Source organism: Podarcis pityusensis (genome assembly GCF_964106645.2).
Source record: "Podarcis pityusensis genome assembly, chromosome: 13".
NCBI lineage: Eukaryota > Metazoa > Chordata > Lepidosauria > Squamata > Lacertidae > Podarcis > Podarcis pityusensis.
In genome coordinates, this window is record NC_138038.1 from 8,114,798 (window position 1) to 8,258,976 (window position 144,179).

Consider the following 144,179-nt stretch of genomic DNA (forward strand, 5'->3'; position numbering starts at 1 on the left):
CCATCTCTGTTCACACCGCAGGACAAGGGAGAAGGACTTCTCTTGCATTTCCAGTTAGTCCCTCAGGGGCCTTGAATTGTTTCTTAATGGCCCTTGCAACTTGTATTTCTCCCTTCAAAACCCAAACAACCCCAAATCCTACCATTTATTAATTTCCAGGGTTTAGTGGGTATCCTCCCTAAATCTATATTTTTTAAAATGTGTAATAGGATAACTGAAGTGATGATATTAGAATTCCCAAAGGAATGTCAAGCAGGGAGGGAGGGGGGAAGAGAGAGAGTGGAATTCTGGGGGGAGAGAGAAGATTGGAGGAGGCTTGGAAAGCCAGTTTGAATGTTGGAGGGGGAGGCAGTTGAGAGTCGGTTGAGAGTGGTGGGTTCTAGAAGGGGGCACTTGGTGGGGGACCTGAAGCTGGGCAGGTCAGCTATTCAGCTTAGGATCAATAGTCCAGTCGCCATCGCCCGGGGCATGTGGCCGTTCCATGAGAAGAGAAGAGGGGCTTTGCCAGCTGCCCAGGAACTGAATTTCCCCCATTTAGGGGGGTCATGGAGCTAAGGCTTGGCTTGTACTGCTAAGGCCCAGAGGCCTTGCACCACCCCCTCCAGTTACCTAGAAAGCTGCTTTACAGACCTGGACTACACCTGATTATCATCTTCCCAAGCAACTTAAAAATGCAATGCTGGTGGTCAGTGAAAGAGGTTTAAAGACTTCTCAAGGCAAATCTGAAAGAAATGTAGTAGAAACAATTGGGAAAGGCTGGCTTGAGAGTGCTCCAATTGGAGAACAGCCTTTACTGAAGGTGTCAAGGACTTTGAAGACGCTCAAACTCAGGACGAAAGAGAGAAATGAGCTAAGAGGAAGGCATGTTCGGAAAATCCTCACCATGAATGACTCACGCCAGGAAACTGTGGAAGGACGTGTGGACCCAGAATTGGCCTCCACAGTCCATTATGGACTCACTGTTAAGATCATGTTCATGGAAAACAATCTTACTTGGCTACGTGTGATGCCCCTGCCCTGACCTTGCTCCCCAAGAAAGCTTGGCTCCCCCACTTCCGGGCGAGACCATCTCCTTTCTGCTCTCATGCGGGACGGTTCTTCTCCCATTCTCTGTTGACACTCAATTTGGAGGGTGTTCTCCCAAGCCTTCCTCTTTCCTGTTCATTTTATGAGAGGCTTTGGCAGCAGACACAGCGGTGCAGACAGAGGATCCTGGAAGAAAGAAGGTATCTTTGAAGCAGGAGAGAACTCAACACTAAGGGCTGCTTTGAGGGAAGAATCGCTGGACATGTGAATGTGCTGTCACAGGCCATGAGAGGCACCAAAAGAGCATCTCTGACTGCATGGCTTTAGAAGAGGATGAGGCGACTGAATGGAGGAGAGGGTGGTCAAAGGCTACTAGTCGTGATGGAAATACTTCAGGATAGCCTTTGGAGGGGCATTTCCTCCTACCTGATCTTATAAGCTCCCCCCACTTGGCCTCCGTACGGGCGTCTGGGCTCCGACCCGGCTGGCCTAGCACAGAAGCAGCAGCCAAAGTCTCCTCCCTCTCAGAAATAACTCAAGAAACTGTTTTAATGGGAGGAAACTTTGGCTGCTGCTTCTGCGCCAAACCGAGCCGGGAAGGAGCCATGCCCACACGGAGAAGGAGCAGTGGGGAAGAGGTGTGAGGGATGTTAGTCAGGAACCGCCGGGATGTTGTCTGGTTCTTCATCCCAGGAGCCGGATCTGGAGCCTCATCCCTGGAGGCGTGGCCCGGTTTTATTTGTGGGGGGGCCTTCAGCAGCAGCCACAGCGGTGCACAAGCGAGATCCTGCAAGAAAGAAGGAATCTTTGAGGCAGGGGAGACCTGGATGCTACGCGCTGCTTCGAGGGAAGAATCCCTGAACATGTGAATGGTCTGTCACAGACCGAACACCAGGGACGGTGCTTCAAAAAGCCGTTGCAGAAAGTCCCAGGTGGGCAGAGGGCTCTTGGGCTTGAATCCTGTTTGTGGCCAGCAACGTACCGAAGGGGGGCAGGGGGGCGAGCTGCCCAGGGTGCCATCCTGAACAGGGGTGACATTTCAGGACCCCTTCCCCGACCATGACCCCCAAACCCGCAAATCACGAGCAGCAAAGCATAGATCAGATAAAGCAATAAAATCATGCCTAGCCAGTGCACCACTCAGGAGAATCACATTTAGGCAGGGTTCTATCCAGAAAGACAGTCCTTTAGGTTGCTCGTGGGTGAAGGACATACCCTTTGCACAGGCTCAGACATACCCTTTGCCCAGGACATACCCTTTGCCCAGGCACCTGGGGAGTTTTGGGTTTCCAAGCATAAAGACCACCACAAAAAGGTGGAGGAGACCTGAGCAGAGTGTCTTGCCCTCTGCACCACAACAAAATGCAGCTTGGATGCAGGAAAAGTCAAGTGCCATGCCCCCCTCTCTCCAGGTGCCAAAGCCCCTACCTCGCCACTGTTTGTGAATTTCCCACTCAGTGGCCCCTGGGAGAAGAGGAGGCTGCACCAGATGGGCCCTTGGCCTGATCCTGCAGGCCCTTCTGGTGTGTTTCCTAAGACCCCCCTCCTCCCCCCTGTCCCATTACCTCAGGGGCGAGAGGCCGCCGTCTGGGCTCCAGTCCCTCCCGGAGGAATGCGGCGGTTCCACGGCTGAACTTCTCCCTCGCTGCAAAGGAAACAGAGACATCAGAAGGTGCCTGGCTCCAAGCCACGCTAGCCCCCGTCTGGGGCAGGAGGGTGGGGGACCTGGGAAGGGGCATTTCCACTTACCTGATCTTATCAGGGCTCCCCACTTCTCCACCGTACGGGCGTCCGACCGGCCTAGCACAGAAGCAACAGCCAAAGTCTCCTCCCTCTCAGAAATCACCCGAGAAGCTGTCTTAATGGGAGGAAACTTTGGCTGCTGCTTCTGTGCCAAACCGGGCCGGGATGGAGCCATGCCCGTACAGAGAAGGGGCAGTGGGGATGCACCGCGAGGGACGACAGCCGGGAACCGCCGGGATGTTGTTCGGTTCTTCATTCTGGGAGCCGGATCTGGAGCCTCATCCCTGGAGGTGTGGCCCTGTGGAGGAAGAAGGACATCACATGAGAATGGAAGCCACAGGTGGGAGAGTGTTTCTAGGACTCCCAAAACATGTTTCACAAGGACCCCTTCATTCCCTCTGCCCTCGTACCTGATGTTCGCCACGTCTCTCCAGGGATTTGGCCAGAACAAAATACGTGTTGGGGAAAGGCTCCCACACTGCAAAGAAAAAAGAAACATGAGCAGGCGCCTGGCTCCCTCCCATGCTAGCCCCAGTCTGGGCCATGAGGGTGGAGGACAAGTGAAGCAAGCATTCCTAGAATATGGGGCACTCAGTTGGCATTTCCACTTACCTGAGCTGGGAGAAATTAGAGAAAAATATGGGCTAAGAAGGCAAGGAGAGCCACTTCTTCTTTTGTCTGAAGGAAGGAATGACCGGGGGGGGGGGGGGAGAATTCTGGGACTGATCTCCACAGAAGCATTCCCCACCAGAGCCAGATTACCCAATGGACAGAGCAGGCACCAGTCTATGGTGGTGGGAAATATGTGGGAAATGGATTCCCCATGGAATTAACATACCACAATTTCCAGTGATATTTCTTTCTGCTGCGGCCTTCCTTTCTGAGAAGCTGTGAGACAGAAAGCAAAATAAAAACAGAGGAAGTTACCAACCAGTAATTCACAACAGAAAATATCATCTGGGGACCACAGCTGAGGACCTGCCAAGCTATCAACATCTGTGGACAAAGCAAGCCATGCCCATACGGAGAAGGGGCAGTGGGGATGCGCCGCGAGGGACGTCAGCCGGGAACCGCCGGGATGTCATCCGGTTCTTCATCCCGGGAGCCGGCGCTGGAGCCTCATCCCTGGAGGCGTGGCCCTGTGGAGGAAGAGGGACATCCTATAAGAATGGGCTGTGAATGGCCAAAAACTACTGACAGAACGTCAACTCAGACGCACTTTCACCCACCCCAGCCGTATCTGGCACATGTGGCGAATGGCTTCCCCATGGAATTAACATACCACATCTTCCATGGCCGTCACCCCTTTGTCCATTTGGGCCCTGCGGTACAGTAGCCTCTTAGGACCTGGGAGACAGAAAGGAAGATACACATCACCACTGGCTGCCAATGATCGCTGCTCCTGCCTGGGCGCCTGACCCCTGGCTTGGAAGGAGGGGGGCGAGGGGGTGGTGCAAGACCGGCCTGCAACACCCCAACCCAGCCCTGTTTCACGCAGGTCGGGGCCACAACCTTCCTGCACATGTGGGGAATGGATTCCCCATGGAATTAACATACCACAATTTCCAAAGTTTGGTTCATTCTTTGTGCCACAGCAGCCTCCTTCTTGCCCCGGCACCATAGCAGCGTCTTAGGACCTAGGAAAGGAAAATAAAAACAGAGGAAGAGGTCACAGGTGGGAAATGTCCGGGAATCCCAAAGTCTAAACTCAGAAACCCTGGCTTATGTCTCGCAGGAGGACTCAGGATCCAGCCTCGACCTCAACCTTTCTCTGTTCCCTCCCTATGTCATATTAAAGATGGTAAGCCTCTCGGGGCAGGAACTTTTTTTTACCTGCAGTTGGTAAGATGACAGGGAAACACTTCCCCTGCCACACAAGGTCACAGCATACCTCCGGATTTTGCTGGGTTTCCCGGCACCGTTTGGCTGCTGCTGGGCTGGTTGCGGTTTCCCCAAACCACGGCCCTGCAAAGGAACAAGGACATTGTACTGTCTAGGGGACAGGGGTCCTGTGGGCCGTCCCCAATGATTTCCTTCAGGGGCACATTGCCCTCAATATTTTCTCCCCCGCCAGTCTGCCTTCCCAGCTCCCTCCCTCCCTCCCTCCCTCTTCCACATCCCTCCTTCTCCTGTTTGGCACAGAGCAGATGGGCAGCAGCCCATGGGCAGGCAAGCCAGTGGGGCAGGGCCCTCCTGCGGTGGAGACATAGTGCCCCCGGGGGGAGCAGCCCCCAAACGTCTGTAGGGACAGCCTGAGCGCTGGCGGGGGTGTCTGGCCAGCTGATCCAGGGATGGAGGGGGACAGAACAAGTTCGCCTGCCATGCTGCCCATGCCCACGTCACCACTGGCTGCCAACCTTCGTTGCTCCTGCCTGGGCACATAATGGCCCAAACCCTGGCTTGGAAGGAGAGGGCAAGGGGCTGGGGCGAGACAGGCCTGCTCCCCCCCCCACTCCAGCACTCAATTGGCATTTCCCCCTACCTGAACTCTGAGCCTTTCTACACTTTGCCTCCCTACGGGGGTCTTTGTCCTTCCCCCTGTCCCAGTACCTCTGGGGTGAGAGGCCTTTGTCTGGGCTCCAGTCCCTCCCGGGACCTTCTCCTCGCTGCAAAACAAATGGAGACACCAGCAGGCGCCTGGCTCCCAGCCACGCTAGCCCCAGTCTGGGGCGGGGGGGGGACCTGGGAAGGGGGCATTTCCTCCTACCTGATCTTATTAGCTGCCCCACCATGAACTCCTCCGTACGGGCGTCTGGGATCCGTCCCGGCCGGCCTGGCACAGAGGCAGCAGCAAAAGTCTCCCCCGGCTCCGGAATAACTCTGGAGGTGCTTTTGATGGGTGGAAACCTTGGCTGCTGCTTCTGCGCCAAGTAGGGCAGGGACGGAGCCATGCCCGCATGGAGAACGGACGGAAGGGGAGGCAGATGAGGGTCAGGGGCTGGGAACCGCCATGATGGTCTCTCATTCTTCATCCCTGGAGCAGGTGCTGGAGCCTCATCCCTGGAGGTGTGGCCCTGTGGGGGAAGCAGGACATCATATGAGAATGGGCTGTGGTGGGCCTCCGTACGGGGGTCTTTGTCCTTCCCCCTGTCCCAGTGCCTCTGGGGTGAGAGGCCTTTGTCTGGGCCCCAGTCCCTCCCGGGACCTTCTCCTCGCTGCAAAACAAATGGAGACATCAGCAGGCGCCTGGCTCCCAGCCACGCTAGCCCCAGTCTGGGGCAGGAGGGGGGGACCTGGGAAGGGGGCATTTCCTCCTACCTGATCTTATCAGCTGCCCCCAAAAAACTCCTCCGTACGGGCGTCTGGGCTCCGTCCCGACTGGCCTGGCACAGAGGCAGCAGCCAAAGTCTCCTCCAGCTCCAGAATAACTCTGGAGGTGATTTTGATGGGTGGAAATCTTGGCTGGTGCTTCTGCACCAAGTAGAGACGGGAAGGAGCCATGCAGGCAGGGAGAATGGACGGAGGGGGAGGCAGGCGAGGGTCAGGGGCTGGGAACCGCCACGATGGTCTCTCGTTCTTCATCCTGGGAGCAGGCGCTGCAGCCTCATCCCTGGAGGTGTGGCCCTGTGGACGAAGAAGGACATCGTATGCGAATGGGCCTCTGATGGGCCAAAAACTATGGAAGGACCCCTTTGTTCCCTCTGCCCCAGTACCTGAGGGTCATCACATCTCTCCAGGGATTTGACCAGAACACAGTATATGTTGGGGAAAAGCTCCCTCCCTGCAAAGAAAACGGAGACATCAGCAGGCTCCTAGCTCCCAGCCACACTAGCCCCAGTCTTGGGCATGAGGGTGGGGGACCTGGGAAGGGGCATTTCCTCCTACCTGATCTTATCAGGGCTCCCCACTTCTCCACCGTACGGGCGTCCAACGGGCCTAGCACAGAAACAGCAGCCAAAGTCTCCTCCCTCTCAGAAATCACCCGAGAAGCTGTTTTAATGGGAGGAAACTTTGGCTGCTGCTTCTGCGCCAAACAGGGCCGGGATGGAGCCATGCCCACACGGAGAAGGGGCAGTGGGAAGAGGTCCAAGGGTTGGCAGCCAGGAACCGCTGGGATGTTCTTTTGCCCTTCATCCTGGGAGCTGGAGCCTCATCCCTGGAGGCCTGGCCCTGTGGAGGAAGCAGGATACAGTATGTGAGCCAAAGCGCACTAGAGACCTTTCCCTTGAAACCAAAGGCTGTGTACCCACCATACCTTTAGGGCTCATCCCCACTTCCCCTTGGGTCGTGTGCCCAGCAATCTCAGGTGTGTTAACAGATTTGCCCTTTGCTAGACGGGCCAGCCTGGTTTGCAAAAGTCAGCCCAGGAATTCCTTGTCTGGCACAGTTGTGCAGCCTGTACTTTCATTGATATCCCAATTTATCAAAATTCTACCTTTTGCGTATTTCTGGGGTTTGGGGGGGTCTCCGGCAAATGTATAACACTATTTTGCCTGCACAGTTTTTAATGCCACTATTGATGTGAAGCGATGCATGATTTATAAAGTAAATAAAGCTTATTTTTAAAGTTCCCATGTTGATGCCTGATTCTTTCTTAAGTGGGGCAAAGGGAGGGAAGGCAGCTAGCTTCATAGCTGGACTTGCTCAAAAGAAGGTTTTGCAGCCTGATTCCTTTCCTTTTACGTTTGCTGTCAAGGATGGGATTTTAAAACTCTGTTTTTTAAGGACCAGGTGGCAACACTTCTTCAGGTAGACAGGACCCACACTTTGAATGGTGCTCGCAATCATACTGGGAGCCACCGTAGATCCTTTAGGACCAGTGTTCTGTGGTCCTGCCAGCTGCTCCCAGTCTAGCTGTTGCTACATCTGCTGGCTCCTCTCAGATATGCCTGAGCCAATGTGATCTGAGGGGAATCCCTTCCTGTCCTCCAATATATGGTCATCTGTTGGAGCTTGAGCAGGACCAAACCCCACCTCCCAGGCGGCCCCCTTGAAGGCAAGGCAAAATCCTGGGACACTCAACACCCAACGGTTTTCCATTTCCAAGGCACGGGGTCCCTCCCCAACTCAAGAACCTGGCATCTGAGCTCCTCCTACCTTCCTGGCTCCTCCTCATGACTGAGTTCCTAGGACTCCACGGATCTCTGCTAATGGGAGCTGTTCCCAGAGCCCCTAACAAACTACAGTTCCCAGGATCATGGGGGAGGGAAGACATCTGCTTTTTAGAACAGGCGCTTCAGGTTACAGACTCCACTAACCAAGAAATAGTACCTCGGGTTAAGAATTTTGCTTCAGGATGAGAACAGAAATTGCGCAGTGGCTGTGCGGCAGCAGTGGGAGGCCCCATTAGCTAAAGTGGTGCTTCAGGTTAAGAACAGTTTTAGGTTAAGAATGGACCTCCAGAATGAATAAAGTCCTTAACCCAAGGTACCACTGTACTACTACTACTACTACTACTACTAATAATAATAATAATAATAGTTATTTGTACCCCGCCCATCTGCCTGGGTTGCCCCAGTCACTCTGAGGTAGATGGAGCAATCTAGGGTCTAAATCCCCTTCCTGTGTTTCTGTTTGGGAGGGGCGACAGCTCAGTGGCAGAGCATCTTCTGGACACCCAGAAGGGCCTTGATTCAACTCCCTGCTTGGCTTCAGGTGTGGGGATGAGAAGGCCCAGCTTGCAGGTTCAATCCCAATCTGGCACAGCTGCATCTTCCTGCATTGCAGGGGGTTGGAATAGATGATTCTCAAGGTCCCTTCCACAATTCTTTGATTCTAAGGATGCAAGAACCACTTGCGCACTCGCTGTGCTAACCCAACACAGGCACACAGAGAGACAGATTGAAGCTCGGCCACAAAGTGTTCAGAGGTGAATATGCAGGAAAGCGGCTGGCCCTTTGCCTGGCAGAAGACCTCACCCACTGGGCTGCATAGACAGCTGCCTCAGGAGCCAGATCCCGGGTCCTGGTAGCTCCAGACTGTCTCCCTCTGGCCTGGCTGGCAGCAGCTCACCAGGGGTTCGGTTCAGAGTTTCCCAAGCCTCACCTGGAGATGCTGAGGACTGACCCTGTGGCCTTCCACAGGCACTGAGCTATGGCCTAAAAAGGCCCCTGGGTGTGTCAATCCTTGGTCTATCTAGACCAGACTAGGAGCAACTGCTCCTGCCACCTTTTGGAGAACCTGACGCCCAGTGTAAATTAATAACGCAGAGTCTTCTTCAGTAAAAGAATCAAAACTTTACTGAGTTAAAAATAAACTTGTTTGCAGATAACAGCACCGTGAACAGAAGATTGAACTAGCTTCAGAGCATACACAGAGTTACTGAGTCACACAGAGGCATTGCACACCAACAGTCTCCATTGAGCACAGGCTTCCCAGAGCTCAGGCTCCATCACGCACTCTGAGTCTGCCTGCAAGCAGATACTGTACTTATACAGAGAAGGAGTCATCCTCAAGATGAGTCACAGTGATGCAGCGTGCTAAATGATTCTGCAGCTTTCCGTGGACAGGCGGAGTCCTCCAGATCCCGAGCGGCCCCCCAGTCATGTGGAATAACGACTCAAGACAACGTGCTATGGGATTAAATTGGCCACAACTTTATTAAATTTCAAATGTGGGTAGACCTTGGCTCAGGCATTGGGCGTTCTCCCTCCCCAGTCCCCAGCCGGGGACCTAGGGAGCATCAGGGTTATCCAGTGTTTGTGTGGGGGATGGGCCGGCTCTGGAGAACATATGTTCAAGCAGAGATAGCAGCCCCCGTTACGCCGCCGCAGGGGAGAGCAATGACGACCTTTCGGCGTACGGTCAAAGCCTCCCTTCAGAAACCCCTTTAACGGGGAACCCTGGTATCGCTGCCGCAAAGAGGAAGATGGACTAAAGGATTCCGCCCAAGGCCTGATACCGCCAAAGTTGTGACGTTTTGCTACGGGAAAGGCGAAACTTGCCAATGCAGGGAAATTCCTTTCCGGCCCTTTAACAGCGACCTTATTGTATGAGTGCCCGCATACCTGTAAAGAAAAGTTAACCTGCAAAACCTATGAAGAAAAGTTAACCTGCAAAGGAAGACATTAACTGAGGGTGGGTAGGGTGAGAGAAGCTCTGGAGCCAAGTGAGGATTCCCAGGTAAGATCCTCCCTCTATTGTGTGGGCAGGTAGTCCCTCCCCCTACCTGGCCTGGTCTCCTTGGCAACGCTTCCCCCAGGTGGGATTGGACAACTGACTGAGGTAGGCAGGGACCTCCAGGTATCCCACCTGAGGGAAGGCAAAGCCAAGCCTATGCTGATGGGGCCGCTCCAGATCCAGGGCTGCGCGCGTCCACGCAAAGGGCGCCCCCCATTTTAAGCGGGGAGCGGTCATTCCAGCACTTCACAACATTTCTAGACTCCTTTACTGCTTCTGCTCTCAAATACCTTTGTCACATGACAGAACCATTGCTAGGCCGTTGACAGCTTGGATGAGCAGCCCAAGGCCCACAACCCAATTCTCTGCATCGGGAATTGGCAAAAAGATTTCATAGGATTGATCCCAAATGCGTAATACTTTATGAATACTTCATCAACCCCATACGTTGATATCAGAAGAGCAACACAGTGAGCTTGGTTCTGCTCAGGGCCGTCTTAAGTAGATATGGCACCATGGTGCAAAGATCCCTCCGGCGTCCCCCCTCCCTGTTTCCCAGAGTTGCCGAGATTTACGGCGCTGCTTCAGCGAGGCGGGCAAGGGCAGCTGATGGTGAGAGGTACCGCGTCTAGCCTCCTCCTCTTCCCTGGAGCCCTCCAGAACGTGGCGCCCTGGCGTCTGCGCCACTTGCCTCTATGGGCAAGATGCCCCTGGTTTTGCTTATTCTTAATGGGGAGAGTTCTTGGTGTTTAGCACAACTGTGGGGCTGTGAAAATTTCACTCTGTGTTTCGTTCCCTTTTTGTTAGTTATTCCCCTTGCAGAAGAAGAAGAAGAGGGTAGGGCTCTTCATCTCCCTGCCCATCCCTTTCCCCACAGAAGCAGCCTGAAGGTAGCAATTGTGAGTCACAATAATAGGGAAAGGTACATGCTGGCTTCAGTGGGGCAGATCTAACCACCTAGAATGTATTTGGAAAATATATGTGCAGAAGATGCCCTCCTGTTGCTGATGGCTAGTGTGCCCTGGTGCCCATGCAGAACAGGAAGAAGGAAACAGGTCCTGGAACAGATTTTTCTTTACTCTCTTCCTGCTCCTGGTGGTTCAGCCCTTAAATGAGTGATGGGAAGCAGTCTCTCTTCAGGGTGAGGCATTTATCCCTGCAGGATGCAACTTAGTATATTTGTATGAGATTGTATGGGGGAAATACGGAATAACAGATATAAATTTGCTTATAATGTATATAGGAAGTGCAGTGTAAGCGATGGAAGTCAATCAATGAAATTTTATTATTGAGATATTTGTAGAAGAAATTTGGAAGAAATTCGTCTAATTTTTCTTCTTATTTTTTCTTTTTCTTATTACTTTTCTTCGTTTTCTCTTTCCCCCCCTTTTTTCTATATGTGTGCTTATCTGAAAAATATATGTATGTATTTGTATGTATTTTGCTTGTATTTTGTAATAATTATGTTAAATAAAATTGAATAAAAATTTTAAAAAGGAGGAATTTCTTTTCTTCCTTTTCTCTTTTTTGTTCTTTTTTATATATGTGTGCTTATCTGAAAAATATATGTATGTATGCATTTTGCTTGTATTTTGTAATAATTATGTTAAATAAATTTTAATAAAAAAATTTTTAAAAAAGAAGGAAACAGATCCTGGAACAGATTTTTCTTTACTTTCTTCCTGCTCCTGGTGGTCAAAACCTTAGAGTTCTAAATGAGTGATGGGAAGCAGTCTCTCTTCAGGGTGAGGCATTTATCCATGCAGGATGCAACTTACTATATTTGTATGAGATTGTATTCCAGTCCGCCCTGAGTGCTCACTGGAAGGACAGATCGTGAAGCTGAGGCTCCAATACTTTGGCCACCTCATGAGACGAGAAGACTCCCTGGAAAAGACCCTGATGTTGGGAAAGATGGAGGGCACAAGGAGAAGGGGACGACAGAGGACGAGATAGCTGGACAGTGTTCTCGAAGCTACCAGCATGAGTTTGACCAAACTGCGGGAGGCAGTGGAAGACAGGAGTGTCTGGCGTGCTCTGGTCCAGGGGGTCACGAAGAGTCGGACACAACTAAACGACTAAACTACAACATGAGATTGTATGGGGAAAATATGGAATAACAGATACAAATTTGCTTAAAATGTATATAGGAAGTGTAGCCTTTTTAGGAGGGGGAAAGTGCCTCTTATAGAGCGAAAAATACGGTACTTAACCCGAGGTACCACTGTATTTCGGTTTTTCATCATGTTCTGTTAAGCACCTTCGTAAAATATTTTTGAAGAGTGGGATATAAATTTATAAAAGGCAAAATACCTTCCCTACAACAGAGCTTTTCTGGACTGCATGGGGCTTACTTTGTGCCCAATATTCCTCATTGGTGGGGCAAAGAATGGGCCACGTCGAAATAACACCAACCTGGACATTGAAGGGAGTGCATCTACAGCAGCAGTTGTGGGAGACCAGACACAAGGACTTCCCATGATTTTTTTTAAAAAATAAACATAACATAACATGTCTAGCATTTAATAAACTATTCCATTGAATCAGGGATGCTCAAAACAAAACAACCAAAAACTTTCATATATCCAAGGGGCATGAGACAAAAACGAATGGGGGTTCCACCCTGAAACAATATTCAGCACCTACATTTGTGCTCTGGGCGGGGGGGATCACCATCCACACCATATTCTGGGGGGACTAAAAAAACTACCCCTTCAGACCGAGAGCAGTGTCATATGTAAGCTGCATGATATGCTAAAACAAACATTTTCAAAGATATTAATATAGAATTTGCATGGAAAGGCAGGGCTTTGAGGAAAGGGGTGGGACTTCCAATGAAAAGACAGTGGGGCACAGGTGCCTGCCTTCTCTTCTTCTCATCTGCAAGTCAGAAAAAAGTTCACACTGTGAAAAAGAAAGTCCAGGTATGGCCAGTTAATCCATTTCAAAGCTGGAAGCTTTCAGTGTGGACTGTGCTAGATATAAGGTGCAGAGAACAGGTTTCTGATGAGTTGGAATAATGAGAGCCCCTTGGCTTTTGGAATTAGGCCAAATGTCAGACTCAACTTCTCAAAATCCTTATTTTCTATCCAGTTTTTTTAAAATTTGACTTATCCCTACAAGCAAGTTAACAGGAAACTTGGGACAGTAGAATTTAACGTTAGGAACCCTAGACAAAGCATTATATAATTGGTGGAATAGCATAGCCCAAGCCAGATGTGATAGCCAGACATTTCCGAGCACAATTCAAAGTGTTGGTGCTGACCTTTGAAGCCCTAAACGGCCTCGGTCCAGTATATCTGAAGGAGCATCTTCACCCCCATCGTTCAGCCCGGACACTGAGGTCCAGTGCCGAGGGCCTTCTGGTGGTTCCCTCACTGCGAGAAGCCAAGTTACAGGGAACCAGGCAGAGGGCCTTCTCGGTGGTGGCACCCGCCCTGTGGAACGCCCTCCCACCAGATGTCAAAGAGAACGATAACTACCAGATTTTTAGATGACATCTGAATGCAGCCCTGTTTAGGGAAGCTTTTAATGTTTGATGCATTACTGTATTTTAATATTGTGTTGGAAGCCACCCAGAGTGGCTGGGGAAACCCAGGCAGATGGGCGGGGTATAAATAATAAATTATTATTATTATTATTATTATTATTATTATTATTATTATTATTACAGTGGTACCTTGGGTTACATACGCTTCAGGTTACAGACTCCGCTAACCCAGAAATAGTGCTTCCGGTTAAGAACTTTGCTTCAGGATGAGAACAGAAATTATGCTCTGGCGGCACGGCGGCAGCAGGAGGCCCCATTGGCTAAAGTGGTGCTTCAGGTTAAGAACGGACTTCCGGAACAAATTAAGTACTTAATCCGAGGTACCACTGTATTATTATTATTAGACTTTAATCTGCGAAACCAACAACAGGGAAGGCAAAGGCATTTTATGCTTCTCAAGAAACGACGCCTGGGTGATTAGTTTTATTAACGCGTGCGATTTATGTAACAAAGATACAAACTGTACAAAAGAAAAGGAGGAGCATCAATTGGTGCTGAACGGAGCAGGGTAAGGAAAGAACACGGGACCTAACATCTGCATTGCTATACAGACCCATCGCCAGTCCTTTCCACCCCCACTCTGGGCACAAATGGCCCCTTTTACGGAAGTTTTGCAGTTTTTAGAGTAGCTCTGCCTCCGTGCCTGGTACTGCCTGCAGTATCACACCAGCAAGACAGCAGCAAAGGCTTTGAAGGTTAGCACGCCAAATAACGACGTGGCGTTGCGCCACTTGCCCAGTGCAGGATGGCATCTTAAGAGCTGCAGTTGCAGCAACGTTTAGTTATGCCACCGAAGGAGCCTGCCAAGCTATCAGTTCAGTCAAAGAAATGACAAGATCAGAAGGGAACTTGTGCAGTATAAATAATTAGAAAAACATACAACTCAAACTACAAAAATATCTTTAATTTTGTTGTCCTGCAAGCCTGGAATGCTGCAAGCTAGGACGGTTCCCCCTTTCCCCCCCACATGAGACGATCTTTAAGTTGCTCCAAGAAATGTTGATACAAGGGTAGGCTTCATGAATTTTCGGACCTGAAATGAAACAAAATTACAAATCTTTCACAAAGCTTTATTTTCCAACTATGCCACAACCCCCCAAAATCACTTGGCTACGGGGCGATTTATAACATTATGTCAAGTTACTACCTAAAAGAACATCTGTAGTCAATATAGCCATGCAATGATTACTATTTGGGTGGAAATATTTTGTTGAAATGCAAAAGATGGTAAGAAATTCTCTTAAATTTAAACCAGGGGAAGACGCACAAACTAGTAATTCTTGTATTTAAAAAATGGAGACATTCTCTTTCATTTTCTCAGTGCGCTCACATGTAGTTTATTATTATTAATTATTATTATTTTAATTGCAATTTATAAGCTGCTTTCCAGCAAGACCTTATTGGTCACAGAACATCTGAAAAAAGCTATATAATCAGCTTCGCTGGCCCTTTCCTCCTCTCTGCTCATTGCTAAAGGAAAATTTAATACTGTCGAACCTCCGTTTACGTAACCCTCTGGTTACGTAAAGTTCAGGATGCATGTGCGGCAAACCCGGAAATATTTTACTGGGTTTTGCCACACACACATGCGCAGAAGCAGTCTGTGTACGCACAGAAGCGGTCCTCAGGTTGTGGAAACCTCAGGATCCGACCGAACCTCCAGAACGGATCCCGTCCGCAACTGGAGGTAACACTGTAGATATAAGGATTTTAAAAAACAAACAAACCCCAAAACCTCTCTTATTTGCCTATGCCAGTTTGTCAACACTCTCTTCCCCACGGTTTTCATGCATGTTGTATTTAAATATAACTCTCTTAAGTTAAATATAACTTAAATATAAAGAAACAGCAACAAGTGTTTCCCTCTTCCTTTTTAGTTCAGTGAACCTCAGCTATTCCAGTCTGCTTGGGGCCAACTGATGAACAGGATTCAGTGCGGTTGCAACTTTCGCGAGGGCTAAATTCCCAGTAGCGGCACATCAAGGGAAAATCGCACAAAGTCAGAACGGCCCCTGGAGCTCTTGAGCTCTTGCAAGATCGGGGCTGTCTGAGATCTCTTGCAACCCTCCCAGAGCCCAGTAAGCAAGGCAGAGCGCTTTAAAGCGCCTTCTCTGGTGCGAAAACCCTTCACAGAAAGAGTTTAAAGTCCTCTGCTTTGCTTAGCAAGCTCTGGGACAGTCGCACAAGTGTTTTGGGGGCTTCCCCGAGGGTAGGCAAGGACTTCCTTTCTGTTTGTTTGTTTGTTTGTTTGTTTGTTTGTTTGTTTGTTGGGGGGCAATCCTCATAAAGCTATGATTGAACAAGTAAAACCCGTGTGGATTGCAATCCTGCTGTATCAGGATTGCTTATCTAGATGTAATATAAAAAATTAGAAACTACTTGAAAGTACCAAATAGGCCTAGGATTAAATTAGGATCTAATTAAATGAATGGGATTTAGAACAGTAAGAAAAGTGAATAAGTTACATTATAATTGGAAATATTTTCGTCTAATGATGATATTGGAAAGCTGTTACATCCAGATACAAGGAAACTCAGAAGGGAGGGACTAGAGGAAGTCAATTAATATGTATATAAGGTTGGATTTGTAAAGAATTAAGTTTGTTTTTATTGTTCATTCGTTTATTGTTTTCTTCTTTGATGTACCTTTGTCTTTGTTTTTGTTTGTTATTCTGTTATGTGATATTTGTTATAATTGTGGAAAACCTAATTTTTTCATTTTTTAAAAAAGGATTGCTTATCTAGAAGGCTTAACCGTAAGCCACTCTTTGCACCTGTCAAAGCATGGAAAGAGCATGGAAAAATAAAATAAATGAATGGTTTACCACCATCCAGTCATTCCACTCATTAACCCAGCTGCAATTAATATTCACGCAAGCAGGATGGGTCTAAAGGCCCTACAAGCAGCTTTTGTTAATCTGATCCTGCCACTAAATGAAAGGAACTTTAAGTTTTTCGGCTTATTGGCTCCACCTGCTGGTGAATCTTTGAAGAGTTTCTAGCAATACTGATTTATTTCTCATATTTCCTCCAAGGACCTCAAGGTGACATATGTGTCTGTGACGGAAAGCTCGGGCAGACCTGAGTCTGGTGGTAAAGGGCAGTGGATTTCTGCCAGAGCAGTATAGCTGGCAGAGTGTTGAGCTGCAACCTCACTAGCTGCGGGGACAGCTAGCCAGAAGGGGGTGAAAGACAGCACTCAGTGAGAGAGAGAGAGAGAAAAGCAGTTGCGAACCGGGCTCCTGGCATTCAGCTGGACAAAGGTTTAGCCCCTGAGCTGTGTGTGTAACATCCACCCCAGGGGAAAGGTCTACAGCCAGAGAAAGAGATTAGTGTCTTTTGACATCTTTCCGCAGGGCCTGCAAGACAAAGCTGTCCCGCATGGCCTTTGGTTTGGACTCGGTCTGACCCTTATGTTTCCCTCCCCTTATGGTCTTGATTTATCAGCTATTTTAAAATAAGGCTGCATTTTAAATTGCATTTTAACCTGTATTTTAAATTGTGTTTTTTTATCCCTCTCTTTTCCCCCATAATGTTTTTATTGTGATTTTATTTTATTGGTGTTAGCTGCCCTGAGCCCGGCTCTGGCCGGGGAGGGCGGGGTATAAATAAAATTATGATTATGATTATGATTATGATTATGATTATTTTGAGAGTATGCAGACAAGTGAGAAATAGGTAGCTGAATTTGTGACTGGAGAAGTGGAGCTGTGAGGGAAGACGCTACTTGGGTCTCAGTTCAGTAAACAGGGAACAGAACTTCAGATGAGAGAAGTATAAACCCAAAATAATTTAAGAGGGGTGTGGTGATCCCCTGGTCTCGGAAGTGAGATTTATAGAAGGTGGGAAACTGACAAAAAGAACAGCCTTACCTCAGAACCCAAGTATTAAGACTTAAGCCAGAGCTTTCCAAACTTTTCAAGTTGGTGACACACTTTTTGGACATGCATCATTTCGCGACGCAGTAATTCAGTTTTGCATCATTTTGTGACGTAGTAATTTAGTTTTACTAGCAAACTGGAGGTTAAACTAACTCCTTTCCAGCCCCGAGAGGAGCACGGGGAGCGTTCATGTGACACACCTACACACTGCAGCTGACACAGTAACGTGTCGCGACAGTTTTAAAAGCTCTGACTTTAATACCTCAAGGTTTACTTTAAAGAACTGAAGGAAATATAAGCTGCATGCTTACCCACTTGTTTAGAAGCCTGCATATATATGCGTAAGTGTGTTTACTGTTTCTTGAAATAATTCTATCTCCTGACACTTCTTTTGTTTTACCAATTTTGTTCTTAAAATAAAACCTTTTATCCGTTTAACTTTTCATAAGTCTCCCAGTGCCGGGGTTTTCTTTAAAGAAGCAAAATAGTAAGGGAAGGCATGCCTCATTTTATGCTCAGTGGAGACTCAGAGTGGGCGTGAAAAGATTAAAGAACCCAAGGAAACTCTACATTTTTCTTACCTGCTTCCTTTCATTTGAGTGAAGAGGACAACACATTCTTTATTCAAGAGATTACGTAGGTTGTACACGTTCCCTACAATTAAACAGAGTGATTCCATTATAGGACAAGTCTACCATTTTATAAATGCAAAAATGAGATAGTTTTCATTTCACTTGGATATCGGTGGGGCATGCATCCAAAATGGACCTGCTTCCTAAATATCACCACTTTAACAGTGTGCTGTCCAAAGCTTAAAGGACACTGGAGAAGTCTTTGGGTCAAATTAAAAAAGATCTAGTACAAATACAAGGGCTCTTGATCCACCTGCACCCCTTTTTTTGCCAAACACTTCCCTGTGCCTTACCAAATTACATTTCATTCTGATTGGCACATTAGGGGCTACAGTGGAAATGGAGTGAGTTGTGGCGGGGGGGTCCTATTATGTGACTAGAGCTCCACACACAGTTCTTTGGATACAAGTGTTTTTACTCAATTTATTATTACTATTATTTATTAAATCTGTATACTGCCCTTCAGGGATGCAGGTGGTGCTGTGGGTTAAAGCACAGAGCCTAGGAATTGCCGATCAGAAGGTTGGTGGTTTGAATCCCCGCAATGGGAGCTCAACCCTGCTCCTGCCAACCTAGCAGTTCGAAAGCACGTCAAAGTGCAAGTAGATAAATAGGTACAGCTCCGGCGGCAAGGCAAACGGCGTTTCTGTGCGCTGCTCTGGTTCGCCAGAAGCAGCTTAGTCATGCTGGCCACATGACCCAGAAGCTGTACACCGGCTCCCTTGGCCAATAAAGCGAGATGCACGTCACAATCCCAGAGTCGGCCACGACTGGACCTAATGGTCAGGGGTCCCTTTACCTTTACCTATACTGCCCTTCATCCCAAGATCACAAGGTGGTTCCCAACATAAAAATACGAAACTATGTTTCCTAAGTACCACTTCCTCCATTGTATCCAAGTGCAGAACATTTTATACTGAATTCATATAATCAATTGCAAAAGTGTCAGCATTAACTGTAAAAATAGCTAGCCCCACACCTGCTGGTCTCACAGCCTCCCAAAAGGGCCACATCAACCCAGTTTAAACAGCTTGGGATATGGGGGGGGGGGGAGGTCTTCTCATCAGGTTAGATGCTTCACAGCTGACTGCCTTACTTCTCCTTCAAAAGGCAGAGAGGCAGCGGAATGGGAATGATGGGGAGGCTTCTCAAAAGTAACAGGAGAGGAAACACGGCTGATTCTTCCTCTAGTCTTCTTCCAGGTGTTGTGCAAAGAAGTAAAGGAAAGGTGCATTTTTCCAGTGCAGGGACACCCAATGTTGCTCTACGCTTTGCAGAAGGCCCAGAAGGAATAGCGGGAAGAAATGCCGAACTACTCTCGATTCCTCTCTTGCTTCTTCAAAGGAGGACGTGAAGTGCCCCTTAGTCATGCAGTCAGACCAGGGGCGTACAAAGTAGGGGGAGGGCCGCCCCGGGTACCAGTCTGGGTGTGTGTGTGAGAGACAAGATGGCTTCTGCCTCCCCCCAGCTGTAGAGTGGCCGAGGGCACACGCAATCAGTATGGGCGCCGCTTGCGTGACATCCGTACCGGCTGCCACTCACATGGCGACCGTATGGGCTGCTGTGCATGCGCACTCCATATAGACGTCGCACATGCGCCACCGGGCGGTTTGCCCCGCCCCTCGGTGTCCCACCCCGGGTGCCAAAGAGGGTTCCTCCGCCACTGAGTCAAACACAACGTATGCCCCAACATTGCTCAAGAAAACCGGATCATCTCCTTCCATAGGCACTTATTCTCCCCCTTCTGCATTTACCTTCACCTTAGCCCTTCCCCCTCTCTAAAATGCTCATTATTTGGCAGATGATCGGTACACTTACCCGGTGGGATAAAAAAATAGTCTCCGGCAGTCAGACGGTAATACTGGTCGTACAGCATCAAAAGGAGCTTTCCGCAAGAAATGTGAAAAACCTTCAGAAATGAAAGCCATAAAACGTTACTTCACTTTTCGTCTTAAAACTTGTATAAATAAAGTATCATCAGGCTGTTAGAAGCAAGAAGATCCAGCTTTTAAAAGCACAACAGTTTATCCACCCAAACAATGGTTTTGGATACTTTTGGTGCTGTGAATGCCTGGGCGCTACTGAAGGTGTGGGTGGTTGAAGGGAACCAATATCCTGGGCAATTTCCTACAACAGACCTTTCCACTGCCACTACTCGGCACAGAATCAATACACTGGGGAGGTAATCCAATCTCTGTACAGCTTTACCTGCTGGCATTGCATTATGAGAGAAAATACGTTTTCTTTTAAAGAAAAAGCAAGCTGCCCTTGCTTCAAAGGGGAAATCCATAAAGTAATGAATTATTAACTCAGCAGCAGAAGCTTACGGGGATGGGAAAGTGAAGAGTAAATACACCATGTATTGCAAAGAGTGTGATGGATTCATTAACATGTACAGTCATTTTTGCCTTGTTAATGAAAGAGGTGAGGGGGCAGAGTTATCTCTGCTACAACCACATCCGGAGACTGCTCCAATAATTTTCCCTGTTGCATTAAAAAAGGGGGGGGGGGCAGTCTACCACAGGAAGCCATCTGACTTAGCAGTGCTCTTATGTACTTCTTAACAGAACATCTTGAACTAGCAATCTTAGAACTAAAATGTATTATTTTTGTGTTTCTTAAGATTGTGATGGTTTTGGCACATATACACTGACAAAGTTCTGTTGGTGTACTCTGGAGTGACTCTGATTGTTTGCAGTTGTTTTTCCCCTCTGTAATTGTGTGACTGTTACATGTGATACAACAACAACAAACTAAAAGTTCTAGTTTTCACAAATTAAAAAATATCTTTCCCATCTTTTATCATATGTAAGGCATAGTGCAAGATTCAACGTAGCATGAGAAAGAACCCACTCAAAAATGGGACTTCTAATTTTTCTGCTCCCCCACCCCCCAGAGCCCTGCACAACCAAAAACCTGTTTCAGAGGATTGAGGGACCCTCTGGAGATTTGTGGGGCACAGGGGGGGCAGGAAGGGCAAAAAAAAGAGAAACCAGAAATCCCATTGCACAGGTGGATTTCTGCTGCACAAGCAGTCAGACGTCACTAGATGTCAGCCATAGAATTTTTGCAAATGCATTTCAGATTTCAACTGTAAAACGTTGACTGTGACTAGCCTGTAAATTCCAGTGACAATCTGTTTTCTGTTTAAAAGTGATGGACTAGATAAAAATTAAAAGAAAAAGTTTCCACAGTTCTGCATTCAGCTAAAAGGATGGTGGATCAACACAGGAAATCTATACCCTTTGTCAGGGTATCTCAAGCTTCTGAGGGACATTATTTCCCCGATTTCATTAAAAGCCCAATTCTTTTTTCCATGAAACTCGCTGTTTAGATAAACATGCCTCCTGACTGGAAGGAAGCCCAAAGCAATGACTCATGCAGAGATGCGGCAAGCAGCCTCCTCCAAGGTATGTAATTTTGTTGCGTCTGCAGTAGGATCAGCAAAAATATAATGGGCAGCCTCCTCAGTAAGCAGGTGTCTTGGGCTTATAGGATTGTTTGATCATTTAAGATTTCATAATACATACACGTATCCCAGCACACTCTTTGCTCTGCAGAGCCTTGAGATACTTTACCACAGAAATGAACATGTCATGTAGATCAGTGGTGTCCAAACTCTTTTCCAGAGGGCCAGATTTGATGGAGTGAAGGGCCGTGAGGGCCGACTAAAGGGCCAACCAAAGTTGTTAACCTTTTTTTCGGATTGAAGTTATTGAGCGTTTTTTTAAGAATGGAACTTTTTTTAGGGCTGAAGTTGTTGATCAGATTAGGCCCCCAAATTAGGCCCCCAAAACGGACTATGGACATGCCTGATATAGATTGACAACTGAGAAAAAACAGTTGCTCCATCTCACAAAACTGGTAAAATACCATTATGTTAGCATACATAGGAAAAACGTGAGAACGTAACAATTCCATGATGCAAAAACATATACAATTTCTGGTATACTCACCAGTGTATCTGTGTGGGAATACTGAAATCCCTTTTCTTTTAATGGCTTTAGTATCAGTTTGCCGGCAGAAAAGAAAGGGGTATTCAGCTGTTTGTATATGGACACCGTCTCATCATTGATGAAAAGCAAATGTGAATTACTCCTGCTCACACAGTCTGTTACAAAACCAGAAAATAAATACATGACTTAATATTCATAGGAGATGACAAGGTCAGGTAATGTACACTGCAATATAACATGTGCTATCTTAGTCGTATGCAAAACCTGCTTACTTCATCAAAAGGTAATCGTGCAAAATTCTGCGGCGCACTGAAGGTTTGCATTGCAGTCAATGGCAAAATCAGAGAGTTGCAATATTTAAGGTAAGTAGACTGTATTCAAAAAGTGAAATATGAAAAGCAAAGGAATGATACAAGCAGCTCTGCATGCGGGTGGGGGAGGGGAATATATGCAGGATCTTGAAAGGCCACAGAGCAAGTTTTCAATATACTTGCTCTTCATACCTTTAAACCTGTGTCACATTACTCACCTAGAAGAACCTCTTTATTGGTTTCTTTATCAAACACAACAGCTGGCTGAGAAAGACTTTTTAAGGAAACAGTTGAGTCATCGGGTACGTCTGCAAAACAGAAGTACAAACAGAATTGGATCCCAGGTCATATAGCGGTTACCCTGTTAAATAACAAGAGGCAGGGCTGGAAGATTCAGTCAACCTGACTACACTTCTAGATGTGAGCTTTTGGAATAAATAGTCTTCAGGATTAAGTCCACGCAGGTTGTAAGTGTTCTTTGCAAGTCTCATGAAATCCTCCTCTAACTGCAGTTTGTCTAAGTCACTGCTCCTTTTCTGATCAGGAGTTCATACCTGTACTTGTGCAGAGGTTAGGAGCTACCATATTTTTTGCTCCATAAGACACACTTTTTTCCTCCTGAAAAGTAAGGGGAAATGACTGTGCGTCTTATGGAGCGAATGTGTGGTCGATTGCTGGCTCCCTTTCTGGCCCCGCTCCCTTGCCCAGGCCTCCATTGTTGAATGTTCTGCATGTGACTGGCTGATTAGATTATCTGTCTGGAAACTGTAGAAACGGCTCCCTTTCCTTTCCTAAAGAAGCTGCAGAACTGTGAGTTGAACCCCATAAAAACAGGATTTTTTTCCCTTTGCAAAGTAAGCTCAACAACTTTGAGCTGATCCTCAAAAAAGGGGCTTTTCCCCTTTGCAAAAGAAGCTGCACAACTATGAGCTGATCCTCAACAAACCGGGGCTTTCCCCCTTTCCTCCTCTAAAAACGAAATGCGTCTTATGGTCAGGTGCATCTTATGGAGCGAAAAATACGGTACTTGAAAGCAGTGAGGCTGTTTACTTCTGCCAAAGCCCAGCAAAAAGTTAAGAGATGTGCCCCCACCAGCCTCGTATTTGGGACTGAGGCAGATCCTATGATTAAGAAACATGCTTGGAACTGGCAAACTTATTTGTGGGTCACTAAAAGTGGATCTTAAGACAGTGAAGGGCTGTGAATTTACCACAGGTTGACTCAAGTAAGTTCATAATATTGTTAAGGCCTTTGCTCTGGTCATCTCAAAAAAGCTCAGGGCCTACAGAGTGACTTCTTTGATTAATCTTTACTATTAGTAGAGAAGAGGTTTCATAGCTATCTTTATCTGCCAAAGTAAAAATTACATCCATATTCTAATTAAGCACACCAGTTAGCATATGATGTGCAGTATTTATCCTTTGGAAGTTTTCTTTAGAAAAAGGAAAGAGTGTTGCAAGGTCAGGACCAACATCCGTCCATTTGAGCACATGGTATACTATACAATAAGATGTTAATACTAAAAGTTGAATTTGAACCTTTCCTATCTAATGAAGTATACGTGGGGATTTTTTTCCAGTGCCCCCCATATACATATATAAGTGATTATCATACCAAACTCCAGAAGAGGTATTGTCCTTTTAGGTTTTCGTTTCCTGGGTTCCCTCTGTTCAGGTGATATTACCCCATCGACTACAAAGCCACCTGAAATAACAATTAATTTTAGGAATCATTTCTCATAACCAGTTTAGATTATTTTTGTGGATGATGGAATAACAGGTGAACCACTAGCAGATTAGTTCTTATCAAGTCCAATGAAGAAAGCAGTCTCCCATTAGGATGTCTTAAAAGAAACACAGTTCACTACTAAGTGCCTATTCCCAGGATTCTATTTCACAATTCCTTGATCATACCTCTCAAACTGATATTGGGCAAGAAAAGAAGTTTATGGGGGGGTTTTCTGAATTTAAAATGGCTCCTGCTTGTGGCAAACTGAGCCCTGTCTGAGAATTCCACATTTGACACTCCTGTAGTCAGACTCCATTTTACTTTAATGTGTTAGTTTCCCATTCCAGCTCCCTTCTACAAATAAGAATTTTCTTCTTGAAGCAGGAGGCGCACAGATTTTTAATCATTACCGCCTCTCTTTTATGTTAGCTTTATTAGCAACAGCATTCATTTTTGATTACATTCACAATAATTTTGATTAAACACACAATCATCAAAGTAAAAATAATATTGACAACTGATAATGGAAATAAGATCAAATATGAACTATTACTCTTTGTAGGGACTACACAGACATGTTACCAAAACCTAAATTTCTAATTAAGCTGTACACTTTCTGATGTCTTTGGAATAAAATGAGATCTTGAAATTATGCTTGTGGGTTAAAAATATGTTCATAAATTCTGGCTTATCTAAAGAGTGAGAGTTGCATGCCTGCTGTTAACTCTCTCTTTACCAAGCTGAGAAGAAACAGCTTGAGACTTTATTCTTGTGCAGAAAGCTGTAGCGGCATTTTGTGCACTTGCCTGCTCAAGAGATATCTCCCAATATATTGGGAGGGTCAGGGCAATAGAACAAGTGTAAAAGTGGCCAGAGTTCAACATACCGTATTTTTCACTCTATAGGACACGCCCGACTATAAGACGCACCTAGTTTTATAGGGGGGAAACAAGAAAAAAATATTCTCTCCCTCTCTGCGCAGCGCCCCTTCAGCGAAGCGAAGCCAGGAGAGCAAGAGGGATCGGTGTGCACTGACCCCTCTTGGTCTCCTGGCTTCAGCGAAAGCAACACTAGCCTCCGGAGTGCAGCGGGAGCTCCCGCTGTGCTCCGGAGGCTTCCGCTGAAGCCATGGAGCCTGCATTCACTCCATAAGGCGCGCACACATTTCCCCTTACTTTTTAGGAGGGGAAAAGTGTGTCTTAGAGAGCGAAAAATACGGTATTTAAAGAGCACTGGTATACATGCTGAAGAATGCTATAAAGCACTCAAAGTCCACGTGGTTTTCAAATGCAAGCAACATAAGAGGGACACTCAACAAAGGGGAAATAAAATAAGTGGTGCCCTTGCCACTTTCCAAATGTTGGAGGGCAAGTGTCTGCAGTGGGAAGCCTGATGTGATCCTGCAGGCTAAAAAGGTAAAGGACCTCTGGGCAGTTAAGTCCAGTCAAATTTGACTATGGGGTGCGGCACTCATCTCGCTTTCAGGCTGAGGGGGTCATGTGGCAAGCATGACTAAACCGCTTCTGGTGCAACGGGACACCGTGACGAGTGCTACAGCACACGGACACAGCGTTTACCTTCCCACTGCAGCGGTACCTATTTATCTACTCGCACTGGTATGCTTTTGAGTTGCTAGGTTGGCAGGAGCTGGAATCCCGTCATGTGGATTCGAACCGCCGACCTTCTGATCGGCAAGCCCAAGAGGCTCAGTGGTTTAGACCACAGTGCCACCTGAAGGTTACCACGCCACTTAAGAAGCCTCTATCACCAGGGTCCTAAATAACACAAAGAAACTACATGAGCCCTGCAGGCTCCCTGCTGCAGATAAGTCTGCCTTCCAATATGTGTATGGCAATAAGAATGGGCATGGTGAGGTAACAGAGGGGGCAGAGCTAAAAACATTCTTCACCGCCCTTCCTGACACAAGGGAAACCACTAATATTTAGAGCTATAGAAATGAGAGAAAAAGAAGAAATTACAATGCCATGCATGGCAAAGTAAATATTTATTTTTTATACCGAGTTGACTTTTACTTTGAAAGCATTCCCACAACAACATAGGGCTGCATTGCATTTGCCACAACCAGAAAACATGTATGAGCTTTGTATAGAACCTCACACCTGAAGGTCTCATCTTGTATTTCACACGTTCTCCTCGCCAGTACTCCAATGGTTTAAGACGCATTCTTTTGGTCCGGCGAATATTGGGCGTGTTGGAAGGCAATACTAACGAACAAGACAGGTAATGAAAAGCAGATTTAGGTTGGGTAAAAACCCAGAAGCAGAACCAGAACACACATACAAGGATGAAAATAATGTTTGGACCTGCCACACACTTTATAATCCTGCAACTTAAAACAATAATAATAATAATAATAATAATAATAATAATAATAAAAATTATTTATATTCCGCCCTCCCCAGCCAAAGCCGGGCTCAGAGCGGCTAACATCAAATGTATAACACATTAACATAAAATCAGACAATCAATTAAAATACATCCTCAAATCAGATCAGGATCAGAATAAAATCCAATCAAATGGCAACCCGCAGATTAGGGTTGGGGACCTTAAATGCTCACCAGGCCCAACTGTTTGTGCTGAACTTATATGGGCCTGTGAGAAAAATTGGGAGGCCACTTTCATGCAAGTTCTTATGAAAGGGGAGAGGGAGTCAGACTGAACCGCGACCAAAGGCCTGGCAGAACAGCTCCGTCTTGCAGGCCCTGCGGAAAGATGTTAAGTCCCGCAGGGCCCTAGTCTCTTGTGACAGAGCGTTCCACCAGATCGGGGCCACAGCCGAAAAAGCCCTGGCTCTAGTTGAGGCCAGCCTAACCTCTCTGTGGCCTGGGACCTTCAGGATGTTTTTATTTGAAGACCGTAAGTTACTCTGTGGGACATACCAGGAGAGGCGGTCCCGTAGGTACGAGGGTCCTAGGCCGTATAGGGCTTTAAAGGTTAAAACCAGCACCTTAAACCTGATCCTGTACCCCACCGGGAGCCAGTGCAGCTGGAATAGCACTGGGTGAATGTGATCTTGCAGCGAGGACCCCGTAAGGAGTCTCGCCGCAGCATTCTGCACCCGCTGGAGTTTCTGGGTCAGACTCAAGGGCAGCCCCACGTAGAGCGAGTTACAGTTGCAGTGTTAGAAAATTATTATTTATTTTTATTCCTCCCTCCCCTCCACCCATGGAATTTGGATCAGTATATCTGCCTCCAGTCCCACTTTAAACATTGCAATAGGTTAGAGAGGCTGTGAGAGTCAAGGTCAGCTAGCAAACTTTATGAACAAACAGTTTAAACGATATCTGCACACTCAAAGGTCCAAAACTACAGCCACTACACAACTGTGGGGAGTGTTCCTCCCACCCCATATTGTATTAACCAATTTTTACAGAGTTCAGTCAGTATTTGCACTGTCCTCTCATGTATTCCTTAACAGTGATGAAGTGGGCCTAACTTTAAAAGAGCAGAGCCATCTAGAAGAGGGTGGCAGGCGGAAACATCTTCTCTGGCCCTTTGCCTGCAGAGAACTGACACCTCTCACCAATTCTGTCTCCTGACGACCTTTAGTCAGCATGTAGTGAGCTGCTGGTACTGACATTGGCCCAACCAAGGAAAGTGAGGCGGCATGAGGCAAGCTGTGGCACTGAGGCCAACCTGAAAGAAGTCTAAGGCCCACTGGTGGGTCCCAGCCCTGTGTGAGAAATAGGACACTAGGACAGTGTCCTCATGCTGTTTGACTAAATGAACTGACACAGCAGCCATCACTGGCACCAATTCAGAATAAATGCATGCATGCATGCTCTCTCTCTCTCTATATATATATCTCCCAAGTTCTAAGACTGGCAATAGGCCTTCTTAACATGCCATCTTGCAGACAGAGAGATCAGAGTTCATTTGATGCAGTCTTCATTTAAAAAGAAAGAAAGAAATCTTACTCATTTTGCGCTTCAGTGCATTTAAATAAGTTACACCTTCCTCCTCTTCCAAGTCTTCAGATTCATCTAAATAGTAAAATACAAATGAATTCGTATTTTTAATATCCCACCCTCCCTCCAATCAGCAGAGGGCTAACACAAATTATCTGAAAGAACCACAGAACAATAAAATCATAATCAAAACCACAACAGAACACAGTAAAATCAGTCAGTTTTACCTCCCAGCTTTGAGCCATCCACTGGAGTAGAATTTCTACCCTTTTATTACTGATGAAAATATTAAAGAGTAGCAGGCTCAGAACAGAGCCCTGTAGGAACCATTGGTGAGCACAGTTTGACTCATTTTCCAACCAACTGTGGATCTACCTGATCTTCTGGTCCATCTTTAACCAGTGTGATAACAACATGTTGGCAGTTTGCCACCACTGATTTACATATTTTTCTACATGGGGGTAGTCAATGTGGTGCTCTCCATATGTCCTTGAGTTACGGCTCCCATTGGTCCCAGACAGTAATTTTTGTATAACATTGGAAGAGGACCTGATCAGCCCCACTTGCTCTACATGATGCCCTGGGTTTCAATGACCGACTCATTCATAGGGGCACCAAAATGATATGAGTACTTTTCAGTGTGTTATAGCCTTGATATTTGGCACATGTTTAATCCAAGAGGTCCAGATTATTGGAAAATAGATTGTTTTAAAGAGGGTGTCATGGTTAAAAGTTCTTCCACAAACTCCCCAAAAGCTGGGACTTGGCATACATTTAGCCCAAGTCACACTGACTGCAAGAAAACACTGGAAGTTGGAAAACTTTGTACTGAATGCTCAAAGGAGAGGCTAATGTTTACCTCACAATGAAGGCCAGCACAAAGCAAGCAAAGCCAAACATGAAACACAATGTTAGGGCTGTGGTAGTTCAATTGCCTCTTCAGGATTAGGCCTGTGACTGCTTCATCAAGGAACAAGCAGTTATTGCTTGAAGGACACAAGCGCCATTTACTGGCACAGAATACATACATGTATGTGTCTGTTTACAATTACATACACAGATGTACAGCAAAAGGAACTCAAAGAGCAAAGCAGACCAATCAATAAGCCATACCTGATGTTGAATCCTCCCTGTTAACAGCAATCTGATGTTTTGAAGAAGTTTTAATTTTAGAAACAGGGCCACTTAAAAGAAAAGAACAATGGTAAAATCCTTAGAGAGCAAAAAATCAAAACAATTTATCCATGCAAATTAAAAGTACCATACTAAAAGAAACTGTATGTAGAAACAAGAAGCGTTTCATAGAAAAAAGGTGACAGGCAACGAGAAATGGTTAACTTATCAAGAACTATTAGAGTGGACTCAAGGGTTTCTTGTATTTAACTTTCCCCTAGGTTCAATTCTACTGCTTTTCATAACCTTAAACATGGCCTAAGGCATCAAGGATGAACTGCAGGACTGAAACTCTGATTTGGATATGGTTATAAAATTCTAGGTTAGGAGCAAAGGAAGAAACACAACCCATGTACTACACGCCATCAACTGCAGCAAGAACATATAGTGGGCTCTATGAGCAAAGGCAAAATTGAATAAAGCCAGGACCGGCCCCCCTCCAAGAAAACCCCTACGTGACCACCCTCACTTGTCTGAAGCTGGCCTTGCCCTCCACCTTGCTTACCAGATTCACTCCCAGAGCCCTTGCGCCACCTTCCCAAAGCCAGGTAAGAAAGGTAACACTTTTTTTACTGGCCTCTAGGAAGGAGGCACGAAGGCTCTGTGAGCATCCCAGAACCCAGTAAGTGAGGCAAAGGACTTAAAAGCTCTTTCTGTGGCAGGTTCCACCACCCTCACCCTCCCAATTTATTTATTTTATTCATTTTTGGGCCATGCACCTAAGGTCACGATTGATTAGTAAATTGTGCCTAAGTGAAGGGCCCATTCTATTGATTTAATATTTATACACCCCCGGAGTCAAATTAACATGCAACATAAATGCATGAAAGCACTTACTGCAAGGAACGCGTATTGTTGTTTTTTCGTTCCATAGAAGTATTTAATATTTTTTCTGCCACATACTGTTCAGAATAATCCTCTTGGTAGAAGGCAATTCCACTTTCTTGAGCACTTGCTGAGGAAGTCGGTTTTAATTCCCGTGGCAACGTCTTCCTTGGTTCGCTTATTGGTTCACAGGGGCTTCCACCCCCTTCAGAACTCTCGTTTTCTGAGATCTGCTCTGAAACAGGCACCCTCTTACTTCCTCCAGTGGCTTCACCCTCTTCACCACACTGTTCTTCTCCTCCATGCTCACTTTCAGAGCTATCACTCGAAACCAGCACCTTATTTTTCCTTCTAGGTCTTTTAACAATACTCATTGGGGTTTCCAAATCTTTTTGAGACAGTGTTCTTTTAGGCTTTCGCCTCTTAGCTGATTTGCTGCGTGACAACCTTTGGGCTGTATGTGTAATGGACTGCTTGCGCTTTGATAATTTTTTCCCCAAAAAAGGAGCAGGATCCTCAGCATCTATAGACTTTTGACGCCCCTGTGGGGACACAGCTGTAGGTGTGCATCCTTGCCTAAAATCTTCGTGAATTTCTACCGATGGCTTCCTTTTTGAATGTATTTGTTTCACAGGTTTTTTACTGGAAGGTAATTGCTCACCTGTACGTATCGCAGACGATAGCGCTTTCAAAACATCATGGCCTGAAGAGTGAATCCGTTCTGAGTGCACCTCTACAGGACTTGCAGAATCCTGGCAGCCTTCATCACGCGATACCACCAAAGGCTTAACTTTTGAGCAGCTCTGCTTCATAGATCGCTTACACTGGGATGACTTCTGGGCTGTACTTACGATGGCCTGTGGCTGCAATGAAAAATCGTGGTCCTGCTCCTGTAAAAACAGAAGGTCCCTTGCGTGGCTTCTACTTGCAGACACCTGGCAATCCTCATTGCATATACCGACTGATGGCTCACCTTTGGAAGGTGTTTGCTTTCTTACTTGTTGGATGGTATTTACAGTTAGCGGCAAGCGGCCACCTTCCACAGCGATTCTTTCATTAGTCCTTGAAACATGCTGCATTCCGTTAACAGTTCTTTCAGCAGCATTAATTAACTTCGGTTTGCTTTGCTTTATTGGCGCTGGTGTAACAAGATTCTCTGATGTCCTTTTATTTTGTCTTCTGACACTCTGCTGCTTAGCTCTTTTTTTCCCTTCAGACGATGCAGCTATTAAGTTGACTTTCTGTTGCTTTTTGTTCCTTGGGGATGTTGAAATCCAGGATGTAGAACTCAATCCAAATGATTCCTCTATAACAAACTCACACTCGTCTTCTGGCTCTATACTGGCTGTATTTCTAGGAAGGAAAGGTAGGTGCTTGATTGCTTACATATCACCAACAGCAAGAAAGAAAGCAAAACAACCCCATATACCCCAAACGTTATTCTCAGAGATGCTTCTGTTTTGAGAATACACCCAGATATTTTCCAAATCAGTAACCATTTCATGTTTTATTATTCTAAGTAAACTTCAAAAGGTTTAGGTCCACAAATCAGGTACCCTGGCTTCTGATCTGCTTCAAGTTTTAAAAAGTTTCTGCATATATATATATATATATATATATACATATATATATACATATCCCAATAATTAATATTAAAAACAACATTGAGGGCCTGATAGTAACAGGAAAACTCAACAGCTTCCACTGCTAAAGAATACCAAAGGACTTCTCCCACTATTGATCAGAAAAATACAATCCCTCAGGCAATTTGGAAATGTTTAACATAATGAGATTCCTTAAGGAAAGAAAAACATAGGTTCTTTATCAGAAAGTGTTGGTCTTTGAGTGGTCCTCTGTGCAGCTGCGTAGTGGGATCTTGTGCCAGCATAGAGTATCATCTCTTAACTTCCTAGAGCTAAAACTGGGAGGAGGTGTTCAGTTCAGCTATATAGATAAGCAACTTGTCATCTTTAGGGTCTCTGTGCATATGATTATGTGGAAATGGATACAGGAATTAAAATGAGAATAAGCTGCAAAGGTTAGCTCTACAAAATACAAATTTGGTTGCTCTACAGAGTTTGAGGTGGGAGTGCGAGAGTACAGTACTGGATACAACCCTGATAGAGTTACTTCAAATTGTTTCAGGTGGTATTTAGTTGGCTATTAAGTAGCACAGTGTGATCTTGACAGCTTCCAAGATGAAACTCTGGGGCATAATCTGAGGTCCATAATCTCAGACAAAAAGATGATGGTCTAAGTGGAAAGAGGAGTCCCTGGTTTGTGCACGTTCCCATATTCATGCCTGCACAGAGACCTGACAGAAAAACTGCCATCATATCCCTCTCCCAAAGACTACACATTGCCAGACCTCTCCCCTAGAGAAAGGGAAGTTACAGAAGATCTCTGCACCATACCGGGGCCAGACCACTGTTGTATTAATACCATATGTTGTTACTCATTCTTCTAACGTCAGAAAGCCTCTACTTTTGCAGTATACTTTCTTTCTTAATCAGACCTTTTTATTGTCCCAGGTGCTGCTGATGCCAATAAGAGCCTGCAGACAGGAGATCCAATATACTTTTGTTTATTCAATTAAACAAAGCGCACAAACATCTCCAAAAAAAGGAAGGAAAATGCCAGCCATGAGGATTTCTTATTATTATTTTGTTTATAAACTCAATAAAGATTTTTTTTAAAAAAATGGTCTTGACACAAAGACAGCGGATTTTTTACAAAAGATAATATTAAATAATACAAAGATATTATCAAAACCACACAGATTATTACTGGACTGGAACCTTAAGGAATAGGAGGTGAAGGTGAAATGGGCACACAATTGTGGCTACCCAATCAAGATGAAAAATGGGGGAAATTATGGGAAAAGACTTAAAATTCACCACTGTTAACTGATTTTTAGATGGTACCTGACCCCATCCAAATCATCCAAAATAAATAAATAAATAAATAAATATCAGCAATAAGCGCTGAGGATGCAGACAAAATGAGGGAACCTTATTCCACATGTGGTGGACATGTCCCCTAAGGGAAGATAAAAGAAACAATAAAATAAATAAATACCAAGCTAGCGCCAGATGTCTTGCTCTGCTTTCCTTTGAATCACATTAAGGAGGCCGGGGGGGGGGGGTTGGGTCTTGTTGTTTGGGTAGCATACACAATGTCCTGGCTTGTGCCCCAGGGACATCACTTCACTCCTGTTAACTCAGTGATTTAACTTCACCCCCAGAGGCACACTCCATTGTTTCCCGAGACAGATGGATGCCGACATAATTTGGTGGCTATGTTTCAAATTACAAATGCTCAAACACCTTACACAAAACTAAAATACAGTGATATTATGCTTCCAGTACAAAACCTATCTCACCGTTCTTTAGAAGATCTTGTCATGGCATCTAATGATGCTACAGACTCTGCTATTTTCTTTTGACAGGAAGAGATAGCAAAACATGCTGAAAGCTCCTTTGTTTCTTTCCTTGCATGATGCTCCTCAGATTTTCTAGCATCTATGCTGCTCTGTAAATCTTTATCACGTGCTTCTTCATGCCACCTTGGGCTCCTTTGGGAGGAAAGGTAGGATATAAATCCAATAAATAAAAATAAAGATGCAACCTTTTTTGGGGGGTGAATTAAGCCACACTGATATTTTGGTTTTCCAGGTTTATCTCAATACCCTGAAACAACCTCTGAAACCCAGTGTACCATTACAGGCAAAACCAAGTCCTTCTTCCAAGCCAGTCCAAACATGTATGCCTTCAATTATACTATAGAAGTTGGCCATTTGTTTGCTCGTCAGTGTGATGTTAAGTGGGAACATAAATATTGCTGCACAATATTTCACTTTCATCAGAACTTACATTTCCGTATGAGATTTCTCTTTGTCCTCATTCAGGAAAGCAGGTATTCCGAACATCACCGGGACATCCTCATCTATGGAATCCACATGCTCACTGCTTGGTGTTTCAGCACCTTTTAACATTGCCGCATCTGTTTTAATGGTGGAACAAACCAAATAGAATAGTGATAACTGTTACTATTTCTGACCTAAGAACTATTTTTATTCCACACTATTATCAGCCAAACATTGCCTGCCCAGACATTTTTCATTATTGATTTTTAAAGGATGTTCATTGTGACTACATTTTTTAAAAAATGGATTTGTATTCTCCTGCTCTCCTCCAAGAGAACAGTGTATATTGAAACATATTTAAAAGCTAAAGCTGCAATGATGATTAAAACTATCTCACTTAACCAAAAGTATACCACTGATTATTCACACCTTCCCACTGCCTTTTGAGGGGGGGGGGTGCTTCAGAAGGACAAAAGGTTCATCTTATTTCAAAACATCACTGAGGCTTCTGCATGCCCTGAAGTGACAAGCTGATGCTCTTGACAGATGAGTTCTGTCATCTTTTGAGTGGTGGGTGGTATACAGTCTCTGCACTATGAGAAAGAGGAAGGAGGATGCCCGAGCTGGTGGGACTTTGAATAGCCAAATAGGCAATGGGGGAGCAACTAGGGGGTTACTGTTTAGATCAAGTGAAGTTACAGTGGGGTGAAAGGCGCTGCACCTAGCTGGCCACATCTGAGAACAGGTTACATTTTTTTTTCCTTTCCAGGAAAATATGCCTCAAGTAATCAGAAGTAGCTACAGTTGTAGCTTGGTTCTCGAACTTCATCCCTTCCGGGAGTCCATTTAACTCCTGAAACTGTTCGCAAACCAAGGGGCGGCTTCCAATTGGCTGCAGGAGCTTCCTGCACTCAAGCGGAAGCTGCGTCGAAAAACGTTCGCAAACCGGAACACTTACTTCCGGGTTTGCGCCGTTCGGGAGCTATTTTGTTTGACAACTAAGCCGTTCGAGAACCAAGGTACCACTGCATTTTGTTTTGTTTTCCAATTAAGTTTGGAATATTTCAATAAAGATTTTCTATCAAGAGGGCTTGAGGGCATGTTATATTTCATTTTTAATATAATGCAAATATAAAATATCTATACAAATCTCAGACTAGAAACAGATAGGCCAACATCAATAGAAACCGAAAAAGAAGCAGCAGTGAAGAAAGACCTGTCTCTTGCAGTGAGCCACCTAACCTCCAAATGTGGCAGGCCCCCCGATCATCACCTCAGACAGATTCCAGGTTTATACAGGAAAGGATGGACCTTCTCATATAGATGCTCAGACTTCAGGTGAAACCCCAAACAAAGGCTATTTTGTAGTTATGGGGTAACTCAGTTCACACATGGCCCCTATGTAAGTTGTATAATGAACAGCTGAAGGATTTCCAAAATCCCACACACATACAGAATAAGGTATTTAGTGTGAACTGCAACTTCAGACCTGCACATTTGTACTCAAGTGGGCTATTCTGTTCAATCTGTCCTCCACCTGCCGCCCCCATGCCATTTTGAAAAGCAACATTTCATGTGGTTTCTATGTGCTCCATTTCCATTTAGTTCTGTTCTTTAGCTCCCCTCCCACCTCCTTGCCCCCAGAAATTTTGGACTGAAATGTGCTACCCCTACATTTTTTTTATAATAAAACTCACCTCTCTTCCCCTTCCCTCACTTCTTACATGGGGAATGGAAACAAAGCAGAGATCGGAACTGCTACGTTCACTTTTCAAATTATCTAGAAACGATCTATGTTTAATTTCAATTTTTTTGTACTTCAATATGTTTTGGTAGCATTAACGTACAAAAGACCGATGTTTTAATATCCTCACCCAAATGACTACCAGATGAAAAATCATGCTGCCCACCTGAAATCCTGTCATTTTCTTCTTCTGATGGTAAGATGTTGGTATTAAATACATTCTGCACATAGTTAATCTTATTTGCTTCTGGCTCTATCTGTTCTTCCTGACAATCAAAAGGGCAAATTATAGAAAAATACACTGTTAATAAACACAATAAAAACAAGCTTCACAAATAAAATGTTGTTTCTGAGATTTGGGCTGCCTAAATCATGCTGGCTATCTTATACAATATCAATCTTAATGCAGGAGAAAACACACACAGTGTGAACATCCATGTTGAGGCTACACTGTTGTGACCAGCTCAAGGAGCTCATGGCTCCTGCAGTAATCATGGAGCTGTCCCAATCTTTCATGAGTCTAACGCACGTGGTAAGTTACGGAGGTAGTAGAGATCACTAGCAAGAGCACCTTCTGAGTTGTGGATCTCCAAAAGAGTCACCTATTGCCACATTTCTTATCTTTTTTGTGTCAGGCATAGCGCACACACACATATCATAAGTCGCAATATATTGCCAGGTCAAAAATTGTGAAACCAAAATCATGATACCAACACTAGTTCAACGGTTCACCCACAGTTTTGTCTGAATTCATCTTCAGTTTATTAAAGGTAAAGTGAACCCTGACCATTAGGTCCAGTCATGACCGACTCTGGGGTTGCGGTGCTCATCTCGCTTTACTGGCCGAGGGAGCCGGCATACAGCTTCCAGGTCATGTGGCCAGCATGACTAAGCCGCTTCTGGCGAACCAGAGCAGTGCACAGAAACGCCGTTTACCTTCCCACCGGAGTGGTACCTATTTACCTACTTGCACTTTGACGTGCTTTCGAACCACTAGGTTGGCAGGAGCAGGGACCGAGCAACGGGAGCTCACCCCGTCGCAGGGATTTGAACCGCTGACCTTCTGATCAGCAAGTCCTAGACTCTGTGGTTTAACCCACAGCGCCAGCACCCATTAAAGATGTTACAAATCCAACAGAGCAGAACAGCAGCTAGGATTTTCTTTTCAAAGCAGCAGTGGCTCTGGTCTGCAGATCACTTTTCCCTCAGATTAGCTCATATGGGCTCTTAGATTAGCTTATATGGGCTGAAGGGGGAAATGTTATCAAATAAACCACCAATAACACCATGTCCATGTCTGAGTAACACGGGTTAACAAAGAAAAAGAAAATTTTAAACCAGCAGCATAACAGAAGTGTCACTTTTTCAATCTAATCAACTTCAGCTGACCAAACGTGACTGGATATGTTAAATGACATAACATGCATGGATACATGGACAATCACAAAAAAGTCATATTAAAAAGAGAAACAACTTACCTTTCTCCCATGAGATAGAGTTTGACTGAAGTCTGAGCAAGGGGATGAGCAACATGATATGCTTGGGGAGCATACTGTATTTTCCTCTGCACAAGCTAAAGAGATTTGGGGGGGGGGGGGGAATGGTTAAGTAGAAAAATCTAGTAGTACCTGCTCGTTCGTTCCTTTAGCTAGAAAGGGCACAAATATCCTAAGTCAAAATGCCATTTTTGAGGGATTCAAAATTGTGTTTGCCAACCTGCCAGGAGTGGAAAATATAACGAGTAAGATTCCTCAAGAGGAATACGACTGTGTGGCATGAAGCTTGTGGGACAATTCTACACAGAGCTCAGCAAGCCCCCCGATTTAATGGGTTTGGGTACATCTCATTCTCCCTAGGACTGGGCTCTTAGCACAGCAGCAGGGAGCAGCTTTTTACAGACTATGAATTAGTTGATGACATGATAAATCATGGGTAATTAAAAGCAAGAGCTTCCAAATTTATTTTTCTGGCCATGCTGAAAGAGGGGGAAGGAAGAATATGAGTCCATGAGAACACACTTATTCATGTTTCTCTAAGCCATAGCTTACTGTGACATCTGAACAATAGTAGTAGAACCTTAACAAGTATCAGAGAGAAACTGATCTAGAAAGCTTAGAGACACTCCCAATTCATGTCTTCCTACACCACTACAAGTACATCCTCTTTTGCCTTTGGTTATGCAGGCAACAGCTGTTTCAGGCACACCCAATTGATGTGTGCATCATGCCAACGCTGGAAGTGGCCAGAAAAGGGGTGTAATAGGGGCGTAGTGGGCTTACATGCACTCTGCCGACACATGTGAGGATCAGGAACACAAACCCCACTCAAAACGTTCACTACCTGTATTTAATTTAGCATGTAAGATTTGTTTATTTTTTTAACGAACCAAGTGAGTTGTCTGAGATTGCTTACATACTGCAATCTTTAAGGCACCATAAATCTTATTCTTTCTTGGAAATGTGGAATTCTTTTTCACTTTTGTGGCACATGGGCAGGAATTTAAAGTAGCCCTTTAAAACAGCCCTTTAAAAACAGTTTTAAAAACACAGTGCATGTATACGTTTTGGTACAAACAAGATGTGAAGAATTTGTGGATTTGGCCCGTGGTTCTGACTACAGAATCTGATAGATTCAGAAACTGTGGCAAGCTGTACTGCAGTGGGATTGGACATTACAGCTGACAAGAAAATAATGGTTCACTACCAATCCCATCCACAATTTGTGGAATCATGATCAAACTATTTTTTTCAGAACAGTTCACATATTGCATACTGCATTGTAAACGATTCACAAAATAGGTAACTTACATGTAAAGCAGTCTTGTATATATTTCAATACATTTTCTCCTTGCTGTATATCAGGAACTTTATTTGGACTGGCAGGGGGGAAAGACAAATGATATGAGTGACTTCAAAAATTATTCCAACCTGCAAATATTGCCTTCTCAGCATATTGATAATGCTGCATTATACAAAGCAGTCAAACAACAGTGATTTGATTTCATGATGGGATATGCAATGATTGAACTCTATTTGAAAAGTGGTTTACTATTCATTAGGAGTGGGGATATGTTCAAGAAACATAAGCTCAATCATCAAATTTCTTAGGTGTGTGGAATTAGTAGCACAGTTCTTTTAATCCTGGCTGATATGAAATACTGACATATGAGGCACACTTAACTATTGGAAATCCACATTTTTGGCTGCTTCAGAATAATAGAAGTTTAATAAACAAAAGTTAATTACCCTTGTTTGTTGCAGTATCTTGCTCTGTAGTTATCTTTTAAGTGATTCTGATGACAAAAAAGAAATAATTCTTATGAATATGCTTCTTGAAAATGACAATATTTATTGCAGTAATCATATGCCACGAAGCTATACAAAACATAATCAAGGCAACTCAAGGCTGCACACAAACAGCAGAAGTTTGAATAATCATAGTGAAGGAAGAGCCAGCTTTAATAGAAGTAAAATTATACATTCAGTAATGAACAGTTTGAAAAAGCTGTCCTGTATTTGAAGAGTGATAGGACCTGACTTGCCGTTAGGCAGAGTAAGGCAGCTGCCTCTGGCAGCTAGAGTGTCATGAAAAGGCAGCAAGTTGTTATTTCTTTAATTATTGTTGTATTTTCACTTCACGGGAGAAGGGAGGCACTTGTGGGATGTTCTACGTCAGGTGCCAGAATAACTTGACTGACCTAGGGTACTAAATATATTGTCTCGGGGATGAGCTTTTTATTTCTTGCTCTGCCTTGGGCAGAAAAATGTTTTATAATCTATACTAACTCAGCTGGTATACTTTCAATTGATGGTAAATCTTCTAAGACATTTAATCTGGCAAGCAAAACCAGGTATGGATGTCTGCTATCCATTTTATTATATATTATGAGACTGGAACTTCAGGATGAGGCAACACAACGTAGTCAAAAGAATACAAACTCTCGGAAGTGGGCATCATCCTCTATGCGGATGAGGTGGGTTGTTACATCTCCGATGTAAATATTTCAGGAGAAAAATCAGATGAGTCAGTAAATGAACACAGAGCTTTTTCCAGATGCACCTTGGATTTAGTACCAGATCTAGTACAAATTTACTAAATAATGACTTCCACACACACCACGAAACTGATACTAAAAGTCTATGACGTTACTACCACTACTAAACCTTTTCGTTATACAATTAGTGACAAAATGTTCCTCATATATATATGAACATATATATACATATATATATACAGTGGTGCCCCGCAAGACGAATGCCTCGCAAGACGAAAAACTCGCTAGACGAAAGAGTTTTCCGTTTTTTGAGTCTTTCCGCAAGACGAATTTCCCTATGGGCTTGCTTCGCAAGACGAAACGTCTTGCGAGTTCTTGCGAGTTTGTCTCCTTTTTCTTAAAGCCGCTAAGCCGTTAATAGCCGCTAAGCCGCTAATAGCCGTGCTTCGCAAGACGAAAAAACAGCAAGACAAAGAGACTCGCAGAACGGATTAATTTCGTCTTGCGAGGCACCACTGTATGATGTTATTCATATATGATGATATGATATATGATATTCATGATATATGTAGTTATTCATATATGATGATGATATTCACATATATATGAACATATATATATATATATATATATATATATATATATGAACCGTCTCAGGGACACTTGCTATTTTATGCCACCTGTCCATATTGGTGGCTGTTTTTAAAAATGTAAACACGACCAAAATCCATGTTTGTTCCCTTTTTAAAGAGCTGGCCCAGCTTCCCTTCCAACTTTACTGCAACTAAATCTGCTCAGGTCCCAGAAGGAAAACGTTGGAGCTGGAAGCATTCTACCTAAAATACGAAGGACCCACAGTTTAATAATAATAATAATAAAAGAAAAAGGGGTGGATAGGGAGATAGATATCCATAGTGAAGTTAGGACGTCCTAGTAACCACTGGCAGGCCCCCCAACAAGAAAGAAACCGCTATAGGTTAGTTAGCTCAAGCGAACTTTTACAGTTCGAATCCAGTCGGGAGAAACGAGGAGCGAAACTGAGGCGAAACTGAAGGCTGTCGCGCGCGAAATCGCCTCACGAGAGGCGTAGCCAGGATTTATACTGGGGGGGGGGAGGGTGGCGCGATTGGTCAGTTATTTAACTATTGATTTCTAATTATTTCCTCGATTTTTTGAGGGGGGGGAGACAGATACCCCCCCCGCCGCGCCCCCCGCCCCGCCCCCCCATTTCTCCCCCCTCCCCCCGTCTTACCAGGGAGTGCATGGCGGCGACGTTCGGGCAGCCGTGAGGGGAGGGGCCGCCTCCGCCGCGCGGGACTTTTCCTCTCCTTCAACCCCGTTTCAAAAGCTCGCCTCGGGGGGGAGGAGGAGGCCGCTCATTGGCCGGTCGGGTTTGTGGCGTCATCGGAGGAGGCGGGGTCAGCGACGAAGGGAAGGGAACCGAGAGGCGGAGGCGGTTTCCTCCCCGCCCCGCCCCCAGTCCCGAGAAAAGAGCTACTGCGCGTTTTCTGTAGACTCGCGCGCGGAAGGCGATATTGCGGGTTTGCCGTGGGGCAAGGGGGGGGGGTTTAGTGGGAGCGCGGAAAGGGCATCCCTAGAGAAATGCGGGGGGGGGGCGCGGCCGGCGGGGTTGAATCTTCTTTTTTAATAGATAACATTTTTTAAAAATCTATAACAATTTATTGATTTTCCAAAAATAACAATAATAATAAAAAAAGGGGGGGGGAATTAATAACCAAATTAAACCATGAATTGAATCTTCAAGGTCTCCAAGCCATATAATAAGTGGTACTAAAAATAGAGGTTTCCTTAACTTTCTCCTCCTATGAAAGCTGAGATTAGATACATAGAAATATATATATATATATATATATATATATATATATATACACATACATATTTGTGTGTGTGTGTGTGTATCACACATACACACATATATATACACACATATATATACCGGTATATATACCTCATAGAGAAATGTTCCCTGATACCAAGATGATGATGATGATGATGATGATGATGATGATAATAATAATAATAATACTAATAATATATTATTTGTACCCCACCCATCTGGGATGAGGGATTCTTTGGAATGCAGATAGAATTGATAAGAACAATGATCTGTTGTGACCTTGACGGAAGCGTACACTAGATGAGTTTTCCTGTGTTTTGACTCCTCTTCCTTTTTTTTTTTCCTTCCCCCCCCCCCATCCTTCTTCTTTCCTTTTTCTTTTTTCTTTCCCATAGTGGCTTATGTTTTATGCTATGTACTTTGATATTCTTTGTAGTTATTTAGCTTTTTTCATTATTATTATTATTATTATTATTAAGGAATTTTCTTTTGTAATTTTGGTTGTCTATATGTATTTGTTTAAAGCAAAACAATAAAATTATATAATAATTTAAAAAAGGAAATATATTTTAAAAAATTGTCTAGTAGCACCTTAGAGACCAACTAAGTTAGTTCTTGGTATGGGCTTTCTTGTGCATGCACATGGTGCTACTAGACAATATATCTATATCTATATCTATATATATATCTATATATATATAGATATCTACTGCAGCAGGCCAACGCAGCTACCCACCTGAATTAGATACCTAGATAGTGATGTGAAATCCCGCTTCCTGAAGGCTCCTTATGGGAAATTAGAGAAGCAGATCCTAGGTAGAAAGAACGGAAGGCAACCAGGGCAAAATTGAATTGAAGAGGCAAAACAATGCCTGACCTTTATTAAAGAAAAGATCTGCCGCAGCAGCGTCTCCCCGTGTCACGCAGCGAAACAGGCAAGACCCAGAACAAAAGAATCTCCAGGCTTTTATAGAGTTTACATCAGGGGTAGGCAACCTAAGGCCCGTGGGCTGGATGTGGCCCAATCACCTTCTAAATCCGGCCTGCGGACGGTCCAGGAATCAGCGTGTTTTTACGAGTAGAATGTGTGCTTTTATTTAAAATGTATCTCTGAGTTATTTGTGGGGCCTGCCTGGCGTTTTTACATGAGCAGAATGTATCCTTTTATTTAAAATGTATCTCTGGGCTATTTGTGGGGCCTGCCAGGTGTTTTTACATGAGTAGAATGTGTCCTTTTATTTAAAATGCATCTCTGGGTTATTTGTGGGGCATAGGAATTCATTCATATTTTTTTTCAAAATATAGTCCGGCCCACAGCTGAAAAAGGTTGCTGACCCCTGGTTTACATCAAAAGCTTTTCCCTCTCCTTCACCCCCCCAATCCCTTCTAAGCATTCACAAGTGACAGGTAAGAACGGTGTTACAAGTGCATTGTTTTGTCACCTCAATATGTTTGAGAAGACTTGAGTGGTTGTTTCTTACATCAGAAAGTGAATGCGTTAATGGTTATATTTATTTGACAGGAACAGAGGTTATCGAGGCTGCTGCTGGGATTTACGTGAAGCGTCCGGTGTTTCCTGTCTTAACGCTATGCATAACTTTGTAAGACAGGACCTTTAATAAAAGTAACTTTTGCATTCATGTGGCCGTGTGTTGCGTCTTTTATTCTAACGTGGTCAGTTGCCCTTGGGCATTGCCAGCATAAGATAATGTGTCTGGGCATGTCTTGGTCTCAGGCATTTTCTGCCCGGCTCAAACCCTTATTTCTTAGTTGCACCTTGAAAGGGATGTTGATTAACTCCTGGGCATGTGATGGTTGCGAAGACACAGTAGATGGCAGTAGTAACCTCATGAAAATGAAACATTAACCAACGACCACACAGAGTTACAACTTGTCGATCTGAAATATACTCGGAGTAGAGTGTGGATTTCATGCTCTTTATTCAGCTCATAGTAGTGAGGAATGAATGTTCCCCCAAAATATCTGCTTTATATACATTATTTACACAATGGGCCGCACGTGACTGGCTAATTCCAGGATTCTCCGAGGGCCAATCAGGTTGCGGATTCACTTCTACCTGGAGCTGGATTGGATGGCTCCTGCGGACCCAATCATACTGCTGCATTGTTCTAGGACCAATCAGACTGCTGCATTCTGAATCCTAGGGGACACGGGAGATGCTGTGGGTTAAACCACAGAGCCTAGGACTTGCTGATCAGAAGGTCGGCGGTTCGAATCCCCGCGATGGGGTGAGCTCCCATTGCTCGGTCCCTGCTCCTGCCAACCTAGCAGTTCGAAAGCACGTCAAAGCGCAAGTAGATAAATAGGTATCGCTCCGGCGGGAAAGTAAACGGCGTTTCCGTGTGCTGCTCTGGTTCGCCAGAAACAGCTTAGTCATGCTGGCCACATGACCCGGAAGCTGTCTGCGGACAAACGCCGGCTCCCTCGGCCAATAAAGTGAGATGAGCGCTGCAACCCCAGAGTCGGTCACAACTAGACCTAATGGTCAGGGGTCCCTTTATCTTTACCTATTCTGAATCCTATTGTTCTAGGACCAATCAGACTGCTGCCTTTTGGATCCTATTCAACTCAGTACATAACGCCCCTCCCCTCTAAGTTCCAGTCCTGCCCGGGAGGTTGCATTCATAGTCCTCAAGGTACGCCGGCTGCCTACGTATGCGTTGCGGCCTGGGGTGTTCCCTGATCAGGAGTTACATAACACGATCCTACACATTTTTTGACGGAAACAAAATCTATAATAATAATAATGATGAGGATGAGGATGACCTAGGGGAGATGCGGCTTCCCAACCTGGGGAGGTAGCCCATCTAGGCAAAGAAAAACTCTTGATATTAAAATTCTGCTGCATTGTGGCGTAAGAAAAGGCTAAGGAGTGAACCCTACCCAAACCTGAGTCCTGAAGATGGTTGGATGGCACCTTGTATGTCTCCTTCCAGCAACTCCTACAGCCAAGCTAGTGCCAAATGTCTTGCTCTGCTTTCCGAGGCCGGGGCAGGTCTTGTCATCTGGGCAGCCCAGGACCTCCATGCACAATGTCTAGGCTTGTGCCCCAGGGACATCACTTCACTCCTGCTAACTCAGTGGTTTTAACTTCACCCCCAGAGGCACACTCCGTTGTCTCTCGAGACAGATGGATGCCAGCAATAATAATAATAATAATTTATTACTTATACCCTGCCCATCTGGCTAGGCTTCCCCAGCCACTCTGGGCAGCTTCCAACAAAACACTAAAATACAATAACCTATTAAACATTAAAAGCTTCCCTAAACAGGGCTGCCTTTAGATGTCTTCTAAAAGTCTGGTAGTTATTTTTCTCTTTGATATCTAGTGGGAGGGCGTTCCACAGGGCGGGTGCCGCTACCAAGAAGGCCCTCTGCCTGGTTCCCTGTAACTTGGCTTCTCGAAGCGAGCGAACCACCAGAAGGCCCTCGGCGCTGGACCTCAGTGTCCGGGCAGAATGATGGAGGTGGAGACGCTCCTTCAGGTATACTGGACCGAGCAACAATCAGGGGACACGTTCAAGCACAAGAATAAACTTGATCCATCAGGATGACCATTCTTTTGCAATGATTACAAAGACATCGCACCAAAGAATAATAAAATAAGTAACTAGATGTGACCGCCCCAAAATATACTTTGGATGAGGATAAATTGTAAACGTAGGTAAATAAGAAGATTGTTGTGTTCCAGGTGCCAATGCATCCTGTCTGGCCCAGAGCTTCCTGTGGAGGCGCATGGCACAGCCAAGGGCATCTTGGCACAGGCAAAATAGCCAACCTGTGTAGAAAAATGTAAGTAACTGGGAGTGCCCAAGAAAAACACTGCTCTCCCTACATAACCAGGTACAAGTGCACTATTGGAAATAAATGTTTCTCTAGACTAGAGGGGCCCATAAATCAAAAGCATGTATGTATAATTCACCCCTGGCTCGCACCTGCAAAATGGGCCCAAATGCAGGTGGAATACAAGGGGCTTAAAGAATTTATTCCTGCCCAGGTATTTTGGCTATAGAATGATCTTATGAATGATACACACCCACCCACACCAATGCATTATCTCAGGTTCACACACCTTAAAATGATGCGCCCGGTTTTCTGCATGGACTGCTAGTTATAAAAGCATTTTCAGTGATCCACACACTGCATACGGCAACGTATCCTATTAGAAACCATTGACAAAGCCATGCACATTTTGATTGTATGTTTTCAAATCATTTAATGTGAAAAAGACAAAAAGCAGGTTTCATAACTGCTTTGGCTGTACATCATTTCTTGTGTACACAAACCCCACTTCCACCTCAAAATGTACTGAAATAAATTCATAGATAACACAAACTGCGGAATTGTAGAGTCTCTGTGTGTGTACACATCTATCTATATTACTTAAACTGAAATCACTCTGAGATCACTTATGTGAGAAGAATAATCCTCAAGATAAGACTAAGGGGCTGCGCAACAGGCAGGGAGATCTCTGTGTTGTTTTTGCTACCTGTTCTGTAATTTTCTATACTGTAAGGTCTGCAAGGAAGACTTGCTGGAAAAGGTTCTTCGGTTTCAAGCCTACTGATGTATGACATCAAATGCAATTTTGCAAATGCAAAGATAGTCTAGTTCTTACTTTTGAACACTGATTAGTAACCCCACAGACAAATAAATAATAATAATGCTAGTACAAGACATGATCACATCCAGATTGTGAAAAACACTCATTGCATTCCACTGGAAGTTCATGACAGCCATTCTTTTTTTATTATTATTTCCACCCATCTTCTATAGCTTTCTGAGCTTACGGTAGTTTGCCTTTTCCAAAAGTATTTAAAACAAAAAGATCAAAGCTTTTATTTGAAATATATACCTCTATTGCCACTATGGCAACATAAACAAAAGCTTCAGCACCCCTCCACGCCCCACTGTCACAAGGTGTATCTTCTCTCCCCACTGCCATAAGAAATATTTGTTGTTAAAATAAATTAATCAGCCAGTTGTCAAATCAAATATTATAAACTATAACAAAATATAATAAACTATCATCTGTATATTTGGGGAAACACATTTGTGTAGCATTAATTACATTTTAAGACTATTTTCCAAATATTTATGGAAAAATGTATTTGGTACTCATGCGCCTTTAGAAATACGAAACCGGAGAAAGTGTATGTCATAATGTTGGAAAATATTGATGTAACCAAGGATCTCACCTTAGGGACACAGTCTGAAGCCTTTGTGATTTTTGGTCTGAAACCTGGTGATTTTTTAAAAAGCTCTAACTGTGTTGAATGTGGATTTGACTTCTCTAGCAAAGCATGGAGGGGAATAAGGGGAAGAGAAGATGATAAGCAACAGCATTACCCTTCAAGTGCTACACAGATGAGGAAGCAAAAAATGGGTCATTATGTATATGCAGCACACTGGCATTTCATACAGACTGTGGCCGAAGTCGTTTCTCTGCCTCCTAGTATATTTTGTACAGGACTATTTAAATGTGGCTGTCTAAACTGTTTTGTTAATCACTCATTTCAGGCGAAATGGAATATGTACATTAACATGCTTTACAGAACTGCCACAACAAGTGGCGGAGGCGGGCAGGAAGCTTTTGCGGTTTTATAGTAAGAGGTCACAACCCAACACAGAACTGAACACATTTAAGCCCCCGGATTTGGGCTTAGGCATGCCAAGGTCCATGTTGAGTTATGGCCAGCGTTTGTGAAACCTTCAAAAGCTGATGGGGGGGGGTCTAATACGCAACCAAGTAGCGCCAGTGGTCAGACAATAGTACTGATGGCATAATTCAGTATCCTGGGCATGTAAACAGTGTGTTTAAACCTGGATCCGCCTTATTCCATAAGAATGCGGCAGGTGCATGGGCTGAATTTTTGAGCAACTAAAGTGGTGTGGGCAAAGACTGCTACACCCTCTTGCCACTGCAGGCTTACTTTATCAGTCTGTGGCTAGTACTGCAAGTGAGCTTGGCTCAGAGCAAAACACTTGGGGTGAGGGAGAAAAGTAGTGGCCAGGGAGGGATGACTTCCATCGTATATTCTTTTTGCTGCCAAAATAGGACCCATCCCTTTCTTCCTTTGTAGCAGATCAAGGTGTAAAAACACGTGGTTCTGTCACCAGGTGTTCACTCTGACCCTAGGTGGCAGTTGAAGGATGTGGCAGTTGATAAGTTTCAGCTAAAAGCCCCACACTTGTATTTTCAATTCAGATCAATGTATTGGGCTAAACTCTTCATACGAAGAATGAATGACCAAGCTTATTAAATAAAACCAGTACGAAAAAGCAAACTAGCCCTGACAATCGCTGCCTGGAACAGAATTGGTGTTGTTTCTGCTTTACAAGGAAAGACATAAGTATTATTTTGTTAGAAGAACATAAAACCTAACTTTACAAGAACTCAGCTTCTCCTCACTATGACTCTATTCCAAAGCAACATTTCAAATGTGCTATCAGCATCAGAAGGGGAAAAAGAAAAGCTGTGTTATTGAAATGAACGTCAGCAGGATGAACTGGCTTAGGGGCCAAGATGAAACAAAACAAAAGGAAAAGGAAATCAGTTTTAGGATGGTATAAATTGGCAGCTTCTGGTCAGTGTCTGTGATCAGGTTTTATGATTGCAATTCTGGTCTTCCTGCAGTGCTTAATAAGTGTGTTTTCTTCAAAAAGAACCATCATTTCCAGCAAGCCTCTAGTTCTCCTTAGGTATAGATAGCTATGAAAATGCTACATACAAGGAAATTGCAAGTCCGATTTGCTATGGAGCTCCTTAGTACATATCACAAATTTCCACTGTTTTGTTTCTGAATTAAGGCTTCACCAAGTATATAGTACCATTTAAAAAATGGTGCCACACTCCTTTCATGTGGTCCTGCTATGCTGTAAACGGTAGGCCTGCATCAGTTATTTTCGTGGGCAAAATAGTATCGAACTGGTGGTCCCGGCAAGTCTTCTTCACCATCTGTTTCTGGAGCAAATGATACTGTAAGGTCCACATACCTCTTATTCGCTGCTGGTTTCACAAGTTTTTGCATCCTACAAGACAGGATACAAAAATCAAGTATCAGCAGCAAATCATAAATGAACCAAGCTCTCCTGAAGTACCACAAACAAATTCAAATTGCAACCCATATGAGAGAACTTGTTAAAGATGCAACGAATCTGGATCTGGCAAGTCCTGCATTCCAAGACACCACAGTTCTAGAAGGGAGATGGCTAAAGTTGATTTTATGAACTGTTGGGCTTGGAGGGGGGAGAGAATAGAGTTAATTAAGTTTTCATATCTTGCTTTGTCCTGCTTTTGTCATGTGTTTGGGCAAGTGATGCAACTGGGAAGGGCAAAATGCTGTGATTCAGTATGCACAGAGGAGGAGATATGGCAATGGGATGTTACTAGCAAGATGAATAGGTGGCTTAAATAATATTGGGCTACCCTCCTCTCTAGCCCTTCTCTCACCTGCCATGCCAGCAGTGCTCTCAATCTTAAAATAATGCTGTTCAAAATACCAGGGTAGTGAATTGGAAAACCTCTGCCATTCAGAATCTGATCCTCAATGAACAAGCTGACAGAGCATGCACCAAAGAAGATCTGGGAAGAATCATGCTATCTGTGAGCTAATATACTGCATACCCCCTTCAGCTTTACTATTTAGTCAATACTTACGTCAGCTTTAATCTTTTGACATGTCCAGGCATTACAGGAACATAAAGCATTTTAACTCCCTGAACCACCATAGTTGGCTCAATTCCATATTTCTCCTGTAACACACAGTATATGACAATTTATTTTAAAAAAACAGATTGCACTTGAGAAAAAAACAAAACAACTCTTGTTACCCCAAATAAAATCAGGAGACCAGAAGATCCCCCCCCCAAAAAACCCTTAAGGGGGAAAGCGAGAGAAGGACTTGTGTGAAGGAAAAGAGACTGAAAATGCTCCAAAAACAGTCTAAACTCACCAATACAACAATAAGCAAATACAAAAGGAAAGAAGACACACAACAGTAAAAAAGCAAGGCTAGAAATGAGGGAAGAGAAACAGAACCATCTGGACAGGAGGCAGGCAGGGGACTGGGAATCTGAATTTTCTGCCTGTGGATGCTAGGTGGCAGTTCTCTAGGAACCAAAAGTTCCAGTAAAAAAATGAAGTAGACCTGACATGTTTCCCCACTCCATATGCTACAGAACATGAACCTCCATAGACAGAATGGATTACAACTTTTGTAAAGTAGTAAATTATATGGGCTGTACACCACACTGCAATCCACCAGAACGAAAAACAGCAACACTATCTCCTCCATCTGTTTCTACTGCCTATTTATCACAAATAGCTTACTTTGACAGCATTTATGAAGTCCAAGAGTGTGAAATCATCTTTCCCATAAATAGTCCATCGATCCCAGATTGTAAAAGATATTCCATTTCTGTCAGAGAGCAAGAATGTAAAACACTTTATCCAAGACACTGCGCTGCAGCACATTTTTCAATCATTTACTATCAGTTAATAACTAAAAGGTTGAGCACAAGCTTCCCACCACAAAGCATAGCAAAAGAGGAAACGGGTCACTTTTCTATAAATTTCCACGCTCGTGGGTGTCAAATTGACACTGCCTGTATAGCCAGGAGGAGTCATTATCCCAGATACACCACCTGCCAAAATCTGCTACTTGAATACACCCATTGCTGAATCCTTCATATGTGCTATTTACCTTATTTCAGTTTTTCTCACTTCAGCTGTTTCTGTGAAGACAATTATTGGAATGGCCAAGTTGAAAAAGCAGTTTTTGTATGCTTGAAAGGGGTAGCCACCCACAATTTTGATCAATTCCAAAGCAACCTAGGGAAGAAATGTAAGAATTGGAAAAATTTTGCAGTAGCTAACAAACAAAGAACTAAAGAAGATGTAGCTGTTCTGATCTGTACAAGATGCAACATGAACCAAAGTAGTCTGGAATCAGTCTGGAAGATCAGAAAAAAATCTCTGAATTTAAACCCAACAGTGTGCCCCAGGCTGCTCTTTAATCCATTAACAGTTAGGAAGGAATATGTGATAACGAGGAAAAACTGCAGCAAATGTTTCCATTTTCCCACCCCATAAATTGCCTATATCACCTCTTTCCTACAGCTGACATGCTGACTCCATCAAAGGAAAATTAAGGCCAAGAATTAAAATGAGACTACCTTCTATTCCCATGACAAACGAACATTGCTAACAGGAAGAGAAGAGCCTTCTGCCTTGCAACATTTGGCCAATCCAGCAGAGAAGCTAGCATTCGCGAAAAATGCGCCCTCACTCACCAAGCCAGACACAGCCGCTGTGGAAGTTGCAATGGCAGGGATAATCTTTCCGGCAATCCGTTTTGTTTTGAGTCGATCTGCTGGTTCAATGTTATACATTTTGGCTCGCAGGTTTGAAGCTGCTGTTATGAAGTCTATGTGCCCGTTACTGTCATCATCCTTTTCAAAAGCAAGTTCCTTCATTTGTAAATCATCTGTTCGGAAACAAATTAATTCATTGTTTAGGAATCTGTGGTCTTTTAGTTCACAGAATCATAGAAATGGAAGGAGTGCCAAGGGTCATCTAGTCCATATGTGGAGGGAATGTAAGAAGGTGAAAGGCTTCTGGGAATTGATATATAATGAATTGAAAAAGGTGTTGAAATATACATTTGTTAAGAAACCAGAGGCTTTTCTTTTAGGAATAGTAGGAAATGAAATAAATAGAAAGGATTGCAAACTTTTCCAATACGCAATAACAGCAGCGAGAGTTTTTTTTTGTTTTTTTTCTAATAATTTTTTTTTTTGTTTTTCACATTTTATAAAGACATAACACACACGTAAAAGACAAAGACAAAGAACATGTATAATTTCAAAAATCTTACTTTCTTAACTTTGGTCCTTGACTTCCCCCCACCCCCCCTTCATACATCCCAATTCCCATAATTATGTCAGCAAGTTGTTATTTTCCCTTCTTACCATGTTAATATTACATCTTTTGTAAAAAGTTAAATTCTATCCTAAGTTGGACTCGAATTCCCTTCCATCGATTTCCCATTTTTTATTAAACATAAATCATATTGACTAGACCCAAAAATCATATGTGTTTTTACAATTCTGTTTTCCCTCCCTCCCATCCCCGGTTCGTCCCTTCCCAAGTGCATGTCCACAATAACAGTTCTTAGCCTGGATTCCTCACATCCGAGGCCTTCAAGTCTCTTTCAGTCCCTCTCCGCCGGTTCTGTTGGTAGACCTTTATGTTGGTCTTCGGATCTCGAAGGAGTTCTGTCCCAATCAAGCCAGGTTTTCTTCCCACAAGAAAACTTAAAGACAACTGCTGCAAAAGTTCCACCAGTCGTTCATATTCAGAATGGAGGCCCCAATCATATTTCTTCTTTCTTTTAAGTTCTTGAATTCCAAGTACTCCAGGGGCCTCCTCCTTCATCTTTCGCATCTTTTGCAGATTTGTAATCCGTGTAATCCAAGGGTCTTCTTGTTTATAATCCACATGTGTAGGCTTCTGGTTGGTACTTTCCATCTGTGCTTTCTCCTTTCCTTGTTTAGTCTCCTTCAGTTCTTGAGATATCTCTTCCAGTTCAGCTGCAGATTTTTTCTCATTCAAATCCTCAATACATTCAGCAGAGCTGCTTATTCCAGAAGTCAAGGTCGTGAGTTGTTTATTCATAGCCAGACTCTGCTCTTGTAAAATTCCCACAAAATAAAACATTCTTTCTATTTCAGCTAGTAAATTTCCATCCGCAGCCATTGTACTGCCTCAGATTTCCCCCTAGAGGGAATCTGGTTACAGTAATCTTTTCCCAACAATCCTTTACCTCGTTCTTTGTTTCTTTGTTTCCAGCCACTTTAATTCAATTGTATCACATTTAATCCAGGGAGATCTTAAATAACACGCTTTTTTACTTTAAATTGCCCATTTGACAGCTTTGACAGCTGTCAAACTCCTTTCCTCTTCAACAGGCTCAAAGACAGGACGCTCCCGGGCCCGGGAGGGGGGGTTGCACACAGCAAGAAAAAAAAAACTTCTGAAATTCCACTCTTACACTCCAGCTCAAACCTTCTTTTGTCAAATCGTGAAAGTTAATGTCTTTTTAACTCACCCCAAAGGGGTAGGCTCTCCAACTTAGTTCTCCTACTATTGCTTTAGATCGTCTGCAGGAGGGGGGGTGCGGACTTCCCTTTGACACATCCCCCGGTCGTATCAAATTCACAAATAGATATTTTAAAGTCCGAATTCCAATCTACTCACGGGTTGCTTCTTTTCAGATCCGAATTTAAGGAAAAAAGTCAGCGCTCTTCAGCCATGGCACACGGCTTCGCTCCGCTGGGGTAGCGGTCTACTCCCAGCACCACGCCGCTCTCCGTACCCTCTCCGTAGCCTTTAAAAAGGCTCTTCGTGGGTCGGGGGGGCGCTTAAGGTGCCCACCGAGTCACCAGGTCCGCAGGCATCTGCGCCTGCGGTTTTTGAGGGTCTCCGCGTCGCCGTCGCGGCAAGACCCGTCCCCAGCGGAGCCGATTCCCTCCGGAGCTCGGAGGGAATCCGCCATTAGCTGTTCGCACCAACCCGGAAGTCACAGCAGCGAGAGTTTTATTGGCCCAAAAATGGAAACAGGAACAACTACCGACGCTAGAAGAATGGAGAATGAAGCTGATGGATTATGCAGAACTGGACAAATTAACAGGGAAGATTAGATATTTACAAGACCACAAGTTCATCTAGGATTGGAGAAAATTTACAGATTATTTGGAATGTATATGTGATAAGCAAATAACGCTAGTGGGTTTTAAAGAAGCTCTGTGAATGTTTGAGAAATATTGTAATAGAACAAAATATGAGGGAGAGGGTATATAAAATGCAATACAAAAATTAAGAAATTTGTAATTAAAAATTTGAATAATGGATGATGATCAGAGAGGCTGAAGGAAGTCTAAAAGAGAAAATATGTGATAAACTGTGACTTGATATTATAAATATATGTTGGAAAACTAATAAAAAAATTTTTTTTTTTAAAAAAAGGGTCATCTAGTCCAACACCCTGCAATGCAATTTAATGAAATACGTTGTTAGTTTGGTTCAATGAAAGCCTTCTCCATCTTGTGAGTAGATTATATTAGCCCATTTTGGTACTGGGTTCAGGGAGGCTCACCTGGCGCCACCATTAGATATGTTTGGCCTAAGTAACAGTTTATTTCGTTTTGCGGTCTGGGTTCCTTTTACTTATATTCCTTGGTGTCTTGTATTCCCACCTACCCTGCTTATCTGTTCAGTGTGTTATGAGTTTAATGTGCTCATGTTGATATTCTCTGCCTTGAGTGATTCTATTTGAGCTAATGGTTCTATCTGAGCTAAAAGGATCTGATATAAATATATTGATTGGAAATGTATTGTAACTTTTGAATAAATGGTTTTTGAATTATTAAACAAATAAATAATACTCACTTTTTGTAGCTTCATTGGCCAATATGGCAGTCTCCAACTGAAGTACAGCATTCCTTTCATCCTCACTGCTTATTGGAATGGGATCTGGTTTCCTCACTGTTTCATCTGTTTGTACAACCTGAGAACATCAAAAGTAAATAGAATAAACGTTAGTGTATGAATCTATTTCTGTACAATACCTTCATTTATTGAAGCAGATGGAGTTATTCATCAATAAATAACATTTTAGTCAAATAGAGAAAACCTGTATTTTTCAGTTGCAATATTATGTAAAATGATAATCTGAAGAAGTGTGCATGCACACAAAAGCTCATACCAAGAACAAACTTAGTTGGTGCTACTGGACATTTATTTATTTTTTTAAATGTAAAATGAGGGAACATTTTCAGCCTGGTGGCCTAGATCCTGAGGTCCCCCACTCCAGTAGCCACTTTGACAGGCGCGGCCACTCACCTGTCATCACCATGACACCAGATGACCCATTTTTTCTTTGCAATGTGGCTTGAACTCAGGAGGCACTGCAAAGGAACATCTCCCCAGCCAATTCAAGTGGGGCTTGGCAACATTGCTGATAATTTCAAGCCCTACTTGGACCAGCTACATTCCAGAGTTTCCAGTCAAAAAATCCCAGGTGTAGCTGATCCAAGCAAACTTTAAGTCACTGCCAATTAGCTGGCTGGCACCAACTTCAAGCCTAAATTTCATCAGGGATCAGCAACACCCCAGAGCTATGCATTGCAATTTACAAAGCACCAACTTCAAGCCTTTAAGGCTCTCATGATTCTTCCTTTGCAGCTATGTCAAAGACTCCGGTCGTATACTTGAGATCATGTGCCGGTGTGAGGGAAGGGGCCCAATCAGGTCCACAGGCCAGAAGTGACCCACAACTGTTCTAAAACACCACATTTTGGAGCAATACTAAAGTAGTTTATTAACTCTGTCTAAAAATCGACAGTACAAACATAGATGGAACCTATGAGCCTACAATTAGAAACTTAAGGCAGAACTGCATGTGCACTTAAACAGTGTCTAATAGTTTCTGTAAATGTGCGGTTTGGCACAAACAGTACCTTTCCAGCACGTCTCCAACAATTTTTGGAAACATGCTTCCTAAGATTATACCACCGAAGGACGTGCTTTGCGCTAAGAAAACCAGGTCCACACTAAAGAAATATAATTTACTTTTTTAAGTTAGTTTTACAAGTTTTTGCATCAATTTTAGTAAGCATTTAACCGAAAACCTGGAAATATTTGCATGCTAAATATTAGTACGGAAACACTTGTAGAAGAGGGACGGGGAGCTTGTGGCCATCCAGATGTTGCCAGACTACTACTCCGCTCATCTCTGACAATTGGGCATGCTGGCTGGGGCTGATGGGAGTTGGAGTCCAACAACATCTAACAGCTTCCTCCCCCCTGCTTTAGAGTATTCCAAGCCCTGGCACAAATTACATCAGGCATAGGCAAACTCGGCCCTCCAGAAGTTTTGCAACTACAACTCCCATGATCCCTAGCTAGCAGGACCAGTGGTCAGGGATGATGGGAACTGTAGTCCCAAAACATCTGGAGGGCAGAGGTTGCCTATGCCTGAATTACATGGTCATATTGTTTACAGCTGCCCTATATATATATTTTTTTAATATTTTTTATTAACCGGCCAATCAAATCAAATTAAATCACATCACATAATTTCCAAATTACAAAGCCAAATTTTAAATTTTGTTGGGGGGACCCATATTTCAAGATCCGAAGGGGGATTCTGATCATCTTCTTGCTACTGCGTTAATTTCCAAATCAGTCCATAATTCTATCCAGTCTTATCTTGCTGTTTCTACATCACATCTTGTTTATATATTTTCTCTTTTTTCTTTATGATCTCTTCTGATAGTCTCCTTAAGCCGATAAACACCAATAATAATAATAATCCTGTGTGAATTTTCCATTCTTCCATTCCTCAAATCGAGATGGTTTCCATATATCATCACCTTCATAGATAACATGGCTCTTTCCATCTCGCCAAACTGTCACTCTTGAGTCCCTCTGAGGAGTTTCACCCACAATATATAAACAGCTCTATTTCTCTCTTTCTCCTCCCAGACTCAAGACCTCTGACAGAACTTCCCAATGTGGCGACGGCATTTTTAACTGCATCATTCCCAAGCTCTTATACATTCCTCGCTCTTCTTAAAACATGCTTTGGTTCGAAAGTTTATCTCCACACAGCCTTAAATCCACAGCTTAAATCCTTAAAACGACATTTCTGACTCGTAACTCATGAGGGGAGGGGATTCTTGTTAATCACATAAGAAAAGAAAGGAAAGTTTTTTTCCCCCGTCCCCCAGCAGTCATTTGCCATACCGTATCTTGGCGTATCTTCTCATGTTTTATTCTTGTCTTGTTTTATCAGAGATCTCTTCTATAGCAGTCTTTACTCCCCCTCCTTCCTTGAAATATGTGCATTCCTTCATCCAAATTGTTTTCTTTCTGAAGTTCTTGCAGCTAGTGGCACAAATCAGGGACGGCGTCCAGAAATGCCGGAATCCCACAGGAGGGCTTTGTGCCTAGTGCCCCCATCCCCACAAATTCGGGGGTGGTATAGGGCACAGCAGGCAAGGGCAGTCCCCCCCACCGTCCTGGGGGGGGGGTTAGGGAGGCTAATTACTCCCATCATAGCCTCCAAATTACCTCATGTGGGTCGGAGAGATGTTATTGTCAGCCATCTTCCGATGCGCCCCCTAGTGCCCCCCCTACAGCTGCCCTATAAAGGTAAGCCAGAAGCCAAGAGAGAGCAGTGAGTTCATGGCAACTGCTACAACACTGGAGAACTGGGAAGTAGCCTACAGAACATCATGCGTAGGGTGAATAAATAACGGATCATCAAGAAAAGGGGAGGAGTGAAGAGGAACATTATTTAAATAAGCTTACTTTGTTAGAAGGCCGAAACTCTTGAATCCTCAGTCCAGAAATGATCTTTAAAATGGTTTCTTCTGACATATCCTGTGTTTTGTTAAAACAGAACCAGTTAGCATGAATGGATGAAACCACATGTCCTCTGCTCTTCAACTTTAAGCCAAAACTAATTAAGAATCCACTTATCCCAATAAACGTCGAAGGAACCTATAACTTATCAAGCGTGTGGCTCATGAAGATTTCCTAGCAAACTTTTCTACAAAAGCGGAACCTTGTATACCTTGCACACATTCCAAATAAAACTCATATTCTAAAAAAAAAATGCATGTGAACAAATAAATACTGATGGACTAATGGATATCGCTTTCACACCAGACACATAAACATACACAAAGGGAAGTCAATTTTGCATTTATTTTAAGTTAGTCTGCAAGTGCATTATTAAAAGTCGAGATGGGCCAGGATACAAATTTCAATAGTCCAGGCAACAAGATTAGATTTCAATGCATCTGCCAAAATACGTTGCAAGAAAGAATTCTATCAAAGTGAAATATCAGGAAGAATAATTCATAGAGGTGGGATATAGGTCTCATAACTTATTCAAAGCATCTTTGGACATACTGAAGCTTCCTGAAGGTAATTCAGTCACTGTCAGTAGCAGGAGTAATGCTTTGTCTAAAAGTTGGATTTTGGAGTATATTTTTCCTTTGTAACAAAAATGCTTCACTTATCAAAGGATTCTGAAAAATTAACACAGAGAGCTAAACAGTGCAAATTCTACACCCTCCAACTGAAGGCTTACCTTTTCTGTAAAAGGGATACAGTAAATAACTGCAAATAATTTTGCTGTACTCAGTATGAAGCTGTAGTGCCTGGAGGAAAAAGGAGATCGGGGTGGGTTTTTACTCCATTTTCCTGCATTCAGATATCCTGCAAACCTAGCTAACAGTGGGTGGGGTGGGAAGGAGAAAAAATTCACTGAGGAGGTGAAGCAGAGGGGCTGAAAGAACAGGGGGCAAGGTTGCCTTTGAGAAAATGCTTACCTGCTTAGCGTGGCGAAGATTCAGAATACACCTACTTCAGAGAAATTTCACATAACAAATCCCTTCAGACTACAAATATGAACATGTACGTATGAATTACCTGTATGTAATGTATAGCATACAGAAGCGTGAGGTCTAATTATGATGAATTCTTTTTAAAAAGTGAAGAGAAAGAGCTGGGAAAAGATGGGAGATGCAGAGTGATATGACTTAACAGAGGAGAATGCTGTTCAAGCTATAAGGAAGAGTCTGGCAGAAGTCACAAAGCTGGGAGGAAGAACTAAAGGAAATTGCCTGCTAAATATGCAGCACACATGAAAAATAAACGTGACAAACAGAGGGAGCAGAACTGGAAAGTTCAAAATAAGAGTGGCAGAGAACCTTCTTTAGGAATTTGACATTGCCAGGAAGTGCTAATATTCCAGACCCAAAATGTAGACTGCTTGCACTTCCTATCTCCTTCTAAATGAAGCAAAAGGAGGGATTACGAGCTGCAGGCCCTGGCACTGCTTCTGAAGGAATGCAGAACCACACTATAGGGATCCTTCAGAGCTCACTGTGGATCATACAGAGACTGGAAGCACAGTGAAGGTTTGCCATATGGAGATGTTGGTTGTCGGAAAGCAGAAAGGGGTAATGTAAGACTTGGAAGTAGAAATGTGCAGTCAATATCTATTTTGCTCAGGAATTGATAATGTTAAATTCGAACTGTCGTTCTTAGTAGATGCTGACAGCAAATCCCCAAAATGCTGTCTAAAGTTGAAATGGAGTTTTGCGTGGACGTGGAAAGTGCCAACAAGAAAACGGGGGGGGGGGGGAGAGCATAAACAAACATGCACATGAGGCAACTATCATGAAGATATCCAAAGTTTGATGTATGGCAAATACTCAAAGAAAAAACTGCTGCCAAAAGGAAACAAGTCACAAAGTTACGCATTATTTGATGTGGGTGGGTTTCAGATTAGAGGAGTCAACAGATTATTCTAAAGGCCATATAGGTTTTTAGGACATCTTCTTTGAAGAGATCGTCTAATAACACACCTTTTATATGAGTATCAATATGCCCACAAACAGATCATGTGAAGTTCTTTGCCTCTTACAATAACAAAGTCTAAAGAGAGAGATTTACTCACAAAGGATCGTTGATATCAAACTGTATCGGGAAAGGTGGTCTCTTTGGTGACTGCCAAAATAAACCTGGTGGTTTGAAAGAAAGCATTTTGAATCTTAAAAGGATTGAAGTTAAAAATACATCAAACATATCAAAATTAATTTAAACTTTTACTGTACTTACTGCCATCTTTTAATCGTGTGTCTATGGGAAATGAATGAAGTAACTGGAGTGCCTAGATGAGAAGAAATACTCTCAATGAAGTGAGATAACACACATCAGCACATGTTTACATTACCGAAACCTTGGTAGAAAGCATTTTCATTAGCTATTAAAATATTCAGTTCTAAAACACTTTCTGGCAAATTCCTCCCTATGCAAAATTGTTTTGTGTTCCGTATCTAAGAACTGAAGGAATTAAAGTATGTCTACCAAATGTAGCTCTATCGGAATGCCTTACTCGCCATAGAAGGGTAATTAAAGGCACTTCAAAGATAGACACCTTTGGCAAGACTGGGCTTCCATTCTTTTCCTTTATAAATGAGACAGAATATACTTTTATTCCACCTACAACACAATAATCTCTGTGGAGAGGATACTTGAATTGACAATGCATAAATAAACGTCTTGCTTGTGTACTGTCTACTGCATATGAAACTTAGTAAGAATGTACCACTGGACAAGTTACTGTAGTTATATGTTGTTCTTGTATTTACATGAAAATCAATAAGAATTATTTGGAGTTTTAAAGAAAAGTATGTCTACCAAAACAAGATGACCAATACAGTTGACATCATTTCAACATAAAAGATCATCCACTGCTAGTGAAACCACTGAGGTCTTCCCCTCATGTTAAAAGGTTTAGACAACAGCTCAATGAGCATTAAATGCACATTGCAAATTGACAATTTAAATAAACCATAGCATCAGCCACCAAATTAAAACAGATCTCAAATGCTCACCTTATGATTAAAATATTTCTCAAACTTTAATCTTGCTAATTCAACACACTGGGGCCAACTTCTTGGCCTTCTACTAAGGCATTTAATAACTTGGAAAGAGCCTTCCAAACTCTCGCCAGACTTTATTCTCTAGGAAAGGGAAAATAAAGATGGAAATGAGAGAACATGCAAAGTCAGCAAACACATTACTATTCATGAAGTATCACCCACGTCACAATTCATTTCCTGCTTCCATTTAGATGGAAACCAGTAAACTGGACCAGCCTACTACAGGGCAAGTGAACACGGCACCCTCCAGATTTTTTCAGACCACAAGTCCCATCATCCCTGATGACTGGCAATTCTGGCTGGGGCTGATGTGAGGTGTAGTCAAAAACACCCAGAAGGGAACATTTTGTCTACCCCGATCAACTAATACAATTTGAAACGCATATAATTTTTACTAACTGCTTCTGACAAACAGTGAAACATGCAGAGACCTAAAATCAGCAGCTGTAAAATGGAAGTTCCTCAGATTCATCTGCTACTATTTAGAATGCCTGCACCAAGCCCTTGAAATTATTCACAATAAGCTTAAAACGCAAATTCCGCCCCCTTCACTTTCCTTTCTAGGTAGAATTAAGTTGCTACTCCGGTCCAAACCTTTGTATACCCCATGCCTGGACCAGCATGAAAACATAGGGGTCTTAGTTAGATTTCACCACTGTATTAAAATCAGTCCATATTACTAGCTACCTGCAAGGCTCAGCACAGCAAAGTTAAAATGACATCCAGAGTAGCTTTACGCGCAATATTCAACATAAAGTTAGCTATTACCTGTAACACCTCTTCTGCTGATGGATACGTTTGCCAAAACTTGTTAAACAGGGAAGGCTTGTGTGAAAAAGCGCTTTCAAACTAAAAGAAAAGGAGTTATGAGAAAATAGCATTGGATTTCCTTCCCAACTGTGTTTTTTTGGGGGGTGGGGTATGTTGGTGCCCTTACTGAAATGTGTAGTTCTCCTTCATTTCAGTGCAAGAGAACGTCCCACTGAATTGTGCCCATAATCACAGAATTGTAGAGTTGGAAGGGACTACGAGGGTCATCTAATCCAACCCCCTGCAATATATAATGCTTACAATAACAAACAGACAAACTTGCCTTGTCTCTTGCCCATTGTATTGTGTGCTCAGTGGCAGCTGGGAAAGACTTCAAAGTACAAAATGGTATTTCTTCTTCAGGTGGATCTCGCTACATGTAAAAAAAAAAAAAAGGACAAAAGATCAAAATATATCATATACACATGCAGCTGTTTTACCTCTTGCACTATTTATTTCTAATATCAGATCAATTTCTTTCTGTACTCCAGGGGTAGGAAACCTATGGTCTTCCAGATGCTGATGGACTACAACTCCCAACATCCCTGCCTATTGCCATTGCTGGCTGGTGTTGATGGGAGCTGGAGTCTATCAAGATTTGAAGGGCTCTGGTTCCCCACCGCTGCTATACATACTTGCCTGGGAACAAGTCCCAATGAATTCAACTGAACTTCCTCCCAAGCACTCGTGTACAGTGGATCCTCGGGTTACATTGGATTCTGGTAACGTAACTCCGGTTGCGAACGCGGCAAACCCGGACGTGTATACTTCCGGGTTTTGCTGTGCGCACATGCGCAGAAACGCACTATAGCACCGCCTTTAGATGCGGACTTTTTGGAGTACGTACGGACCCTCGGAACGAATAAAGTTCGTATCTGGAGGGTCCACTATATAGGTTTGTGCTTTTGGTATCGATTACTGACAGGCTACTATTTTTTTCCTTTACAAATGAATATTTATTTTGAGATATACATATATCCATACATACAATACTCAAATGGACTTGTTACAAGGCCAAGAAGGTTTCCAAAAATATTGACCTCACAGAAGCAGATTGCCATAAAAGCCCCAGTAAAAAAAACCACTCTATACAATTAATTGAGCTCTTATAAGAACTTTTTACTTCTTGGCATATATACACTTTATTGACTGGCATCCACAAAGCCATGCAGTCAGTTTTGCATGCCCATGGACACTTTGGACTTGTGTCCGTCCCACTCTCTTTGGCACATGGCAAACCACTTTTGAAACCGGGGGGCCTTTCAAAAGCAGTATGTGGGGCTGCACTGGGGTTTGGAATTCAAAGTTTAAAAAAGTGGGGGGGGGGGGAAGAGATCACAACGGGCATGGCCAAGTTGCCGAGTGCACTTAGAGCCAGCTCTGTGATTTGACAATGCATCTACAAGAATGTTCCAAAGGATCACACACTTTATGGAAGAGTAAGGAAGAGATATGGATTCATCAAGCTAAGTACCGTACTTTTCTGTCTATAAGACGCCCCCATGTATAATGTATTTTGGGGGCCTCAATTTTAAGAAAATGGGGGGGGGGAGATGGCACAGAGTTGTTGAGCTTTTCTTGGGGGGGTGCCCACAGTTGTTGAGCAATTGGGGGGGGGGGATTGCTGAACCGAATATCACTCACACAACTTGAAAATGCTAACAATCGCTAGATCCTGCTCGTGGATGCAACCAATTGCCCATCCCCCCCCCTTGCACTACCCATGTATAAGACGACCCCCCCCCCTTTATTTTGAAGTAAAAAACCCTCATCTAATACACGGAAAAGTACAGTACATTGTTTTTGTAGATGGAGCACTTACATGACTGTTGTACGATTCTGTTAGGTGAGGCACAATGACTTCTGTATGCCCTTTGGTCCCCATCGTTCCGGAATCTAAGAGAGGGCGCAAGCTTGCCAGACAGCGACTACATAGAAGAAGAAAATGAACACATCAGGGTAGATGCCAGAGTGCAGGGGGGGGGGGGGAGACAAAAACCATGGTATGACTTTCTAGCTTTGGTTTAATTGGTTTAAAACAAGGGATTTCAGTTGTTGCAGGAATTAACTAGTGGCATATCATTTATCTGCTGCCTTTCCAATTAAAAATAATGCTTGGCAAGTTTAAAACCATTTATATCATCAACAATAAATTAAGAATTACTGATAAATCCAATATAGATTTGGTGAATCAGAAAAATATCTTCAACTTGGCAAGTCAACCCGGGTCAAAAAAGGAAGGTCTTCATAAGGCCAAAGAAAGGCAAGAATGTGGTTTGAGGAAGCATATCATTAATGGAATGCATTATCTCCACGTAATAAGCAAGTATATTAATACCTAAGGCACACAATTCCTGCACCTGAGCAAGATTTTGAAACATATTTCAGACAGTGATCTAAAGCACCAAAACTCTAGATGGAGAAACAGCTCAATGGAACAGGGCCTAGCCATATCACACCCAGTGCCTACATTTTAACGCAACTGAGAACAGTAATTAAGAACTTCAAAATTCCGGAAATGCCCTGTGATCAGGATCTGCTTTGCTTCCTTTTTTCTCAATCTTTATGCCTCTGTAGTTTGCAGAAGATGAGCCTTCCTAGGAAGAATTCTACAGCTTAGAAACAGCCACAAGGAAGGCTCCCTATTGCCACACTTCCTCTAACAACATGGAGAAACACCTCTTCGGTAGGTCTTACTGAGCACACACACTCATTTGGGAGGAAGCAGCCCTTTAAGTATCTTGCGCCTAAGCTGCTGAGTGTCAGTACCACTATACAGCAACATTAGAGAAAAGGGACAAAAGTTGCCAATGCAAATGTAACACAGTGTTTATCTGCCCATCTGCCCTTTGTTGCTTCTTAGCACCAACGGAAGAGGCAGGGGGCCAATCTGGATCAGGGCACAGGGCAGAGCAAAGAAGTTAAAGGCTTGGACTCCAATCCAGATTGGGAGCTAGTGGAATTTATTTATTTTATTAAATTTATATACTGCTGTCAGGGAACTGCCATCAGCTCAGAGGCGAGAGGTGGGAGGGCAGTTGTGTTATTGGAAACCTCCTAAAATCTTGCAAAGCAGTTCCTCCTCCGGCGAGGAGGAAAGCCCCGCCTCTAGTGGAGAGGAGGTGCAGCAACCAGGGGATGCTAGGGAGAGCCTCAACACTGAGCCTGGGCAAACCGGAGAGGATGGAAGTAGCCCTTTGCCAGCACCCATTCTGCGCAGTAGGTTTCTGCGCAGTAGGTTTCAGGGTGGAGAAGGCTGGGGGTCACGCGACTGTTATGGTGGGGGAGGTACAAAGACCGACCACTCCCAGATTCTGCTAGCGATTGAACCAGACATGAACTTACGACGCTCTTCACTGTAAATAGTTTGCACTAAGAATAAAGCCTGGAAAAGACAGGTTGGAGCCTTGCCTGTTTGTTCTCGGGCAACCACACCAGCACCTGACAACTGCCATTCGTCCGAGGACCACAGGGCTGTTTACAGTATAGAAGTAGTCCCAAATTGTGTTGGCTATCTTTTCTATAAAAACAAGCCCCACCTATTCACGCAGTTGCTATGTGAATGGTGTTGCATCAAGTTTGGACCTCAGATTTATAAACTGCTAGACCATACACAGTCTGACCAAATAGTGTAGTGTAGGAGCAAGCCTTGGGCTTGCTACCAGATGTATACATTTTAATGTGTCACAAACCCAATGCATTGATAAGCATGCCCCTCCCATTAGAGTCCATAACACTTTAGATACATTTGCAACTACACATTGTTGGGTCATTAATCAAGTTAACATTCCCAATCAGAAATTCCAGTAAAACTAGTAGAACAATAACCTGTAGTAGTAGTAAAAGTTGCTTCAAATAGAGCTATTGAGGCATTTTCTCACAAAAAAGACATGCAGTGCTCACCATTTCACAATGGTGCCAGATATATGTAAAAAATTAAATACTAAACTAATTTTAAACAAACCAGGAGGTTAAAAACATGGCTTGAAGTACCGTATTTTTCGCTCTATAAGGTGCACCAGACCATAACACACACCTAGTTTTTGGAGGAGGAAAACAAGGAAAAAAATATATTCTGAATCTCAGAAGCCAGAACAACAAGAGGGATTGCTGTGCAGCGAAAGCAGCGATCCCTCTTGCTGTTCTGGCTTCTGGGATAGCTGCGCAGCCTGCATTTGCTCCATAAGACGCACACACATTTCCCCTTACTTTTTAGGGGGGGGGAGTGAGTCTTATAGAGCAAAAAATACGGTAGATTTGATGCAACTGGTTTTGAATTATCCACAGCTGTGCCAAGAAAGCACAGGGAAAACTGCTGCGAAGGGTGGCAAGGACAGAAATGCTATGAAGGGTGGGAAAGGGTACAAACTGAACTCTCAGATCATGCACCTACCTGTCAATGTATCTCCTTGCTTCCACATTGTCTAGCGCAGTAACAACTACATCTTGCGCAGTGTAGAAATCATCATTGTACACGTTCTCAGTAGCCGGGCAAACTTTGTTCAGATATGGGTCTATCTTGATCTGAGGATTGATGTTACGTGTCGCTGTTGCTGCAGTACAACTTTTGGGCTTCTAACCAAAATTAAAATATTCATCAACTTTGGTTAATATTCTTGCTGGGAAAAGGCAATTGCGACGCACAACAAAAGCTTCCAAATCACTGATAACATACTCAAAAGAATCACCGCTTTAGTGAAATGAGGTATGAAATAATGAGCTGAATAGACCCGTAACGCTGGCTCTTGAGCAAAGAAAATGAATAAAACATTCTGTTTTACCACATTGAACTCTTTAATTCTGGAAAGAACAACTGACAGCAAAAATTAATCAAAGTTCTCTATTGAGGCCGATACAAAACATTTCCTAAAATAAAATACGGTAGAACTTTGGAAGCCGAACGCCTGTAAACTCGAACATTTCGGCTCCCGAGCGACTGAAAACTGGAAGTGATTTTTCCAGTTTTCGAATGATTTTTGAAAGCATGAAAGTCTGGGGCAGCTTCCAACTGGCCGCAGCCAATCAGAAGCCGCGCCTTGGAAGTCAAACAGACTTCCAGAATGGATTCCGTTTGACTTCCAAGGTACGACTGTATTTTGTAACTGGAAACTCAGAGACCATTTATAGAGCATGTGGATACATCTCGTCACCACACCTCCCACAGTTCTGCTCTCCTGCGTTCATCATAGCTCGTGATTATCACCCAACCCAATTAACCCTTCCTTAACCCATGGAAATCTGTATTCTTGTGCATGCTGCTACTAATTTAATACTGCTGTTTCTATTTTGGTGTTCTTTCCCTATTTCTGTCTTTATTGTTATTCCACTGATGTGGTTGTTAGCTGCACTGAGAATTCTTTTTAGGAATGGAAAGATGAAACATGCTATTATTTATTAAACAGCAGCAGGATACTGGCAATCTGGACCAGCAATGCCTCTCTATAGTATCTCTATTTCCCAACCATTCTACCCAAAATTCTTTTAACTGGCGTTACCATGGTTAAACCTAAAACATTATTTTTAATAATAATAATAATAATAATAATAATAATAATAATTATTATTATTATTTTGAGCCTTATTTACAAAAGAAACTCAAGATGGTCAACAGATTAAATACTTTTATTATATGTTTAAGCTAACTTATTACAAAGAACACATATAACATTTGTAATTTTTGGAACAACAAATTCAATGATAATAGCCAATCTTAAGCTGCTTTCAACCCACTGCAACAGTATTTCTTTATGTTCTTTATTGCTTTGTTTTGTTTATTACTAAAATAATAAACAATCATTAAAATAAATACAACATAAGCAAGTAAAAAAGTTAATCAGTCAAACTTCTACATGCAAGTTGTGTGCTCTGCCTTTTGAGCTATGCATACAGCCCTGATGTTAATCACATCTTCAGCAACAAAATCAATTTATTTAGTCCTAGGGTAAATATATGAAGATTCACCTCCATAACTTTAAAACAGCTCTTAAAATAGAAAGTTGATTCCACAACCACACTTGACTTTTTCAAAAATATGCACAAATTGCTTTTTCTCACCAACAGCTCCAACTTACCTGTATATGGTGTGGACGGAACAGAAATTGCCTATTTAAATTGGATTTTTCTATTAAGTCAGGATCTGTAATTGTAACCTACAGCAGGTCGGACAAATAGGTGGAATTACAAGTTATGGTTAATATAAATCTTTGATTGTTTCTAGTTTGAATCAGTCCTGAAAGCCCTCAATTTGGTAATCCCCCCAATGATTATTAAGAGAGAATTTCCCCTCTACCCTAAAAAATGCATGTCATCTTATATTGAGTAGTCATTCCTGTCCAGAAACAGATTCAAAATCATAGCTCTTTCCAATTAACAGGACTACAAAATGGAATGAATTCAGGCTTAATTTTACAACTAATAAATTATCGCCTAAAAATGTCACATAGCGATTGACCAACTAACCTACAGATGTCTCAAAATTGCACTATCTAGAATTCTGATAAACACATATTCCAATACACTGTGATTTCTGGAAGTTCAAAAAGAAATCAAAACATGGAAATGTGAGATTACAGAACCCAAATGTGTAGTTGTAACAAAGCCATTACATGGAGAAATCGGCAGGACAGAGATTCCTCTCCAAGTTCTATCACACCCAAGGCATAATAGATCTGATCTTACTAAGATCATAAAATAATTTTTAAACAACTTGCAAACAGAGTCAAAGAAACTGAAATTAGTATGGAAAACCAAACCTACCATGCCCCTTTCTCGTCCAGTGCCAACACCAAGAAGTGCAAAATTTTTCAACATTTCACAGCCTATCGCACCACAACCAACCTGCAAAGTAATATATGTATAAATTTCCAATCCTTACACAGATTATAAATTTTGATCCTTCAGAGAGCTAAACTTTTAGTTGAACTTCTTGTTTGATAAAACTAGAATATACAAAATTCTGGGGGGGAAATCCCTAAACTGTTATGCCAAGGACATATTGACATGCTATCATACCTATTGGCTGGAAATTTAGATAGCCTTTCAATTGTGAAATGAAAGATTGAAGATGCCATAAAGAGAAGATTATACCTAACTAAAGTATCTGAAGTTAAATACTGGACTGAAACGCATCAAAAGATGCAGAATTCCAGCTCCTACTATAAAAGGCATCACTATGAGCCATCTGGGTATTTTGCATGTTTTAACCCACCACTATATGTTCTAAACTTCCAGGAAAAGGTAGTTTCAAAGTTCCAACTAATTCACAGAACAGTAATTTCTAAAATACTTGTCCACTGGGTTTTCTTACTGCAATATAATACAGACTACTATCCAACAAAGGCAATAGGGTCAGTGCTGTTAAACAGGCTGGTGGTTCAAGCCCACCCAGGGACAGCTGAGGGCAGGATTCCTGTATTGCACAGAGCTGGACTAGATGACCCTTGGGGTCCCTCTTCCAACTCTACAATTCTGTGACATAATGTCAGACTTATCCTACAAGCCATGCTTACCAAGAAAACATTCAGACGGTGCAGCTTCTGACACAAGGAGTCTCCAGTGCAGGCTCTCAAGGCGTCGTACCTGTCCCCTCTGTTGCAGACAGATGTGGGAAAGAAGTGAAGATAACACTGACAGATTCTATCAAACATATTTTGCTGCACTGTGAGAAATATGAGCAAGCCAGGACTGAACTGATATTACCCTTGCTGGTACCTTTCCTGGGAAAATCAGAGGCTTACTATGTCAGGTTCCTATTGGAAGACCGGACAAACGCTAGAACATTAGCAGTGGTGAAGTTTTTAATTGGTGGTTGCAAGAACCAATGATCCCTATCTTTAAATCTGAACAAAATACTTGTTTAACCTGAAGGTAGGCTGTCTGAATTGTGAATTGCTTTGTAATGATTTGTTGGGTCTCTGGACCATAATAAAGATTGTATTGTATTGTATATCAAGCTGGCTTTAAATAAAATTAAATTAATTAACATTGAAAGAAAGAGACAAAAATGTTTCAGAATTGCTTCACTTGTGTATGTCAGTGCAAGGGAACAAAGATGCTCATATTTCCCTCGCATACTCTCCTCCTTCCAATATCACAAAATAAGCATTTCTAAAAAGCATTAAACAACAACAACAAACAATAATAAGAATAAGAATACAATTTATATACCACTATATACCACCCTTTATCAAAAGATCTCAGGGTAGTGTACAACATTAGAAACACATTACAAAACAATGATAAAACATAATAAAACCATAGTAAAAAGCATACTGACAGACAGCCTAATAAGAAAATAATAGTAACAGTCCCTCTCCCTCACACACTGACAGGCTGTAGATTATTTAATAGCCATAGGCCTGGGTAAAGAGGAATGACTTTGCCTGGTGCCTGAAGACATGTAATGATGGTGCCAGGCGAGCCTCTCTGGGGAGAGCATTCCACAATTGGGGAGCCACCACAGAAAAGGCCCGTTCTCTTGTTGCCACCCTCCAAACCTCTCTGGGAGGGGGGGACATAGAGAAGGGCCTCAGATGCCAAGCACAGGGTATGGGTCAGTTTGCATGGGGACAGGCTGTCCTTAAGGTATTGAGGTCCAGAGCTGTGTACATACACAGCTGTCAATTGAAGGCAACACTTTAAGCATCTGATGAAGTTGGCTCTAGTCCATGAAAACGTATGCCACGTAAGTCTTATCAGTATTTCAGGTGCCATATTCTTGTTGTTTTGTGTTTTGTTTTGTTTTGTTTTGCTCTAAAACATGGGTAGGCAAACTAAGGCCCGGGGGCCAGATCCAGCCCAATCACCTTCTAAATCCGGCCCGCGGACGGTCCGGGTATCAGCGTGTTTTTACAGGAGTAGAATGTGTGCTTTTATTTAAAATGCATCTCTGGGTTATTTGTGGGGCATAGGAATTCATTCATATATATTTTTTCAAAATATAGTCCAGCTGCCCACAAGGGTCTGAGGAACGGTGGACCGGTCCCTTGCTGAAAAGGTTTGCTGACCCCTGCAGTCCAAACAGACAAACATAGCCAGGAAGAGCCAAAGCTCAGCTGCACAGCACATGATTTGCATGAATAACGTCCCACATTCGATGCCTAGCATCTCCAGGTAGATCAGGGAAAGACTCCTGCCCAAAACCCTGAAGGGACAGGGCCAGTCAAAGCAGAATGTACTGAGCTACATAGATTAATCATCTGCCTTGATATAAGTCAGCGCCCTAGGCTCCTCTGGAATTGGATAACCTCATCTTCTCTGAGCAGGGCCTGCTTCAATGGGTTAGGACAGAGATGAGGAACCTTTTCATTCAGAGCATCACATTCCCTCCTGGGTGGGCAGGGCTAGAGGCATAAGCAGGCTGGGCAACAGATGTACTCTTCCCTTGCCATCCCGTAAAGCCAAAGGCATTAACATAATTCAAAGACACATTCCAGCCAGGCAAAAAGCATTCAGAGAGGGCAGGGGAGAGGATCCTTGAGAGATATGACTTGGGGAGAGTATTGAGGGCTGCACATAGGGCCCTAGCTCTGAGGTTCCCAACCACTGGGTGAAAAAAGTACACACGCGTACATGTTTTATATAAGTTCTTTTAAATATGCATGCCTTCAGACACAACAACAGCATTCGTGTGGTTATCTTGGGATTGGGACCAGGAGGATCAAAATTTGCTGGATGACCTTGAGCATTTCTATCCAACTAAACAGGTTTGTTATGAAGGTAAAACTGGTGGGGAGGGGAGATAATTTAAGCTACTCTGAGCTGCTTGGAAGAGAAGTGGAACATAAATGTTGAAGAAGTAAACAAATTAATTGATTAAGGAACAGAGAGAGCATAAGCAGCTTGACTGTGCCATTTTTTTACCTTGGAAGGAATTCTTCATGGCTCACTTTTTCTAGAAATGTGACTAATTCAAATGCATCAGTATACAGCTGGAGAAGGAGGGGGAAAAAACAAGATTCAGCATGTCTTAAAACGTTTAAACTACACTAAAAATAACAATATTTTATTACAGCATACAACCTGGGGGGGGGGGGGGATCTGAACAAGATAGTAGACTGGTGTGATAGAATTCTAGACTGCACCACTTCAGACTGCTGGTGGTGTATTGCATTAATTACAGCTCCCCCAACATAAGAAGTTCCCTTCATGTGGCACACTAACACAACAGGAAAATGGTTGCTTGATCTTTCTCCACAATGTTTAGAATAAGCAGGGAGTAGTTTGGTTTTTTTAAGAAGGGAAAGCCTACAGAAATGAATGTCATACTTAAAAGAGTCTGGAATGATATACTGCAATGCTTTCTTACCTCCCTCTACCAACTCTTTTATCTTTCGCACATAAATTGGTTCTTGCTTACTTCAAAACAAAACTGATATGTGTGCAAAAAGCAATATATATCTATGGGATGATTTGCCAGCAGACTAGTACTATGTCTCATAATTTACTATTTCTCAGTTTAATATTGTTTTATTAGTAGCCTTTGATACTGTGAATTTAAACATCCAGAAAATACCCTTAATACGGTGGACGGTTAGGTTGCAAATGTGATCTGTGCGGGAATGCACGTTCACAACCCGCAGTGTTCGCAACCCGCATCTGTGCATGCACAGGTTGCGATTTGGTGCTTCTGCGCATGCGCAAAGCACAATTTAGCGCTTCTGCGCATGCGCAATCGCTGAAACCTGGAAGTAACTCGTTCTGGTACTTCCAGGTTTTGGCAGTCCGCAACTCGAAAAAACGCAACCTGAAGTGGCTGTAACCCGAAGTATGACTGTACTCTCATCTGTAGTAATTCCTTATAGTAATGCATCCTATCTTATAGCGGGAACACTCCGATAAGGCAACACAGCAGGAATGATTGGTGAGAAGGGCTGCTGCCATGAACCGGTTCGGGGGCAGCTCATGGGCCAGTTAAATGACCCACGTGGGCCGCTTGTGGTCCTTAGGTTGCTGACCCCTGCTCTAGACCATGGTGGAGTATCATGAATGAACACTGTACTCAGGTGTCAACCCCCCCCCCCCAGGGGCTTAATTCATTACTTCCTGGCAAACTATACAGACAATCTTGAAGTCTCACTCAAACCAAAAGGTTGCCAGTTTGGACATAATAGTACACTATGGCTTGCTTAAATCTGAAATACAGAATTAAGGCCAGGATGCAAGAAAGGGAGAATAACGCTCATGCACAAGTGTCATTTGCTATTCTCCACCATCTTTGATGGTTCATCTGAACACAAGCAATATTATGCTCACAGCATGCTCTTGTCCCTAAATTTATGAAACCTAATCCAAAACAAAGGAAACTGACCCATTGTTGCAGGGGAGAAAATTTTCCTGTCACTGCTTTCAAGACTTCTTGACTGGCAACACCACCGAGTGCTGCTGTAAGAGGTGCCAAAGATCCCTGAGCCATCCTTGATAGCCATCTCACCATGTTTTCATTAACTTGAGGCTACAATTTAAAAACAAAGTAAGAACAATGTGTGTATACAAATAGCGTTGAATTCTTTAAAATTAGTAGGTTGCTGACTTGGTAAATTGGTGCACAGTAAACATGGGAAGTAAAGCACATTAGAGGTAAGAGCTGTCTCTCAATTAAAATTCAGTTCTCAGCTTCTGTCCCCTTGATTAGGGCAATCACAAACTGGTAACTGAGCTTCTCACTGCATGAGGTAGCCATGGCAGCCCTAGAAAACAAAAATTATCCTCCAACATGGTCTGTTAGCCTGGAATACATTTTTGCATGAAAAATGTTGAAACAAGAGCTCCTTGAAAGCAAGAAACAGCTAACAGGAAAACATCAGCGAAGCTACATTTTTGTTTACATAACCCTCACCGGATTATAATCCTTCTATTCTTTCAAACTGTTGCTCAAAATTTGTCTTGAAAAGCTTGGGCAATTTCAGCTTACTACTGATGTAAAAACAGCGCTTACAGAAAAGTAGTATAAAAGCGAAAGGAACCAGGAAAAGCATGGAAGGGAAGTCATATGGTATATGTATACATGCTGCATTTGGTATGAAGTTGTAAGTGAGATGGGAGAGGGGAGGGGGGTTAAATATGCTCTCTGTTCCTCTTTTTGAAAATGCAAATTAAAAAAGAATTGAGTAAACCTTTATGTAGACTATACATTAAAATCCGAAAATTTAATAGAGTTGTTTCACATCATAGTGTCACACAGTGACGATAACGACACAATCCCAACAATTGTGCCCATTTTTAAATGAGAAGCCACATAACCTCACAGGGCTGTTCTGAGGATAAAATAAGGAGAATAGTTGCTCATTCATTCATAATATGTATGTGTGCTTTAGTAGTACGATGAGTGTGTAAGACATTAAGAGTTTGAGTCATACATAAGTTTCATTGGTCAATATTAACGTTTCCTATATAGTGGGGGGGGGGGATAAAAATAAAAAAGTAAAAGACAGATTTAGATGGCATGTCCCTCTTTTGAAATACAAATTCTCAACAGAATGCTCACTAAGAAAGCTAAGCTGAAGCAACCATGGAAAGCTGTGTAATACTTTTGGGAGAGCTGAGCAATGGTCTTAATTACATTTCTGAACAGTTTCCATGCATGACAGCTTTTGACTGATGCAAAAGAAGGTACTATAATGCATCACAAAGATGCTCAGGTGATAAAAGATATAAATGTAAAACATACAAGAGAGCCAGCAGAGACCAACTACAGCAGAAAACTGAAGACGATGAGGGATCTCACAAAGTTCAGTTCAACATTTAAATGCACCATGCATACTACAATCACAGGTGAGTATGCTGGATAGAACGAAATTACTCACTTTGCCTTCCAATGTTTTACTTATGGACACTGCCATCTTCAGCATCTCTTCAGCATCCTGAAGGCACCTGAAACCCAAACAGAAAGCATAGCATCTCTGCTCCACGCAGCACCTCTTATATCTGCTACCAGAGCTGGGAGAAAGTCCTGGCCTATGTGAGAATGACATTTAGTTGCTTCAACAGCCAGGAGATTCAGCTGTATTTGTTGGAACATTGGAAAACAAATGAAGGGGGGACTTGCACACACTTTCCCCTTGCTCTAGGACTGTTGTATCACTGTCTATTTTATTGTGTTTTAAATATATTGCAAGGTGCCTTGAGAACTTCAGTTAGTAAGCGGGGTATAAATTCTCCTAAATAAATACATAAAATAGAAGAACTCACAAGGTGGTTTTAGCCAAGCCCCCGCTCCACTTTAATATCTCTTTAATCCCACCCCCAAACACATACCATATTGTGGACAACAGTTCCAATTCATGGCCGTGAAGCAGTGGAGAGTCTTAAATGTTATATGAATACATCATAGTCTGTCCTCAAATAGACAACAGTTGAAGTTTCTTGTACAACCGACATAACAAATTGATTCTCTGTCCATGACTTTCCCAAGTAGCAGGGATAAGAAAATCATGGTCTCAATTCTGCACACATTTAGGCAGATTAAATCCCACAGAAGCCCAAGTGATTTGTAAACAGTTGAACTGTGCAAGGGATTGCAACTCAGTTCATTAAATAACCTGATGAGTTACAGTTTAAACTGCTATCGATAACAATCTCTCCACCTCTAACTATATTAACAGTGTACCCAACAACCCAAACTTTGTGCAGCTGTGGTACAGATATGTTACCCAATTGTCGGCATACGAGCAAAACTCTCTTGGAACTGATTCAAGGCAAGCATGGCAATGTGAATTTGCAGAGGGGCCTGCAAGGAGGAGAAAATAGTGGATGATCAGTAATATGCAGAGCAATCACATAAGAAGAAGTCTGTATACTCCAAGGCAAAACTTTCCAAACTGTGTCATGACGCATTAGTGTGTCGTCTGCAGTGTGTAGGTGTGTCGCGTGAATGCTCCCCACGCTCCTCCCAGGGATGGAAAGGGGTTAGTTTAACCTCCACTTTGCTAGTAAAACTCACGAAATGATGCATGTCTAAAAAGCATGTTACCAGCATGAAAGGTTTGGAAAGCTCTGCTCTAAGGATTACATTAGCTTGTTACAGCAAGAACAAGAGCCACTAAGGCCTTAAGGGGAAAACAAATGCAGTATACAATATTTGAACATCAAAGTGTCATATTAAAAACAAAACAAAGCAAAACCAACCTCAGGCTTGCTGAAATCTGCAACGAGGCATGTTGGGTTAATCAACTGCTTCTCCAGCTGTTGCTAAAAGTTAAAAAAATCAATTTGCACACACTTTAGAACAGAAAAAAGCAAAGTACATGCAAGCATCTTTAAAATTTCCCAAACCTTCCCAGGATTAGCTTGCAAACTTTAGCAGGGTGTAACTGTAGATACAATTCAAAAAATAAACCAGAAATGGGAGTCATCATAGCTCACTAGGAACACATTAAATGGGAAAGACTGTTGGGGAGAGGAAAACCTACCTCTGCACCACAGATACAAATCTCACTAGGAGCAAGAGATGGGTTTAGCCTCCATCACAATGAATGCACCCTTTTACTCTCTGCTATGTATTGTAAGTGAATAGGTGTCATGGTACAGGAGAATGTAAAGAGCAAAACTTGTAGAAAACATTGCAGTGGGGACAAAAGGAGTTTGGAACACATCATGTTCCAAGTTACAATGCTTAAATGTGCAACTTAAAAATGTGTGATCTGATGTACAGACCCTTTGCAACCCAGGTGAGAAGACCAGGAACTGTACCTAACCTTGTGTTGTGCCCTACAGGTACTCTGAGGCAAAGGCGAAGCAAAAGATGTGTAGACTACTTCCTTGAATCAAGGGGCTTCAAACACCTCCAAAGCTCAAGACAAAATCAGAATCAAGGGAGAAGAACTGTCCCTGAACTTATACCTCCAATGTACTGCAAACCCCTTTGAAGTACAGCACAACCACCAGAAGAAACGAGAGACGTTCACCATAGTAAGAAGGTGGGGTGGTAAGTGAATTTATGTATCCCTGATTTTATGTTCTGACATTTTAACATAACCTTGCCCTTTCGAGATCAAATTATACAGGTGCCTCATATGGAGAAGGGCTAAATAATATTTTTATTCAACAAGTCAGATCTCTGGCCTGAGCACCAAGCTTCAATGATTTCTAGAGGTGAAAACAGATGTGATCACTGCTGACTGTTGTCTTTATGCAGGATACTTACAAAATGGAATATCTTAGGTGTCTTTATTTGGATAGCTATGCCACCATGTAAGTAAGGTTCCATATCCACCGTATTCCCAATGCTAAAAGAATAAGGTGATACCACTGTAAGAGAGGAGAAAGTGTAAATCGCTTTTAACAAGGTAGTTAAATAAAGCAGAACTACAGAAAGAGCAGAAAAACACTTTTGATTTTATACAGGATCTGCAAACCTAATTGACTTTCAAAGAGTTAACACTAAACATGTACAATTCTCTTAGGTGGTGGACTCTCCTTCATTGGAGGCTTTTAAGGAGAGGTTGGATAGCCATCTGTCATGGATGCTTTAACTGAGATTTCTGCATTAGAGGGGGTTGCACTAGATGACTCTCAGGGTCCCTTCCAAATCTACAATTCCAGGATTATGCAAAGCAAGCACATTTCTACAATGTACAGTAGTACCTCGGGTTACATATGCTTCAGGTTACATACGCTTCAGGTTACAGACTCTGCTAACCCAGAAATAATAATGCTTCAGGTTAAGAACTTTGCTTCAGGATGAGAACAGAAATCGTGCTCCGGAGGCACGGCGGCAGCAGGAGGCCCCATTAGCTAAAGTGGTGCTTCAGGTTAAGAACAGTTTCAGGTTAAGAACGGACCTCCGGAACGAATTAAGTACTTAACCCAAGGTACCACTGTATTTAACTCCTGCTTGTCATGGGGAGAAGCTTAAGCAAGTTGCTGAAGTTCTGCCCTCTATTTAAAAGCCCGAGTTCAAGATTTGATGCAGGCATTTCTACAGAGAGTTTCACGCCATGTCTCCCAACTATGGTGCAATGCTGAACAACAATGTTGTGAACTGGCAGCAACAGAGTTAAGGCAGCACACACAGCAGAACAACATGAAAGGAAAAAGCAGTTCTATCAATTTGGAAAGCAGTGGCTTCGCACAAGCAGGAAAGCTATACAAAACATGGCTTACCAGTTATTTGATGCGTGGATCCATTTAAACACTGCATTCCATTAACTTCCCGGAAAGTTACAAACTGTCCCGTTTCAAGCTTATGAGGGTTATTATCAAGGCAAGTGACAATACCAGGATTGGACTGAAATTGTAACACACCAAAAATTAGATATGGGGAAGAAATGATTGCTAGACATTGCCACACAAACATTTTCTTGGCTCCTACAAATACACAGATTGAAAATCATTGCAACTGCAGCATAGATACTGCCAAAAATTCACTTGTGTGGTAGAATCTAAACTGGCAATAGCATTGTTTTTCATTTTCAAAAAGTTTCACTCTTTTAAGTTATATATTTAAAAGGACAAATATTCTCCTTTCTTCAGCCCATAAAGATGCAACAACCTCAGACACCCAAATCTGAAACAGTTCTTTATTATACATAAAACTAAAGGTGGTGAGGACATCTATGACTAGATGCTCACTACCTGTATTTCCAAATAAATGACCAGAAGCCAACGGTGTACTGTTATTTTTCAAATACAATAGACAGTACCTATTTAAATGCCTGTATAGTTTCTCAGCTGAACCCACCCTAAAAGTATATTCTTAGCAGAGTAGATGAAGCCCTGGGTTTGAGACATAGCGTACATAGTTCTGGGGTATCAAGAAAGGAAGTCACAGAACTGGTAGGGCCGGTCACTTCTGGCACCAAGAAAAGGGTATGTGTTTTCTCTGTGGCTGATACAACAAAATAAAATCACAGTAATGGTTTGCCTCATATACCCTTTTCGCTTGCCCAATTCATACACTTGGGAAAAGCTGTAATTGTGCCTATGCTGCCAGAGTAGCATGTGCTACAGTTGCAAGTTCTGTAACACATAATTCACAACTCATGAATTACTGCAGCTACGCTTAGGTAGTTCCTATAATTCTGTTATACGTAAGTTAATGGCAAACTGATGGCATACTTTTTTAAGTTCAAAAACTGTTGGGCTAACTAAACCCCACCACACTAGCTTCCTCAGAATACACTGGACTCTCAAACTGGACTGATATAGTAAACCTTGCTATCGTCCTCACCTGAGATATGTTTGAAATGAAGATTTCTTTTGGCTCTTCACCTGTGGTGTCCAGGACTTCAAATTCATCACCAAAGTCACAAAACAGACGTGCCCATATCCCGTATACATCTGCACTTATAAACTATACGAAAGACAAGTAAATTAAATAAATTTCACAATCTTAATTCAAAGCAAAGAGATAAAATTTAAGAGGATAGCCCCCAAATGATTCTTCCTTCCCAAACATTGGTTTGACTGCATTAAGTGTACAATTTCCAGTAGGGAAATCTCCACCTCATACAGGTACTAAAGTATATATTTGAGGACATACAATCAGTGTGTAATTGTCTCTTCCCTGCATTTGCATGAGGTTTGAAAATTTTATCTGCTTCCTCTTCCAGGAGTCAAAAAATTACCAACCCTTTCTTCCATTGACTAAAATGCACTGTTTTACTCATCCTGACTGTATCAGTTTTTGATTACAAGGAGAAAAAATGGACAATTCATAAGTAAAGGGTGCCTTTGTCTGGAAAACTTCCAGTTGGTGTGAATTTACCATGGCGTATAACTTTCTGCTTCTCCTTGCCACTTTACCGCAGAACAACAGAGCTCTCTCTATTTTAACAAAAAGATTATATAAGATTTGAAGAAGCCTGGTAGCCATTACATCTGCAATATAGAGTCAAATGAAGGATAACATGCCTAAACAAGCTTGTCTTTTCTACATTATGTATTTTGCCATTTTATGTTTTCTTTCCTTAATTTTAAATGCCATATATATTCCAATTTCCTTAAATAAATTTATTTTTAAGTGAATTATGTTCCTTGTGGGTTTATTCTCTACCAGCCCATTATTCTGCTCTGTCCAGCATATTACCTGGTGTGGTCCCCAAAAACCATGGGGTTTCTTTTTGTATAAGGATTTTAATACAGCATTCCAGCCGCTTGATAAAAGGTGGCTGGTTCATGTTGAAGGAGATTGTCCTTTAGGTACCAAGGTCCTCAGCCACTTAGCGCTCTATAAAAGTTAAAATCAGCACTTTGAACTGTGCCTAGAAACTGACTGGGAGTTAGTGTAGTTATTTTAAAACTGACGAGATCTGCTGACTGGGCATGTGAGCATTCTAGCATATTTATTTTGCACTAACTGTAGCTTCCAACAAAAGCAGACACACATACAGCAACTGCAACAATTCAAACAAGATGCTCCCAGAGCACGGATTAACTGTGGACAGAAACTCTCTGTCCAGGAGGGATTGGAGCTGGCAGATTAGGTTTAGGTGTGTTGAAAGGAAGTTTGTGCCACCAAAGCCACTTGGGTCTCCAAAGACAAGCCTGATCTTTGAGAGGGAATGTAACCCTAATCAGAACAGGATCAAATCACATCCCAGGTCAAACAAGCTACCCACGAATAACCTCTATTTTGCCTGGGAGCTTTAGCTTATACGAGCTCCCAACCAACTGAATACCAAACCCAGACAGCAATTCAGCGAGTTGGTCCAGAACAATACCATGGTCAGTGGTATGGAATACTTCTATGTCAACACAATGGAACCTGTTTCTTACTGAACTCCAGCCTTAAAGTGGATTAAAACAGATTAATGTGAGCAGTATCATCCAGGAACGCCTGGAGCTGTGTGACCTCCAAGTGCCCGGCACCTGGATTCTATATACTCAACACAAATGCAGCCAGAAACTCCTCAGATACCTTCATTTTGTTCTCACTACTCAGTTCTACTGTACTCTAAAGGGTTCCAACCTCTAGGAGGAAACTAATAACTTAGTTCTTCATGGGCATTTGGCACAGGCATATGCAGGAACAGAACAAGGAACAGCACCAAGTTATAATAGTGTCTGCGTGGAAATAATTTAGCCTTGTAACAGATATGGGGAAGTTCTCAAAAGTAATGGACATGGCCATTTTGGGTCAATATATTACATTGTCACTGTTTTGCATTACCTTAATAGGTGGGTGTTGCGCACGGCAAAAGTCATTTATCTTCTTCTGTAGTGACAGCTTCATCTCAGTTACTATGACACACTTTTGAAAGAAAAATCCCAGAGATAAATTCTAAGTTATCAAAGGCGATGAACTTACTAGCCAAATATTCAAGTTTCTTCAAATGGTAAGTTATATAGCAGGCTTCCTCAACCTCGGCCCTCCAGATGTTTTGAGACTACAATTCCCATCATCCCTGACCACTGGTCCTCCTAGATAGGGATCATGGGAGTTGTAGGCCAAAAAACATTTGGAGGGCCAAGGTTGAGGAAGCCTGTTATATAGCCACAGCTACAAGGATTTGCACATTTCTGACACTGAACTATGAGCCATCAGAACAAGCATTCCAGCTTCTCTTAGCCTTGGTATCTCTCTCCCACCTGGACAGGTGCTTCGCTTGTTCTGCTCAACCAAGGTGCAGCTAAAGGACTTGAGGGAAAGGTTAGTATCTCAGTTTGTGCCCATGCAAAAGCTACAAAAATTCCTCTTGCCTCTGAATGCCTTCAGACTACCCCACGAAGTGAAAGAATTATTCCACTCATCCACCACCACCTGCAAGTCCTCTGTAAGATGGAGATGGGGTAGGTTCTTTTGCTTCTACCATTAAGTACCTTCAAATCCCTCCCAACAAAGTGAGATAGTGAACCCACCCCTTTCTCAAGTATTTTGTATTTGCAAAGGGACTCTGGGAACGTTAAGGAAAGTCAGGAGTACAGTGGTGCCTCGCAAGACGAATGCCTCGCAAGACGAAAAACGCGCAAGACGAAAGAGTTTTCCGTTTTTTGAGTCGTTCCGCAAGACGAATTTCCCTATGGGCTTGCTTCGCAAGACGAAATGTCTTGCGAGTTCTTGCGAGTTTGTTTCCTTTTTCTTAAAGCCGCTAATAGCCGCTAAGCCGTTAATAGCCGCTAAGCCGCTAATAGCCGTGCTTCGCAAGACGAAAAAACCGCAAGACGAAGAGACTCGCGGAACGGATTAATTTCATCTTGCGAGGCACCACTGTAGTCATAAAATAATGATTGCCTACACAAACAGCCGAAATTTGCAGACCCCTGAAAAGAGGACAGATGTTTCAAATACATGCCACATACCTGGTACTGTCTGAGGAAAGAGATGTCTGTAACTTCATTTAAAGGGGCAGTTGATGACATCACCTGGACATATGGATTCAGCTCTGCAATGTGATGAAGGGATGCCTCACCTCTGAAATACATTTTCCAGTTGCATTATCAATAGGTTATACTTTTAAGTTCAGACTTTCAAATGTGGCACCAAACATTACTAGAGCACCTGCTAACATAAACGTTCAAGTCAGCCATGATTAGTACACCAACTTTCTGGAAGGTTGAAAAGTACCAATCATCCAAATTAGGAAAACATCCCTACCTGGTTGAGTTATTACCTACCAGACAACCAGTTATTTATAAAACTGTGTGAACTCAGTATGTATGTATGTAACTTCGATCACATGATTTTGAAAACTCTAATGATTTAGAGTTCAGCATTAACTACTGAAGAAAATGTTTCACTGAGGAAATGATTTTACCTAGGGGCAACCAAAGTGGGGCGCTCCACAGGTTCTTAGAGTATAACTCCCATCATCATTGACCAAGCTGATCTAAGCCAACATCAGCTGGTTAAGCTAAGGTTTTACTTAAGTAACCTGTGCTTCTGATTCAACTGTTAACTACAAAGGTCAAGTTAAATGTGCAACTGTGATCTGTCACCAACCATCATTTCAATTGCAGACTTCACACAGAACTTAGCTTTGTTAAAGTCAAATCTGTCCCTCTGAAAAATATTTCACACTCTAAATTAGGTATAAATGCATTATCTACTGAAGAAAATGTTTCGCTGAGGAAATATTGTAGTTATGTGTGCTGTAAAGTTTTCCACTGCTGAATTTTCCCACAGAAAGTCCCCCCCCCCCCCGAAATGTATTGTTTCATGCAGTGAATCTTAACAGAGGACAATATCCTTGAAGGATACAACTCTCAATCTATGAAGGCCTGAAATGCCCTGTCACACTTTTGTTGTTGTTAACCCACTATTTGCAACATTGATGCCACTAGAGAAAGACCACAAGGCTGAAACAACATCCATCAACTGGAAATATTATTTACCATATATAGTGGTGACCACAATTTTAAGCATATCATTCTGTCAAACAATGTTTATGATACAAATAATTTTATCATAGTATTGTGGGGGTTTTTAAAGCACTAGATTATATGTAAAAGTAAATTGGTTAAAGCATTTTGTATCATGTTGCTTTCCTTTGATATTGCTTTCAACTGAAAAAGGGATCCATATTAGTTACAAACTACTAATGTAAAACAGTAGAACTAAAAAATAAGCAGCTACTGTATATCCTTGGCTCCCACATATCGTCTATTCAGCACAGATAATGGTGTGGGTTTACTCCTTCACACAAAAGAATACAACAATTCTGCAGGATAATTGTACTCATTCTTTTAAAAAAAAAAATCGATGAAAGATAACTGCAATTCCAGCTTCTCTGTTGCAAAAAGCTAACAGGAATCAATCCAATTTTTCTGAAAACACAGAATCTGAAAGTGACTAATAATAATAATAATAATGTACTTAAAACTGGTATAAAGTCAGACAAAAACCTTTAAAAGCTTACAGTATTTGTGAAGAATTGTACACACACCTGTTTCTTAAATTTAGAACATCATCTTCACGAACAAAAAAGTTTGTCCCTAAATCCCACGTCTTGCATTGCTTGGTATCATGGATGGTAAGAGCCTTCGGAAAGGATAAAGGATACAAGATTAAAATATATTCAAAGCGGCAATTATATAATGTTTTGTACACTGTGATTACGAGTCATGTGAATTTATCAAGTTTATAGCGTAGGGCCAACCTAGACATTTCATTTGTTTTACAGTGAAGGGACACTGTTATCTAGCAACAAAAATTAATTTGCAAAAGTACGTAGTGAAGCACCATTGGAGGGAGGATTCATTCAGCACCGCAAAGGACACTGAAATGCAGTGACCAAATTTAAAATGCAGAAATCCTAAATGAAGACTTCTGGTGCTGAGGAATATTGAGAATATATTACTGAATCCCACAGAAGTTTTGGAAGAGCAAACACTTCCCACTGTCCCCAGACAGGACCATTTTCTTCTATTCTGGACTGTCCTTGCTCTTCACATCTCTGATTGTGTTTTTTACCCATGCCAGCACGTATAGGTAAAAGTAAAGGTACAGTGGTGCCTCGCAAGACGAAATTAATTCGTTCTGCGAGTTTTTTCGTCTTGTGGTTTTTTTCGTCTTGCGAAGCACGGTGTCGGGAAAGTTTTGGAAAAGCTTCAAAAATCACCAAAGTCTTAAAAAACCTCAAAAAAGGCTACCACACCGCGTTCTATGAGTTGCTCCTCAAAGTCAAGTCGCAATTGTATTAACGGTGTTAAGAAAAAGGAAACAAACTTGCAAGACGTTTCCGTCTTGCAAAGCAAGCCCATACGGAAAATCGTCTTGTGAAGCAGCTCAAAAAACCCTTTCGTCTAGCGAGTTTTTTGTCTTGCGAGGCATTTGTCTTGCGAGGTACCACTGTACCCCTGCCCGTACGGGCCAGTCGTGTCCGACTCTGGGGTTGCGCGCCCATCTCGCTTAAGAGGCCGGGGGCCAGCGCTGTCCGAAGACACTTCCGGGTCACGTGGCCAGCGTGACAAGCTGCATCTGGCAAGCCAGCGCAGCACACGGAAACGCCGTTTACCTTCCCGCTAGTAAGCGGTCCCTATTTATCTACTTGCACCCGGGGGTGCTTTCGAACTGCTAGGTTGGCAGGCGCTGGGACCAAGCAACGGGAGCGCACCCCGCCGCGGGGATTCGAACCGCCGACCTGACAGCCCTAGGCGCTGAGGTTTTACCTACAGCGCCACCCGCGTCCCATACAACGCTACAAAAAGTAGCTTATGGTTCTAAATGCTTTAAAAGATCCCATATGCTGCAGGTATTGATTTTTTAAAATAATATTTGAGGTCCTTTACCAGAGTTTTAGTTGCCATCTAACAGAACCAAAATGCCTAAAAATAGTCACTGTATTTCAGTTGTTTTTAAAGCAGAACTATCAAGATGGAATTCTTGAAGTCAATGGAAAACAAAAACCCATAATGCCTCTTGGAGAGCAGAGAACAGTCCTATCCTCTAGCATGCCAGTGCTTAGATGGTGGCACATGCACAGCTATTCTTCCCACAGAAAACATACAGTATTTCATCTTGGACACTCCAGCACTACAGTCAAATCAGATGGCATGCCACATTTAGGAAACTTGTGTTAATAACATTTCACTAGGGAAATTGCAATGACTGAAATCTACGAAAGTATCATCAGTTATTTGAGGAAACATTCTAATTTTAAAACAAAATTTACCGTACTTAGAAAAAAATCATTCTCCTTACCTTTATTCCTGCAAGAACTATGTTCTTAGCTGAAAAAGATGAATATTATAAAGTTAATTTATTAGATTAATTTTCATCAAGCCTCTTTGGCAATAGTTCAATTTTTAAACTGCTCCATGATCTTCGAAAAACAGTAATTCCTTCTCAATCCCATCCCTATGAATTACACAACTGTTAAAAGAGAAGCTACAGAAATTCTATGCAATTCCGTTCATTATAATCAGTAACAAAGATATCAGCCATATAAACAAATCCAGAAGTCAACACAACATTCATTAAAGGCTTAAAACCTGGTACAACATAAATTTATGCACATTTTAATATGCAAATTTTATCCTTATAAAACGTACAAGAGGGAGAAAAATGCTGTTTCTTAATTACCTATCTCCACTCCAAGGCCACCCATTCCACTCAGGAACACATGGGACTGAGCCATCTTCTGCATTGCGGTGTCTCCAAGAACATACCTCTGCCGACTATGTGCAATTAAGAAAAGAAAAAAGGAGTAAATAGCGATAAAATAACTATTCATTGTATTCATTGGCATGATCCCTTCTACAAATGGGACTACTTAACAAGTGGGAAAAGATAATTTGGCATCAGGAAATCACTATGAAATAGCAAAATTTGGATATTGCCTATTATCTGCAGGGTACAGAGTTTCAACACAAAATAAGCATTACCACTGGTACTTTCAACATACAGTATACTACAAATGTATACTGCAGTAACATGATTTTCAAAACATTTGCCTTTCTTTTGTATTCCTACCCATGAGAGCACTAAGCACAAAGGCTGGAATCCTGCATGCAGATGAAATTGGATTCAAGCAGTCTGTGTGGAGGACTACAGCAAAAGTAATCTATGATGCTGGCCAAGAATATTGCCATTTTTAATTTCCAAGCTAGGCCATTGTTTCGGCACATGATGATAAAGGCATTCTATCTAAAGAAAATGCCACTTAAGTCAAGTACAGAAAATAATTAAGGGGTTTCCTTAAACATAGTTTTAGATGAGATTATGCATTGTTCTTTAAACCCAGTGCAAAAGATTTGCCCAAGATTTGACGGTTATCACATAATCAGCACCTATTTCCCAAATGCTATTTGAATTTGCTCTTCAGTCACTGCAACAAAGGCTTTTCAGTTGTGCCAATATAGACTATTCAACTGTATGTAATAGCAAGTTGGCAATAGCTAAACCCCATTGAAGATCAAGAATCATGGCAGCTATGGTGTGTTCCAGACATCAGGAACCACTAGTATTTGAACTTTAGCGAAAACAAGCCAAATCCATCATTAGTACTATTATGAATCTACTATGCCTCACTATGTTGCTAAATTAATTACCTGTACAAAGCATCATCAATTTCCATAGAATCTGCTGCCATTATGATATATTTGCTTGGACTAGAAGTAAAAAAGATAGTTGTGATCACCAACAAAAAAAAGCAACACAGTTCATTCACTTTTGTTTTTTCAACTGAGCTAATACATGAAAAGATATGTACAGAAATAAGTATTTTAATAATACTGGACTACACAACAACAGGGGTGATATGGTCGCTGCCCTGAAAGGAAGAAGTATAACCCATATTAGACAAACAAGAGGCCTAAATGTTAGAAATTTAGAAATGGGAATGGAGCACAGTGAGACAATGGCTACCATGCAGTATCTGCCAAATGTAAGGAACTAGCAAGAGCACCCTTTCCTTGTTGATAGTTTCTAGCAAAACAGAAAAAAATCATTTTAGAAACCTTTCTTTTAAGGGACTAAAAAAGAAACAGATTTTAAATTGTTAAGCACCTGCAAGTCTCCTAGGTTCGCTTCAAAAGATAATCCCTTTAATAAGTACTTATTAGAATCCAGTATTGTATGTCTGCTAAAATCAGTGTTTTAAGAAATGTGGATGCATTTCAACATTGTATATGCTGTTAAAACATACCGGGGGGGGGGGGGGGGGACTGAGACTGACCCAAGTCAGTGTGCATTTCTCTGGAAACACATATTGGGAAAAGTGAAAACATTGCAGGTGTTGCTAGCATATACAGTGGTGCCTCGCAAGACGAAATTAATCCATTCTGTGAGTCTCTTCGTCTTGTGGTTTTCTCGTCTTGCGAAGCACGGCTATTAGCAGCTCAGCGGCTATTAACGGCTTAGCGGCTATTAACGGCTTAGCGGCTTTAAGAAAAAGGAAACAAACTCGCAAGACGTTTCGTCTTGCGAAGCAAGCCCATAGGGAAATTCGTCTTGCAGAACGACTCAAAAAACGGAAAACTCTTTCGTCTTGTGCGTTTTTCGTCTTGCGAGGCATTCGTCTTGCGAGGTACCACTGTACTTTAAGGCCTTCAGTGCATATCAACTGCTACTTATGTACTTTTTCAGACAGTTTTTGGGTTCTGAGGGGCTGTACAGAAGGAACAGCTCCGCTTCCTGTTTCAACCAAAGGTTGGTTTTAAGAAGCACAAGTGTCATTCTTCCTGCCAAAAAGCATAGAAACAGAGACATAAGCCTTATATTTTTTGGACAATGGAGTGTTGCAGGGGTGGAGCTCTAATAAACACCGAACGGATCTTTAGATGAGATGGACCTTTTCACTCCATTCCAAACACGAGAGAATTTATCTCTGTGACCCATTCAAGTCTGCGTTGAAACAACACAGTATTTGTTTAACCAAAAATGAAATATTAAGTTGCAAAACTAATGGCATCCAAGAGCTGTTGCATGGCCTGGTCAATGCTCTGTACTATGTTTTGAATGAACTGGGGGTGGGGTGAATCTTCTTTTGAAAGAAGTGAGTACTCTCAGTTCTAAAAATATTTTATTCTTGGACATGTATCCTGGTAGGTAATTATGATTATTGTTTTATTATCATTCTACCTCATGGATTTAGCAGAACTGGGGACAGGTCTCCTACTACTTCCATTTCTTACTGTTTCTTTGTAGGCTATTTGATCGTGGCCCAGTCCTGCAGAAATTCTGATAAACCCTATGCAATTATTTTCATTTATTTTATTTGAAGTACCACAAGCCAGCATCAGATCTTATTCCTTTGACCCACAGCTGTCTTTGGGGATCTTTTGAATGCATGGTTCCCTGTTAAGTGTTACCTATATTTAATATTGATCTCATAAATAATTTTGATTTCATTTGACTCGTGGTTATGTTTCAAGTTACTGATGCTTTTGTTGTTACTATTTTTTTTATTCTAGAATATATGCAAATATTCCTAGACACTCCCCATTATAGTTAAACAAGATGAGCCTTGCTAGTTCAAGCCAAAGGTCCATGGAGTCCAGCATTCAATTTTCCACAGTAACCAACCCCTACACCTTACAGAAGTCAACAAACAGGGTATGAAGACATTAGCCATCCCCTACTGCTGCTTCCCAGCAGCTCACATTGTCACTCTTTGATCCTGGAGATTCTACATCGCCACTGTTGAGACTTATTCTCCATGAACTTGTCCAGTGTCTGAGAAGCTACCTAGGAACCTGGCCATCACTATGAAACACATCCTAGTCAGTTTTGGGTCTGGCATGCTGGTGAATTGATAGTCAGATACGGCCCAATAGTCCAGGATGCCATGATGCTGATGAGTCCTGAAATAGTAGCCTGATACTTATTGTAAGGAGCCCTAGCACGATTTTTTACCTTGAAAGGGGCAATATAAACACGCTGATTCCCGGACCGTCCATGGGCCAGATTGAGAAGACGACTGGGCTGCATCCGGCCCCCTGGCCTTAGGCTGCCTACCCCACAAGGTCTGAGGAACAGTGGACTGGCCCCCTGCTGAAAAAGTTTGCTAATCCCAGGCCTAGCCCCTCCGTTTAGGTCACTGCATTGCACATATGCCCAAGGAAATAGTAACAGAAAAGCAAACCTGGAGCAACAACTCAGGCAGATACAGCAGCCTTACCTGCCTCCAAATTTCACAGTTCTGTCGCAAGGTGCACAAAGTCTTTGATGCAGAGAGAGAGATAAAAAGAGAAAGGCTCAACAACAATAGAGTGGTACATACTCTGCACACCCAGAATTATTCTTCCTTCTTGTCTTCCAGAAACAATGAAGCATTTGGGGTGGGGGTTTTTTTTAGCAAATGGATTAATGGAAGTTGAAACATAGCATGGGCACAGCCTGGGGGGGGCAGGGAAGCAGCTGCCCCCCATCAAGTAAATCAATAAAAATACTTAACTGAGGTTTGGGGGGCTCCCCAACATGAAGCCTGCCCCACAACATAAATCCTGGCTACGCCCCATGAAACATGTCACTAAATTATTATTATTAGGGAGGGTAATTATGAAAGTTGAAATGTGGCACAGAATTTTGAATTCTGGGGGTATTGTAATTATGTAAGCTGATACTTAATTTGGAAGGGGGTGGGGTGTAATTCTAGAAGCTGAAAGCTGGCATTGAATTTTGGATCTTTTTGGAGAGGGGGCACGTAATGTAATTCTAGAAGCTGAAACCTGGCATTGAATTTTGGATATATTTATTTTTGGAGAGGAGGCACATAATTCTAGAAGCTGAAACCTGGCATTGAATTTTGGATCTTTTTGGCGGGGGGGGGGGGTAATAATTCTAGAAGCTGAAACCTGGCTCTGAATTTTGGATCGGGGTGGGGCGAAGTTATGGAAGCTGAAGCCTGGCATTGAATTTTGGATCTTTTTGGCGGGGGGCGGGGTAATAATTCTAGAAGCTGAAACCTGGCTCTGAATTTTGGATTGGGGTGGGGCGAAGTTATGGAAGCTGAAGCCTGGCATTGAATTTTGGACCTTTTTGGCGGGGGGGGGGTTAATAATTCTAGAAGCTGAAACCTGGCCCTGAATTTTGGATCGGGGTGGGGCGAAGTTATGGAAGCTGAAGCCTGGCATTGAATTTTGGATCTTTTTGGCGGGGGGCGGGGTAATAATTCTAGAAGCTGAAACCTGGCTCTGAATTTTGGATTGGGGTGGGGCGAAGTTATGGAAGCTGAAGCCTGGCATTGAATTTTGGATCTTTTTGGCGGGGGGGGGGTAATAATTCTAGAAGCTGAAACCTGGCCCTGAATTTTGGATTTGAAGCGGGGATGCAACTATAAAAGCTGAAGCCTGGCACTGAATTTTGGATCTTTTTGGCGGGGGGGGGGTTAATAATTCTAGAAGCTGAAACCTGGCCCTGAATTTTGGATTTGAAGCGGGGATGCAACTATAAAAGCTGAAGCATTGAGCTGAGGATTGGTGGGGGGGGGGGGAGGGAGAGAGGCTGTAATAACAGAAACTGAAACCTGGCGGTGTATTTTAATTTTTTTGGGGGGGGGTGGCTAACCGAGTCATAGGCAGCCCCTTCCCCTACCCTAATTCACGTCGACCCAAAAAATAAAAATTGCCATGTGCCATGTCACGCCCCGGCTTCCCTCGTTCCTCCCGTCCGAGGTTTAGGCTGGGGGGCTAAGGCCTGTGAAGACGGACCCCCCCCCATATCATCCCCTCCCCGGTCGGTCGGTCGGTCGGTCGGACCAGGTCCCCTCACCCCGGCTGCCCCCCCCCCTCAAGCCCAGCCTCGGCCAAGCGCAGGCCCGCCCGGCCTCCCTCGCCGCAGAGGCCTCGGCGGATTCCTCACCCGACACCCTCCTCCTCCTCCTCTTCCTCGCCGGCGGCAGCGGCGGCTGCCTCTCCGCCCCGTCACGCGGCGCTCCGGCGGCCCCGAAACTCAGGCCCTGAGGGGGGAAGCGACAGGGAAAGCGGGCAGGGCGGTGAGGGAAAGGAGGAAGCGTCGGCGGCGTCACCGAAGCCGGCGAGGAAAAGCAGCGCCCTCCCGCCCGGCCTCGCTCCGCCCTTCCCGGGTGCAGGGAGGCCGGGTCCGCGGCGCCTGGCAGGCCAATCCGGGAGCCGGGCCGACACTCCGCCTCCTGACAGGACGGAGGCCTCCCTCCTCGCCGCCAACCGCCGCGCGCGGTTCTCCTCAGGCAAGGTAGGCCGGCGCTTGGCCAGTCGCTGCGTGTTTTCAAATGCAAAAAAAAAAACCAGCAAGAGGAGGAGGAGGCGCGAACGACGCGTGACTGACGCGAACGTGTGAAAGAAGCAGCTCGCGAAAGGCGGGCACGCCCTGTCGGATTGGTAGGGCAGCGGCTCTCAATTTCTCCCGACTTTTTGTTGTGACTGGTTTTAATTTGTTTCTAGTCCTCATGACTGCACATGTCCCAATGAAATTCTGTGAAGCAGTAGGGCATGGGTAGGCAACCTAAGGCCCGGGGGCCGGATCCGGCCCAATCGCCTTCTCCATCCGGCCCGCGGACAGTCCGGGAATCAGCATGTCTTTACATGAGTAGAGCGTGTCCTTTTATTTAAAATGCATCTCTGGGTTGTTTGTGGGGCATAGGGATTCATTTTTTTTTTCTTTTTCAGAATATAGTCCGGCCCCCCACAAGGTCTGAGGGACAGCGGACCGGCCCCCTGCTGAAAAAGTTTGCTGACCTCTGCAGTAGGGTCTCAACCCCCCCCCCCCCACACACACTTTCAGAATGAAAATTTCCCATGCCAAATTTTCTTATTGATAAGAAATACATTGGAAGGATAATAATAATAATAATAATAATAATAATAATAATAATTTATTTATACCCCACCCGTCTGGCTGAGTTTCCCCAGCCACTCTGAGCGGCTCCCAATCGAGTGTTAAAAACAATACAGCATTAAATATTAAAAGCTTCCCTAAACGGGGCTGCCTTCAGATGTCTTTTAAAAATCGGATAGCTGCTTGTTTCCTTGACATCTGGTGGGAGGGCATTCCACAGGGCGGGTGCCACCACCAAGAAGGCCCTCTGCCTAGTTCCCTTTAACCTCGCAATGAGGAAACCACCAGAAGGCCGTCAGCGCTGGACATCCGTGTCCGGGTAGAATGATGGGGGTGGAGACGCTCCTTCAGGTATACTGGACTGAGGCCGTTTAGGGCTTTAAAGGTCAGCACCAACACTTTGAATTGTGCTCGGAAACGTACTGGGAGCCAGTGTAGGTCTTTCAAGACTGGTGTTATGTGGTCTCAGTGGCTGCTCCCAGTCACCAGTCTAGCTGCCGCATTCTGGATTAATTTCAGTTTCCGGGTCACCTTCAAAGGTAGTCCCACATAGAGTGCATTGCAGTAGTCCAAGCGGGAGATAACCAGAGCATGCACCACTCTGGCGAGACAGTCCACGGGCAGGTAGGGTCTCAGCCTGCGTACTAGATGGAGCTGGTAAACAGCTGCCCTGGACACAGAATTGACCTGCGCCTCCATGGACAGCTGTGAGTCCAGAATGACTCCCAGGCTGCGCACCTGATCCTTCAGGGGCACAGTTACCCCATTCAGGACCAGGGAGTCCCCCACACCCACCCGCCTCCTGTCCCCCCAAAACAGTACTTCTGTCTTGTCAGGATTCAACCTCAAAAAATAAACAACCAGCAGTGCTTGATGTGTAGCAAAGGGCAAGACTGCTTTGTAATAGGATCATGGGGCATCCAGAAAATATAAAGCAATGCAGGTGCATAATAACATGAATCAACCCCCCCCCAAAAAAATATAATGATGAAGAGACTCTTACATGTGTACCCTATGTATTTATACAAACTCGGGGAGGGGTGTGAGTTTGCTTTTGCCGGCTAAACTCATTTACCGTAGTTTTCGCTCTATAAGACGCACCAGACCACAAGACGCACCTAGTTTTTGGAGGAGGAAAACAAGAAAAAAAGTATTCTGAATCTCAGAAGCCAGAACAGCAAGAGGGATCTCTACACAGTGAAAGCAGCAATCCCTCTTGCTGTTCTGGCTTCTGGGATAGCAGCGTAGCCTGCACTCGCTCCATAAGACGCACACACATTTCCCCTTACTTTTTAGGAGCGAAAAAGTGAGTCTTATAGAGCAAAAAATACGGTATATAAGGTCTCATTTGAGACAAACTCTCATCTCACCGACAGGAGCCTTGCTCTTTTCTGAACTTTTTGTCAGAGTTGAAAATCCATGTTCTCAACAAAACGTTGTGCAGAACTGTGGAAGAATTGTCTATGTGGTCTTGCTCTCATTTTGAAAAGAGATTTGTTATTATTATTATCTATTAAATTTGTATACCACCATTCATATTAATCCACATATATGGATATATGAAAAATAATAATTTGATACGATGCTACACCGAAAAGTTTAAATGTTTCTTTGATCATCCTTGAATCTTCCTGCTGCACTTGCCACCTACACTTAAAAGTGCTAAACAGATTGAAACTGCCTCACATTTCTAAGCATCTGGGTAAAGGTAAAGGGACCCCTGACCATTAGATCCAGTCATGGCCGACTCTGGGGTTGCGGCGCTCATCTCGCTTTATTGGCCGAGGGAGCCGGCGTACAGCTTCCAGGTCATGTGGCCAGCATGACTAAGCCGCTTCTGGCGAACCAGAGCAGCACACGGAAACGCCGTTTACCTTCCCGTCGCAGTGGTACCTATTTATCTACTTGCACTTTGACATGCTTTCGAACTGCTAGGTTGGCAGGAGCAGGGACTGAGCAACGGGAGCTCACCCCATCGCGGGGATTCGAACCGCCGACCTTCTGATCGGCAAGTCCTAGGCTCTGTGGTTTAACCCACAGCGCCACCCGCGTCCCCAAGCATCTGGGTAGGCTTGCCTAAACAAGAATGTTTTTAGCAGGTGTCAAAAAGGGTACAGTGAAGGTGCCTGCTTTATCTCAATAGGCTGGGAGTGCCAAAGTTTAACGATGGAAGCAGTTAAGTGGGCGCATGTGCGGTAAGGCGATATCATGGGTAAATCAAGTTATTAAGGTGTTTCTGAACTAATAGAAACACATTGAACTTGGCCCAGTAGCTAACAACAACAACAGGGTTGAGCTTCTAGGGAAGTGTGAGGCCAGCATAGCTGTCAACGTTTCCCTTTTTTAAAGGGAAATTCCCTTATTCCAAATAGGATTCCTCGCAAGAAAAGGGAAAAGTTGACAGCTATGGAGGTCAGGCTGCATGTAAGAACCCATAGATTGACTAGCTCGTAGCAGTATTTGCTACATAAGCAATATGAAAACAAACTGTTGCGAACATCAGTGAAAATTATCATTCACACCAAAGGAAACGGGGATATTTTAAAATACATTTTTAATAACACTTGAAACAGGGTCTAATGTTTACATTGTTTATTCATCAGGTATAGTTTTACTGATGCTATTAGCTGTGTATAAATTAACACTGAAACCAAGCAGAGACGAAAGCAGACTGACAAACACATTAGCAATTAATAAAGGAGTCCCCTGGGCTGTCTGACAGCCTATCAGGAAAGAAGATCTTGAAATATAGATTGAAAGCAAAACAAATTAGTAAATTTGGAAATACATAATGCAGACTCAGATGTATGTAGTTCAGGTGAATATTATAGCACTTGTCATTTTAACTGAGTAAATCCCAATTTAAAAGATTCAGAATATCAAGAGCAGTGTTGTGGGATTGCACATGTCTTCTCATCATTGCTCTATCATATATAAATTTTCCCATACACACATACTTATACATGTTTGGTGATATATATATACAACCTGGATTGAAATGAACCTTTGTAGTTTCCAAAACTCGCTTTGAAACTCATATTTTTTTAAATTGGGCAGAAGAGCACATTTTGATCACATTATCCACTACTACTTCCTGCATCTGCAATGCGCAGTGTTTCAAATCTAAACTTTTTATTTCAAAGAGTGAAGCTACCATGTGAATCCAGAGGTAATATATTTTGTAGATCTTAAAAGGGGGGTGGGAAACATTACAGTGGTACCTCGTGTTATGAACTTAATTTGTTCCGGAGGTCTGTTCTTAACACGTAAGCATTCTTAACCTGAGATGCGCTTTCGCTAATGGGGCCTCCCGCTGCTGCCGCGCCACCAGCGTGCGATTTCCGTTCTCATCCTGGGGCAAAGTTCTCAACCCAGGGTAGTACTTCCGGGTTAGTGGAGTTTGTAACCCAAAGCATTTGTAACCCGAGGTACCACTGTACTCTAATTCAGTAATGGCCAAACTTGGCCCACCAGCTGTTTTGGAACTACAACTCCCATTACCCCTAGCTATCAGGACCAGTGGTCAGGGATGATGGGAATTGTAGTCCCAAAACAGCTGGAGGGCCAAGTTTGGCCATCACTGCTCTGAATCAACTTCACAATAGATATGAAACCAATGAAAAATTGTTATCACCAAGTGCTTGGTTTTCACCTTCTGTTTCGTTACAGCTACTGAAACATATTTCAGGAACAACATGCTTCCTCTAAGTTCCTTATTATATTCCTTAGCATGTACCAATGATTCTTATGGAGACAAACCAGTTGCTCCCTACTTATAGTCCCAATCAGAGATGTGGGCTATAAATGTTCTGAAGTTCATCTAGCATATTTGGATCTAAAACTCATTTAAGGCATTGGGAAGATGTCCTACTGATAAGAAGACAGCCTTAGAATATTCTATAGCTGAAGAATGTCAGTCTAAGATGGGTAAAGGCAAATACCTTACACAAGTGAAACAATAACCCTTTCTCCAATCTTAAAAGTCTGGTTACATTCTTAATTGGCTAGGATACGTGTGTGTGTGTGTGTGTGTGTGTGTGTGTGTACGTGTATACACACACACACACACACACACATATATATATATAAAAAACAAATTGAAAAATCAGAATAGAAATACTATTCTAAGTTTAAAAACAAAAAAACCCACTGCATTAGAACATGTAATATTTAGCTATGCCTATAATCCACAAAAGTCTAATTTTTTGAAGAAGAAAATAGAAAACCACCACAAACAATATGAAATGTGTCTGAAATTATATTATAATTATGTGGTGAAAGTTTTGGCTTCTGCAACCCATCAAGTGTTACCAGACGAAGTAGAACTGAGTGAAAGGAAGTCATGGATTTGACAATACAGTAGAGGCCTTCGGGAATTAGTGTTGCAGCTGTAGGGTTTGTTAGAATCTCCATTTAAATCCTCTGTAACCGCACCTTTTTCTTGTGACCTTCTCAAGAAGCATGTAGGAATCTGTTCACCTGCAGCAGCAAAGGTGGACTTGTGTAAAGATGGACACTATATCACCCTGAACAGAATTTTCCCCCCACCCCCATGTGAACTCAGTGAAAGAGTTCTCTGTGCTTTCCTCCTTGCAGCCACAAAACCACAATCTGAAATGGAAGTCTGTCTTCGTCGTTTTTGTTGTTTCATACTTGATTGGCAGACAAGTAAAAAAGCTACTGATATACTTAAGTATGTATAAGAAAATGGTTTAATGGGTGATTTAGAGATTGAAATGTAGAAAGACGACCCAACAAAAGTATGTTGTGATAAGTTTCTTCCATTATTTAATCTTAAAAGGTAAAGAAGATCCTTCTTCGGAGTTCCTTTATTTCTTTTCTCAATGTTCTTGAATCATTAGCACCAACATGCAGTTTTCCTGCTTTTCAAATATAGGACACTGAGCATGGGCATAGCCTGGATTTATTGGGGGGGGGGGTAGAACCAAGTTATCTGCAATGCAATTGGTCATTAGTTAAGTATTTTTATTTATTTACCCACCATGCTAACGCCCATGACATTGAGAAAGAAGTTACCAGTGAGCTGCTAAAATGAAATTCAAGGATAAATTAAATTCCAAAAATCATACTGGGACAATACTTTTATTATGCCAACCAAAATGTTACAAAATAGTGTGAAAGGTAGTTGGAAAACAAGGCAGGTGTGGAGGAGAAAAAACTGGCTAGAAACATAGCCATCCGTGTCTGCATCCGGTAAGAATCGAAAAGCTGAAGTCTTGGAGGAGATAGCAGGCATACATATAGAATCACTGAATTGTAGAGGTGGAAGGGACCCCAACTGTCATCTAGTCCAACCCCTTCCAATGCATGAATCTCAACTAAAGCACCCCGTCAGATGGCCATCCATCCTCTGCTTAAATATCTCCAATGAAGGAGAGTCCACCACCTTTGGAGAGATTCTGTTCCATGAGACTCTGTTTGGTGTTATGCGCATTTCAGGTTACACCAAGGTCTATTGGAAAGGCAGGAGCATACAATGACCAATTCTCCATCTCTGGAAATATTAAAACCAGTTGCCCTTAAATCATTCAGGGGAACAGCGATTTAAGTTTTACTCAAAGTAGACCCATTGAAATTAAAGGACCAAGCTTAGTCATGTTCATTATTTTCAGTGGGCCTGCTCTGCGTACAACATAGTTGACTACTCTTAGATCTTAACTGAAAATGAATTATTTATCCACACCTCAATTTAGGAGAAAGTAACAATATCTATAGCTCCAGGCACTGTCAAGTAAGTGACTTTTTCTAGTTTTGCATAAACTTTTGATCCTTGGATGTTTTTTGAGTGAAGACAAACGGAAATGTTTTTAGACTAGGAAGGTAGTTTTGTAAGTATGCTCAGCCCAGTCCTGAAAGTTTATAGGCTGGAATCCATGCTATTGCCAGGAAACTCTCCCCCACCCCACCCCTTAATATTCCTTGGACAGCTGTTTCACTAATTTCACTAATTTTGTTCAAGAAGAACAAATTAGCATACATGCAGCAGTTTGTTTGTTTTTTAAGGTGGACAAGACTGATGCCTTAGGTGGCATTTGATTCGCTAGCATGCATACCTTTAATTTCAGCTGTGAAGCCCAAAGGAAGCTTGATGATATATTACATCTATCATCATTCTAAGGGTGCTTTCAGACTAGCACTATTTCGGAAAATTCAGGTTGTGCAATTAAAAGATTTGTGCAACTTAACAAGCTCTCCGCCCCCATCATCAGATTGTGTGTATGTGATGAAGATAAGCTGACAAAAACAGAGCACGTGTGAAATTTTAAAAAGTTCCAAAATGCATGGCACCTACATACATCACTGTGCTAGAGTGCCAGCAAGGCAATACAGTGGTACCTTGGTTTAAGAACAGCTTAGTAGCTTATGAACAACTTGGATTAAGAACGCTGCAAACCCGAAAGTAGGTGTTTTGGTTTGTGAACCTTGCCTTGGAAGCAGAACATGTCGAGTGTGTTGCATTTGTAAATTGAGTCCCCCACTGCTGTGGGAAAGCATGCCTTGGTTTAAGAACGGACTTCCGGAACAGATTACGTTCGTAAACCAAGGTACAGTCATACCTCGGGTTACAAACGCTGTGGGTTCTGCGTTTTTGGGTTGCGGACTACACTGAACCCGGAAGTACTGGAATGGGTTACTTCTGGGTTTTGGCACATGCGCAGAAGCACAAAATGACATCATGCGCAGACGCAGCGCTTCAGGCTGCAAACGTGGCAGGTTGCAAACGTGCCTCCCACACAGATCACGTTCACAACCCGAGGTATGACTGTACCACTGTATAGGAATTCTGAAAAAATGTGTAGTTTACTTTTGCTGCTGGTTGAAAGTGTCTAGCAGGCCTGCCATAATGTTCCTGATACAGTAATGCAGGAAAAGGTACTACTAGCATCTTTCTGGATGCAAGGCAAAGGGGAATATGGCAATGATTCTACATGATAAAATTCAGGGCAATGGCCTCATCTGAATGTCTTGCAGTGAAACTGCTGCTTCCCATTCTCTGGAACTTGGTATGCTCTACCTCTAGACAGAATGTCCTACGCAGTTCACTTCAATCCGTCCACCTTATCTATGACTGCTGTCAGGAACAAAACAACAACAAACCTCTGGTTATGTGAAACATATTCAATAAACACACAAGACGTAACTGGCTGTACATTTGAATAAATAAAGTATACTATTCATTGTACTATTCAAGGAATTCCAGAATATTAGCCTTGTTTCGCCATCCTGGGCTTCATCAGTAGTACAAACTCTAGATAATGCAGATAAATACAATATCGTAATCCTGATGAAGCCCAGGACGGTGAAACAAGGCTAATATTCTGGAAATCCTTGTCTTAGACTCTATGAAAGGATTCTGTGGAATTGTAACAACCTTTCGTGTGGATTGTTGGACTCTATGAACAGACAGGTGGAATAGACACTTTAAACATATATGGACCTTATGCATGAACTGATTAGAGAATGAACTGATCCACTGGGTCTTCTACTTTTTCCCGCTGAACTTTATGAGCTACTTCTGTTGAAATCTACAATTTAATACAATGAATAGTATACTTTATTTATTCAAACATACAGCCGGTTACGTCTTGTGTGTTTATTGAATGCTGTCAGGGGCAGCCACCCATGCATAGCTGTCAAGCGTCCCTTATTTGGCGGGACAGTCCCTTATCCCAGCGCCATGTCCCGCTGCTGTCCCTTATTGATGAGGCTTCGTTTGGCTGCTGGCTGGGCTTTCTGCCTATGGCTCAGAGGGGCTCAGAAGTTGAACATACCTGTGCCTGGAAAATCCCTTATTTTGGCTGCTGATCCCTTATTTTCGAGGCTGCTGGTCCCTTATTTTCAAATCTGTAAGTTGACAGCTATGCACCCATGAGGCAAGGTGAGGTAACCTCTGGCAGCAGGATTCACAGGGACAGCAGATTCAGCCTCTCAATAAATGCACTGGCAGAGATGGCTACAGCAGCACACTCCTTGGAGGTGAGGTCTGTCACCTCCTTGGCAGCTTCCCCCTAGGCGGCCATTTGTCAAACAGGAGGTGCTGCTGGTCTCCTACCCCAGCGAGGAAATGGCAGGAGTGACCTCTGGAGTCTCCTGGGCTCTGCACCTGCCTGGCATTAGTCAGAGCGGGCACCTTCCTCTCCCTCCCCACCCTGAAACGGCCTTGGATTCTCACTTCAACCATTGGGTAAACTTGTTTCCGATGCAGATCTTCACTCACTCCTTCTTCCCTAGTGGGGAGCGCCATTTTGTGTTCACCTCTGGCGCCAGCACTGACTGCTGTTGTAGCTGTTTGGTGGCAGAAGCCAATGGGTATATCCTTCCATGTTCTGAACTCACAATATTTCCTGCTAACATGCAGCTTCCATGACAGGGAGAGGGAGAGGGGAATAGTGGGGGGGGGGGGAGGAATCATTCAAGCTATGCAAGGGAAGGTTACCCTTATTTTGTGAGGGAAGCCTGTGTGAATACTGTAAATAAATACTGTTTAACAGTCTGCCTCCATTACTTCTTAACATACCAGAGCAATGCCAACAACTTTGGAAAGAAGGCAGACAATCTCACGTAAAGGACTTTTGCACACGTTACAAACGAGTATGACCTGCATACCACCTATGATGTGCAAAACATACAAATTTTGCATCAGAGCCCAGTATATTTGGTAATCCAGTCCCGAAAGTAAGTCACCCGTGTGTAGACTCCAGGCTTATTTGGCTTAGCACACTCATCTCCCCAGCTCACTATGCCGACAAGATACCACATGTTTCTTGTGTCAGGTGTAACCAGCGGGCCACCAGAGTCGCCCTAGAGGGGGAGGAAAGGGAGTTTTAATAAAACATTGATTTTCAGTAGAAGCAGAAGATTAAAGGGGCAGCATCAAGCTAAAATATATTCATTTTAAGTTAATGTTAAAAGTACATTCAGGTGTTGTACTTGCTGTTGTCCCTCCCTACCTATGTTTATGCATTTTGCAAATGTTATTCCCCCCCCCGCCAAACCAGAGACAACAGGATAGCTGTTTTTGAATTTTGCAACAGTTTAATCAAAGAGCCAGGCATTTTAACAGAAGCAATTCTATGTGTCCAGAGCTAGATGCAGGCCTTTCAGGGTTTTGTGTGTGTATCTCTGGATCAGAGCCAGTGTGAGAGAGAAACTACTGAGTAGTAGTAGGATGTATTTGTATGTTCTTAGTTGACACATAGTGGTTATTCATTCAAACAGAGGGCCCCTCTTCATCCCACATGGATGTGTTTGTAAGAACAAGAAAAGAAGTCTTGATTTGAAAGAGAACTGGTATTCCGCGAGTTCCAGTAGTTAAAACACAAATGGAAAAGGCAGGAAAGAAAGAGAGGAGGAGAAAAAATGACGAAAGGAAGAATGAGGGGGAGAGACAGACTCAGTCCATGGACTTTAGTCTTAGACATGGCTGCTGCTAAGGCAGACAGAAAAGAAATGAGTGGGAAGGTGCTGGCCTTACCCTTCTGGGTATGCCACTCTGCTCTTGGGTTTGATCTTTGCACCAAAAACAGTTGAGTCTTTAGCTCTAGTTGTGTGCTGTGCTATGTGCAGACAAGGAACCCATATGGGGAACTGCAGAGACCACAAAGAAGAATGCTTAGTTTGAGTGTGTACAGGTGGAGCATCTGGAGCCAATGTAATCCTGCTGTGTTTCACACACATTCTCTCCAGCAAGAGCTTCTCTAGAGAAGTCATCCCAGTACAGATGGCGGATCCAGCCTTCCAGCCTTGAGATAGAAGCACAGACTCAGTTCAGGGCTCACTGTGGCAAGGACTCCTGCCTTTCCTCCGTTCTTTTGTTTTTAGCTGATTTATTTGTTTGATGGTGTGTTTTTACATCTATTGCTGCTTATTTCATTGATTGCTTTTATTTTGTGTTCTATACCCCACCCTGGTATCTGTATTAATGAAGGACAGGTTATAAATATATATTTTTAATAAATAAGAGTAAGTATGGGGCATTGAGGAAGGTTTCTAATACAGTCATACCTCGGGTTGCGAACGTGATCCGTGCGGGAGGCAAGTTTGCAACCTGAAGCGTTTGCAACCTGAAGCACTGCGTCTGCACATGCGCGTGACGCGATTCGGCGCTTCTGCGCATGCACTTGACCTCATTTTGCGCTTCTGCAGATGCACAAGTGCCAAAACCCAGAAGTAACCTGTTCTGGTACTTCCAGATTCAGCGCGGTCCGTAACCCAAAAATGCACAACCCACAGCGTTCACAACCCGAGGTATGGCTGTACAGTGGTGCCTCGCAAGACGAAATTAATTCGTTCTGCGAGTTTTTTCGTCTTGTGGTTTTTTTCGTCTTGTGAAGCACGGTGTCGGAAAAGTTTTGGAAAAGCTTCAAAAATCACCAGTCTTCAAAAACCTCAAAAAAGGCTACCACACCGCGTGCTATGAGTTGCTCCTCGAAGTCAAGTCGCAACTATTAACAGTTTTAAGAAAAAGGAAACAAACTTGCAAGACGTTTCCGTCTTGCGAAGCAAGCCCATAGGGAAAATCGTCTTGCGAAGCAACTCAAAAAACGAAAAGCCCTTTCGTTTTGCGAGTTTTCCGTCTTGCGAGGCATTCGTCTTGCGAGGTACCACTGTACTCAAAACCAGGAAGTGATGTTCCTTTAAATATATTCTTCCCACAGGAATGTCACCTTTGTTTACAGGGGATTAATTTTATCAGATGAGAGTGGACATACCTGACAGGAATCTACTCCTCCTTCCAGGTACCCAGCACATATCATCCCAGGCGTTATGGCCCCATTGTACACTTCTTTTCTGTTACAAGTGGTGGAGTCTATGAGCTTTACTGTTGCTTCTTGAAGAACATTAGGGGTTTCACCTAAATGGAAAATATTCATCAGTGCATCAAATAATTTTGCTCTAGGTAAGGCAAGGCATATGGTGTGTCATATAAGATTAGCCACAGCTGCTTAAACTTGCATGAATATAAGAGATTTAAGGGGGAAGATATTTGTGTCTCTGCAGTTGAGCCTTTCCCTTCTAGGCTCCATGATTTCTTCTTCCACTCAGGCGAAGATTTATTTCATCTTCTCTTCATCTTCCTTTTCTCTCGTTTGACAGCTTAAGGGAGGGGTTTTTGCCCCTCTTCAATTATCATTTTCTTCCCTACTCAGCATTTTCTCATCTGCACAGAAACCAGCAGCCCTCAGCAATCTGCTATCATTCCCCTGCTCCCTGCCTGGCCACTCCCTGTACAAGGTTCAAAAAACTGCATGTACAATTAGATGGGAATAGGGAAGTGTGAACATGCATTTTCAGCATAGCCCAGAGGCCAGTTTAAAGATGGCATTGGTAATTTAACATAATCTCCTGTGCAATAAAGAATCCATCCCTGTCTTCATCTCCTTAAATCTTAACACTGACAAAAGATACATTCCCACTCCTACCCTTAATCTTATCATACAAAATACTGTCTTCTTCTAAGTAGATGTGCTTACCATCATCACTCATTGCTCCCCATCCTGTAATAACAGCATCTATATTATATGGAATCCTCTCACTTGCATCTGGAAGGCAAACCCGATGAACAGCATTTGTGAATTCCACACGTTTAGCCAGCTGCAGGACAGCAATGTCATATTCATGGGCTGGATAACGGTACTTTTCATGAACTATAATTGTCTTGACAGGCCGTACAAGTAGTGAAGGTGTCAGATAGGTTCCAAAGCTAACAGTCCATAAGCGTGGGTTACTGGAACTGAAAAGAAGCAACAGATTAGAGTGAATCACAACATTGCTGGACTTGTTCATACGCAGATCCACAACAGAAAGAGAAAGCAGAGAAGTATTCTAGCTCCTGTTGAACTGATTATGATGTTACTAATCAGCATTTTGATATTCTTTGTTGTCTTCATCTTTTCTAAAGAAAAAGCAAAGCAACAAGCTACAATCCTCACGGTCACACAAGGCTTTGGAAGTATGTGAGCGGCGTCTAGTGAAGACCCATCTATGAAAGGATTTGAGAAGGACCTCCACTTTGGTTGGTGCAATGTTATTTCCCTGAACAAGCTGCTATTTCTCCTTCTCCCATTGCTATTTCCTGGTCCTGAATGGGGTAACTGTGCCCCTGAAGGACCAGGTGCGCAGCCTGGGAGTCATTTTGGACTCACAGCTGTCCATGGAGGCGCAGGTTAACTCTGTGTCCAGGGCAGCTGTCTACCAGCTCCACCTGGTATGCAGGCTAAGACCCTACCTGCCCGCGGACTGTCTTCCCAGAGTGGTGCATGCTCTAGTTATCTTCCGCTTGGACTACTGCAACGCGCTCTACGTGGGGCTACCTTTGGAGGTGACCCGGAAACTGCAGTTAATCCAGAATGCGGCAGCTAGACTGGTGACTGGGAGTGGCCGCCGGGACCACATAACACCGGTTCTGAGAGATCTGCATTGGCTCCCAGTACATTTCTGAGCACGATTCAAAGTGTTGGTGCTGACCTTTAAAGCCCTAAACGGCCTCGGTCCTGTATACCTGGAGGAGCGTCTCCACCCCCATCGTTCAGCCCGGACACTGAGATCCAGCACCAAGGGCCTTCTGGTGGTTCCCTCATTGCGAGAAGTGAGGCTACAGGGAACCAGACAGAGGGCCTTCTCAGTAGTGGCGTCTGCCCTGTGGAACGCTCTCCCATCAGATGTCAAAGAGATAAACAACTACCTGACATTCAGAAGACATCTTAAGGCAGCCCTGTTCAGGGAAGTTTTTAATATTTAACGCTGCACTGTTTTTAACACTTGATTGGGAGCCGCCCAGAGTGGCTGGGGAAACTCAGCCAGATGGGCGGGGTATAAATAAATTATTATTATTATTATTATTATTATTATTATTATTCATATCTGACTCCCTGATTCTGAGCACTCTTTGTCAGTACACATATCCCCAAATCAATATGTGATTAGCTAATACAAAAACTGGGAGACGATGTTTAAAAGAGCATCAGTGGGCAGGAGGAGAGGTTGCTTAACCCTTCCCATGCCTGCTAGGTTCTTCTTGGCAAATCAGATCTCCCAGCTGAGAGCCCAACTAGAGAAGAGCAGTATAAATGTGGCAGAGGGAGGAGATGTTATTTACAGATGATAATTCTCAAGAGGGGGGAAGGTTATACATCCCTCTTCCACTGATTCTTCCCTTCCAATACTTACACTCACATTAGTGTTACAAAGAAAACACAATATTGTGAGTTCACTGTTTGATCTCTACAACATGTATTTCTAGGTAAGGCCATACTCTAGGCTGTCCCCATAGTTCCCCTTTCTTGACAGCTACCACCACTCCAACCCCTTTTCCCACACCCAGAAACTGAAAGCAGATGAAGCTGTACAAAGTAGAAATGTGCATATGTGCTTAATTTATATCCTATATTTAGAATTTGAGTTACCTTGGCATGGAGTAATCCAGGCATAGGCAAACTTGGCGCTCCAGATGTTTTGGGACTACAACTCCCATCATCCCTAGCTAGTAGGGCCAGTGGTCAGGGATGATGGGAATTGTAGTCCCAAAACATCTGGAGGGCTAAATTTGCCTATGCCTGGAGTAATCACTGCTCTGGGTAAGAGTCATGTTTCAGATATCAGCTGATCCCCAATTACAGTGGTACCTCGGTTTAAGAACAGCCCTGTTAACGACCTATTTGGTATACGAACTCCGCAAAACAGGAAGTAGTGTTCCGGTTAGCGAACTTGACCTCGGTCTATGAATGGAAGCTGAACGGTGGAAGGGCACCAGCAGCGGGAGGCCTCATTAGGGAAAGTGCACCTCAGTTTAAGAATGGTTTTGGTTTAAGTACGGACTTCCGGAACAGATTAAGTTCATAAACCGAATTTTACGATTCGGTTCACTGTACTGAATTTTCCCCTAATGTGGCAGCAGTGTTTTTAGATCAAAAGCAGTTGCAGAGACTGCAATGTTGAGTGAAAGACCAGTAAGGTGACGACAATGGCAGCTCCTACTCCCATTCATTCTTGTTCCCCAGGTATCACAGGTAGGTGTCAGGAACAAGGTAGGCTTAGATCAAAATTACAACCCTGCAGCAGCTGCTTTTGGTAAAAACAAAGTGGGAGCTGGGATTCATGCAAATAAACCTCACCTGTAGGTTGGGCCTATGAGTTCACTGCAATAATATACCCCTTTTATTCCTTCTGATTTTTATACAAAGTCTTGTTCTACTGTTATGCTGTGGATGAGTTATAGCTCATGGGAGGAAACATGCCCAGCATGCAGAACGTCCCAATTTCAGTGGCTGGCATCTCTAGCTAGAAAGGATCATGTGCTGGAAAAGACCACTGCCTCAGTTTCTGGAGATAAAATGAGTAGCCCAGTGTTGTCTACTGGTTCAAAGTAGACAGCTCTGGGCTATTAATTTTATATAATATAATAATTTGTATACCACCCTTCATTTCAAGAATGTCAAGGTGGTTCATAATAATAATAATAATAATAATAATAATAATAATAATTTATTATTTGTACCCCGCCCATCTGGCTGGGTTTCCCCAGCCACTCTGGGCGGCTTCCATAGAAACAAAAAATACAGTAAAATATCACAGATTAAAAGCTTCCCTGAACAGGGCTGCCTTAAGATGTCTTCTAAATGTCAGGTAGTTATTTATCGCTTTGACATCTGATGGGAGGGCGTTCCACAGGGCGGGCGCCACTATCAAGAAGGCCCTCTGCCTGGTTCCCTGTAGCTTTGCTTCTCGCAATGAGGGAACCGCCAGAAGGCCCTCGGCGCTGGACCTCAGCGTCTGGGCAGAACAAAACGATCAAGTTAACTCAATAAAGTTACCATATTTTTCCGCCTATAAGATGCCCCCATGTATAAGACATTTGGGGGGACTCTGATTTAAGAAAAAAAATTGTATTTTACTATCCGTGTATAAGACGCCCCCCCCCCAATTTTTGACATTTTTAAAAGGGGGAAAACCTAGTCTTATACACGGAAAAATACAGTAATTGTTATTTATTAAATTTCTATACCACCCTTAATCTGAGGATCACAATAGGGGACAGATAAGAAAAGTGTGCACAAGTATATGCATTTTCAGCATAGCCCAGAGACCAGCTTAAAGGTGGCAGTTGGTAGTTTAACATAAGGAAAGGTAAAAGATAAAGGACCCCTGGATGGTTAAGTCCAGTCAAAGGTGACTATGGGGTTGCGGCACTCATCTCGCTTTCAGGCTGAGGGAGCCGGTGTTTGTCCACAGACAGCTTTCTGGGTCATATGGCCAGCATGACTGAGCCACTTCTGGCGCAACGGAACACCGTGACGGAAACCAGAGCACACAGAAACACTTTTTAACTTCCTACCACAGCGGTAGCTATTTATCTACTTGCACTGGTGTGCTTTCGAACTGCTAGGTTGGCAGAAGCTGGGACAGCAACAGGAGCTCACCCTGTTGCGGGGATTCGAACTGCAAACCTTCTGATTGGCAAGCCCAAGACACTCAGTGGTTTAAACCACAGCGCCACCCGCTTAATTTAACATAATGTCCTGTGCACTGATGACAGATATGTTCCTCAAGTTAAAATATCAATCACAATAAAACACTAAAATGTCACAGTACAGTGGTACCTCGGGTTAAGAACTTAATTCATTCTGGAGGTCCGTTCTTTACCTGAAACTAAAGCACCACTTTAGCTAATGGGGCCTCCCCCTGCCACTGCGCGATTTCTGTTCTCATCCTGAAGCAAAGTTCTTAACCCGAGGTACTATTTGTGGATTAGCAGAGCCTGTAACCTGAAGCATCTGTAACCCGAGGTACCACTGTAATGGGGAACAGCAGCAACTGCTAAAGGACCTGGTAAAGCAACAGCCAGAACCCACCTGTTTTCTCCCCAGGGACATCCTTCTTCAAGGTAAGCTAGATGAGCAGCTTCATATGTTCTCAACAAGTCAGCAAGAGATCTCTCATGTCATCAGAGAGCTTAGCTTTATAATTCAACCAGTACATACATTTTTTATTCCAGTTGAAAACTTACTCTTTGAAGCAATGAGCTGCAGACACAAGCCATGTGTTACTGATCAGCGTTGCACCACAACGATGGATGTTATTCCGCATGAGACTGGCCTGCCATGGCCACTCTCCAGACCCCGAGATTTCAACTCCTCCGGTTACTCTTGGAGAGACTGTTGATCTGTTATATCGAAGCCCACAGACTGTTAATGTCAAGAAAAAGGTAGATGTTGAGGTTTATGAAATACGCCTACCGATCTGTCTAGGTGTATACTGATCATAAAATCATTGGGAGGGAAAGACATCCACCTTCACTGGGGCCTTCTTTCAAAACCTGGGTCAGTTTTGCCACATGCTCCTAATTCAGACTCTGTATGGCACCGTGAGCCCACAAAATTCTATATACTTCAGTACTCTTTCTTGTCAGGCTCTGCAAATTTACCAGAGTCAAAATATGTATTCAGTACCTCATTAAACCAAACACTTGGATCACGGTGCTTATCCCATGCAGAAATGATATGTGCATATGGCAGGTTGGCTCTCATGTAGTAATAAAGATAATTTTCTTTAACAGAAATGCATTTCACTTATTTGAAGTGTTTAGATTCCTCCTCTGAGCCACAGTGCTTGGAGTGGCTTGCAACAACTTTAAAAATGGCTGCAAAAATAAGATAAAATCAGCAGCAGACACCACTTTCTACAGCCCTCCATTTTGAGAACTGTCCATTTGTTACTGCTCCTTGCTTCCTGCTATTTAACCAGTTCCCGATCCAAAAGAGGAACTCTGTTATTCCATAACTGCTAAGCTTACACAGGAATCTTTCGTGTAGTACCTTGCCAGAAGCTTTTTGAAAGTCCAAGCGCACTATTCCATCTGGATCCCTCTTTCTGTATGCTTGTTTACACTCTCAAATAACTCAATAGGTTTATATTATAGAAGTCGTGCAGGTTAATTTTCAGGATGCCCCCTGTATCCCTTTTAAAAAATTGGTGTTACGTTGGCTACTTTCCAGTTCTCAGGCATGGAGGATCAATTTACACTTTTTTTTGTTGTTGTTGTTAGAAGATCAGCAATTTCACATTTGAGTTCTTTGAACCTGGATGGACATCATCCAGAGCCAGCCATTTGTCCATTTTTATTTTGCCTATTTAGCCTAGAATGTCATCACTGATTACTCAAACCATACAACTTCAGTTTGCTATTATGTAGAAAACAGAGGCCGTTTCTGGACATAAATAGATAAACAAGCCATGTCCATTAGGGTTGGTTTCTGGTAGGAATGTGCATCAACCTCAATATTGTGTTCAAACCTCAGTTTGGGACTTTGTAAAATAGCCTGGTTTGGCTCAGACCAATCCAGAGGCCGCTCAACTTGGCTTGGGAGTTTTAGTGCACTTTATTTAACCTCATATTCATTATTGGGGAATCAAAAACTGGTTATAACTTTCCCCCCTTTTGACGTAAGTGTATGAAATTTGCAGGCATGGTAGCCCAACCCCACTGTGAATAAAGCATACCAAATTACAGGCAAATAGAGCCAGAGGCTTTTGTGCAGCACACTTCTAAAATGGGTTTTCACACATAAGAAATTTACAACTTTTTTATTATTTTGGGGCAGAATTGGAAGAAATTTGCAGGCAAGGCTGCCCCTTCCAAAGCCATAAATCCCATCAATTTTCAGAAGGTTAGCTTCAATCGTTTTACTTCAAGAGCAGCCATTACAATTTTGGATGGATAAAAAAAGGAATAGTTTAATATCTTGTAGTGTTTTGTGGGCAATTTGACCATTCCATTGCAGACCTGAGAAAGATGCCTTAATAGCCCTGCCAAACTGTAGACAAATGGTTCAGGGACTTTTGAGCCATGCACCTTTAGCGGGGAAGATGAACTAAGGAAAATTCATTTTCTGAGTAAAATCATTTCAATTACAAGCAGAAGAAGAGGACAAAAGAGAGGGTGGAGCCAATCTTTATGATTCTCATCCACTCACCTTTGATGGAGGAGCCAATCAGCAGCCTGGCCCTGCTTCTTACTGTATGAGAAGGCCAATCCCCAAGGGGGACAGAGAATACTTCTCCACCTCTTTCAGAGAATCAATCTTATGGGCTCCTAATGAGCCCAATTTATACTTTGCTGGATTGGTCAAAGACCTGGTCACCATGGGTAGCTTAGAAATGTCTTCAAAAGAATTACTGCATTTCTTATAACTAATAGGAGGAATTTAAACTTACAGTCACTGAAGAGTTTTTCAGCCATTTCTTTGCTCATATCTGGAAGAAAGACATAATCAGGATTAGATTGCACGGCAGTCATCTGACATCTTACTTCAAGTTAGAATTAATTTTGGAAAGAGCTACTTCAAATTAGATTTAATAGATAGATGATTCATTACAAGAACACCTGTGCTTTTGTTAAGACACAAAAGGGATTGATGGGTTTATTATCGAAGTGTTTACACATAACAGTCAAAATAATATCACTGCAAGTCATAAAACAATTAAAACATTAGCATAACAGAACTGTTACTGTGGCCTAAGGCAGTGGATTAATTCAGATTCATTTATTAGTATCCGTTCTAGTCCTCACTTAACCATGAAGTTCACTGGGTGACCTTGGCCTTGTCACTGTCTCTCAGCCTTTACAACCTCCCGGGGCTGTTGTGGGAATAAAATGAGGCGAGGGAGAACCATGTGTGACACTTTGAGCTCTTTGGAGGAAAGTTGGGATATAAACAATAAATTAATTAATCTACCAAAACCTTGAGGGGATTTACCAGTAAATCCCGATCGACCTGTTGGACATCTCTGCTCTAGAGCAACTGGGAACCGAGTCTTTCCTTATACTGTATTTTTCACTCTATAAGACGCACTCTTCCCCTCCTAAAAAGTAAGGGGAAATGTGTGTGCATCTTATGGAGCAAATGCAGGCGAGAGGCTCTGTGCTCCCTTTAAAGAGCCCCGTGGAGTGTGTGGGAGAAGGGCTGCCCTTCTTCCTCCTCGGGGAAAAGCCCCCAAGAGCCGCACACACACTCTGCGCACTCTTTAAAGGGAGCGCGGCTCTTGGGGGAGCCTTCCTCCCGCTGCCCAGGAGAGGCTGTGAGTGACTATCCCATAAGCCAGGACAGCAAGCGGGATTGCTGCACAGCGATCCCTCTTGCTATCCTGGCTTCTGGCTTAGCCACGGGAAGCCTCTTGAGGGCAGGGGGCGCCTTCATCCCGCTGCCCTGAAGAGGCTCCGTGCGGCTATCCCAGAAGCCAGAACAGCAAGTGTCTATCCCAGAAGTCAGATCCCTCTTGCTGTTCTGGCTTCTGGGATTCAGAATATTTTTTTCCCCCTGTTTTCCTCCTCCAAAAACTAGGTGCGTCTTATGGTCTGGTGCATCTTAAAGAGTGAAAAATACGGTAAATCTTTTACTTGTCCCTGTTGCCCTTTATAAAGTAGGCTGGGGACCAGGATGAGATGAGAGGAGTGTGCAGGAGCCAGAAGAAAGAGACAGCACAGGCTTTATTTGTGCAGGAGATATGTAGGTGCTGAAGATCTGTAAGCTAGGCAGTGTTGCTAAATGTGTGTGAGGCAGGGAGGGGAGAGAGTGTCTAGTAAAGAAGATGGGACTTCCATAAAATTTGACACCAGGCCAACGGTATGAAATTTACGGCATGTAATGCCTTAAGAGAGAATATTATGAAAATGATATACAGGTGGTACATAACCCCGGTCAAGCTTGCAAAAATCTATCATTTGCCCGATAACAAATGTTGGAAATGTAAAGAAACTGAAGGTACATTTTTTCACCTTTGGTGGACGTGCCCAAGGATTAAGGCTTTCTGGGAAATGATATATAATGAATTAAAAAAAGGTATTTAAATATACCTTTCCCAAGAAACCAGAGGCCTTTCTCCTGGGCATGGTCGGCCAAATGGTGATAAAAAAGGATAGAACTTTCTTTATGTACGCAACAACAGCAGCAAGAATACTCATCGCAAAGTATTGGAAGACACAATAACTTCCCACGCTGGAGGAATGGCAGATGAAACTTATGGACTATATGGAATTGGCGGAAATGACTGGCAGAATCCGAGACCAGGGAGAAGAGTCGGTGGAGGAAGATTGGAAGAAATTCAAAGATTATCTACAGAAACACTGCAAAATTAAAGAATGTTAGAATGATGTTGGACTAAAAATAAGTGGTTTCCAGCTGTACAGGATTTAAAGTTATAGACAGACTAATTAAAGATTAGGATTAAAAAAGTTGAAGGAAATGGACATTTGGTATTTAAGAGGTAAAAATTTTAATGATATATTATATTAAGATTAAAGATTGGGATTAAAAAAGTGGAAAAGAAATTGCTGGACAAACAACTTGGACTGGAATACAAAAGAGGGAGGTATGGGGAGGTCCAGAAAATAAGTAAATTCAAAAATGGAAATGGAAAGGTGATATTGTTTTTTAATTGTTCTGTTTCTTTTTTGTTGTTTTTTTTTGTTTTTTCTGTTTTTTATTATGTATTGTGTATTTGTGTATTTTTTTTCTATGTTTTTCTGTTTAATCTTTTATTGAAATCTTAATAAATATTATTTTTAAAAATAAATAAATAAAATTTGACACCAGGAAGATTAGGGTGGAGAGAGAGAAATGAGTGATAGGGCACATGGTTTGACGGCTTGAATGCATAAGGTCTGCAGTTTAATATGGGGTATATGCAAGTAAAAAGATTTCATATACCATATTTTTCAGTGACTCAAGAAAATTCACTATGCACTATCCGTGTATAAGAAGACGCCTTATTTTAAACTTCAAAAAATTAGGAAAAAATATAGTCTTATACATGGAAAAATACGGTAACCGTGCTGGGAAAGATCCTATCCAATATCTCGGTGGAGCCACTTCCAAGCACAGTAATTGGTACTGGGGTAGATAAACCAATTCAGCGCAAGGCAGTTGCTTATATGTACTGGCACCAAATATCCACAAGGTGGAGCTCTGTATCAAAAAAAATTCTACAGTACTTAATTTTTATTTATTTCATAGCATTTATTCCCTGCACCCTTCAGTTTTGCAATATTCAGAGCAGCTTACTATACGATAAGGTTTGAAACAGCAAGGCAAGAAAGACATATCCCACAACAGCTTAAGACGGTTGCCATTAGCAGAAAAATCAGCTTGTTATATGGTCAAAGGCCTGAGCAAAACGTTCAGTTTTGACCTGGTGTCAACAAACGGTTCATTGCCAAAGCAGCCTCTCTGCAGACAACATTCTATAATAGGTTGTCACAACTGAACCACATACACCTTCTGTGGATGCTACCTAACCTCCGAAGGCAGGGAGACCCTCTGAAGACTTGAGTAGTCCCTCTGAAGATAATCTCAGCATTTGAACAAGCTCACTTGGGTGCAGTCAATCCTGAAGAGACTCAGCACACAAAACATATTCTAAGTCTCTTTAAGTTTACTTCCAAAAAAAGTGACCAAGTGTACAATCCATCAATAATATATAATAGAGGGCTTCAAAGGATATGGCCATCACTTTAAATTGTGTGCAGAAATGGACCAGAAGATGCTTAAGAACTGGAAAGATCTGTTCCATCCTGTTAGTCCCAGCCAGCAATCTGGTACCTGTTTTTTTTAACTTACAAAGTTTTGAGAAGCCAGCCCCATGTACAACGGATTGCGGTAATCCAGTTTTAAGTTTACTAGTGGGTGAAGCACAGTGGCCGTGCGCCAGTGTAAGGTGGTCTACTTTAGGTGGTAGCATGTGGGGGTATAGATAAAGGCAAGAATGATGCAGCAAGTCTTTTTTAAGGTGTTGTGGGGGGCATTTGTGAGAAACAGAGTTTGATACTGATATCTCCTCAGATCTTTGTGTGATCTTACTCAGCACCAGCAATTTCATGTAAATGCAATTTGCATAAATTTCAATATCATTTGCTGTAATAATAAGCTCCCTCAACTACCATTCCAGAATGAGGTAGAAGTGGAACCGATGAAATATGTTGCCCCCAATTTTGATCCCAGACAGCTTCACTCAGAGAGGTTTTTTTTTTTTTAAATGATATTTATTGAGAATTTAAAATTACAAAGAAAAAAAAAGAAAAAAACCAGAAAAAAGAAAAAAGGTAGACAAAAATAGAAATTAAACAATACAAGTCAATAAAAACAAAAGTCAAAGAAAAAACAAAACACACAATACATCAAAATCAAGAAACAAAAATAAACAAAAAAATTAAAAACAAATCCAATATTCCCAAATCTTTATCTTTCGTTAACTTGTTTCATCGACCTCCTTACACCTCCCTATTTTGTATTCTAGTTATTAATTATCTCAGCAAATCCTTTCCATCTTTCACAATATTCTGTCGTTAAATTACCTTAATCTATTTTAACCTTATCTTACCATAAAAAAACCTTAAAGCTTAAAACTTAAGTCTTATTTATACCTAATTCTTTTTAGCATAACATATGTATACATAATTCTTTTTAACATTTCTACTAAAGCCAAATAGTTTCATTCCAACATTTTTCTAATACCGCTTCACTCAGAGAGGTTACCCCAGCACTGAAAAACACTTAGAGAGTTCCAGGAGAATTAGAAGAGTCACACTCCCTAGTCCCAAGACAGGTCATCCATCAGACAAACCAAGTTTGTATCCAGGCCAACCCAGAACAGAAACCCAATGGAAATGAAGCCAGATGATCAGTCTCCTACAGGAGCAGGTTATTGACTAGGAGCGGCGAAAGTTGAGCAGCAGTTAATAGGCTGCACGACTCCAAACACCTTGTCCACATCCTCATGCATCAACAAATGACATTAATCCAATAAAACAGGACTAGGTGGTGCTGCGGAACTGCAGGAATAGTGCCACCCAAGTTGTTGCAGATTTAGGTGATTTTTTTATGATTGAACTGATTGCCAGTTTATTCAGGGCAGGCCTCTAAGGATTCCTTTAAAACGTTTTGTTATTGCAATTGCGGAAACAAATGTTCCCATATCAGACATGAATCTCATTTTTAAAAGCACTAATATCATTCCTAGGAACGGTGGGAGCGATCAGAGGAACCACAACTGATTTAATGAGCCATTCGTAGTTTCACTGTAAGGCCCGTGTGTACTTAGACATGCATGGCTTAATCTTTGAGACAAGCATATGATACTGGCAGGATCAACCAGGTAGCTGCCCTTGACAGCTGGGTGACAGGTCGGCGTGGTCAGCGTTGCCGTGCCGCACCCCAGGGCTGGCCCCTCGGCCAGGACCCCTTGGGCGGGCGAGCGGGAGCAGAGGCGTACCAGTTCCCCACACACGGAGTGGCCAAGGGGGCCCACGACATGTTGGATACACAGGAGGAGGCGGCAGCGACCTTCATTCCTGAAAGGATGCGGGTGGCGCTGTGGTCTAAACCACAGAGCCTAGGGCTTGCCAATCAGAAGGTCAGCGGTTCGAATCCCTGCGACTGGGTGAGCTCCCGTTGCTCAGTCCCAGCTCCTGCCAACCTAGTAGTTCAAAAGTACATCAAAGTGAAAGTAGATAAATAGGTACCGCTCAAGCGGGAAGGTAAACGGCATTTCCGTGTGCTGCTCTGGTTCGCCAGAAGCGGCTTAGTCATGACCTGGAAGCTATACACCGGCTCCCTTGGCCAGTAAAGCGAGATGAGTGCCGCAACCCCAGAGTCATTTGCAACTGGACCTAACAGTCAAGGGTCCCTTTACTTTTACCTTTTATATCATTCCTATCCAATTTTTCTTAGGTCAAAGGGGAAACAGGAAAATATTTCCTGTAATGAATCTTTATGGTTAAGAGTGTAGAATTCAGGGCTTATCCACACTTACCTATTCCCTGCTCTTTCCAGGCACATTTCTGTATGTTAAAGTTCCTTGTCCAAACACCCCCTTTTTTTTTTGCCCCAAAGCTTTCCCCACAAAACCCTGCTCTTTAAAGCTAAAGTGCAACAAACAGCAATTCGGGTTTCCCATGGATTGATGTCTGCTCCAATTAAGCTTCAAGAGTGGGTTTTTGCAGGGAAAGCTTGGGGGTGAAAAAATGGGTGCGTGGACACGGACCATACCTGGAAAGCACAGGTAAGTGGATAAGCCCCCAATTTTGGATCACAGCCCAGTTTGACACAGACATTCTGCTGGTCCCTGAGATAATCTAAGACTATGGTAGTACTTGTTCCGCAGATCAGCAGAGGAATAAAGAGGCTCATGACACAAATGGCAAGTAAATTTGCTTCTAGGAATACATGCATGCATTCATACATACATAAGCACTTCATTTATGGGTGTGGCCACCAAGTTGTTGCTTGAAAGTGCATGCAGCAGGAGAAGCAATAGCCACAACCTTTACTTGGGGAATTGATGCATCAGGTACAAACTTGAATAGAACAATGTTCCTTGCAGCAACTGTCCAGGCAAGGCAAGGAATTCCATATTTTATTTCTTAACAAAATGCTAACTTATCCAGATGAAGCACCTGGTCATGAAGTTCTAACCAGAATCTCATGCTCATACAGTTTGAGCTAGTTAGTTTAGTCTCTGGAACATACTCACTTTAAAAAACAACAGCAACCATGACCAGTGTTGAAATTATCACCACCCATTATATGGGTGATGTGTCTGGCTGGGGAATGCTGGAGTCATAACAGACTTTTCACCCACATAATGTGTAGTGATAATTGCGAGCAACAGAAATGCTTAGGAAAAAGAAAGGAAAAACTACACAATCATCCACATGAAGACAATTTCCTCAATAGCACAACCCTCCCGTGTCCACATCTTTGGCAGGACCAAAACAACTCCAGACAAAACCTATGATGCTATGAAAACCTGTCATTTACTTGGATTATTAAAATGTTTAATACTTCTGCCAAAGTTAAAAGAATTTTAAATCACTTAAAAAGCAAAGGTAGCCATGTTGGTTCATAAGGAGGCAGAATCCAGAGTTTGCAAGTGGGTAATACATTCACTAGGATTGACCAAAAAGTCACAATAATGTGACCAACATTTGAGTTCTTCAGAAGTCTTTACCAGGAAAGATGTTACACAAAGCAGGGGGTGGTAAGATACTTCCTGGGGATGGGGGTACCCAGAAAAAAATAGCCTAGATGTTGTAGTCATAAAGTCAGTTTGTAGACTCAGTTCTAAGACAGAGATTGTGGGCTTGTTTATCCACTCATTTTATTATTTATTTATTTATTGGATTTATATACCGCGCTTCAACATAAGATCTCATAAGATTTCAGTTCACAGAATAAGGGTTGTAACCAATATTAGTCATACTCATAGTAGACCCATTTAAGAAAGTGGGCCTCATCAACCTGTTGTTGTTTAGTCGTTTAGTCGTGTCCAACTCTTCGTGACCCCATGGACCAGAGCACGCCAGGCACTCCTGTCTTCCACTGCCTCCCACAGTTTGGTCAGACTCATGTTTGTAGCTTCGAGAACACTGTCCAACCATCTCGTCCTCTGTCGTCCCCTTCTCCTTGTGCCCTCCATCTTTCCCAACATCAGGTCTTTTCCAGAGAGTCTTCTCTTCTCATGAGGTGGCCAAAGTATTGGAGCTTCAGCTTCAGGATCTGTCCTTCCAGTGAGCACTCAGGGCTGATTTCCTTAAGCTCATCAACCTAGGCCCTACTGATTTCGGTGAGTCTACTCTGAGGGGAATTTAGGGCTTACCCACACTTCCTCCTCATTTTCCAGGGATGGTCTGCACTTTAAAGCTCCGTGTCCAAGCACTCGTTTGTGAGCCAGAGCTTTCCCTGCGAAAATGCTCCCTTCACCACTGAATTGGAGCAAGCGACCATCAGTGGAAAACCTGAACTGCCGTTAGTTCACGACAGCTTTAAAGAGCAGGTTTTTGTGAGGAAAGCTGCAGGGCAAAAGAAAGAGTGCTCAGACACTGAACTTTAAAGCACCTGTGCCTGGAAAGGGCAGGCCAAAATCTAAGTGTGGATAAGCCCTTAGTTGGCTATAACCCTGCACTTTAAAGTGTTATTGATTCCAATAGGAGATAAAGGCATGTGTTTATCTCTCCCTGGGATATTTCAGGCTTAAAAAGAGCTTAACTTTTGGCTGGGCTGAATCACACCTTATATTGTTGCTGCTACAAACAGGCACATTTATCAGTAACTGGGGATGGGAAAGGCTCCATACACACTATACCTTTAAAGTTCATTCGAAACACATTTTTCTCGCCACAGAATTCTGAGCACTATACAGTGGTACGCCTGGTTACGAACAGGATCTGTTCCGTGCTGCTCTGGTTCGCCAGAAGCAGCTTAGTCATGCTGGCCACATGACCCAGAAGCTGTACACCAGCTCCCTTGGCCAATAAAGCAAGATGACACCGCAACCCCAGAGTCGTTTGCGACTGGACCTAATGGTCAGGGGTCCCTTTACCCTTTACCTTTATGATTCAGCTAAAAGAGCGGGTTTTCGTGGTGAAGGCTCCAGAGCAAAGGAAAGGGCGTTCGGACATGCAGCTTTGAAGCATAGACCTGTGCCTGGAAAGAGCAGGTCTAAAGGTAAGTGAGGATAAGCCCTGGCAGAGGAAGTTGGTATCATTCAGAGCTATGGATTAATATTACTCAGGCTCCACCTTCACAGTGGTGCCATGTTTGCACAACAGCAGTCTAAGGGCCTTGCTAGCCATCCTGTCTCCTGATTTCCCCAACCTTCATCAGCTGTGGAATGCCATGGGATCGGTGCACACCAGCAATCCCAGATTAACAGCTTCCACTGTGCCTGGCAAAGCAGTAGTCATAAGAGTTATGAGACTGGTTGTCCGCATTCCAATGCGAATTTCACTATCCCCCTCCAGGTTGCTCCCACTTCTGTGCCAGCAGAGATGTGTGAGATAACAAGCACATGCCTTGAGAGAAAAATGCGATGACACAGTTGGTAGCAATTCAGGTCAGATAGCGATCAGCATGGCAACCAAGGAGGATCTTATAAAGGGGGCGGGGGAGAAAAGAAACTCTTTCCCTTGTTTGTTATTTAAGAGCTTTTGTTTCTTTTCTTCTTTTTTAAAAAAAGCCAGCAATATTTTGAGCTGTTCAGAAGTTGGCTGGGGTCTTATTTTCTCTTCCTTCATTATGAGAAGAGAGAGCTCTGCAAGGCACTGAAACTATCACTAAACCCCAAAACCAATTTACAGCTAGTCTACTGGGAAAGGCAGGATGTTTTGAAACACTGTCAGACAGGAAGGCTACAGCAGCCCAATCTCATTCTGATTAATTTGGAGTGTATGCCACATTTTTGAACACGTGCATTCGTTCGAAATATTATTCCATAGCTTTCATCAAAGAAGGAACTTATTTCTTGATTCGGTTTTGTTGATTTATGCTTTGCCTGAAAGAGTGTTTTGTTAATGCACTATGTATCGTCGGCAGTAGCTTCAGGATTTGAGAAGAGGGCTAGCAGGAAGAGTCAATGGATAGACCATAGCTGTCAACCTTCCCTTTTTTTGTGGGAAATTCCCTTATCAAGCGCTGTTTCCCGCTGCTTCCTGCTGCTATCCCGGATTGTTAGATATCCCGTAGACTGTCCCTGGGACAGGTGAGGCTGCTGATCCCTTATTTTCGAGGCGGCTGATCCCTTATTTTCAAATCTGAAAGTTGACAGCTATGGGATAGACAAGCAATATGATTCAGGCCCCACCTTCCCCTTGGTTTTGTTACGTGAAATTGTGGAGATCTTGGCCAAGAGGATCCTTTACAGATCACCTGGCCTTAGCAAGTACAGTGGTACCTCTGGTTACATACTTAATTCGTTCTGGAGGACCGTTCTTAACCTGAAACTGTTCTTAACCTGAAGCACCACTTTAGCTAATGAGGCCTCCTGCTGCTGCCGCACCACTGGAGCACGATTTCTGTTCTCATCCTGAAGCAAAGTTCTTAACCCGAGGTACTATTTCTGGGTTAGTGGAGTCTGTAACCTGAAGCGTATGTAACCTGAAGCGTATGTAACCCGAGGTACCACTGTATCCAGCTTTGGAAAATGCCAGCACTGGCCATGCTTAACTTCAGCTTCTTTCACCCATTTAGAAAGTAAACACAAAGACTTAAGACCATCCTTCGTTGCTTGTTTATTAAGTGCTTAGAGCAATTAAGTCCATTATTGGTTAGCATCAAAGTAGGCTGATGTGAAATGCTTTAATGCATTTAAGTCAGGGCCGGCCCGAGACATTTTGGCACCAGAGGCGAACCACAAAATGGTGCTTCCCTCCCCGCCAGGGGAGAAGGGGTGAGCAAAGCTCTACAGCAGAAATGAGGGGGGGGGGAGAGAAAAATCGACACCCGGATCTGCTGCCCCTATGGATATTGCCACCTGAGGTGGTTGCCTCACCTTGTCTCATGGGTGAGCTGGCCCTATTTAATGTGCATGGGGTTTTAGTGCAACTAAATGGCATAAGGTATCCCAGAACAAGAGCAAGACCTGGGATGTGGCAAACAGGAAGGGAGACTTTAAACCAGGGGTCAGCAAGGTTTACCTTACCTAGGCCAGTTCACTCCATTGGAGATCCCTCCATGGGCCGGATCCCGCGCCTGCGATTTCTGGCGTCTGAGTAGGTGTGATTTCCGGCACTGTGAAAGCAAGTCCCCGCACTGTGCTGGTTTAGCGCAGTGCGTGGGGACTCGCCAAATGGGCGGCTCGTTTCGTGGGTGGCTCGTGGGCCGGTTAAATGACCCCCATGGGCCACTTGTAGCCCATGGGCCTTAGGTTGCCTACCCCTGCTTTAAACCACCCCCTCCTGCTGGAATCCTGACAAAAATTGCCCGTCACTGCTATTTACATTGAGAGGAAAACTCCTATTAGCACCATTTGCTCCCATTGCAAAAAATACGGGAGGGGGGATTAGTCTCCCCCTTGCAGCCCACCATGGTGTGGTTTTTTAAAAAAAAAAAATATGTGCAGGAGGGCCTGCAGCAACTATTTATACATTTAATAGTTCCACATTAAATCACATATTGCATTTACTGTTACATGAGACCCCAAAGGGCAGCCCCTGCCACTTCCTCCCTAGGGATGGGGGGAGATGACCTATTTGCCAAGAGGCTGCTGTAGAGGCAGCAAGGGGGCAGCTGCCAAGGACACAGCAGGGGGTGATGCATTCCTTGGAAGCTGGATTTGATGCTCCTGTGGATCCCAAGGTGCTCCGGATGGGATCAGATACCTCTCTGAATACTGCAGCACAGATTTCATGCAGAAAACATGCACACATGCATATGTTTTTTACATAAAATATGTGTACAAAACAGGTATTCCCTGGATGAACGCATGGAAAACACTAAGAAGTGCATATTTTATATTTTTTTAAAATGTGTATTTTATGTAAAAGTGCATACAATTTAACTATGGATTTTTCATGCATCCTTTTAAAAATATATATATGCAAAAACATAGGGCAGATCAGACCTATGACTGGGCACCGGTGAGACTGAAGCAGGCTGAAATTAGCTGCTCACTCCATTCCTATAGGGATGGGAACCATATGTACCCTGCCTTGGGTTCCATGATGGAGGAAAAATAGAAGAAATGTAATTTATTTTTAAAATTTATGGGGCAGTAGCAAGGTTCAGCAGGTGCCCTCGGTGAACTATGCACTAGAACTCTCATGAGCCCCATGGAGGTGTCATGAAGGGGGTGGTTAGATCTGGGGGGAGAGTGGGAGGAGCTCAGAGAGTTAGCACTGGAAGACCAAGGGGAAGGTCTCAGTGGGTTGCAGACCATTGAGTCAGATCCACAAGAGGCGTCCGATTCCAGAGAGTGACCCATCAGCTTAAGGGGCGAAGAATCAGATCCTGGGGAACGCCTGAGTAGAGTATTAGGGGTATGTTCTTAACTATGCAAAATCACTTTCACAAAGTTTGAGAAACAATCCAGAATCTACTAGGTAAAGGTAAAGGGACCCCTGACCTTTAGGTCCAGTCAAGGCCGACTCTGGGGTTACAGTGCTCATCTTACTTTATTGGCCGAGGGAGCCAGTGTACAGCTTCTGGGTCATGTGGCCAGCATGACTAAGCCACTTCTGGCGAACCAGAGCAGCACACGGAAACGCCGTTTACCTTCCCGCTGGAGCGGTACCTATTTATCTACTTGCACTTCGTGCTTTCGAACTGCTAGGTTGGCAGGAGCAGGGACTGGACAATGGGAGCTCACCCTGTCACGGGGATTCAAACCGCCAACCTTCTGATCAGCAAGCCCTAAGCTCTGTGGTTTAACCCCCAGCGCCACCCACGTCCCTCCAGAATCTATTAGGACCAACCAAAATATCGAAGGTGAGTGAGAGAAAACAGGTATTTTAAGTGACAATCTACCATCAGATATATCAGCACTGTAGCATAACTTATTTAAAAATCAATCAGAACTATGATTCACAATATGATATGCCTAAAATAGAAAATATGTTGCTTGGTTGATATTAAGACCTACAGTTCCCAGTACATTTAGCTTACAAAACTTGCTCTTAAAAACAAAAACGAAGCTGGCAAGGTTGAGTAGGAGTACAACATGATAAATATAACAAGCCCTGGGAGAGAAAGCTCGATCAATGGTAAAAAAAACTCAAGGCACTTGCCTGTGAGGGTGGAAGAGGGGAGGTTGATGCGAGCAGACCCGGGATACATCTTCAACCTCTCCTGCAAAATCTTGTCGACTGCCATCCGTAGTGCCGTGTTATCAGTAGAAGAGAAGAGAAACATCAGCACAACTTGTGCAATCACTCCACCTGTGTCTGGGCTGAAAGAGAACCAAAGCACACACAAAAACTAACCGACTGGTTTATGGGCTGTGTCCACACTACACCTCTAAAGCACATTCAAAGCATTTCTCTCTCTTTCAAAAGAGTCTGGGCACTGTAATTTACCCCTCAGGCCTCACCCACACCTCCATTTGCCCTGCCACTGCCCCCCAGAAAAACCCACTCTTTAGCGCTGAATCGGAACAAACGGCAATCACGGACTGCTGTTTGTTCTGATTTAGCACTAAAGAGTGGGCTTTCCATGAGAAAGTGGCAGGGCAAAGGCAAAACCACTCAGACCAGCGCATGGACAATCCCTAGACATCTCACTGCATCTTGTGGGAGAGAACACCATAGTTTAATATACTCTGTGAAGAAGTGCTTTCTTTTGTCTGTCCTGAGCGTTCAGCATCATTAGATGGCACCTGGTTCTTGTATTATGGGAGAGACAGAAAAACTTCTCCCTGACCCCTTTCCCCCAATGGATGGATGTACTTGCTTCTGAATCCAATGCTTATTTCCTCTTAGTTCAATCTAACCCTTTCCCCAAGCTGTTCACCTTTTTGCTATGCACACACACACACCAAGCACCTTGTAAGTTGACCTTAGTAATCATTTGTTTTTAAATTAAAACATCCCAGTAAGTTCCTTTAAACTGATAACAAACAGCTCAAGGGAGGTGTGAGGTGCCTTCATGACTGTCACATGAACTCATTGCTGTGTACATCTTCACATTTGGCCAAGAGGAATGGGTTTTCCCTGATTAGTAAAGGTAAAGGGACCCCTGACCATTAGGTCCAGTTGTGACCGACTCTGGGGTTGCGCGCTCATCTCGTTCTATAGGCCGAGGGAGCTGGCGTTTGTCCGCAGACAGCTTCTGGGTCATGTGGCCAGCATGACTAAGCCGCTTCTGGCGAACCAGAGCAGCGCACGGAAACACCGTTTACCTTCCCGCCGGAGCGGTACCTATTTATCTACTTGCACTTTGACGTGCTTTCGAACTGCTAGGTTGGCAGGAGCAGGGACCGAACAACGGGAGCTCACCCCATTGCGGGGATTTGAACCGCCGACCTTCTGATCGGCAAGCCCTAGGCTCTGTGGTTTAACTCACAGCGCCACCCGCATCCCTTTCCCTGATTAAGAGAGGGTTATATATCTGACTAAAACAGTGTAATTCCACAGCACGCTCACTGCTTAAATTATGTATATTTCGATGCATTCTACAGCATGTAACAATATTTCAGAGAACATACGGATTGCACACAAGGCAATACACCTATTGATGTACAGTAAATTCCAGCCATAAATCATTTGCTTCAAGTCTTGAGACTGGAATGCTTTCTGAGGGGACGGCAACAATTTCTATAAAACAGTGGACAGTTATTTGCTATATTCATTTGACAGATGGAGAGCTAAACCATATGAAATTATTTCCTAAAGCAAATGTAAGAGTAAGGACTTATATTCCCTGAGAGATCATCTTACACTTAAGCCACCAAGCAATTTCTCCTTCCCATATATAAGCACATTGGGGCAGCATTTATGTATCACCATTAGAGCACTGAACTTTCTCAAATATGTATCAGCAAGTTGCCAGGGGAGGCAGTAGCTATCTCTGCATATCACTATCAGATTTGGTATAGCAGCCTTTTCAATGACTTTTATTTCTGTTCATGCCCATCATGGTTAAATGTTATAGAAAAGAATAGCTGAACCCACTAATTGCTGCTGGACAGTATCAATACACTTGTGAGGACGATGAGTAATCCCCAATGAAATTAATGAAGCTTGCATAGTACTCCGCTTAAAGACTGTCTCCTTGCGTCTCCTCCTCTGTTTTGGCTTATTCACCCCACCCAAAGGTGGTTGCAGCATGCAAATTTGTGAAACCACAAACTGTATTTGTGCCAGCACTGGATGATTCAGGTAGGAGGAGGAGAAAAGCAACTGCTTCTGTTTACTCACCCTCACCAAGGCAATTTTCAATGAAGCAAAATGGAAAGAGAAAAACACACAGGAAACAACAAGCTTTTATTGGACCAAGGCAACCCTTCCCATCAAGAATACTGAGTGAGTATAACCTCAGAACGGGGGTGTTCAGAAACAAATCATTGAGCCATTACGAATTGAGCCCAGCCCACCTTCCAAATTCCAGGTGAGCCTGTCATGGCACAGTATTGGCCTTCTCACGTAATTTTTTCTTCTTCGCCATTCCCACACATCTCCAAAATTATCAAGGGTAAGAAGGCAAACTAGCAGTTGAGAGAGCTTGCAAAAGTTTCAGAGCTCAGACACTCTCCCACAACTCATCACAAGTTTTTAAGTACAGTCATACCTCGGGTTACAGATGCTTCAGGTTGTGTGTTTTCGGCTTGCACACCGCGCCGAACCCGGAAGTACCAGAATGGGTTACTTCTGGGTTTTGGCGCTCGCACATGCACAGAACCACCAAATCGCGCTTTGTGAATGCACAGAAGCGTCAAATCGTGACCCGCGAGTGCACAGATGCAGTGCTGCAGGTTGCGAATGCTGTGGGTTGTGAATGTGCCTCCCGCATGGATCACGTTCGCGACCCCACTGTACAGGAAAATGAAGCAGGACATAACTGGTAGACGAGAGGTCTAGCTCCCCAGCTTGAATCTTCTTGAGCTTTGTAGAAGTGGCAGAAAAAGCCTGACCTCTCCCCAAAGAAATGACCAGAAAGCCTCAGAAAGACCCACTCCATTCTGAATCCGAATGGGCAAGTTTCGTTCATCAATAACCATGAACACGGCTTCCCCCCTTATAGAATAAATATGTTTCTTATGAGAGCAAAGTTTGTGCTTGGGAATCAGCTTTAGCATCTTAGCATTAAAAATGAGCTATCAGCAGGAGACCTGTTGACAGTTCCCCGCACATTGGCTGGATACCAAATAATGAATTGCATGTGCGCATTGTTGGCATCCATCTGTCTCAAGAGACAATTGAGTGTGCCTCCAGGGGAGAAGTCAAACCGCTGCATTAGCAGCACCAAAGTGACCTCCCCAGAGCACAGGCCTGGGCAGTGTGTATGATGGTCCTGGGCTGCCCAGTTGACAACCTTTCTGGTGTAGTCCAAAGGAAAGCAGAGCAAGATGTTTGGCACCAGCTTGGCTGCAGGAGTTGCCTGAAGGAGACATACAAGGTGCCCAACCGTCTTATGGACTCCACTCAAGATGTGTGTAGGGTTTACTCCTTAGCCTTTTCTTCTCCTGAAGTTTTCCCGCAAGGCAGCGGAGTTTTAGGATCAGTTTTCCTTCTCCTGGATGAGCTGCCTTCCTGGGTTGACAAGCCCCACCTCTCAAAATCATCTCAGAAAGAACTTCTCTGGCATTTAAGCTTGAGACTCCTTAGGGTAGTGATAAAGAAGGGTATCAAATCCAAACTCTTCTTCTATTTAGGGATGCGGGTGGTACTGTGGGTTAAACCACAGAGCCTAGGGCTTGCCAATCAGAAGGTCGGCGGTTCGAATCCCTGCGACGGGGTGAGCTCCCGTTGCTCGGCCCCTGCTCCTGCCAACCTAGCAGTTCGAAAGCACGAAGTGCAAGTAGATAAATAGGTATCACTCCAGCGGGAAGGTAAATGGCATTTCCATGCACTGCTCTGGTTCGTAGTCATGCTGGCCACATGACCTGGAAGCAGTATGCCGGCTCCCTTGGCCAATAAAGCGAGATGAGCGCCGCAACCCCAGAGTCATCCGAGACTGGACCTAACGGTCAGGGGTCCCTTTACCTTTACCTTTTAGCAGCAGAATGCATCCCCATGGAGACAGTTCACATGTTCTGCTGGAAGTCATGGGAACCAACCCGTTGTAAAGCACAGTTCTGATTTTATGGAGTGTAAAATATGGCTACAAATATGTACTCCCAAAGGCCGATTTCTGTACCATTGGCCATCCTACTATTATATTAAATATTATGACTAAATCTACACACGAGTCATTATCTTATTGGCTGTTTAATGGGTATCATGCTGCACGTTCCCTCTCCTCACCCCAAACCCGCCCTTTCTTCCTGTGCTGCACCAAACATACAAATTAAATTAGTCTGAAGACACACCTCTTCATACACTGCAATACGCTGTCTCACCCTTTAATAACTCACTCTAAATAAAGATAAATATCGTAAAGATAAATATCGTGAAGATATATGCAATCACCCTTTCTTGGCAATATAATATTACCAACCGTTTACTCACATGATACAGTTAATCACCGAACTCACATTCCATTTCTGCTCTATATGCCACTACAGAAAAGTGACTTGTATTGGGTAAAAACAATTCAAGAGAGAAGGGGAGAGGAAATATCAGCTGTGCGGAAAGAAGGCTGTATTTTTTCTTCCTGTAATGTTTCGAGTCTAGCTCCTTCTCAGGGATAAGATTCAGCTTGAGGAAAATGGCCTCATGGGTCAGTTTGGACCCCCTGGCAGGCAAAGATTGGGTGGAAACTGGAAATTGCCCATCCCTGGTTTAAGTCAAGGCCAGTGCTGTTAGAATGGTACTGTCATCAAGTGAAAGAGAAAGCTAAAATAATCCCCACTATTCATTTGTCAGTCTACAGATGACCTCACATAGCTGCACGCTGCAGACTCGAGCAACAGCTGGTAAATCTAGGCTTGTACAATTAAAGTGGATTAAAGTGCTCTGTCGCCCTAAGGTGTTGCAATGACACCTTTTAAAAACATCCTTTAAAAAAAGACTTTTGGCTGTTATGGAAGTAGCAGGGAAATTCACCCGAGAGTGCTGAATGATTAGCAGGAAATTTATAAACACCCCACAAGCAAATCAACAGGGTGAACGTTCATTGCTGCAGAGTCACAGAAGGTGAAATTGATTTTGAAGGCAAGCCCTATTTCCCAAAAATACTAATTGAGGAACAGTACCATAAACTCACAGGAAGACAAATAAATGGGGGGGGGGGGGACCAGGCACAGCCTGCTGAAGAAGTACAGCCAGACACCCTCCCCTTCTCAAAGCTGGCAACCATAGTTAAGTTGATCCTGTGCAGTCCATGGGGAGGGAGCGTTCAGCCATTGCTTTCTTCACCTGCCACAGTCAAAGCCCTCAATGGCCACGGCTGACTGTGTTAATGCAAATGAAATCTATGCATTTCCATCCAGGACTGTGTCACCTGCGGGTGACACAGAAATGACCTGTCAAATATAGCTATTAAGGGCTTATGGAAAGTGCTCTGCCAATGCCCGCTAGGCTGCTGCTTTGAAAAGAAGGAACGAGGAAAGCTACACAGCCGTGCCTTCCTGGTATATGTTCAGTGGATTGGAGGTGCGGGGAGGGTCATGGGGAATTATGCTGCCAGTGTAAGGAACTCGGGAGTTTATAAACATCTGAGAATAAAACTGATTTTAATCAAAGAGCTGCCAATTAAAATGCAGTGCCCAGATTCATGATCTGGAATGCAATGCACATTTAACTACATCCTCTACAGTCATACCTCATGTTACATTTGCTTCATGTTACGTTCTTTCAGGTTACGTCCCGCAGTGACCCAGAAGTACCGGAAAGGGTTACTTTCGGGTTTCACCGCTCGCGCATGCGCAGCAGCGCTAAATCGCTCTTCGAGCATGCGCACAAGCACCAAATCACAGCGCACACCTGCGCAGATACGGTGCTTCAGGTTGCGCTCTTTTCATGTTGCGAACAGGCCTCCGGAACGGATCCCGTTCACAACCAGAGGTACCACTGTATTCCTGAAGAATATGCCAGCAAACAATATGGGCTGCTTTGCATATTACACGGAGGAAAAGCTGTGTTGCCACAGAGAGCCTGTCTTAGAAGCTTGGGCTAGTCTTAGTTTCCTGGCCACCAAGTCTATGTAGCACATATTTGCTACCTTCAGATAGGACAGTACAATACAATACAAATACCTTTACTGGCATTACAAATTAAGACATTTCAAATCCCTGGGATAAATTTTAAAGGGACAGGAGTGAGGCTGTCGGGTCACAAGGACATGTTTACACCGAACAAATATCTAAAAGCTTTTGAACACACTTTGAACTACTGTCAAAAGAACTGCCCACTGCCCAACTGGCAGCTTTGGGGAAATGTGGAAATACTCCAGACTTAGAAATTAAAAATGTTCATCTGTGTTACAGCACAAACTGGAAAAACTAGGTACCTCTCAGGAATAATATGTCAAGAGGAGAGGTTGCAATGATTAGGTTCATATGGGTTGAACAGGGAGGAGGCATAGGGTAAATTCCCCAGCTGAAATATCACCTATGTTATCAACCTGCTAGGTGGCTTCAGTGTCAAACTAGGTGTGACGGTGAAGCTCTGTGTTATCGCACTCACCAGGATTACATGTGCTTTGTGGATTTACCCATCCTGCCTTGTTTTACTGATGACCCCCAAAGACTTGTGAAGTGGTCTTTTACAAATTATTGCAGAAAGGAGCGTAAGCTTTCCAGTCTGGTACACTAACGCAAGTTAAATCATTTCATTTCCAAGGCAAATAATTTCCAAAGATACCTAAAGCTGGCAATTGTTACAGTGCAGTCCTCCTAAGGCTCTGCTGGTGTGGGATCATGCAGAAAGATACCATTCAAGGTGGATCCAGACGAGCAGTTTATAACCTTTCAACCACACATCTGTACTCATACAAGTGGCAAGATGATTCAGAGAGCCAATACAGATGAAAAGGACACTGGGATGAGCTACCTTGGCCCAACATACTGTGGTCACCTGTACCATTCTGCTAAGAGGTGTAGAGAACTGTATCAGGAGCAGCTTGGTGTAATCCAGGCAACCATCTTAGAAGAAGAGGAGGAAGAGTTTGGATTTGATATCCCGCTTTATCAGTACCTGAAGGAGTCTCAAAGCAGCTAACATTCTCCTTTCCCTTCCTCCCCCACAACAAACACTCTGTGAGGTGAGTGGGGCTGAGAGACTTCAGAGAAGTGTGACTGGCCCAAGGTCACCCAGCAGCTGCATGTGGAGGAGCAGGGAAGCGAACCCAGTTCACCAGATTACGAGTCCACCGCTCTTAACCACTATACCACACTGGCTCTTAATATTTAGTTAGTTAGTTACACACACACACACACACACACACACTGGCAAATTCACCTGCTGGCTGAGTCACAGGAGAATCACAGAATTGTAGAGTTGGAAGAGACCCTGAGGATCGATCATTCCATTCCCCTGCAATGTAGAGGAGGGAAGATTTTTGCCATGTCTTTGGACCGTGGTTTTACATACCTCACTTTGACAAGCCGTGAGCCTCTATATTTAGGCCTTAAAATGGAATTGTGAAATGTCTCGTACATCTGTTGGGAGAAAGCAAAAGTGTTCTTTTAGCAAAGAGAACTTAGGGTCGTCCGAGGAACACCTGCTCATACTAGATCTGCAGAGCCACATTGTAGAGATATCCTCCGCATAGCTGCCAACTTACAGATTTGAAAATAAGGGACCAGCAGCCTCGAAAATAAGGGACCAGCAGCCAAAATAAGGAATTTTCCAAGCACAGGTATGTTCAACTTCTGAGCCCCTCTGAGCCAAAGGCAGAAAGCCCAGACAGCAGCCAAACGAAGCCTCAAGCGGTGGTTCCCACAGCGCAGCAAGCCGGCAAAGGGGATGCAGCAAGGGAAACCACCGTCACCTCTCCGCTGGGAAGCGCTGAGCAAAGCGAGTCCCCAGGCAACGCGGCCGATTTGATCGGCACAAGGCATGCAAGCTCCACCCCCCAGTCGTTCTTAGACTCCTTATTGGGTGAGCAACGCAGCCAGGCAACACAGTTGGAGCCTCCCTCCTCCTTGGCCGGCACGGAGGGAGGGAGAGGAGCTGCTTCCTTTGAAACCCGGGAAATTTAAGGGACATCATCAATAAGGGACAGCAGCAGGACACAGGGCTGGGATAAGGGACTTTCCCACCAAATAAGGGACGGTTGACAGCTATGATCCTCCGTAATGCAGAAAGAACCATTTTAGTTCAGCTGAATCATACCTGCCCCTGGTTCCTGTTCCGCTGCAGTAGCACAAGGCAAGAGCTTGCGTCACAAACAGCTGCCTTGCTTGTCTTCATTTGTTTCTCAGAACCCCAAGCACTATTAAGAAGTCATTTTAGGAAGGCTACATTTCTCACGTGATTTAAGTATTGAAACTGTGCAACCCTATGCATGCCTACTCAGAAGTCGTGAATTGGACGGATCTTTCTCCCATTGCGAGCGTGTAGCCTTACAACTGGGCTGAGCATTCCTGAATTGGATGGGTTGAAAAGGAGTGAAAGCATGGATTGTCCACTGCTTCCAGAGTGGTGCCATCTCACAGTGACCCGGCTGGGAGGTAGGGGAATAAAACTTATTTCTCTCCCCACCCCACCCCCCAAGCCGATTTCCATTTTGTAAAATCAATTTGGGTGGCGTGTAGTTGATGCGAGTATAGCTGATGAGCCTGATCCTGGAGATTTACAGAAGAATGAAGGGGTTTTAGGTTGTCTCTGCTCCATCCCCAGAAAGCCCCGTTTCAGGGCTGACTGGTTGCTGTCGACAAAAAAACTATTAATGCTAAATTGGTGCCCATAGAACTTTTCACAGGTATAGCAAGGGCCTCTCTGGCATATACACCCCATGTTGATGAAGATCTTCTCTTCCTGCAGAAAGGCATCTCCACCCCATCCTAGCCCTTTCCAGCCAGCAAATGTGAGGGTTAAGATTGCTCTGTAAATCACCCACAAGCCTCAAAGCCATGGGTAGGCAAACTAAGGCCCGGGGGCCGGATCTGGCCCAATCACCTTCTAAATCTGGCCCACGGACAGTCCGGGAATCAGTGTGTTTTTACATGAGTAGAATGTGTGCTTTTATTTAAAATGCATCTCTGGGTTATTTGTGGGGCATAGGAATTCGTTCTTTTTCTTCTTCTTCAAAATATAGTCTGGCTCCCCTCAAGGTCTGAGGGACAGTGGATTGGCCCCCTACTGAATAAGTTTGCTGACCCCTGCACAAAGCTATCCATCTCAGACAGCGTTTGAGCCCAGTTCTCCAGAACTGAAATTCTCTTTGCTAGACTGGAATGTCTTCTTGCGTAATCTGTGTCCAAAAAGTCTTTTGCAAATGTTCTACCACTTCCTAAGAATGCATTTTCATTCATAGCATCTTGCCATTTGTTTTCTAACCAGAAACAACAAATAAGAAGAAGCCTGCCTATATTTTAGACATGTCCAGTTTTATTGGTCTTTTAACTTGCCTTGCGACTTCTGTATAAAGTGATTTAACAAATGCAAATAACAACAACCAATTCATATTATCTATAAATTTAGTAGACTTGAATTACAAAACTCTTCAAACACTTTATAACTGAAAGGTAGCCTTGCGTCCCATATGAAAATAAAAATATTTCCTGCGTGGTTTTATTACTTTTTAATGACTTGTTATATTTACCCTTTTTTATAGGACTTCAAAGTAGTGTGCATGTAGGCTTACTCCATTTTGTTGTACAAAGTTTGTGTATTAATTATCATGAGACGGTTAAAGCAAAATTTAATATCAAGGGAAGACTTAAGAGCACAATCCTACGCGTGTTCACTTGGAAGCAAGTTCTACCATAAGTTCAGTGGAACTTATGTTCTAGAGAGAATACAACCTTAATGTTAAATCTGCTTTTTTTAATGACTGCCAAGTCTTTTGACCATGGGCGTAGCTAGGATTTATCTTGGGGGTGATGGTGCAGAACCTCAGTTAGTTAATTATCTTTATTGATTTACTTGATGGGGGGCAGCTGCACCCCTGCTTTTGACGAAGATTCAGTTTCCTCCTCCCACTGCAAATTCCCAGGATGTCCTGGTCTGCAGAAAGGAGATAATAGCGCTTCCCTACTTAACAGTGTGCTGCAAGACTCCTAACAGTGAGACAATGCAGTTTCTGGTACAGAAATGTTATTGCTGTTACTATGGTTTAATGGACACCTGAGCAGCGGCTCAAGGCTTTGGAATGTTAGATGGAGACACAACTTGCTTGGTAGCTGAGATGCTGAGATAAATTGCTGGTGAGTAATCCCAGGTGTCTTCTCAATGTATTCTTATCACATACCACAGCAGTTCATCATCTCGGTTTCATCTCAAATTGCACAGCATCCCTATCAACATAGGGATCATCCACACTCATTTTCCTCCAGACTTTCTAGGCACAGGTTTGCACTTTTCCAGTCTTTGCCCGAGTACTATTTTATTTTATTTGCCCCTCCACTTTCCCTGTGAAAATCCCACTAGCATAGCTAGGGGGCAGGGGGGCTGACCACATTGGGCGACACTTTTTTTGGAGGGCGGAACCACACAGCTCTACCCCTGGGTCAAGCCTGGCCTGGAGAGGAGAGTCAATTCTCTGCCCCTCTCCTCGGCCGGGCGACACCACACAAGGATGCTGCTGAGTTAGCTTTCTCGCGCCCATCCGCAGTTCCACTCTCCATTCTTTAATACTTTCCACAGTCAGCAGAAAACCCAAATTGCTGTTTGTTCTGATTCAGCATCAAAGAGTGGATTTTCCTGGGGAAAGTGAAGGAAGTGGGAAAAGTGCTCAGACTTTTCTAGACTTGGGCCTAGAAAGCACTGTGTGTGGATGAGCCCATAGATGAACCAGGATGCCACCTATATATATATGTCCTGTCACATAATCGCATGCAAAGGCGATTTTTCCCCTTTCTGAGCCACTTCGCTGCTTTCCAGACAGGGCTGCATTCCCCCCCCCCTCTTTTTTATATTTCCCTAATAATTGTGACATTTGTTTTTCTTTAGGGCTCAGCACCATTCTACCCTGACACAATTGCAGGACCATCTCTCTAGAAGTCAATAGGGAGAATATTGGAAACTTCTTCTTCTTCTTCTTCTTCTTCTTCTTCTTCTTCTTCTTCTTCTTCTTATTACCCCACCCATCTGGCTGGGTTTCCCCAGCCAGTCTTTGCAAGAGATGGGGAAAACTACTCAGGTAGCCTCTTCAGAAAGATACTGTCAGAGTTGCTTCCAGATCCTAGCTCACAGAGGATCACGCTAGCCAGCGATCATTAAATAAAAGTCTTTATTGAGTTACAGTTTCCATTCTCAAGCTGCTGCGTGCAACCCTACGTCTAATGGTTAGATCGGCGAAGCTCCATCTGAGTCTCCGCCCCTTGTACACCAACTTAATATCCTAGCCTTGCTCCACCTTTTCCGCCTGACTGTTCTTCTCTGGGTCCCTCTGCCCCCCGGGGTCTCTTCCTTCCGGGATTCCTCTGACGCTGACGCTGACCCCCCTGACTCTTCTCCCTCCTTTCGGCGGGCTTTAGGACCTGGCTCCCTTTCCGGGCTGCCTACTGCGCCACCTTCCTGTGCATTTGAACTTGGCGCGCGCGCCCAACCTTCCACCTTCCGTCTGACCGTTTCTTCGCTCCCCGATGGAGGTGTGGCCACTCCTGACTCGTGCCCTCCCCCCTGTTGTGAGCTGCCAGCGCTTGATCCCTGGCGCCCTTCCTCTTCCCTGCTCTCTGGCGGTGACGCTGGTCCTGATTTCCAACTGCTCCCCTCTGAGTCCCCTCTGGCTCTATCTTCCTGGGGTGTCCCCCTAGGCTCCCCCCTTGCCCTGGCCACTGGTGCTCCTTTCTGTGAATCTTCTGATTCACTGGAAAGACTCGGAGATCTCGGGTCGTCGTCATCACTCATCTTTTCTTCTGCCTCCTCTCCCTCGCTCTCTGTTTCCTCCCTTGCCCTTGCCTCTGCTCCTGAACCCCTGACAGATACTATGACCGATGGCATCAAAAGCTTCCAAGAAGTTGAAAATAATAAATAAGGGTTCACCCGTTCTGTCTTCCTATCAACAGATCCAATGTCACAGAGTGATCAAGGCAATGTCAGCCCCAAAATTGATCTTGAAATCATACTGAAATGTATCCTAGACTTCGCCAGACATCACCTCTTCATTAGAGTAACAAGCCACAGTGGACAAGGATGCTCAAGCATATTGATGGTCGGCTGGATGTAACCAAAGATCTTGTCCACACCCTCAGAATACCTTTAAAATATCCATAAAAACTGGACCTGATAAGCACCTGAGCTCTCTCCACTGCAGAGAGTCCAGATCATGGCAACTGGGAGCAAATTTACCAAACATTCCACAGCATCTCTCCCCAGGTCAAATTGCACGAGGCCATGGACTGTTGTCAGAACAGCTGACAATGAGAAGATGCAATAGTGAAAATAAATCCTCATGGCTCCCACACTTTGATACCAGCATTTCCATTGAGTTGGCTCGATAATGAGCTCACCTCTTAACGCACTTAACTGAACTCGTCACCAGTCTTCCTCCATCTCCTTTCTAACCATTGCACTGCAGCATATCCATCACTTGGGTCATCTTCATATCCACAGAGCAATCCATCACTTGGGTCATCTCCATATCCACAGAGCAACTAGGGATTTGACAGGAGCACCACAGCAGGAAGTTCACCAGAGGACTCATTACACTCCAAGGGCGGACCATTTTAATGGTTCCCCCACCCGTGCAGGGGAGTAGAGATGCGGAAGGTCTAAAGTTAAACAGGAAGTTTTCTGGCCATGGCAAGAGAAATACAAATCAAGAGTCTGTCCTGCATGCCCTGGGTTGATGACATGTGGGGTCAGCCCCATAGTTGTCATGGAAGCCATGAAATCCTAAGCCTCGGGATTTATGTCCAGAGTCCCACAGGACAATCATTCTGGGAGTTTTCAGCACCAAATCCACAACCACCTCTGGCAGGAAGACAGATGAGCAGGAGAGGGGCAGAATCTTCAATCTGCCCTGAATACCAAAGTTATCCATGCCTTTTCCTCCTTGCACATACCCCAGGTGAATGAAGAAAGAAACCATTATTGCAGTATTGGCATAAAAGGGTAAAGGGACCCCTGACCATTAGGTCCAGTTGTGGCCCACTCTGGGATTGCAGCGCTCATCTCACTTTATTGGCCGAGGGAGCCGGCATCCAGCTTCCGGGTCATGTGGCCAGCATGACTAAGCCGCTTCTGGTGAACCAGAGTAGCGCACGGAAACACCGTTTACCTTCCCGCCAGAGCAGTACCTATTTATCTACTTGCATGTTGACATGCTTTCGAACTGCTAGGTTGGCAGGAGCCAGGACCAAGCAATGGGAGCTCACCCCGTCATGGGGATTCGAACCGCCGACCTTCTGATCAGCAAGTCCTAGGTTCTGTGGTTTAACCCACAGCGCCACCCGCGTCCCAGTATTGGTATATTCCCCCACAATCCCCTATTTCCAGCCTCACCCACCTCTGTTTTCAAATGCACACACTGTGAGGCAATGCACAATCAGTCTTCAATGAGCTTCTATTTTCAGAATGAAAACAGTGTCTCAAGAAGCACTTTGGGGGGCAAAAATTATTTTTGGTTTCTGTCAGTCCCTGTTGATTCTAAAATAAACTATCACGCACATGCAGCCTTTCTCTGTTTTTGTTCTCTGCCTTTAGAATTCAAGCTCACCAGATCAAAACCTCAGGCTATCATTTACCTGACGTCCTGAACACACCCAACCAAGGAAGACAAACAACCAGGAGTTCACCTCTTTATTGACAAAAGCAGGCACTCACAGTAGCTCATGAGGTGCACTGAATAAAAACACACACGCTTCTAGACACTACTTAGCTGGCATTCACTTTCCCAGGTTTGTGCCCCAGCTGAACAGCTGAAGCAACAGGGGGACCACACATTTGTTGTTGTTGTTTACTTGTTTAGTTGTGTCTGACTCTTCGTGACCCCCTGGACCAGAGCACGCCAGGCACTCCTGTCTTCCACTGCCTCCCGCAGTTTGGTCAAACTCATGCTGGTAGCTTCGAGAACACCATCCAACCATCTCGTCCTCTGTCGTCCCCTTCTCCTTGTGCCCTCCATCTTTCCCAACATCAGGGTCTTTTCTAAGGAGTCTTCTCTTCTTATCAGGTGGCCAAAGTATTGGAGCCTCAGCTTCAGGATCTGTCCTTCCAGTGAGCCCTCAGGGCTGATTTCCTTCAGAATGGAGAGGTTTGATCTTCTTGCAGTCCATGGGACTCTCCAGAGTCTCCTCCAGCACCATAATTCCAAAGCATCAATTCTTCGGCGATCAGCCTTCTTTATGGTCCAGCTCTCACTTTCATACATCACTACTGGGAAAACCATACCTTTTATTATACGGACCTTTGTTGGCAAGGTGATGTCTCTGCTTTTTAAGATGCTGTCTAGGTTTGTCATTGCTTTTCTCCCAAGAAGCAGGCGTCTTTTAATTTCGTGACTGCTGTCACCATCTGCAGTGATCATGGAGCCCAGGAATGTAAAATCTCTCACTGCCTCCATTTCCTCCCCTTCTATTTGCCAGGAGGTGATGGGACCAGTGTCGACGATCTTAGTTTTTTTGATGTTGAGCTTCAGACCATATTGTGCGCTCTCCCCTTTCACCCTCATTAAGAGGTTCTTTAATTCCCCCCCCCCAAAAAAAAAACAACAGGGGCCACACATACCCCAGACTTAATCTGACGGAGTTTTCGCACAAGTGATTTCTCCTAAACCAAAGTTGCCACTGTGCTTGCCTCTTTGAGCCTTTCCTGATTCTATGAGACAGTGCGGCAGGGGATGGCAGGAATTCAACCAGCTCATCCTCCACCTGAAGAACCTCTTCCTCTGCTTCTGTTATGTCCACCATCTCTGACTGCTCAGACTCTTCCCCTTCCTCCAGCCCTAGCTCCTGCTTCGCTGGTGGCACAAAACCCAATAAATCACTGGCCCACTCTCCGGGGTCAACCTGGGGCCTCCTCTGCCTCTTCCACACACTCAGAGTCCTGTCACCTGATTTACCTGCTTTGCTCTTTTCTGCTTATTACCTTGTCCTGCTCAATCTTGTCAACACCTTCAGTTTCAGAGACCTCTGTTGATCTGCAACATCTCATAGCTTCCAAATTCCACTTTAACTTTTGCAATATCTCAGATGAATTATTATTCACCTTTGCCCACCTTTTCTTACACAACATGTAGGGTTCTGAACTAAGTCAGCCTTGTCAACAACAGGACCATCACCCTTTGGTCAGATTTTTCAGCAAGTCTTTCTAAAGAACATAACAACTTCCATACATGACCACTGACATGATATTTGTTTGTTCATTTCATTTTTACCCTGCCCTTTCTCTGAGCACCTCAAGGTGGGATTCTCCTCATTCAGTCTTCACCACAAACCTGTGTGAGGTACGTCAGACCAGGAGAGAGTGACTGTCATGGACTGGGCAGAAGAGGAATGGTGGAGACCCCCTCCCCATCCTGACCCTTCCAGGGAGGAGGAAGAGGAAGCCAGTATAGATTTACAGTGGTGCCTCGCAAGACGAAAAGAATCCATTCCAAGAGTCTCTTCGTCTTGCGGGTTTTTTCGTCTTGCGAAGCAAGCCCATTAGCGGTTTAGCGGGCTTATCGGATCAGCTGATAAGCGGCTTAGCGAACAGCTGATAAGCGGCTTAGCGACCAGCTGTTAAGCGGCTTAGCCCTTCAGCTGATAAGCGGTTTAGCGGCTTGGGAAAAAGCTGATAAGCGGCTTAACGATCAGCTGATAAGCGGCTTAGCGACCAGCTGTTAAGCGGCTTAGCCCATCAGCTGATAAGCGGTTTAGCGGCTTGGGAAAAAGGGGGGGAAAGGAAAAAAACCCCGCAGGAACTCGCAAGACATTTTCGTCTTGCGAAGCAAGCACACAGGAAATTCGTTTTGCGAAGCACCTCCAAAACGGAAAACCCTTTCGTCTAGCGGGTTTTCCGTCTTGCGAGGCATTCGTCTTGCGGGGCACCACTGTACAACAGTGGTTTGAGGGAGGTCACAACTCAGAGGCAGATGATGGGAATTTGTCGACCCCTGAGCTAAACACACAGAAGTCAGGATTGGAGCGAAATGGGTTGGTGTATGCAGGGAGGGGGGCGGTAAAGCAGCATACACAAACACAACCCCTGCACACTATTTGCTCTCACATGTTCAGGGAGAGCAAGAGAGCAACACCATCACAGTCACCTGATCAGTTATTGTGAGCGTTTGAGGAAATTCAGAATGGCACATGATACAAAAAGAGAACCTTATCCCTGTCATTCCTGGGGTTCCAAGTAGTTAACAATTTCGTGACCATTCATTCATTTCTTTTCATTTCAAAAAATATATAAACCACTTGATTGTAAAAAATAATAATCAAAGTGGCTTACAAAATGTAAAACAGTAAAATCAAGAAGAATTTACAACCCTGCTTCAAAAGACACCAAAGTTAAAATACAGAAACAGATTAAAATAACCTCCTTTACACATTAAAAGACCAACCAAGAGGCTCTTTTAAGAACTTGTGTAAAAAGTAAAGGGACCCCTGACCATTAGGTCCAGTCGTGACCAACTCTGGGGTTGTGGTGCTCATCTCACTTTATTGGCCGAGGGAGCCGGCGTACAGCTTCCGGGTCATGTGGCCAGCATGACTAAGCCGCTTCTGGCGAACCAGAGCAGCGCATGGAAACCGAGCAATGGGAGCTCACCCCATCGCAGGGATTCAAACTGCTGACCTTCTTATCGGCAAGTCCTAGGCTTTGTGTTGTGTTAAAAAAATCATCAGTCATGTTGCCCATCACCACCTCTGCTTGCCCAAGACTTCCCCAAGTCTGCAGAGTGCATTCTTTTGATCATTTTAGGAAAGTACAGTATTAATCAGTTGTTTTATACTTGCTGCTCCAAAATTAGTTTCCTGTTCAAATTCTCTGACACACGCAATTACTTTATCACTCTCTTTCATGTCTTTCTTCTTTCTATCCAAGATGAAGAAGACTTTTCATGCCCTCGTAATTTTAATTGCCTTTGTTTGTTCTTCTTCTAATCTTAACATATCCTTTTCAAAGCAGCGCAACAAGAACTGCAGCTTTATTTGAGGTGTGGCAAATACAATTAACTTACACAGACTTTTTTGCCAGTACTGTCACTCTTGTATAAGTCAATTAAGTTTGCTACACGGCAATGCAAGTATTTTTGTTCTATTAAAAGTATTTCCTAGTCAAATAAAAGTCCCAAAGTGGTGCCTTGTTTTTCAGTAGGTGATTAGTGTTTTCTCAGGGGAACCATTTACTGCAACTCAATTTTTTTTCCTGTGTGGCAACAGCAAATGCAAAATACAACGCTATTTAGGTATGTGAGGAAAACCCTCTCCCTCACCAGCCATGATGCTTCAGGTCTGCTACTGACTTCCTATATAGCCATGGTGGTGGTTTAAAGTGCAATAGGGGTAAGAATAGGGAGTTGAATCACACTCCCACCAACCTGTAACTTCCCAACAACCTTTTTTTTAGTTCATTCATTCATTCATTCATTCTCTCTCTCTCTCTCTCCCCACACACCCGCTCCTGATGGGACTCAATGACCTGCAATAATTCTTGCCAAGAGAACAACCAAGTTTTAAAACAGTTAATTTGGAGCAGAAAACCAGAGATGGAGGTGAGTCCTCCTTCTCAGCAGTGCAAACTGACCTTGAAGCTCCTCCACCCTCAACTTTATAGTGAATTGACAGCAGGCCCATAACCGGAGCTATGAGGAAGGGGCCATTGTAAGTCAATAAAGGTAAAGGTAAAGGGACCCCTGACCATTAGGTCCAGTCGTGGCCGACTCTGGGGTTGCGACGCTCATCTCGCTTTATTGGCCGAGGGAGCCGGCGTACAGCTTCTGGGTCATGTGGCCAGAATGACTAAGCCGCTTCTGGCGAACCAGAGCAGCACACGGAAACGCCGTTTACCTTCCCGCTCGAGCGGTACCTATTTATCTACTTGCACTTTGTGCTTTCGAACTGCTAGGTTGGCAGGAGCAGGGACCGAGCAACGGGAGCTCACCCCGTCACAGGGATTCGAACTGCCGACCTTCTGATCGGCAAGTCCTAGGCTTTGTGATTTAACCCACAGCACCACCTGCGTCCCTTGTAAGTCAATACGGAACTACAAAAACCTCGTCTAATGCAACGAGTGTCTGATATCATGAGTACAATTGGTGCTATTCATTTATTAATTTAAATTTAATTGGATTTTAAGTGCTGGTTACCCAAGTGCTCATCTAGGTCACAGACTTAATTGGCTTCTGATGGGTCCCATTCCAAACAGATAGGTTGTATCTGTACAGTGTGGCATTATCTGACTGAACGAAGTCTAACTTCACAAACACAACACCACAACCTCATTAGTGGTAGTAATAATGTTTCTTCCAAATAACTGGGGAATGTTAATAACGTAGACGGGGAAATGAGTCATTCTGAATTCCTTCTCAAAAGTAGCATCTGAGAAGACTACTGTAATGGGATGGTAGAGATAATATCATCCAGTTGTTCCTTATTCATTAAAATGCAGTTCTGTTCTCCTTGGGAACTGGATCACAGAGTTTCCTAGTGACTTTTTAAATTTTTTAATTAAAAAAGTTAATAGAGGTACTGTGCTCTTTTGAAGTGACAACTCAAAGAGTTTAAACATAAAGCAGTTTAAATATGAAAGCTTGCTTTTGAGGTTTGTGAAGCTAAGAGATATATAAATCTGTCTTGGCATAGTATCAGCAAACCAGGGAGAAAATATTTTCTTATAACTTTACTATGAGCTCTCTGTTGCCTGAATGGTTACATCTCTCTTTTGATATCATAAGGTGGTGCATAAGTTAGGATTCAAAACTGTGTTGGGAAAACTGGAGGAGAAGGAAGAGATAGCCTTTAATATTAACCTATGATTGAATTACTAAAATGAGGTTTGTCAGAGCTCCACCTGTTTGTAAATTCAGGGTCAGAGCAGGGAGGTGTCTCCCCAAGCTGGATGAATGAGCAGTAAAGTACTTTGAGGGTTCCCACACACACACACACACAATCAGGAGGCATATAAATTTGATGAAATAACTAAACAATAAAAAAAACTGGCAAATGCAATTCAATGTAAGCAAGTGCAAAACATTCTAATTTCACATATCTTCTCATGGGGTCTGACCAGGCTGACCAGGAAGAAGACCTTGGGATCAGAGGGATAGCTTGATAACTTGATAGCCACCCAAAACTGTCAGATGGGCAGGGTACAAATAATAACTGATGGTGAAGATGTTGACCCATTGTGCTTTAGCTGTGAAATATGTGAATGCTGTGCCTAGGGATCATGAGGGGAAAGACGGAAAATAAAACTGCCAATATAATAAAGCTGTTATATATCTGTGGTGCAGCTCATAGGACTTTGGGAAACTGATCCTCCGGTGGAAGGCGAAAATGTTTAAAGTGGCTCATGGAGCTGAAGAAATGGAATTACACCCACTCCCTGCTAATGTCAAAGATTTGGGACCACCCCCAAAAAACATTGAATAAGCAAACAGTCATGGTGGGCATGCTGGCTCCATGTTAGACCCAAATTAGGCCTCTGAAGCTTTGTCTGAATTGGCCCGTAATGACTACAAGCTACAACTGCTCAAATTTTCTCTTGTACACAACTATTAAAAGTGTGGGTGTCCTGTCCTCTTTGTCACCTGGTCACCCTTCAAATCCTGGTAACGTCCAACAAGAAGAAGCACCCTTCTTTAACATTTGCATTTTATTTATATTATTTACTCTGCTCTATATTATTCCACTAGGGACATGGGTGGTGCTGTGGGTTAAACCACAGAGCCTAGGACTTGCCGATCAGAAGGTCGGTGGTTCGAATCCCCGCGACGGGGTGAGCTCCCGTTGCTCGGTCCCTGCTCCTGCCAACCTAGCAGTTTGAAAGCACGTCAAAGTGCAAGTAGATAAATAGGTACCACTCCAGCAGGAAGGTAAACGGTGTTTCCGTGCACTTCTCTGCTTCGCCAGAAGCGGCTTAGTCATGCTGGCCACATGACCCGGAAGCTGTATGCCGGCTCCCTTGGTCAGTAAAGCGAGATGAGCGCCACAACCCCAGAGTCAGCCACAACTGGACCTAATGGTCAGGGGTCCCTTTACCTGTATTATTCCACTAACTCAATTCTGTACACAGGGCACGAATGACATTGGTCGACAAAAGAGATCGACATACGTGCACACAACTGGCCAGCTCCTTCTTGCAGGACATTACCAGGATTTTATCTGGGAAATCAACCATGTGAGTTGTACCTGTGCATGAAAGACTGTATGCATGTAGGCACCATGCAGTCGGCTATCTTGTGGGAGTGGCGAATCATGGCCAGAACACCAACACACAGGGAGACTGCTGGCTCAAGTCTCTATAAAGTATTGACCAAACTTGTCTAAGACTACTGAAAACAAGTGATGAGCTGCCATACTAGGGTGTGCAACTTAAATTTTGGGGTGAGTTTAAGGGCTGAAACTTAAATTTTGCTAATTTCTTCAGTGACAGGCCTTAAAAATATGTTTTTGCGAGTGCTGAATTCAAAACTTTCATGATTGGGCAAGTTTAGTTTTATGTTGAAGAAGCCCACAAACTGCTTTCGGAAAACCAAACGATTTTGATTTTACCTTCTGAAAATGTCAGGTAATGCTTAATAATAATAATAATAATAATAATAATGTACAACTGCATTTGTAATTTTTTTCTGTGCAATTTTACACACATTTTACTAAACAAGCAAAACTAAGTTATATTAATATAACCAAAATGTCTTTTGAATTCCTAAGTCATTCCAACTTTTTAGCACCCCTCATATTTTGGGAAGTTGAAAATTGAAAAATCCAGCACGCCCTACTGCCATTTGCTAACCAGCCCTTAGAGAAACAGGACTTGGGAGTTTCATCTAATGCAAGATCTAAGAGATGAAGGCTATATGCATGCTTAAATGGGAGTGAGCCCAACTGGAGACAGGGACAATAATAATTCCCAGTACACATGCACAGGACTGAGCTTATGAGGTCTAGTTTCACAACATTTTCTCTACTCCTTGAGAGAAGGATCTCAGGTGATAAAGAAATAATTATCCAGGTCAAGAAGATTTATAGCAAGAGACCTGTGACATTAAACATATTTGTGCTGCCTTTAAAAATGCAAATAAAATCAGTGTCGGGAGGAGGAATATAATTATTGGAGCACCGAAGGCACGGTGGTGGTGATTTAAACCTTTCATCCCCCTGCTGCAGCCCTGAGGGATATATCTGTTCTGTGGAGCTGGTATTTTCTTTTTGGGAAATCCACTGGATTTCTCCAGAAGAAAATGCCACTTTCAGAGAAGGTTTTTTCCTCCCTCAGGACTGCAGCAGTGAAAGAAATGCTTTTTATGCTCCAATAAGTATCAGCTTCCAACCTCCCAGCTATGTTTCCGTTTCTTAAAAGCAACAACCCTGTCCATCAAGGGCAGAGACACATTTGATAGCATGTCTCGTTTGGTCCTCACATATGCAACATGCGCCACTTGAGTAGGAATTAGAGGAGACAGCCATTGTTAACCTCAGAGAATTCGAATGATTAGGAAATGAGAAAGTTTTTTGTTTGTCACTGACTCCTTCCCTTGACTCAGCTCCACCTAAGGAGCACGTTTTCCAGATTTTCCAGATGTTACCGGCAGCTGATTGGTACACATAGCTAATCATCCTTCCGGCAGGAATCCTGACATTCCTGCACCTTTGTCATCGTAGGGAAAGCATCGTCCACTCTCTATGTTTAGGTGCTCAGTGGGAAAGTCTGGCACTTAGATATATGGCCTGCCGCTCATACAGAAGGCATTCAAATTTAGGTGGGTCGCATTTAGGTCATATGTCATTATTGCCCACAGTGCCGGATTTACGTATAAGCTAAACAAGCTATAGCTTAGGGCCCCACTCTCTTGGGGGCCCCCAAAAAAATTAAAGGAAAAAAACTGGATGCACATTTCAAAAATATAAGATTAAAAAACCCAAATAAAATAAAACCTACATACAGCAACAGTATTTTGTGCTGCGTAGGCTCCTTTAAGATAAGCAATGGGCCCTGCCTGCTAGCCTGCTCCCTAAAATATCACTGGTTTGCTCATTTCTATATACAGTAATACCTCGGGTTGAAGTAGCTTCGGGATAAGTAATTTCGGGTTGCACGCTGTGGCGACCCAGAAGTAATGGAACGTGTTACTTCCGGGTTTTGCAGCTCGCGGATGCGCAGTGTCAAAATGATGTCACGCACATGCACAGAACTGGCGAATCATGACCCGCAGATGCACGGACGCAGGTCGTGTTCGCTTCTGGATGTGAACGGGGCTCCGGAATGGATCCCGTTCGCATCCAGAGGTACCACTGTATGGGGTGCCTACATTCTGCATGTGCAGACGCCTTTAAATACCTATTAGGTCCAGAAATTGCCACATAGCATATATTCAACACAAAAAGCAGCGGCAATTTGTTGTTGATAAAGGACAGCTGGACATATAAAGGGCCCCATTACCTCCAGTAGCTCAGGGCCTCATCAAACCTAAATCCAGCCCTGATTGCTCAGGATCACTTATCGCCCCCAGACTATTTACTGTCACAGATTATTGCTATATAACGGTGCCATGGACCTCTGTTATGCACACCAAAGGTACAAATCTCTTCAATTATTATTATTTTTAAAGTTTGGGGGTGTCTACTTAGTCATAGAATTGTAGAGTTGGAAGGAACCACAAGGCTCATCGAGTCCGACCCCCCTGCAAAATGTGGATAATGTTGATACATACACCGATATAACCACAGTGCATGTCCTTAAATTACACTGCCTTTTTACAATCTTGAATATATCCAA

The 144,179-nt window shown here is 43.5% G+C and overlaps 4 protein-coding genes and 1 long non-coding RNA gene across 11 annotated transcripts in view; 1 reads left to right on the forward strand and 4 right to left on the reverse strand.

Moving 5' to 3' along the window:
* LOC308461058 (uncharacterized protein) overlaps window positions 1-7,477 on the reverse strand; it is a 7,513-nt gene extending 36 nt beyond the window's left edge. The window contains exons 1-6 of one of the 6 annotated variants that reach the window (XM_080977651.1): window positions 6,423-7,475; window positions 5,252-5,783; window positions 4,052-4,734; window positions 2,776-3,067; window positions 2,592-2,671; window positions 1-1,813 (exon numbers count right to left, since the gene is read on the reverse strand). The exon at window positions 1-1,813 is cut by the window's left edge and continues 36 nt beyond it. In XM_080977651.1, coding sequence (XP_080833777.1) covers window positions 1,562-1,813; window positions 2,592-2,671; window positions 2,776-3,067; window positions 4,052-4,390 — 963 coding nt within the window. In that variant the 5' untranslated portion in view covers window positions 4,391-4,734; window positions 5,252-5,783; window positions 6,423-7,475 and the 3' untranslated portion in view covers window positions 1-1,561. The other 5 variants (XM_080977650.1, XM_080977653.1, XR_013978784.1 and 2 more) reach the window with 5 other exon arrangements.
* A 6,784-nt stretch (window positions 7,478-14,261) lies between these two features.
* Window positions 14,262-40,818, reverse strand: CENPC (centromere protein C; the record flags this gene model as incomplete). Of its 2 annotated transcripts, XM_080976619.1 has the most annotated exons (17): window positions 40,669-40,818; window positions 38,668-38,714; window positions 38,230-38,297; window positions 36,901-36,995; window positions 35,589-35,688; window positions 33,686-33,815; window positions 33,196-33,387; window positions 29,826-31,166; window positions 28,929-28,999; window positions 27,825-27,890; window positions 26,006-26,110; window positions 23,772-23,861; window positions 22,376-22,465; window positions 21,847-22,001; window positions 19,709-19,799; window positions 17,840-17,912; window positions 14,262-14,411 (listed from the first exon to the last, which is right to left on the reverse strand). In XM_080976619.1, the coding sequence occupies exons 1-17, from the start codon at window positions 40,678-40,680 to the stop codon at window positions 14,396-14,398; spliced, it is 2,742 nt and encodes a 913-aa protein (XP_080832745.1). In that variant the 5' UTR covers window positions 40,681-40,818. The 2 variants fall into 2 exon arrangements, with proteins under 2 accessions (XP_080832745.1, XP_080832746.1); XM_080976620.1 differs by lacking the exon at window positions 14,262-14,411 and having other exon boundaries at window positions 17,836-17,912.
* A 7,067-nt stretch (window positions 40,819-47,885) lies between these two features.
* On the reverse strand, window positions 47,886-89,956 carry UBA6 (ubiquitin like modifier activating enzyme 6). Its single transcript, XM_080976565.1, has 34 exons — window positions 89,810-89,956; window positions 88,128-88,169; window positions 85,558-85,617; window positions 84,590-84,684; window positions 84,209-84,237; window positions 82,452-82,546; window positions 80,869-80,980; window positions 79,739-79,819; window positions 77,798-77,920; window positions 76,732-76,855; window positions 75,773-75,876; window positions 74,755-74,817; window positions 74,280-74,356; window positions 73,434-73,500; window positions 71,939-72,082; window positions 70,492-70,559; window positions 68,139-68,217; window positions 67,387-67,467; window positions 66,702-66,779; window positions 65,024-65,205; window positions 62,453-62,558; window positions 60,914-61,003; window positions 60,589-60,669; window positions 59,773-59,901; window positions 58,994-59,045; window positions 58,833-58,896; window positions 57,459-57,528; window positions 56,672-56,743; window positions 53,747-53,864; window positions 50,590-50,783; window positions 50,001-50,128; window positions 49,628-49,715; window positions 48,956-49,050; window positions 47,886-48,327 (listed from the first exon to the last, which is right to left on the reverse strand). The coding sequence occupies exons 3-34, from the start codon at window positions 85,596-85,598 to the stop codon at window positions 48,192-48,194; spliced, it is 3,066 nt and encodes a 1,021-aa protein (XP_080832691.1). The 5' UTR covers window positions 85,599-85,617; window positions 88,128-88,169; window positions 89,810-89,956; the 3' UTR covers window positions 47,886-48,191.
* Window positions 89,957-95,732: 5,776 nt separating this feature from the next.
* Window positions 95,733-144,179, reverse strand: part of LOC308460448 (transmembrane protease serine 11E-like) — a 64,108-nt gene continuing 15,661 nt past the window's right edge. Inside the window, exons 4-10 of the mRNA XM_080976878.1 lie at window positions 128,739-128,806; window positions 121,338-121,498; window positions 108,998-109,036; window positions 106,791-106,968; window positions 102,259-102,518; window positions 101,497-101,639; window positions 95,733-99,586 (exon numbers count right to left, since the gene is read on the reverse strand). Of these exons, the coding sequence (XP_080833004.1) occupies window positions 99,425-99,586; window positions 101,497-101,639; window positions 102,259-102,518; window positions 106,791-106,968; window positions 108,998-109,036; window positions 121,338-121,498; window positions 128,739-128,806 (1,011 nt within the window). The 3' untranslated portion in view covers window positions 95,733-99,424. The remainder of the gene's footprint in view (window positions 99,587-101,496; window positions 101,640-102,258; window positions 102,519-106,790; window positions 106,969-108,997; window positions 109,037-121,337; window positions 121,499-128,738; window positions 128,807-144,179) is intronic.
* Window positions 117,950-144,179, forward strand: part of LOC308460687 — a 197,869-nt gene continuing 171,639 nt past the window's right edge. The window contains exon 1 of the long non-coding RNA XR_013978723.1: window positions 117,950-118,717. This is a non-coding gene — a long non-coding RNA (uncharacterized lncRNA). The remainder of the gene's footprint in view (window positions 118,718-144,179) is intronic.

What these genes read in the sequence shown, in the direction of transcription:
- UBA6 (XM_080976565.1), bottom strand. Translation starts at nt 85,598, where the DNA reads ATGGCAGCAGATTCTATGGAAATTGATGATGCTTTGTACAG. An exon ending in ATTGATGATGCTTTGTACAG is followed by an intron (nt 84,685 to 85,557) that starts GTAATTAATTTA and finishes AATTGCACATAG; the next exon opens with TCGGCAGAGGTATGTTCTTG. An exon ending in TTTCTCCCCTGCAACAATGG is followed by an intron (nt 70,560 to 71,938) that starts GTCAGTTTCCTT and finishes CTCCTTCTCCAG; the next exon opens with CTGTATACTGATGCATTTGA.